The 137,191-nt window shown below is 49.9% G+C and overlaps 9 protein-coding genes and 1 pseudogene across 24 annotated transcripts in view; 5 read left to right on the top strand and 5 right to left on the bottom strand.

Moving 5' to 3' along the window:
* The window catches only part of Tyk2 (tyrosine kinase 2), a 25,266-nt gene extending 16,280 nt beyond the window's left edge, over positions 1–8,986 (top strand). For 5 of the 10 annotated variants that reach the window (XM_006242586.5, XM_006242585.5, XM_063264707.1 and 2 more), the window contains 10 exons: positions 1,126–1,261; positions 1,347–1,501; positions 1,911–2,061; positions 2,276–2,373; positions 3,026–3,218; positions 3,604–3,722; positions 4,543–4,715; positions 5,009–5,126; positions 7,691–7,801; positions 7,878–8,986. In XM_006242586.5, the coding sequence (XP_006242648.1) occupies positions 1,126–1,261; positions 1,347–1,501; positions 1,911–2,061; positions 2,276–2,373; positions 3,026–3,218; positions 3,604–3,722; positions 4,543–4,715; positions 5,009–5,126; positions 7,691–7,801; positions 7,878–8,012 (1,389 nt within the window). In that variant the 3' untranslated portion in view covers positions 8,013–8,986. Of the gene's footprint in view, positions 1–269; positions 652–1,125; positions 1,262–1,346; positions 1,502–1,910; positions 2,062–2,275; positions 2,374–3,025; positions 3,219–3,603; positions 3,723–4,505; positions 4,716–5,008; positions 5,127–7,690; positions 7,802–7,877 lie in introns of those variants that run through there. The other 5 variants (XR_005487735.2, XM_063264708.1, XM_039080646.2 and 2 more) reach the window with 3 other exon arrangements.
* A 10,861-nt stretch (positions 8,987–19,847) lies between these two features.
* Positions 19,848–40,399, top strand: Raver1 (ribonucleoprotein, PTB-binding 1). Of its 4 annotated transcripts, none has more exons than XM_039080982.2 (13): positions 19,848–21,943; positions 23,313–23,379; positions 27,546–28,015; positions 33,714–33,905; positions 33,986–34,115; positions 34,327–34,439; positions 34,975–35,059; positions 35,357–35,568; positions 35,655–35,960; positions 37,908–37,982; positions 38,424–38,567; positions 38,896–38,979; positions 39,061–40,399. In XM_039080982.2, the coding sequence occupies exons 1-13, from the start codon at positions 21,725–21,727 to the stop codon at positions 39,205–39,207; spliced, it is 2,244 nt and encodes a 747-aa protein (XP_038936910.1). In that variant the 5' UTR covers positions 19,848–21,724; the 3' UTR covers positions 39,208–40,399. The 4 variants fall into 4 exon arrangements, with proteins under 4 accessions (XP_038936910.1, XP_063121111.1, XP_063121110.1 ...); NM_001013939.1 differs by having other exon boundaries at positions 21,709–21,943; positions 34,972–35,059; XM_063265041.1 differs by having other exon boundaries at positions 38,896–40,399.
* Positions 40,400–40,809: 410 nt separating this feature from the next.
* Fdx2 (ferredoxin 2) lies at positions 40,810–45,949 on the top strand. Of its 2 annotated transcripts, XR_010053956.1 has the most exons (6): positions 40,810–41,167; positions 41,238–41,292; positions 41,382–41,488; positions 42,587–42,749; positions 45,378–45,465; positions 45,564–45,613. XR_010053956.1 is itself a non-coding variant. In NM_001108002.1 (5 exons), exons 1-5 carry the CDS (start codon positions 41,050–41,052, stop codon positions 45,718–45,720), a joined length of 525 nt encoding a protein of 174 aa, NP_001101472.1. In that variant the 5' UTR covers positions 41,033–41,049; the 3' UTR covers positions 45,721–45,949. The 2 variants fall into 2 exon arrangements, 1 of the variants encoding a protein (NP_001101472.1); NM_001108002.1 differs by lacking the exon at positions 42,587–42,749 and having other exon boundaries at positions 41,033–41,167; positions 45,564–45,949.
* A 137-nt stretch (positions 45,950–46,086) lies between these two features.
* Zglp1 (zinc finger, GATA-like protein 1) lies at positions 46,087–50,994 on the top strand. Its single transcript, XM_006242677.5, has 5 exons — positions 46,087–46,527; positions 47,096–47,449; positions 49,995–50,077; positions 50,381–50,474; positions 50,654–50,994. The coding sequence occupies exons 1-5, from the start codon at positions 46,208–46,210 to the stop codon at positions 50,781–50,783; spliced, it is 981 nt and encodes a 326-aa protein (XP_006242739.1). The 5' UTR covers positions 46,087–46,207; the 3' UTR covers positions 50,784–50,994.
* Positions 50,995–75,272: 24,278 nt separating this feature from the next.
* Icam5 (intercellular adhesion molecule 5) lies at positions 75,273–83,477 on the bottom strand. Of its 2 annotated transcripts, NM_001172079.1 has the most exons (11): positions 81,950–82,260; positions 80,807–81,076; positions 80,354–80,674; positions 79,533–79,820; positions 79,048–79,302; positions 78,703–78,951; positions 77,896–78,138; positions 77,538–77,816; positions 77,208–77,447; positions 76,422–76,685; positions 75,273–75,669 (listed from the first exon to the last, which is right to left on the bottom strand). In NM_001172079.1, the coding sequence occupies exons 1-11, from the start codon at positions 82,029–82,031 to the stop codon at positions 75,407–75,409; spliced, it is 2,754 nt and encodes a 917-aa protein (NP_001165550.1). In that variant the 5' UTR covers positions 82,032–82,260; the 3' UTR covers positions 75,273–75,406. The 2 variants fall into 2 exon arrangements, 1 of the variants encoding a protein (NP_001165550.1); XR_005487805.2 differs by lacking the exon at positions 75,273–75,669 and having other exon boundaries at positions 76,547–76,685; positions 77,132–77,447; positions 81,950–83,477.
* A 211-nt stretch (positions 83,478–83,688) lies between these two features.
* Positions 83,689–84,785, bottom strand: Icam4 (intercellular adhesion molecule 4, Landsteiner-Wiener blood group). The gene is made up of 3 exons (NM_001172077.1): positions 84,397–84,785; positions 83,978–84,283; positions 83,689–83,838 (listed from the first exon to the last, which is right to left on the bottom strand). Exons 1-3 carry the CDS (start codon positions 84,764–84,766, stop codon positions 83,720–83,722), a joined length of 795 nt encoding a protein of 264 aa, NP_001165548.1. The 5' UTR covers positions 84,767–84,785; the 3' UTR covers positions 83,689–83,719.
* A 636-nt stretch (positions 84,786–85,421) lies between these two features.
* On the bottom strand, positions 85,422–97,352 carry Icam1 (intercellular adhesion molecule 1). 2 transcript variants are annotated; one of them, XM_063264947.1, is made up of 8 exons: positions 97,099–97,352; positions 94,098–94,361; positions 88,714–89,019; positions 87,770–88,057; positions 87,135–87,264; positions 86,977–87,104; positions 86,633–86,881; positions 85,422–86,542 (listed from the first exon to the last, which is right to left on the bottom strand). In XM_063264947.1, exons 1-8 carry the CDS (start codon positions 97,163–97,165, stop codon positions 86,367–86,369), a joined length of 1,608 nt encoding a protein of 535 aa, XP_063121017.1. In that variant the 5' UTR covers positions 97,166–97,352; the 3' UTR covers positions 85,422–86,366. The 2 variants fall into 2 exon arrangements, with proteins under 2 accessions (XP_063121017.1, NP_037099.1); NM_012967.1 differs by having other exon boundaries at positions 85,433–86,542; positions 86,977–87,264; positions 97,099–97,195.
* A 1,180-nt stretch (positions 97,353–98,532) lies between these two features.
* On the bottom strand, positions 98,533–99,205 carry LOC108351839 (cytochrome c, somatic pseudogene; annotated as a pseudogene).
* A 6,048-nt stretch (positions 99,206–105,253) lies between these two features.
* Mrpl4 (mitochondrial ribosomal protein L4) lies at positions 105,254–111,269 on the bottom strand. The gene is made up of 9 exons (NM_001108754.1): positions 111,015–111,269; positions 110,862–110,928; positions 110,612–110,762; positions 108,367–108,418; positions 107,422–107,539; positions 106,785–106,891; positions 106,584–106,693; positions 106,427–106,503; positions 105,254–105,886 (listed from the first exon to the last, which is right to left on the bottom strand). The coding sequence occupies exons 1-9, from the start codon at positions 111,069–111,071 to the stop codon at positions 105,741–105,743; spliced, it is 885 nt and encodes a 294-aa protein (NP_001102224.1). The 5' UTR covers positions 111,072–111,269; the 3' UTR covers positions 105,254–105,740.
* A 25,426-nt stretch (positions 111,270–136,695) lies between these two features.
* Positions 136,696–137,191, top strand: part of S1pr2 (sphingosine-1-phosphate receptor 2) — a 10,893-nt gene continuing 10,397 nt past the window's right edge. The window contains exon 1 of the mRNA NM_017192.2: positions 136,696–136,796. The gene's annotated coding sequence lies outside the window, so the exon portion shown is untranslated. The remainder of the gene's footprint in view (positions 136,797–137,191) is intronic.

The raw sequence follows: 137,191 nt of genomic DNA, 5'->3' as shown, positions 1-137,191 counted from the left end.
TTGGAATTTAGCTATTCTCAGCTATACAGTGATTTTGAGAATAGCCTGGGCTATACAGTACCCTGATGCAAGCGTTACAGTGGGGCCTGGGGGTAGAGCATCTGCCTCACATGGAAAAGCCTGGAGTCCATCCCAGCCCTGTCAACAGGGTGTGATGTATCCCTAAGACTTAGCACTGGGGAGGCGGAGGCAGGAGGGCCATCTTTTACAGTATAAATGTCATGAAAATGATGCAAAATCTTACTACTTTTTTTTTTTTTTTGAGGCAGTGTGTCACTGTACGGTTTTGACTGGTCTGGGACTTGCTATGTAGACCAGGCTGATCTTGAACTCTTAGAGATCTACTCACCTCTGCCTCTGCGAGTGACAGGAACCCACTCATTCTCGATGAGTGCCAGTTTTGATCATACCTCAGTTTGAAGATGGCCTGTGTTTAGAGAGGGCTAACGGTACTGAAAGCTGTCAGGATTGAGCAGGCGGATCTGGAGAGATAGTGGTAAATGCTTACTGTACCGCCGTGAATCGTATCCCTCGAAGCTCACATTGAAAGCCTGTATCCCTCGCACTGGAGAGGCAAAGACTGGAGGATCCCTGCCTGGCTAGCTTCCCCAGTCAGTGAGCTCCAGATTCAATTCGAGGCCCTGTCTCAAAGAATAAGGTGAGGGGCAACTGAGGAAGACCATAGCATCCATCCTTAACCTACACACGTATGCACACAAAGCAACATATAACATACACATAACACAGAACTGAGGGTCAGGTGAGGCACAGTTACCTTGGGAATGAGGCAGAATTTGAAACGGGTGGGCGGGGCAGGCCTCACCTGACAGTGAGGAGGTTGCTGTGAGGAAATCTTGGGAAGATCATTTTCAGGCGTGTGCGTGCGTGCATGTGGGAGCAGCCTGGGCAAAGGGGTGTGCCTGGCATGAGTAGGGTCTGCAGTGGGGTTTTCTGGCTTTTTGTTCCTGGCTAAGAACCTTGGCTCCTAATGTGACCGACCTTACTGTCATTTGACAACCGTCATTTTCACTTGGCTATCCCTTTGGGGAGGAGCCTTACAGGGTAGGGCTGGCCAGTGGGCCCAACCCTGGGAACCATACACTTTCCTCTCCTCTGCCACCCCAGGAGGACAAGAATCTGGTTCACGGGAACGTATGTGGCCGGAACATCCTGCTGGCCCGCCTGGGGCTGGAGGAGGGTACCAACCCCTTCATCAAGCTCAGTGACCCTGGCGTGGGCCAAGGCGCCCTCTCCAGGGAAGGTGAGTTCTGGAGCGGGGCTGGGCCAAGGGATAGTCTTTCTCTGTCCTTTCCATGCCATGGCTGACCTGTGACCTATGCTCCCAGAGCGGGTGGAGCGAATCCCCTGGACAGCTCCGGAGTGCCTGTCCGGAGGGGCCAACAGCTTGGGCACTGCCACGGACATGTGGGGCTTTGGTGCCACCCTCCTTGAGATCTGTTTTGATGGAGAGGCACCTCTGCAGGGCCGTGGTCCCTCCGAGGTAAGTCCTGAGGATTTCCATGGGTCTGGAGGATTCCGGCCTCTGTCTAAGTGGCTGAAAGATTCCTAAAGGGGGGATCATCAAATGCAGAACCTGGCTCTTGCGCCAGGCCAGCCAGAGCAGCCTTGATTCCAGACACAGCTTTTGTTGGGGGTGGGGGGGCATTAAAGCAGCTGAGCTGAGGGCAGGGAGGAAGCCGGGATGCTGGGAGAAGTTGGTAGCTATCCGCCCCACTCTGCAGAGCCCATTCCCAACTCTTTAGTCTTTACTAAGCTTAAGCCGCTTTCTCTGTAAAGTGGGCATAAAAAGACTAGGTCCTGGTCCGAGCTAACCCTGTTGCTCGCTGTGCCTTCGTGGAAGATGTGGGGTGGAATGGGGCACTCACTTTCTGGGGTCAACACCCCCACAGAAAGAACGGTTCTACACAAAGAAACATCAGCTGCCAGAGCCCTCATGCCCGGAGCTGGCCACACTCACCCGTCAGTGCCTGAGCTATGAACCCGCACAGAGGCCATCGTTCCGCACCATTTTGCGGGACCTCACAAGACTGCAGCCACAGAGTGAGCCAGGGCCCCGGGAGGGTGCAGCTGGCGGGGGTGGGGGGTTCCCTACCAATGCAGGCACTGTACGTCCGAGGCCTCTGCACTGGGGCGTGGTGCGAGACAGTTTCATACTCACCCAAGGGTCTCCGGGTAAGAGGGATGGTGAGGATCTGGGCATGGGAAACCGTTTGGGTAGCAGCCAGGCTCTAACTGCTGGCTTTGACTCTCCCAGATCTAGTGGGAACTTCGACTGTGAACTCGGACTCACCAGCATCGGACCCCACCGTTTTTCACAAGCGTTACTTGAAAAGGATCCGGGATTTGGGTGAGGTGAGGCGTTGGCTGGAGAGCGGGAGTAGGAATGGACAGCTGGGGTGTAGGGTAGAGATGTGGGGGAGAGGCTTGAAGATTCGGGGAGGGGGAGAGCTGGGTTTGGGGCTCAGATGCTATGGAATGGAGTCTTCAGGGCTGAGGTCTATCTGGAGACTTGAGCTGGTTTAGAGAGGTGTGGTAGGGCCTGGAGACTGAGGGGCAGGGCCACTCTGCGAGGAATTTAGGGCTTAAGGAAGCCTTAAGAATAGTTTTGAGAGGGGCTGGGGATTTAGCTCAGTGGTAGAGCGCTTACCTAGGAAGCGCAAGGCCCTGGGTTCGGTCCCCAGCTCCGAAAAAAAAAGAGAATAGTTTTGAGAGCCAGACATGATAATTTATGCTAGCACTCAGGAGGAAGAGTCAGGCACATCTCTGAGTTTGAGGCCTCCTTGGTCTGCATATCAAGTTCCAAGCTAACTTGAGCTACAGAGTGTGAGTTTAAAAAAATAAATAGTTTTCTGATGGGGGAGTGGTAAACATTCCTCAAGTTTGAAAGAAGGCCCAGGGAATTGGAAAAAGACCTAAGTAAGCCCCAAGAATTTTGTTTCACAAGGAGTAAGTAGGGCTAGCAAGCTCTACGGCCCGGGATGACCCTCCTGCCCACTTGTGCAAGGGTCACTTTGGCAAGGTCAGCCTGTACTGCTATGACCCGAACAATGACGGCACTGGCGAGATGGTGGCTGTGAAAGCCCTGAAGGAGGGATGTGGTCCCCAGCTCCGCTCAGGCTGGCAGCGGGAGATCGAAATCCTTCGGACGCTGTACCACGAGCACATTGTCAAGTACAAAGGCTGCTGTGAAGACCAAGGTGTGCACCAGCTGGCCATGGTGTGCATGGGGCAGCCACGGTGTGTGGGTGTGGCTGTTCCGTCCATCCAAGATCTCTACACTAGGGTGGAGGTGGGAACCATCCTGGCCTGACCAATTAGCATTACTCACCCTCCGTGGGGGCGTGGCTGGGCAGCCTTCTTCTCAGTTGGGGGGTGTTACCTATGTGGGGGAGAGGTAGGATGAAGAAAAGCCCCTAGCATGCAACAGGGTTCTGAGTAGGTCCATAGGGCATGGACCTGCCCCAGCATGCACGGGTCTTGATCATTTCTCCCTACACGGGAGGAATCTGTGCAGAGCTCAGGGCTCCAGGATTCAGAGAGTCCAACCCTTCTGCAACATCGCCCTTGGTCTCTGCCTCACAGGGGAGAAGTCTGTACAGCTGGTCATGGAATACGTCCCTCTGGGCAGCCTCCGAGACTACCTGCCAAGGCACAGCGTGGGGCTGGCTCAGCTCCTGTTGTTTGCCCAGCAGATCTGCGAGGTGGGATGGCCGGGCCCCTTTTAGAGTGGAATCTGCTGCGGCGGGTCTGTTGGGTCCAATAGGTTCTATTCCTGTCCCTGCCCTTGTCCTTGGACTAGATTGCTTTCACTCTTTTGTGTCCTGGTCACTTGGACACAGCCCCTTGGGCCTCACCCTTAATCCCTACAGTTTCCTTAAGACTGGACGCATGCACCTTTTTAGCGCCTCCCATTGAACCCGGGAGGCCAGCCTCCCTCCCATCCCCATCCTCTGTGTAGCCTACCGTGCCTGGCCTAGTAGCTACAGGCCCCACGAGAAATCCTGTAGAGGATCGCCTATTCCTAGAACCAGCCATCTCTGCTAGGTCCCACCCACCAAGTCCCACCACCTCTCTGTCAGTTTCTGTCCAGCCTAGCTTGGCTCTGAAAGCCCCACTCCTAACCTTGTAGAGCACTGGTTCTCAACCTTCCTAATGCTGCAACCCTTTCATACAGTTCTTTATGTTCTGGTAACCCCAACCATAGAATTATTTTCATTGCTACTTCATAACTTTAATTTTGCTACTGTTATGAACTACAATGCAAATATCAGATAGGCAGGAAGTCTGATACTCCATCCCTTGTTGAAAGAGACATTGGACTCCAGGGGTCATGACACATGGGTTGAGAACCACTGTTGTAGAGATTTGCACAATCCTCCGTTTGACCTTCCCCGCAAAGCCCCGCCCCTCGCAACTCATCCTCCCACCTGGCTTTGCTGGCTTAGCTCCAAGCCCTGCTCTGGCTCTTCCCTTTGCTTGCTCAGGCCAGGGCTCAGCCTGACTCGCTCTGCCCCACCCCAGGGCATGGCTTACCTGCACGCTCAGCACTACATTCACCGAGACCTCGCTGCGCGAAACGTGCTGCTGGACAACGACCGGCTGGTCAAGATTGGAGACTTTGGCCTAGCCAAGGCTGTACCTGAAGGCCACGAGTACTACCGAGTGCGCGAGGACGGGGACAGCCCAGTATTCTGGTGATCAGGAGCGGGCATAGTCTGAGGGGGCAGGGTGGAAAAGACACTGGGATGCAGAAGGAAGGTGGGCGGGGCTTAGAGATGAAAAGGGCGTGGCTGAAGCCCAGTGGGCGGGGCCTAGGGACAAAAGGGGCATGACTAAAGTCCACTAGGCTAGTTTGCCTTGGCTTAGTCTGTCAGTAACCCCTCAGACTGTGCCCTGAAGGGTGAGGTCCCAACTGGAACTCGGGTCCTTTCACCTGCCTGTGAACTCCAACTCCAGTCAGACAATCCTGAGCTGCCTCTGTTTCCAGGTATGCCCCAGAATGCCTAAAGGAGTGCAAGTTTTACTATGCATCTGATGTCTGGTCCTTCGGGGTGACCCTTTATGAGCTGTTGACATACTGTGACTCTAGCCAGAGTCCCCCCACGGTGAGCAACAGACATCCCACTATACCCTTGTGTTTGCTAGGGAGCTTTTGTAGAAAAGCATGCATTTAAAGTTCAAACCCCCACCCCCAACACTGGCAGACTCTCTTGGGGGTGGGGGGGGTTTCAAGACAGGATTTTTCCATGTTACCCTAGCTGTCCTAGAACTCACTCTGTAGACCAGGCTGGCCTCCAACTCAGAGAACCGCCTGTGTCTGCCTCCAAGTGCTCGGATTAAAGGCCTGCACCACCATTGTTAGCAGCTGATGGGCTCTGCCCCAGCCTCTCTGCCCGGCCCTGCCTGACCTGGAAGGTGCTGCCTGGCAGTGTGGGGATCTGTTTTGTTTCTGTGGAGTTTGTTTGTATGGTTCTTTCCCACCCATTCATCATGTGTTGGTGTGCACCCACATGTCATATCACACAGGTAGTGGAGGGCGTTTGGCACCAGATGTATAAAGTGAGGACATGACCACTGCAAGGTGTGGTCAAGGAGAAGGTTCTTATTGTAGACACAAGGGAGAAAACAGCCAGAGGCATCTGAAGAGTCCAGGACAGGGAGAGAAAGTAGACTAAATTTGGCTAAGATGGGTGGGAGGGACCAAGAGACCAAAATGGCAGGTTATATAGGAGAAGCTGGGGAAATAGAAGCCCATGAGCAGAAGTTTAGGGTAGGGATGGGGTAAGAAGAGTGGAGAGGAGCCATGATGTCATCATGGAGCCTGTAACAAGACAGACATGACCCTGAGGGAGCCTGGTGGCCAGCATGCTGACAGAGGCAGGAGGACAGCTTGCAGGAACACGTGGTCCCCAGGATTGGACTCAGCACAGAGCACCTTTATCAGCTTGTCTATGTCACCAGCCTTGTTTTAATGATTTCTAAAAATCACATTTTATTTACGCACTGGGGAGGAGCACATTGTGCGGAGGCACACATGTGGAGGTCAGAGGTCATCAGGCCCGGTGGAAGGTGCCTTTAGCCAGCCAAGTGCCTTTGGCAGCCCTCACTTTGTTTTAGAACGGAGCTCCTTTGGGGACTCGGGCTGCCCTAGAACTCCCAGCCTTCTAGCCTCACTCAGTGCTGGTACTGCAGGACAGTCTGTCATTTCTATTTTATATGTATGGCTGCTTTGCCTAACTGTGTGTCTGTGCACTGTCTATGTGCTGTGCCAGGAAGGCCAGAAGAGGGCATCACATCATCCGAAACTTCAGAAACAGCCGTTGTGAGCTGCTATAGGATGCTGGGAGCTGAACCCCAGATCTCTGCAAAAGCAACAAATACTCTTCAACCACGAAGCCGTCTCCCCTTGCAGGGGAGTTTTTAACTGAAATACTCAAAATGCCCAACACAGGCAAAAGTCCTGATATTTACTGTGCAGTGGTAGAGTCCATGTGAGTGAGACGTCTGCTGTTGCCAGGAGCCAGTGTCCAGCTCCATCCCACATTCACTGTGGTGGTGACTGAAGCTGGCTGCGCTATACACAGTGACCCCTGTCCTGCTGTCACTCGACATCCCTCAGTCACTAGATCAAGGGACCCTCTCTTTCTGCTCTAAATTCCTGTGACTTTTTCTGATGGGCCCAACCAGTTCATGTGTCCACTTCACAGTGAATCACTGAAAGGCTTTGGGTTACAGTGATTGGTTAGCTGAGAGCTAGGGGGCGAAGCCAGGAGAGCATTCGCTCCAAAGACAGCTTTTCTCCTCGGCTACTCGGGTCAAGGCAGGAGAATCCCTTGAGCTGGAGAGGTGAGCACCAGCCCGTAGGGAGATCATTACCTCAAGAAGCAGGTTTTAAAGAGGGCTGGAGCTGTGACTCAGTTGGTAGAGCACTGGATGGCATGTATGGAGCCCTGGGTTCCATCCCCAGCCCAGCATAAAATGGATGTGCCTGCCTTCCCAGCACTGGAGGTGGAGGCAGGAGGATCAGATCAGGAGTTAAAGGTTAGCCTGGGATACCTCAAAAGAGTGCCAGGGCTGGGGACATGGCTCAGTAGTTAAGCACTTGCTTTGCAAACATGAGGAGAAAAGTTCGGGTCCCCAGAACTCGTTTGACTGTCAGAAGGGCATGTTGACCTGCTTTAAATCCTTCCAGGGAAGGCAGAGATGGGATTCCTAGAGCAAGCTGCTGAGCCAGGCTATTCAAATCAGGGACCTCTGGGTTTGATTGAGAGACCCTGCCTCAGTGGATAAGGTGGAAGATGGTGTCCAACATGATTCCTGAGCTCAACCTCATATCTCCATATTAATATTAGAAATCCATATTAATGTATGTGCTAGAGCATATGCCCCCCACACATGTGCCTACACACATGCAGACATGTATGTACATGGTCTGGGCATGACTGTATGAGTATGCAACATATTACCCAAAACTGTGGGAGGGAGACAGAATCTAGACCCTGTCTCAGGGACTAAGACAAGCACAGAGTGGAACATCTTTGTCATCCTCTGGCCTTTCCATGCATATGCATCCTGCCTGTGCATGTGTGTGTATGTGCCCACACACACTAGGAGGCACGGGTCACTGGTTCACAGCTTGTGCAGATAATGGCTGTCAATTGTGCTTTAGAAATTCATCGAGCTCATCGGCGTAACCCAGGGCCAGATGACTGTGCTGAGGCTCACAGAGCTGCTGGAGCGAGGGGAGAGGCTGCCGCGGCCTGACAGATGTCCCTGTGAGGTGAGTCCCGACAGATGCTCCCCTTTCCCACCCTCAAGTCAGGGTAAATGGCCTCACAGCCCCATTTCTCCCGCAGATCTATCACCTCATGAAGAACTGCTGGGAGTCAGAGGCCTCCTTCCGGCCCACGTTCCAGAATCTTGTGCCCATCCTTAAGACAGCACAGGAGAAGTACCAAGGCCAGGTGCCTTCAGTGTTCAGCGTGTGCTGAGAGTCAAGGGCATCGGGGAACAGCCCCACAAAGGCCTCCACACACTCTATCCCTTACTCTGCCTGAAACCCCACCTGTGAACTAAGTTTCCTTCCTTGGCCCTGAGCCTGGCTATGACCTGAACAGACCCTGGATGTTCAACAGGGATAACTGGGAGTCCTGGGTCTTTTCACAGTTGAGACCTACTGTCTTCATTAGCTGGGAAGAAGCTGTTTGCTTTGCTGGAGGCCTGAGGGTTTCGGGGGTCCATCTTCAGGAAGGTAGCCTATCGAGCTGTGCAAGCAGAATGAGACTTCAAAAGAAGCTGTGATACTTCTGATCACCCCTAAACCAGCAGCCAAGCTGCAGTGTGACCTGGAGAGCCTGTGCTTAGCATGGGTCCCTAGCTGGCTAAGCCACCAACTAGATCAGTTCCTGGTATACAGAAGGCACTCAGTAGCTGCTTGTTAGAAGCTGGGGAGATGGCTTGGTCAGTGAGGGGCATTCAAAAGTGCTTGCCTTGCAAGTAAGCACAAGGCCGTGAGTTCAATTCCCAGAACCCACGTTAGCTCTGTGTGGTAGGACATGCTTGTTGTCCCAGTGCTGGGGAAATGGAGACAGGCAGCCTTGTGGACCTCACTGTCAAGAAGCCTAGTCCATTCAGTGGTGCTCAGGCCAAAAAGCAAAACAAAATGGTGGAGCAGTGCTTCAGGAAGAATACCCAGAGTTGTCCTCTGACCTCTGTACAAACATGTGCATACACACCTGCACATACATATGCATTCACACAGGAAGGCCATTTGTCACATATGTAGGACTGCCAATTTTACCCTTTCCTTCCTGTGTAACCTCAGGAAAATGTCTTGACCTCTCTGGGCTCATCTCAGCCATGGGGATGGTCAGCCTTTCTACCTCATAGAGCTGATGATGGGTTCCATTTAAACTGCTTAGGAGAGACACAGATGAGTGTTTAATAAAGTTTATGTTTATTGCTATTCTGGTGTTTTCTTTGGGTGAGGAGGTGAGATTCAGAAGAGTTCTAGGGAGGGAGGTGGGGAAGTCATCAGCTCTCCAAGGTTTTCTAGAGACTTCACATAGGCTGGTCATGGTGACTGAATCCTACCGGGCAGTGACAGGCTGGGCGCGGGGCTCAGAGATAGTGCTCCTAGCCCTTGATTCCATTCCAAGGATCACAAATGAATTAAAACATCAGAAGTGAGTTCTTAAGCCACATAAAGTCAGAAGGCTGACTTTCTAACGGCAGTGAAGCCAACTCCTGACGCTGACATGAGGACATATACCAGTGCTCACTAGCAAGCTTGCTGTTTACCGAGATGCAGGTCAGCATCAGCACAGATTCTATCCATATTGCCTGGAACTCACTGCCCTCCCACCTCAGCCCCAGGCTCTGGAAGACAAGTTCGTGCCACCAAGCGCATCACTTGTTTAAAAGGCCAGCCTGGTGTACAGAGTGAGCTCTGGGACAGCCAGGGCTACAAAGAAAGTCTATCTTGGAAGAAAAACTTTTTTTTTTTTTTTTTGGTTCTTTTTTTCGGAGCTGGGAAGAAAAACTTTTTTTGAGACAAGATCTCATTAAAGTAGTCTTGGCTGGCATGAAACACACACAAACGTGCACGCATGCACACATGCAACATTTAAATAAACTCCATCATTGAGCAGTGCATGGTGGGACACAACATTTTTTTTTCTTTTTTTTCGGAGCTGGGGACCGAACCCAGGGCCTTGCTAGGGCCTTGCTCTTGCTAGGCAAGCGCTCTACCACTGAGCTAAATCCCCAACCCCGGTGGGACACAACATTTAATCTTAGCACGGAGAAGGCAGACACAGGAAGAACTCTGTGAGTTCCAAACCAGCCAGGACTACCCAGAGGGACCTTGTCTCAAAAAAGAAAAAAAAAATCATTGGTGAATCAATGCAAGGCAATTTACTTACAGACTCATTTGCATACATGCTGTATGTTTTAGCATGGCAGGGGTCTTCCACGGGCCTGGGGCATGCTCGGGCCACAGAGCTACTCTCCTTGCCATCTGAAAGCTTGCCAATTCTTGGCTCCACTGGTTTCTTTTTTTTCCATTGTGACATATTTGTTGCTGAAACCAGGGTGTGTAGCCAACTTTACTACAGGCCAGCTCTGTGTCAGAGTTAAACTGCATTCTTCCGTCCACCAACCATGACCGAACATTCCCTGCCTGATTCACTTATTTCTAGATGGTTCTTTCCACAGGAAGCACCCAAGATTTGTTTGGTTTTCCTTTACAAAGCCTTTAAAGTTTTATTTATTTTTGTGCATGAGTGTTTTGCCTGCATACCGGTGTCCCACACATGTACCCTGCGCCTGAGAGAAACTGAGTTAGAGACAGCCGTGACCTGCCGTCCATTCTTGCAGGTGCTGGCCCTTTAACTTCATCCTTGAGGAGAACAGTCTGTGCTGTCGACTGCAGAGCCAGCTTTCCAGTCCACTGTATGTGTATGTGTGTGTGCTGCCCGTGTTTCTATGATGGTGTTGGGGGTCCTAACTGTGGCTTGTTGAAGGTAGGGCAGAGTTTCTTTTCTTTATGATAAGGTCCCTCTGTGTAGCTCTGATTATCTTGGAACTCACATGTGTTATGCAGACCAGGCTGTCCCGAACTCAAAGAGATGCAGCTGCCGCTGCTTCCCCAGCACTGGGAGTAAAAATGTGTGTTATCCCACCTGGCCTAAGATGGCGGCTCTTGCTCAGTGCTGTGTTCTCAGAGCCCACTAGCCGGCTAGGGGCTATCTCCTGCCTCCCTGCTTTCAGTTCTCTTTTTTCTTTTTGTTTTTCTCTTTTGAAGCAGGTTGTATCTTTGTAGCCAGGGCTACCCTAGAACTTACAATCCCAGCCCTCCTAACTCTGCCTTCCAAATTCTGGGATTGCATATATGTATCACTACACCTGCCTCATGGTTTTTATTAGTGATGTAGGCAGTTGTCCAGATCTGACACCAAGTACAGTCCCTTGTTGTGCAGTGCCTTACAGGACAGGTAAGGACCATGCTACCAAGCTGCCTCTGCAGCCTCCAAGGACTCCAGGGTTTCTCTTTGCTTTTGTCTTCCACAAAGGGTCTCATGTAGCCCAGGCTACATTTGTGTCTAGTGACCTTAATTTTTTTAAAGTACTATTGAGACGGGCCCAACTGGGTTTTATAGTACAGTGTTTACTAGGTCTGCTTACACAGAAGCTCCGTGGTCTGAGCCAGTGGACACAGCAGTGACTAAGAGGCGCTATCTTTCTGGGCATGGTGGTGCACACCTTTAGTCCTAGTGCTTGTGGTACTATGGGTTGAACTCAGGTTCCCAGGCTGGCTGACAGTTAGATCGCCCAGCACCCGTAAGCCATGTATGGTGGTATGCACTCATGCTGCCAGAACCGGGGAGTTGAGAGCAGGACGATCAGAAATTCAAAATCTGTTTCTGATTACATAATGATTTTGAGGTCAGCATGGGTTACTTGAATTTAAAAAAAAAAAGCGACAAGAAAGAACCCACGCATAGTGATACCAGCCTAAATCCAGCACCCAGGAAACAGAGGCAGAAAGATGGCTCCAAGTTTGAGACCAGCCTTTTCTACATTGTAGGTTCAAAACTAAAAGAAAAAAAGTATGGACCCTGTGCACTGAGGTCTATGCACTGCTGAAGTCTTCTTGTTAACTTCCTGTCTGGACCATTAGTACCTAAGCTGAGCTGGAAAATGTATAACACACACACACACACACACACACACACACACACACACACATGCACACTCTAGAGAATGCAGGCTCCTTCCCACCTCCAAGCTGTCTCAATACTAACAACCAAGTTATCTGCCTATTCTGTCAGGATTTCGGGTGGGCACATTTGAGACACAGCTGTACAGCGAGACTCCTCTCCAGCTTCTGGATCTCGGTATCCCTGGTCCTAATCCTAAGGCCTCCTATCAACCCTGGACCTGTGAAATATGAACCACATGCTTCTGTCTCCTGCCTCCTTGCTGTCCCTGCTGCCAACCTTCCTCCCACAGCGTAGCTACCATGACATCCCTCCTTGCTGGTCTGCTGTCTGTTGTCAGGTAAGATTGCTCTCCTTGGGGGTTGGGGATTTCGCTCAGCGGTAGAGCACCTGCCTAGCAAGCGCAAGGCCCTGGGTTCGGTCCCCAGCTCCGAAAAAAGAAAACAAAAGAAGATTGCTCTCCTTGGGCAGGACTGGGGCTCTGGGGTTGGAGATGGCAGAGCCTCCCACATCCTGCACTCTGGCCACGCACCGAAGAAGTCTTCAGTTCAGATCTGACCGAGGCTCTGCAGGAGAAAGTTCGAGCTCCTTAGCCCCGCCCTCTTTGTGGCATCTGTAACTCACCTTCCTCCTAATGCCTCTGTACTCCCAATATCTACTGTGCATCTTCCCTCAGCCAGAATCATACTTCTGCTCACTCGGCTATCTCCTGCTTAGTCTTCAAAACCTGCCCTCCGTGCTTCCCCTCCTCTTCCAGAACTCCTCCCGGTCAAGTCTTCCCCACCTCACTCCCTCTCATGTTATTTTTGAAACATGGTCTTACTCTACAGCCCTGGCTCTGTGTGGACCACACAGGCCTCAGACGCACAGGGAACTTGCCCCCCAAGTGCTAAGATTAAAGGTACAGGACACAGAGGCAGCTGACTTACCTTTTCTCAGAGGCTGCGTCTGTGTCTGCCTCCTGAGCTGCCCCCAGCCCCTTACAGATCTCTCCCACTGAGCCGAGTCCACTATACAGAGCAGGAACCCTTAAATCCTATACTAGGGGCTGGAGAGATGGCTCAGGTCCTGAGTTCAATTTCCAGCAACCACGTGGTGGCTCACAACCATCTGTAATGGGATCTGAGGGACAGTGTACTCACATACATAAAATAAATTAAAAAAAAAAAAGTCCTATTACTAGGTAAGGCCTCCTGTGGTTGGGTCCTGGGCACCAGAACACCACAGAACTTCTTTTTCTCCAAAAGGGGCAGAAGGCTCTGGTCGCAGCGTCAGCATCCTGTGGTTCCTGTGGTAGGGTCACTCTCGGTGAACAGCAGTGTGGACTGTCAGACACTCAGCCCCTCACCTTGGGCACAACACATCCCTATCATAGAAGCCCATTAGCCCTGGGTTGGGCAGCTTTCTACCTGCACCCTGTGACGAGCAACAGTCAATCCTGTGCTCTGGTGCTCCGGGGCCTCCCAGATGGCCAATAGCGTCACCATTTACAGTGAATGGAGGCAGCTCAACATTGTATGAGGGTCTAGCCTGTGCTGCCAGGATGTGGCCAAGGGTTTCAGGGTGGAGAGATCCTGAATTTATAGGGATGGACGGCTAGAGCACTGACCCACAGCTCAAACCTGGCCTGTGTGAGAGACAGACTGACAGACAAACAGCATTGCAACAGAATTCTTGGGCAGCAGCTGCAATATTAGTTTTCCAGGGGGTAATAAGTTATTTCTCCCCTGGTGAAATGGGCCATTTCAAGCTCATTTCAAGATTAAATATATTAAATGCAGGTTTATTGGGAAGCTGCTGTAGGGCAGGTGAGGAAGTCACCCAGGGAAGAGAAATGGAGGAGGGGAAAAAGAAAGCAAGCTCATGCAGAGAGAGGACAGAGAAAGAAAGAGAAAAGGAGCGGGCTGGAAGAGCACAAAGTCTGGATTATATAGGAGAGACCCTCTGGGGGAAGGGCAGCCCAATCCCTGGGCTGAAAAGTTCAAGATTGGGGGCAGGGTATGCCAGGTAGGGACTGAGGGATGCTGGGAGAACCTGGAGGCCAGCTCTGCTTTGGTGTGTAAAATATGCACCTCAGTCCCTTGTCTGAGACCAAACATCCTAGTCTTTTGTTGATAATGAATGAATGAGTCGTCTTATCATCGATGGCTGCTTCCTGTTACCACGGCGGTATCATTATGGGGGAGGGCAAAAGGCTGGAATGTTGGCCAAGTCGAGGAAGAGCTGGTTGTTTCCCTGCTGTCCACGTTGTGTGAGCATCTGTGGGTAGGAGTGTGCAGGCCCAGTTTGCAGACCCAGTTGAAGCAGTACATGAGGCTGGCCAGGAGCTCCTGTGGGTAACTGTTTTGCCGAGTTTCGTGAGAAAAAATTTTTTTCTTTTCTCTTTTAAAGATTTATTATTTATTATATATAAGTACGCTGTCACTGTCTTCAGACACAAGAGGGCATTGGATCTCATTACAGATGGTTGTGAGTCATGATGTGCTTGCTGGGACTTAAACTCAGGACCTTTTGAAGAGTAGCCAATGTTCTTAACTGCTAAGCCATCTCTTCAGCCCAAAGAACTTTTTTTTAGGAGTATATTTGAAGCTTTTAAGGCCATAGTCTTGTTAGTTGGAGGAGGGGTGGGAGGCTCTCAGGACAGGAAATAGATCCCTCCCTCCGGATTAGGCTAGTGCGGAGGGAAACAGGCCGCTGTTGATTGACAGTACTCATCTGGAGTCCATTTGACCTGTGGGAAGTGGATTTGAGTGGATTCCCTGAAGCTTACCAGAATCTTTTTAGGTTTACAAAAAAGATAAAGCCTTCATAATTTGCATTTACCAACCTCGAAACACCTTCCTAGACCCTCGAAACACTTTCTGAGAAGCTTCCTATCCTCAGACGTTGCAGGGGCCACACAGGCCTGTGTGAGTTTTACATGGACTCTGGGAACTTGGATGGCAAGTGCTTAATAGACTGAGCCATCCCCGCTTGAGGAGTGGTTCTGTTTTCAGGACTGGGAATGGACCCCCTACTCTATCACTGAACTCCACGCCCAGTCCCCAAATGTCTGGTTTTAACAGCTGAAGTCTTCCTCTGCCCCTCATGTTGGTGTCTTGCTTTAGCGACTTCATTTGTTGTTTGGGGGCACAGAGGTCCCTGTGCTCACACACAGCACTGGGAAAACCAGGAAGGCTAAACACAAGCTTTGTATTTTCAAAGAAAAAGATGTATACCCTGTTTTCTGCCCAGCCCTGGGAATGGAGATGGCTAACAACCCGGTGGTCCTTGTGCCATCTGTAGGGCCAGGCCACACAGAGTCCTCCTAAGCTCCCACAGCCAGGACCACAGGAGGCTAATAGCTCAGACTCAGAGGACCTTTTCAATATCGGTGTGTCAGGGATCACAGCCCCCAGGCCCTTGTCATAACACATGCATAGAACATAGGTTCTATCCTTAGAACCTATCTTCACGAAGACGTGACAAGTACTTCGATAAGAATTTCAATGTCATTATATCTCCTTGTCCCCACAGGATTTTGTTATACCAGATAACATTTCCATATTGTACTGTACTTAAATATGCCTAAAATAAACTGCCTGCTGTCAGACTCTGGAAGTTTGAACCAAGACCAGCTCCTGAGTCACGCTGAACTGGGTTTCCGTCTTGCCTCGTGCAGATCATGGCTCGTTACTCTGCCAGCCCTGTTGTTTGCAGAGACCTCTACAGTTTGTGGGTCACCAAGATGACTCAGCAGGTGAAGGTGCTTGCAGCCACACCTGACAACCTAAGTTTGATCTCCAGGATAGATCCCCACAGTGGAAGGAGAGAACTAAATTCTGCAAATTTGCCTCTGGTGTTCATACACACTCCACCCCCACCCACGCATACACAAGGATTAAGTAAATGGACTTATAAAAATTAAAGCTGGTGAGATGGCTCAGCTGTTAAGAGCACTGACTGCTCTTCCAGAGGTCCTGAGTTCAATTCCCAGCAACCACATGGTGGCTCACAACCATCTGTAGTGGGATCCGATGCCTTCTTCTGGTGTGTCTGAATAAAGTGAAAATAAATCTTTAAAAAAAAAATTAAAGCTGTGGGTAGTGGTGCGTCTCCTTAATCTCAGTACTCAGGAGGCAGAGGCAAGTGGATCTCTGTAAATTCAAGGCCAGCCTTATAATTACAGTGGGTCCCAGGCAAGTCAGGGGTAAACAATGAGACCATGCCCCAAAAATAAGATGAGAAAGCCAGGCACGGCTGTACACACCTTAATCTTAACACTCGGGAGGCAGAGGCAGGCGATCTCTGAGTTCAAGGCCAGCCTGGTCTACAGAGTGAGTTCCAGGACTACACAGAGAAAACCTGTCTCAACCCTCCCCCACCCCCAAGAATAATGATATAAATAGGTAAGAGAATAGGGATGGAGAAATGGCTCAGCCATTAAAGATTAGGCTCACAACAAAAAGGCAAGAATAGAAAGATATGGTAGCATTGCCTGTAGATGCTTCTACTGGGGAAGCTGAGGCAGGAGGATTGTTTGAGTCCTGTTATTAAAAGCCAAGCAAGGGGTTGGGGATTTAGCTCAGTGGTAGAGTGCTTGCCTAGGAAGCTCAAGGCCCTGGGTTCGGTCCCCAGCTCCGAAAAAAAGAACCAAAAAAAAAAAAAAAAAAAAAAAAGCCAAGCAAGATCTTATCCCAAGAAATTTGAAGGAAAAGAGGAAAGAACAGCAAACAGCAAGGCACGCTGCTCTGCACAGTGACCAGATGCTCTTGTGAACAATGCAGTACAAAGTGCAACTGCACACCCTCCACGTGTGCATGTCTCATGTCTATGTGCATCTGCGTATGGTCATGTAAATGGTTATGTGGGAGTCTCTATGTTCCAGTGCATGTGTGTTTATGTATCTGTATTTATGAGTGTTCCTGTCAGGATATTTATGTCTGTGAGTTTTCTCTCTGTCTATTCTGCACCCCTCACTCCATTTGTGAGACAGGGTCTTAGGTAGCCCAGGCTGCCGTTGAATTCACTGTATGGAAGGAAGGATGACCTTAGACTGACCTTGGATTACTATCCTCCTACATCCCCATCTCCCCTCCCTCCCACTTTAAATTGCATTGACTTGTGAGATGGTGACATGGCCAGAGGACGGACGCAGTGGGAATCGGCTGTCTCCTTCCTCATGGGGTGTAAGCCTTCCCCGCAGGCAGGCTCAGCAGTGAGCGGCTTTACTTACCAAGCATGCTGTGGGTGCCTCATCCACTCTTTTCAGTTTAGGTGTCTTGCCTGCATGCATGTCTGTGCACCACAGAGGCCATAGAGGGCATCGGTTTCCCCAGAACTGGAGTTACAGACGATTGTGTGCAGCCACAGAAATGTTGGGAGTCATTCCCATGCCCTCTGAAGAGGCCCCCATGCTCTTAGCCATGTCTGTGGCCATGCCTGCCTCTACTTCTTGAGTGCTGGCATGATGATACATCCCATGCCTGGTTTAATAGTTACCTGGATGAAATCCAGCTCTTCATGAGTCCTAAGGAAGCAGTCTACCAAGGGAGCCATATTCTGGGTCTCCTTTTTCGGTTGTTTGAAACAAGAGTAGCCTAGAATGGATGACCCTCTTGCCTCAGCCTCTGATGTGCAAGAAACAACACTAACTCGGGCTCTGTCAGTTCTGCCTGTGGGTCTTCGGGTAAATCACCTCACTTTACTGATCTGTTTTCCTATCTATAAAAGGGAAAAATAATGAGGTTTCATTAGCTGCCTGAAGTTGGTTGATACCTGCACAGTGTATGGAGGGGTGCACAGCAAAGCAAATGTAGTCAAATGTAGTGATGTTTGCTTTTCTCTCTCTCCCTCTTCCTCTCCCTCTCCACACACCCACCCACCCCCATCCCCACCCCCCACTCCAAGGTAGCCCTGGCTCTGTAGAACTCACTTTGTAGACCAGGCTGGCGCTGAACTCATAGAGATCCACCTGCTTCTGCCTGCTGAGTGCTGGGATTAAAGGGCGTGCACCACTTTTGGCCTCTGTTTTGTTTCTTATAGCCATGGATGTTAATACTATAAATGGTCGTCTTTCCTCACTGTGATGTCCTTGAAAACTGATTATCTTTAATCTTAGTGGCTAGCACAGGAACAAAAGGAAATTTCTCCTTTGTCCTCAGAATGTTCCGGGGAATAAGTGGAAAGGGGCTGAGGTTCCAGCTGAGCAGCAGGAGCCCCTGCCTAGAACCCCCCATGAGAGAGGACCTGGGAGCTAGGTCCGTCCCTGCCTAGACTCTCCCAGTGAGAGGCTCGGCCATGGTGTGGGGCTATGCCTGTGACCGCATGTTTTTAAAAAAGGCCCAGTTCACAGTTCTGCAGTTGGCACACCCTGTCTCCTCCTAGTTCTTGTGGTATGGAATCTGGACTTTGTGTTTGCCCTTTGCTGCAGGGTTTCTTCAGGGTATTGAGCTGCCCCACTCCATTCCCCTGGCAGCCCATGGGCAGGAACCTTACACTGCATTACCAGGTTGTGGGATGAGAGCCTTAGAACCACCTCAGCATGGTCCTACTCCCTGGAGAGGAAGAGCTGAACTGACAGCTCACAGAACATGATTCTAGGGACTTCGTAGAGGTCATAGCCATAGTGTTTGTGAAGAGAAAGAACCAACCATTGGGCCAATTTCTCTTTCCATGCACAACTGAACAGAAGTGGGACTGTACCAGAATACCTCAGCCCACTGACATCTTGGAGACTTTTGGTAAAAGAAGGGGCTTGCTTATAGAGGGTGGGTTTGAGCTGAGCCAGGGCAGTAGATATCCAAGATCTCAAGGGCTTTGGGGAAGTCATTGGGCATGGTGGCTCTAGAAGCAAGTGCAGAATGAGTATGATAGTGGAACTGGGGTGGTTTTGTTAGAAGGTCCTTGCCAAGACCCGGCAGGTGTGATATGGATGTGCAGGATGCGGGACAAAAGAACCTGCCCAGAGGAGGAGCCTAGTGGTGGTGGGGGCTCTGGGTAGGAGGGCAATGGTGTTAGGAGGGCCCTGGGTAGGAGGATCTTAGAAAAATTCAATTCTGATTGGGAGGACCCTGTTGGGACTCCCTGCTTCTGTGACTTCTTATCCTCCACATCTCCTAAGCCCCCCACTGTCTTGGAGGTAGGGACATGGAGGCCTTTAAGACTGCTTCCTGGATGGTCTGTTCCTGGCTTCCAAAGCGACTCCAAATGATGCTCAACTATAGTCTAAAGTCACAGGGACTTCCTCAGTACAAAGCCACTGCCGCAGTCAGAGAGAACCAGGAGGATGTTAAACCTGTAACCTGAGCCTCAGATGCGGAAGTAAGGAGGCCTAGGAGAGCCTGAGCGTAAGGAAGACACAGAGCTTCAGAAGCCACAGGTGGGGCCCACGAGGACAGAGACTAGGCTGCACCAAGGGTAGGTGGGCCAGGCCATAATGAAGGTGTGGCTTGAGCCATGGGGGGTCACTGGGTCAACAGTTCCTGAGTTATGTCTTCTCCTTTAGCTTTCCCAGGGCCTGTCCTAAGACTGAGCAGGGCCAACATCACAAAGCTGGCCATGGTCCATGGGTTCCAAGCCTTGGTCATGCTGGACAGTGATCCTGCCCCTTCTCTTAAAAGCTGGTCTGGGTTGGAGTTGGGGATTTAGCTCAGTGGTAGAGCGCTTGCCTAGGAAGCCCAAGGCCCTGGGTTCGGTCCCCAGCTCCGAAAAAAAGAACCAAAAAAAAAAAAAAAAAAAGCTGGTCTGGCTTCAGTTCCATCACAAAAGAGGGACAGTGGGCCTGTCGTGTGCAGCGCCACTCTGGAGGTGGATGGCTGACTGCACAGGAGCACCACTCTCCACCTGCATGTCCTGTGGAGGTGGTGGGTCAGACCTAAAGATCTCATCCCTCTGTCCTGGTCGGGCAGTCTCGACTTTTCCTTGTCTCGATCTCCTTCTGGGGAGTTTGTGAGTGTCCAATCACGTGGTGGCTTTAGAGACTGTTCCAAGACTGATCATGACAAATGTCCCCAGCACTCTGTGTTGCAAAGATAGGACTCCCACTCCAAGTGTCACAGCTCCGAGGCAAAAGTCACCTTGGCTGGCCAAGGAACAGCACAGAATCACACCGTACAACAAACCCCACACAAGAGATTTATTGGAAAATTACAGGAGGGTGGCTGCCTCTGCTCAGGAGAGAAGCAGCAAAGAGCTGAACAGGAGACAGGTTTATAGAAGGCTTCCTGGGAAAGGGGCTTTCGAGGATGTTCTGGGAATCGGTGGGATTTTGTGGCCTCATCTTAGGGCAAGCTCAGCGATTGGTGGGATTCTATGGCCTAATCTTGGACTTTATTTTTTCTCTGTGGGCCAGGGCTTGGTTGACTGGGAAGAAGGTCTGGCTATTCAAATACCAGGGGTTAGGCCCCACCATTTGAGTAGCCAGGGGGCAGGGCCTGGCTACTTGCACCTCGAGAGTTTTACAGTACATCTTGCAGAGCCAGGTCCAGAGCAATGAGCTCTGAAGGCCCAGGATGAGGGCACCAGGCATGGGGTAACTCATTACTTGTCAACCTAAACTACCATGGCACCTATCACTGCCAGGAAACTGGTCCAAGGCAAGGCACAAGAACACCTTGCTACAGTGAGTGACATTCACGGTAAAAGAGGAACCTGCAAGGTCTATAGGGGCAAGTTTAGCAGGAGCCCAGGGCACATATATGCACTTGGGTCTCTCTGTGCCCATCAAGGCCGGGATGGCCAGAATCATCACAGGGCTGTTCATGTCCCTAGGGATGTTGACAACTGCAGTGGCTTCAGTATACATTCTCAGAACGCAGAAAAAGAGTGGCAGCTAGCACCTGTGTCCTCGGGGCATTGTGTTATAATGATACAGTTCAGGGAGAGTTGTCCTGAGATTGGGGAAGATCAAGGTCCAGATTGAGTTGGGGATTGGGCCATATCAAGTTCCAGATCAATAAAACCTTCGAATTCCACCAGGCGTGATAGCTTACACCTTTATTACCAGCACTCTGGAGGCAGAGGCAGGTGGATCTCTGTGAGTTCAAGGCCAGCCTGGTCTACAGAGTAAATTCCAGGACAGACACAGAGAAACCCTGTCTCGGAAAACAAATGTGTGTGTGTGTGTGTGTGTGTGTGTGTGTGTGTGTGTGTGTGTGTAAAAATGAGCTAGCACTTGCCCATATATTTCTGAAAGTAGCTTTCTGTTGCTAGAGAGATCCATATCTGTCACTATAAACTGCTGATCTTCTTTCCTGATTGTGTCTTTTGCCAGTTCCTTCTCCAGCTCCTGTTTAACCTTTTGCTTCCTGGGCAGTCTATAGTACCCCACCAAGTCTACGGGGAATGAAACTCTGGGGTTGCCATGTTTAGTAGTAGGCCCCTAGTTTGTGTTTTGAAACCGTGTCTTACTATGTAGACTAGACTGCCTAGGCCTTCAGAGCACTGGAAATAACACCAGGTGTTTTTGGTTTGTTTGTTCGGATTTTTGTTTTTCCTTTCTGAATCAGGTTTATCTCAAAGTGAAGTAGGGCATGACTTTGAACTTCTGATCCTGCAGCTTCCATTTCTCAAGTGCTGGAATTGCATGTGTACACCAGCACAGCTAATTTTGTCTGTCGTTTTATTTTTCCTTTTGAGACAGGATCCCTATGAATTTGGCTTACGTAGCTGAAGACGACGTCATAAGATCTGCCTTCACCTCTCAAGGGCTTAGATTAAAGGTGTGTGCGCCTGACAGCTCTTTAGGCGGTGTTAGGAATAGAACGCCTATTCTCATTCCTACCTTGCAAGGCGGTTCCTTGCTGCAACTCCGCCCTTTTACTCAATGGCTCAGAGTCAGAGGAAGGGGGCAACGCTCGCGGCGCTGGGTCCAGCCAATAGGCTGAAGGGGGCCGGGAGAGAGGCGGGGCCTCTACCAACCAATCACTAAGCGCGCCCTCCTTGCCGCTCTATGTCGCTCCGCCCTGAGCTCGCTGGTCCCAGAAGGCGCCGGGTTTCCCAAGATGGCGGCCGACGTGTCCGTTACTCACCGGCCGCCGCTCAGCCCGGAGGCGGAGGCCGAAGCGGAAACTCCCGAGACCGTCGATCGCCGGACACCCGAACAAGAGTTGCCGCCGCTCGATCCGGAAGAGATCCGGAAACGCCTGGAACACACTGAGCGCCAGTTCCGTAACCGCCGCAAGATACTGATCCGAGGCCTCCCGGGGGACGTGACCAACCAGGTATGGGGGGTGGGGGTGAGAGCGTGGCGGGAAATGCCACGGTGCGCGTGCGCGGGGGGGAACAGGGCGGTACCAACGCTCTTGTGCGTGGGGGCTCTCCCCAGTGTCGTATCCTCTCCCAGGGTCATGAGACATTAAGAACGAAGTGGAAAGGGCATGGTCAAGAGGAGGAAAAAAACCCACTTTGAAGTGCGGGCCGACGTTGCTAGGGGCGACCATCCGGCTTGGGAGAGGCCAAATGGTTGAGGGGTGCAGGTAGTTGGAAGAGGCAGGCAGCTGTGGCGCCCCGTGGAAATATGTGTGGGGGGATGTGAATGGATTGATTGAAATAGATTCCAAGCTACCCATGCATATTCAGAAGGTGCTTTCCCTCCTCCGCCTTAGGGAGCTCAAATTTGGAAGTTTCAGAATTAAGAGCATGGCCTTTCTTACCAAACATACATCCACACCTTTTAGAGGTAGACCCGGAAGTTGGAGATGCACCCCTCAAATGCCTACTAAAATTGATTTTGGAAAATGGAGTCTCCTTTGACGTGTGGTTATGTATTCTATGGCACTTCCCTATGGCTAATCTTGTTTCCCGGGAGTGCCCTTCTATTGGGAACCTACATAGAGCAGGGTGTGCAATGCTCTTTGGACCCAAGAAAGTGGTATCCATGTTGCCCTGCCCGATGGTGGTGGGATAGGCCCTTTCTGATTGCTGCTAAGAATCTCTTCTCTCTGGCTCACCCTAGTACCCACTACTATGTAGGCACATGGCTAATGAAGCCCCAGAGGTGTTGGGAGTATGATAAGGGAACGGACCTGGAGTAGACACCTGTATGCACCATCTCCTGCATATCTGGAATTGCCTGCCCAGTCTCCTTCAGATCATACACAGGTCATTTGGTGCAAGGAAGCCAGGCAACTTGCCCTGGAAACCAGCATTCAAAACAGCAGCCCTGTCAACTTGAGGGAGTTTGGGTGGCTGGTGCACCCACATAGTGTAGGATCAATTAAATGAGTGGAGCCCCTGATCAGGCATCCCTGGGTAGCATGCCCTGTGTTGTCCTGACAGTTTCTGTGGTTCACTTCTTACAGCCTCGGTTTGTTTCCTTTTGGAGAAAATGGCTTAGTAATTAGCTGTGAACATGTTTCAACCTCGCATGGGGGAAATCAGACAAGTTAGGCAACCTCCTTGAAGGTATGCAGTTTGAGATGTCGGTGTTCCTATCATGTAATCTACAGTCTCGACACAGGATAGGTTGTAGAAGGGGAGAAGATAGCTGTTACAGAAAAATGGAGCCATTCATTTATGTACCTGTATGGAGGGTCCACCTGTGGGCAGGCTTGTCCAGTCACTCCCTGGCCTCTGATTGTGTCTCTGCAGGAAGTACATGACCTCCTGAGCGACTACGAACTCAAGTACTGTTTCGTGGACAAATACAAAGGGACAGGTTTGTGGGCTGTGGGAGGACAGGGCAGTTATGACAAAGGGACAGGTTTGTGGGCTGTGGGAGGACAGGGCAGTTATGACAAAGGGACAGGTTTGTGGGCTGTGGGAGGACAGGGCAGTTATGACAAAGGGACAGGTTTGTGGGCTGTGGGAGGACAGGGCAGTTATGACAAAGGGACAGGTTTGTGGGCTGTGGGTGGACAGGGCAGTTATGACAATCCCCAATGGTGGCAGGGCCTGGCTCAGCCTCTGTTCTAATTGTGGATCCCGTATTGTCTTAGAGGAAACAGATTCTTTCCTGTCTGTCCATTTATTTTATTTTTTATTTTTATTTTTTTGAGGCAGAGACTCACGTGAAGCTCAGGCTGGCCTTGAATTGCTAGAGATCCCCCTTCCCGCCTTTGCTTCTTGAGTGCTGGGATTAAAGGTGCACACCACCCTTGTCGGTTTATTTCTTCTCTATTTTGTGTGTGTGCATGTAAGCATAGGCAATAAGTGTGGAAGTTAGATTAGAGGACAACGTTCTAAAGTCAGCTTTCCCCTTGTTGAGGCAGGCCCTCTCGTGTTTCTGTCTTACTGTATATTCTAGGCAGTTCTCCCTCTTAGACTATGAGGACTGTGATGACAGCTGAGACAAGGCTGGGGTTGGAACTCAGGTTGTTAGGTATGGTAGAAGATTCCTTTTTCCTTTCTTTGAGACATGGATTGTCACTGTAGCCCAGATTGTCCATGGTATAGCCCAGCTCTTCTAACGCGTGCCAGTCCTTTAGCTGGCATCACTCCTTTCTCTTGTTCTATCTTTATTTGATGTGTATGGGTGTTTTGCCTGAGCACTATTTGCATGTCTGGTGCCCATGGAGGCGCACAGAGGGAACCAGATTTCATGGAACCAGAGTTAAAGAGGTTATAAGCTGCCATGTGGGTGCTGGGAACCAAACCCCATCCTTGCAAAAGCAGCAAGTACTCTTAAGTGCTGAGCTATCGCTCCAGTCCCATTTTTGGTTTTGGACTTTAGGTTTTATTTAAATCAGGTCTCATATAACCCAGACTAGAGTTAAATTTATTGTATAGGTGAGGATGGCCTTTAACATCAAGATATCCTCCTGCTTCCACTTCCAAAGTAGGCTTACAAGACATGTGTCACTGTGCTCAGCTTCCCTACTGTTCTTACCTGTCCCTTTCTAACCCAGGCCCACTGGGCACCCTATTCTGTGGTTATAGGCCGAGGCTGGCACATCTGCCCCTGTATGGCATGGCCAGCCCAATGCCCTTGGGGTAACATTTGGCATCATTGGCTTCCTTCGTGGAGCCATCAGTGAATGTATTTTGGTATGGTGACAGATGTTTAGACCATCTAGAACCTTCTGACAATTAATGTAGAGAGGAGTGTGCCCCTTTAAAGACCTCCCTGGCAGGTTAGGCAGTCATTACAATCCTGACCATTGGAGGCAGAAGGACCACAGGTTGAGGTTGCGGTCTGTGCTTACTCTGTGTGACTGTATAGGAGTGACAATCTTGGATGAAGACTGAGTGTGCCTAACATAGACTGCCTAGAGCACAGCTGCCGAAGGCTGGGAGATGTCTCAGCACTTATCCCAGCAGCTACATGAATGCTGGGCGGACCTGGTAACTCACTTGTAATAGAAGTGTGGGGGAGGGGAAGACAGTCTCCTGAACAAGCTGGGTAGGTAGATTAGCCAAATTAGCAAGCCCTGGTGTTAAATAAGAGACTACCCCTCCTGTACCTGTATGCATACTCACATGTAAACATACATGTATACCTGGTTACCATACTCATACACATGTAAGAAAAAGATAAGAGTCAGGTATCAAAGGCAGACTGAGTACCCAGTGTAGTCATCCCTCTATAGGGCTTGGAGCATACCAAAATCCAAGGATGTTTAAGTCCCTTTTAGACAATAACATGGCAGGGTGCGGTGGCACACAACTTTAATCTCAGCACTTGGGAGGCAGAGACAGCTGGAACTCTGAATCCGAGGCCAGCCTGGTCTCTAAGTCTAGTCCAGGTCAGCCAGAGCTCCACAGAGAAACCCTGTCTGAAAAAACCAAAACCAGCCAAACAAAAACAAAACAAAGCAGGAGGAGGAGAAGTAGAAGACGAAGAAAGATAGGAAGCAAATATCACCCTGGGGCAAGTGAGATAACGGTTCAGTTGGTGAAGCTGTTTTGAAAGTTGTGCTCTGGGGTTGGGGATTTAGCTCAGCGGTAGAGCGCTTGCCTAGGAAGCGCAAGGCCCTGGGTTCGGTCCCCAGCTCCGAGGAAAAAAAAAAAAAAAAGAAAGTTGTGCTCTGACCTTGGAGGTAGAGCATCAGATGAGTGATCCTTGGCTACATAAGGCATTCGAGGACAGTCTGCCTACATGAGACCTTCAAAAAAGGAAGATGGGGGCACTGTGGGGTACAGAACCAGGTCTAAAACAGGAACTGGCTTAGATTGGGTAGGGTAGTCAGGTAAACGGACAGAGCTCAGGCAGGCCATGCCCGGCAGGGGCCAGAAAGCAGTACTGAGTGTTGTGAGGGGAGCTGGGCCACCTGAGGAAGCTCTGAACATGGTTTCCTGGGGCTGTAAGCTGGAATGAGTGACGAGGCTAGAGGGACAGAACGTGGCTCTGGAGACGAGCTACCTGAGTGTTTTGTTGTATTTTTTTAGTGTTTTTGTGTGCACATACATGCATGATGTGCCGTGCATGAATGTAAGTCTGAGGACAACATGAAGGAGTCATTTCTCACATCCCACCATGTCTCTGGAGATTGAACTTAGGTTTTCTCACTTGATTTTGTGACAGGTTGTGTGTGTGTGTGTGTGTGTGTGTGTGTGTGTGTGTGTGTTACTAGAGATTGCATTTAGGGCTTCATGCATGCTAAGAAAGTATTTCTACTGCTGAAATACATCCTTAGTCCTGATTTTTTTTTTTTTTTTTTTAGTTTTGTGGTGCTAAAGATGAACACTTTTTTTTTTGGAGCTGGGGACCAGACCCAGGGCCTTGTGCTTGCTAGGCAAGGGCTCTACCACTGAGCTAAATCCCCAACCCCAAGACGAACACTTTTAACTCCATCCTTGGGCCTCGGTTTGTGTTTTTTTTTTTTTTTTTTCGGAGCTGGGGACCGAACCCAGGGCCTTGCGCTTCCTAGGCAAGCGCTCTACCACTGAGCTAAATCCCCAACCCGTGTTTTTTTTTTTTAGACAGTGTAAGCCACTGTGTACCTAAAGATGGCCTTCAGTTTCTGATACCCCTGATTTAGTCTTGTGTTGAGGTGACAGGCATGTGCCACTGTGCCTGGTATGTCTATAGACAGAACCCAAGGCCTCAGGCATGCTGGGCAAACGCTTTTCCAACTGAGCTCTTCCCAGTCCCAACTCTTGGGTTTTTAGACAGAATTTGACTAGATAACCAGGCTGGCTTTGAACTCTGACCTCCTGCCCCAGACTTGCAAATGTAGGTGCCTATCTGGTCCTGTTGCTTTTCCACCGAAAATGGTGGGTGTGAGGGCTAACCTATTCCCAGTTAAAAGAGTCTAGGGTTTGGGCACTGGAGAAATGGTTGTGAGCACTGACTGTTCTTCCAGCAGTCCTGAGTTCACTTCCCAGCAACCACATGGCAGCTCATGCCTGTCTGCTGCTGTCTTCTGGTGTATAGATACTCATGCAGATAAAGTACTCATACTTTAAAAGATATATCTTTTAGGGGCTGGGGATTTAGCTCAGTGGTAGAGCGCTTACCTAGGAAGCGCAAGGCCCTGGGTTCGGTCCCCAGCTCCGAAAAAAAGAACCAAAAAAAAAAAAAAAGATATATCTTTTAAAAACTAAGAGAGTTTGGGGTTGGAGCTTGAGTGATGGTTCAGAGATTGAGAGCACTGGCTGATCTTGGCAGAGGACTTAGGTTCGATGCCCAGCACCCACACCATGATTGACAACCATCCATAATTCCAGCTCCTGGGCATCTAAATCTGGTCTCCCCAGGCACCAGGCACATGAGTGGTGTGGAGAGAGGTCAGAGGGGGACTGATGGAAATCCAAGACTGCAGCTAACTCACTGGATTGTGCTTCCTAGGAGTAGTTGATGTTCTGCTCCCATACCTGGTTTAGAGGGCCCAGGGTAGGGAGACAAAAGGTCACTCTGACCCCAGGTTCTCTTGTACCCTGCAGCTTTTGTGACCCTGCTGAATGGGGAGCAGGCTGAAGCTGCCATCAACACCTTCCACCAGAGCCGCCTTCGAGAGCGGGAGCTGTCAGTTCAGTTGCAGCCTACTGATGCTCTGCTGTGTGTGGCCAACCTGCCACCTAGTCTGACACAGGCGCAATTTGAAGAGCTGGTGCGGCCCTTTGGCAGCCTGGAGCGCTGCTTCCTAGTGTACAGTGAGCGCACTGGCCACTCTAAAGGCTATGGCTTTGCAGAGTACATGAAGAAAGACTCGGCTGCCAGGGCCAAGTCTGACTTGCTAGGCAAGCCACTGGGCCCACGCACACTGTACGTGCACTGGACAGATGCTGGGCAGCTGACCCCTGCATTGTTGCACTCTCGGTGCCTCTGTGTGGACCACCTGCCACCTGGCTTCAACGATGTGGATGCTCTGCGCCAGGCTCTGTCGGCGGTCTATACCCCCACCTTCTGTCAGGTAGGTCTTGGGTCCTTTAGTGAAGCAGCTGTCAGAGAGCTTTGAACAGGGCTCTTAGGGGAGGCTCTGGGATATGGTGGTTAAGAGCCTAGATGTATTCCAAAGTCCAGAATGCAAATCCTCCTGGCTCATCTGTTGTAGGTAGGGTGGGAATCCTGCTCACACCCTTATCACTCACATACTCATTACATATGCCATGTAGTCCAGGCTAGCCTAGAAACACCATCCTCTTGTCAGGTTGACTGGTAGGTGGCACTCTGCCTGACTCATGTTTGTTATTTTGTCTTTTGAACTTGGCCAGTAACTGAGGACGAGCTTGAATCCTAGATCCTAAGGGCTCTACCTCTCAAGTATTGGGTCATGCTTCGCCATGCTACATTTATGTGGCTTGGGGGTTGGAATTCCCTAGGGCTTCCTGCATTTAGGCAATATACCTCTACCTGCTCAACCCCAGCCCCAGCCCAGTGTCTTGAGCATCTGTGGCCAAATGCAGCATGGAAGAGGCCAGAGTCAGGATGACAGACACTTGGGCCTGGATGGGTGTCAGCCCTCCTTGGTGTCATGGGCAAGTCCCTTTGCCTGCACCTTTCTCTCATCTCCTGTCTTCCACCTCTGTTCTAGACAGGGGCTCCTGTGTAATCATGGCTAGCCAGGAACTCAGAGATCTGCCTGCCTTTACCTCTTGAATGCTAGGATTAAAGATACCACATTACTTAGTCTACATAGGCTAAGTATTAAAGTGTCTTAAAAGAATAACTTTTGTACATGTATTTATTTGTATGCTTCTGTGTGTGTGCATACATACAAGTGTTCACACAATGGTACCTGTATGGTGTTCAGAGGACAACTCTCAGGAGTCATTTCTTCTATAACCATGTGGGTACTGGGGATCAAATTGACTTTGTGAGGCTTAACAGTGTCTTTCCTCCTGAGCCATCTTGCTGCCTTATGAATGATTATTATAAAAGCTTACCCTTCATTCTGTGTTTCAGTGTGTGTATTTTGCTAATGCTGGGAATGCTTCCATTGCCTAGCAAGTGCTTTTCCACAGAGCTACATCCCACCCCTCATTGGGTACTTACTGAGTATGTGTGAGTCCAGCGCTGCAGCATGGAGTGGTGTTCTGGTGCTCTGAACAGATCATGGGCTTGAGAGTCAACAGGTCAAAGTTTGGGGTCTCCAGCTTTCAGTTCAGAGTTCATGTGGTCCCAATCACATTGTGATCCCCTTGCATCTGACGCTGTGGGTTCGTGAGATGGTCACAGCGTGGGGTTCATGGTAGAGTGCCTTCATAGACTGCCAGAGAGGAGCTGGAGTGCCTGAGCTATGGAACACCTGCCTAGCATGTGCACGGCCCTCGGCCATCTTAGCTCCGTTGATAAGGTCAAGCCTGAGGATACAAGTTTGATTCCTGGGCCCTACATGGTAGAAAAAAGAGAACCAACTCTCTCAAGTTGCCCATGGCACATAAACTCACATAAAATAAATAAAATGCAATTTAATTTTCTTAAGTAATAAAGCACTGGGCATATACACACTTTTTTTTTAAGGTTTATTAATTTTATGTATGTGAGTACACTGTTGCTGTCTTCAGACACCAGAAGAGGGTACCAGAACCCATTATAGATGGTTGTGAGCCACCATGTAGTTCCTGGGAATTGAATTCAGGGCCTCTGGAAGAGCAGTCAGTGCTCTTAACTGCTGAGCCATCTCTACAAGCCCCCTCCCCCTTTTTTTCTTTTTTCTTATTATATATTTGGACTGTTTTTGTTTTTGTTTTAAAGACAGGGTCTATCTATATAGCCCTTACTGTCCAAGAATACACACTATAGACCAGGCAGACCCTGAACTCACATGGCTCTGCCTTCTGAGTGCTGGAGTTAAAAGTGAATGTGCCTGCGTGTGTGTGCGCACGTGTGTGCATGTAGCACTACTGACTGTCTGAGACAGGTTAGGCTCCCTACCCCCTGCTTATTGACCTAATTTTTAAAGCTCAAAGCCTCAATTCTTTTTTTTTTTTTAAAGATTTATTTATTATATATAAGTACACTGTAGCTGTCTTCAGAAACACCAGAAGAGGGCATCCGATCTTATTACAGATGGTTGTGAACCACCATGTGGTTGCTGGGATTTGAACTCAGGACCTCTGGGAGAGCAGTCAGTGCTCTTAACCACTGAGCCATCTCAGCAGCCCGCCTCAATTCTTTATATATCTATGCATATATAAATCCTCCCTTCTGTGGAGATTCAGATCTTAGTAGGTATTTATCTTCCCTTTTTTTTTTATATAATTATCAATGCCTCAGTTATTACTGTCTGAGATAGGTTAGGCTGCCTGTCTCCTGTTTATGACCTGTAATTTAAGACCAAAAGCCTAGAAGTACTTATTTATCTATGAATTTAACTTTAAATAAATTGCCTTCTACTTACTGAATAAGCCAATTTCTCAGCTCTAGATTTGTCATGCCAGACAGCGCAATCCCAGAAATCCCATGTAGACCATGTTTGAAGATCCTGAGTGGGGCCTGGAGAGATGACTCAGTGGTTAAGAGCACTGACTGCTCTTCCAGAGGTCCTGAGTTCAAATCCCAGCAACCACATGGTGGCTCACAGCCATCTGTAATGAGATCTGATGCCCTCTTCTGGTGTGTCTGAAGCTACAGTGTACTTATATATAATAAATAAAATTAAAAAAAAGAAGATCCTGAGTATTTGCCCTGGCAAGACTCTTTAAAAGTTTTTATTTTTATTTATTTTTTTTTTTTTTAAGATTTATTTATTTATTATATATAAGTACACTGTAGCTGTCTTCAGATACACCAGAAGAGGGCATCAGATCTCTTTACAGATGGTTGTGAGCCACCATGTGGTTGCTGGGAATTGAACTCATGACCTCTGGAAGAGCAGTCGGGTGCTCTTAACCGCTGAGCCATCTCTCCAGCCCAAAAGTTTTTATTTTTTATTTTTTAATTTAATCTTCTTAAATTCTCCCTTCTTGCCTTTATTTTCTACATTTGAGATCAAAGGCTTGGATTTTTCATTTTATGCATATTTAAGAACATTTAAGAATTACCATTCTGCCTTCTAGCCTTAAGAACAATTACATTAAATGTTATTTTCCCTGTCCTTTGATTATTTGCTTGTAGGAAGTGAAGTAGCTGCATCTACCATCTGACTGACTTTCTGCCTCAAGCAGCCAGCCTGTCTTTGTATAGTAGGGTTCCCAGCATGTCTGAGTGAAGACAGCTAGGATCCTTTTAGAAGAGCCCAGGGTAGTTTTGCAGCTTGTGTGGGAACCTCATGACTTGGCTTGACTTGCTGAGAAACCAATTCTCCCCTCCTCTTAGACTTATATCATTTTGTGTGTGTGTATTCTATGCAAGAATCTTTAAATAATTTTTTTCTATTTTTTAAATTTATTTTTTGTATATGAGTACACTGTAGCTGTCTTCAGACACACCAGAAGAGACCATCAGATCCCATTACAGATGGTTGTGAGCACCATGTGGGTGCTGGGATTTGAACTCAGGACCTTTGGAAGAGCAGTCAGTGCTCTTAACCACTGAGCCATCTCTCCAGCCCAATAATTTTTAATAATGAGATCTTGCCCCACGTGTGGTGCCATCTATAGCAGTGAATTAGTTAAACTGCTTTGGCTCCCAGCAGGTTGCTCCTTTAACCACCCACCAGAACCCTCTGGATTCTCAAATGAAAGACAAAGACAGGCGCGCGCGCGCGCGCGCACACACACACACACACACACACACACACACACACACACACACACACACACAGAGTTAATTTGATAAGCCTTGACTAGCTCAAAGGCTAGAATCTTCTCATCCTTCCTGTGGCTAGCAAACACTCCCTGCTGGTATTCCCAGAGTTAACATCCTTTAAAATCTATATTTCATTTCTGCTGCCCCAGACTCAATTGGGGAAGTGGCCATTGGAGCCACTTACTCAAATTCTTACATGGCTGGTTGTTCTTCACCCCTCTCATTCATGGCGATTCTGCCTCTTCCTTTCTTCCCACCTCTCCCACGCCTGGGAATCCTAAAAGTCCTGCCTCTGTCTGTCCTGTCCAGCCATTGGCTGCTGGCATCTTAACTTACCAATCAGAACAAACTGGGGGCATGGTCCCTCAGTGTCTTATGTGTAGTCACTCATGTAAGCAGTTTTGGGGACCAAAATTAACATTATAGTACAAGCAGCATTTGGCCAAACCCACTTCCCGTGTGCCATTGTGCATGGCTGAGATGCTTGCCTTTAAATTCCAGCACAGCAGAAGCAGAGGCAGAAAGTTCTCTTAGTTCCAGCTCAGCTTGTGCTGCATAGTGATCCATGTCTTTAAAAAGGAAGAAAACTGCCTGAGGGCTCCACTTGCCTAGGCTCTTATGCAGGGAAGTTGCTATGGAAACAGATTTAGTTGCTGTCTTCCTGGGCCTAGAGTGGAGCTTGGGGGACGTGCCAGATATTTATGTCAGCTGTTTCTATGCCTGGGTTCTCCCTGGTACTGGGAAAAAAACTTGGGTCCCTCCCCCACTCACTCCCTCCCTTCCTTCCTCCCTCCCTCCCTCCCTCCCTCCCTTCCTTCCTTCCTTCCTTCCTTTCTTCCTCTCTTTTAGAGACATCTCTCTCTCTCTCCATATATATATATAAACCTAGCACTGAAGGTGAAGGTGGGGCGGGAAGCCCTTGGCTTTTTTCCAGCCTCATCCACAAAAATGTTAGCCCGATGTTTCGGGAGAGAGCCTGCCTCAAAGGAATGGAGACTGAACAGAGAACACATCCTCTCTTTCAAATATACCAATTTTTTTTCTTTGAGGCCTAGGTGTGATGGCATATCCCTTTAATCCAGCACCCAGAAGGAAGAGGCTGACAGATTTCTTTGAGTTCAAAACCATGCTGGAGGTCTATGCGTTCTAGGTCAGCTGTCTTCAGACACACCAGAAGAGGGCATCAGATTCCATTACAGATGGTTGTGAGCCACCATGTGGTTGCTGGGATTTGAACTCAGGACCTCTGGAAGAACAGTCAGTGCTCTTAACCACTGAGCCATCTCTCCCCCCCGAGATCCTGTCTTTATAAAGCATTTTAGATACAGTATGGGTAGCATTGGACTAATGTAACTTCCATTCAGTTTCACCCCTGGAACACATCCGCTCTGAGCTTCTAGATGAGGGGTATGGACGCAACAGACCACTGGGCTGCTGTGGAGGAGGCTGTGACTTTAGTATCTCTTTACTACATAAATGTGGAAGTCATGGTGCCAGTAACAGCAGCCTTGAATAGCCAGCCTGTGGGTCCTGGACACCAGGCAAGCCTGGGTGCACCCTTCCAAATCAGCCCCTTGCCACAGTATCTGTGGCCCAAGAGGTGTTCAGGGCAGCTCTGCAGCCACCTCTTTCCTCCTGATGGTTCTGGTAGTCCCTGTCAGAGTTTGTTCCCAGTGTGTCAGCACAAATAATCATATAATAGCTACAGGTGAGATGTGTCCTTTCTCAGCCCCCTGGCTAGCCATGTGGCCTTGTGCAAACTGACCTAGGGCCTCCTATAGTCACTGCACAGATTTAGTGACCAGTTAATGGTCACAAGCCTGGGGACAGTGAGTGGCAAGGAGTGACTGTTGGTGTTTGGGGTCAGTGTCTGTTTTCTGTGGTTACTTCCCTGGTGCTCATGAGTGAATCTCCCACAGCTGGCAAGTGGCCAGGATGGGCAGCTAAAGGGCTTCGCGGTACTGGAGTACGAGACAGCAGAGATGGCAGAGGCAGCACAACAGCGGGCAGATGGCCTGGCCCTGGGTGGCAGCCACCTACGTGTGTCTTTCTGTGCTCCAGGTCCCCCAGGCCGCAGCATGTTGGCGGCACTCATTGCTGCCCAGGCCACGGTGAGTAGGGGCACCCCTTGAACACCAATGTCTCCCCTTTGTGGCCTTTGCTCTGAGTCACCCTCTGGCCTCTTCCTCAGGCTCTCAATCGAGGCAAGGGACTCCTGCCTGAGCCAAATATCCTGCAGCTATTGAACAACCTGGGCCCATCTGCCTCCCTCCAGCTGCTCCTCAACCCCCTGCTGCATGGAGGTGCCAGTGGCAAGCAGGGTAAGACAGACGTGCATGGGTATCATGCAGAAGCCTCTCCTCCTATGTTTGGTGGCTGTGGTATGAGGATGGAAGTCCCAAAAAGGAGCAGAGCTTCCAACAGGCAGCACCCACCCTTCCCTGCCTGGACCCTTGAGGACCATCTATCATGTTGAGAACTTGGGGTTGTGCTGGGTGCTGGTTATCACCAAGCATCCATGTCTCGTTCCAGGCCTCCTGGGTGCGCCCCCTGCCATGCCGCTGCTCAGTGGGCCTGCCCTGTCTACTGCACTGCTGCAGCTAGCCCTGCAGAGCCAGAACCAGAGCCAGAGCCAGAGCCAGAAGGTAACAGCCTCAAGTTGGGGGCAACCCCACCAGGCTCCTTTTCTAGCCTACCCCTTAAGTCAGAAGTCACATTCCCCTCTGCTCTGGAGAGATGCCTGGCCCTGGCGGTCAGGGCATGCATATTCCATTCCTGAAGTGAATATGACTAAGAAAACCCAACCAACCTTGCACAGCTGGGTGTAGTTACCCTTGGTCAGCGTTGTTGTCTGCTGAGCAAGGGTGCTAAGGACTATCTTTGGGTATGGGTGGTAGAAATTGTGGAGTGACAACTCTGACATGCTCAGTATTTCCTGTATGTCCCCAGTGGGTAGGACACAACGGCCTGGCATGCTGGAGCCCATGGGCCACATGAGTATCTAATGGGCGGGGGTGGGGTCAAGCACTGGAGGGCTCGGCTCCCTGTGTGTGTCTGCCTGTGATTAAGTTTTGAGTCGGTGATGCTGGGCATTGTGACTGCCAGAACTCTGGGTGTCCCGTGTCTACTTCCCAGGTCATATTGTCCCTGCCCCCAGCTGACTGTGCTCTGTTCTAGAAGCCTGGGATCCTGGGAGACTCACCTCTGGGTACCCTCCAGGCCGGGGCCCAACCTTCCAACTCTCTCCTAGGAGAGCTGTCTGCAGGTAAAGTCAGACCCCGCCACTCCACTCTCTAGAGAATACTGTCCCTTTCCCCTGCCCCAGTGAATACTAACATGTGACCTTAGCCAGGTAACCTACTCTGCCTGGGTTGTCCAGTCTGTTGCTTTGGTGCTTACCTTGTGGGGCAGCTGGCAGTGTCTTTGAAAGCTGGCACTCAAAGAGACCCCGAGTCATGAACTGCCTCTAGGGTGCACAGGGTTCTTGTCCCTCTTTCAGAACCATGGGTAGAGTGGCCCTTCAGGTCTGGACCCTTAGCTGACACCTTCCTTCTCTCTTTAGGGGGGGGCCTGGCCCCGGAACTGCCGCCCCGCCGAGGGAAGCCACAACCCTTACTACCACCATTGCTGGGCCCCTCTGGGGGTGACCGGGAGCCCATGGGTCTGGGTCCCCCAGCATCCCAGCTCACTCCACCCCCAGCCCCTATGGGGCTCCGAGGCTCCAGTCTTAGAGGCCTCCCGAAGGACAGTGGGCCCCTGCCAACGCCCCCTGGGGTAAGGTGCTACCCTGCTTCCAGCCTCCCCTACCTTTGAGATCTCTTTTGCCCGGGTCCCTAGCAAAACCAACCCTCCTGTTACAGGTCTCACTGCTGGGGGAACCCCCAAAGGACTACCGCATCCCCCTCAACCCCTACCTGAATCTACACAGCCTGCTTCCATCCAGTAACCTAGCAGGCAAGGAGACCCGGGGCTGGGGAGGCTCTGGGAGAGGCCGCCGCCCAGCGGAGCCCCCCTTGCCTAGCCCTGCAGTTCCTGGTGGAGGCAATGCTAGCAACAATGGCAGCAAAGCCTTCCCAATGAAGCCCCGCCTGCTCAGCCCCATCGCCAGCAACCGCCTGCCCCCTGAGCCAGGGCTGCCCGACAGCTACAGCTTTGATTACCCCACAGTGAGTACTGGGCTGCCTTGTATTCTGCCTATCTTAAGGGTGGCCCTTTACACCTGAAGAGCAGTCCATCTGCAAACCATGCAATGTGAGCTTTCTTGTCCAAACATCCAAAATGGGAAATATATCTGATGCGATCAGTCAGTCACAGGCATGAGACCTAAGTCTCACTCTGAGTCCACATAATATGTATAAAGCCAGAAGGGCTGGAGTGCTTGTAACCGCAGTTCTGAAGTGGCAGAGACAGGAAGTCATTCTAGTCTCGTAGGTGGACTCTAGGCCAGGGAAGAGGTCTATTTCAACTGGGTTTGATGGCAAGGCAGGGAGATTGCTATGCAGTTTGAGGCCAGCCTGGTCTACATAGCAAGTTCCAGGGAAACTACAGTTTTATAGTGAGACTTTGTCCCATAAAGGGTGGACAGGGCTGGAACAATCAATGGTTCATCATCTGCATCCTCAGAGCCCAGTGTAAAAGCTGGGCAGGTGTGGCCGTTTTCCTGTAATCCCAGTGAGGATGAAGTGGGATAATGAGCTAGACTCATGCAACTGACAAGCTCCGAGTGCTTCAATGCATAAGATCCTGTATGCCATCTTTTGTCTTCCATACTTACATCTGTACACACAGATACACTGGCCAAAAACTATAGAAAAATATGTGGACAGCTCCTGAGGAACAGGACCCAGCGTCATATTCTGGCTTCTATTCACACACACAGAGTCTCACACAGTCATACACCTCTGTACATACAGTCTCACACATATACATGCACACACAGTCATACACCTCTGTACATACAGTCTCACACATATACATGCACACACATCCATGACAGAGGCAGGTGGTGCAGCCCTGAGCTGGATCCAGAGACTTAGACTTAGACTGTGTGACTGCACAGGTGGGACGTACCACATTTGACCTTTGTGTGGTGAGTCACTCCACACACTGTCAGCCAGCAGTGGGGCCAGCACTGGGAGGTGGAAGCAGGAGGATCAGAAGTTCAAAACTGGCCCTAGCTCCATGAGACCCTCAAAAGCAAAAGCAAATGAAAATAAAGGAGTGGCCGAAGAGCTCCCCAGCTGCCGATGGTGCTGGCCTTCACATCTGGAAACCGAAGTTCTGTTCCTGGTCCCACGGTAGAGGGACCTGCTTCCTTCCCCACGTCGTCCTCTCAGCTGCACACTTGGTCTATTCCACCATGGTACACATAGGCACAAAAGTGTCATTAACATGTTACAGTGAAGGAGACCTCTCTGCCCACATGCCTCTCTATGGAATATTCCACAGTCCAGGGCACCAGGAGTCAGAAACACTCCTGAGTCCAGGGACTTCTATTAAAGGTGGCTGTATTTTCTCTAGTGTCAAGTGGGCAGTCAAGAGCTTGTGACTGATACTTTCCTTCCTTCCTTGAGTCTCCTGTCCATCTTTATCTCAGACTTTAGTCCATGCTGGCTTTTTATTTGGTTTTGGAGGTTTATAAGACAAGAACTCATGTAGCCCAGGCTGGCCTAACTCAATGTGTAGCAGAGATGACTTTGTCTTATCCTGTATCTGCCACCTGAATGCTGACATCTCAGAACTTCTCCATCACACCCAGTTTACATGGTGCTGAGGACGGAAACCAGGCTTCATGCATCCTAGCTGGGCAAGTGCTTTGCCCAAGTCCAAATCATGCCTTCTCCGTTGAGAAAGGGCTTAGCATCCTGTCTGTCCATCTCTTCCCGTTTTGAGCACAATACACAGTCACTTCACAGCATCGCTGGGGTCCAGGCACACCTGTCCCTTGGACAGAGCACACATCTGCTCTGGCTTCAGCTGGGCCATCCCATTGAAGCCCCCACAGGCCCAAGTATGGGTCGTGAATCCCTAGTGTTAACTGGTGTAGAACTGGCCCAGGATAAGGTTGGCCAACACCAACCCTCTCCCCCCATATTTCTACTCCTTTAATTTAGGATGTGGGACCTAGACGGCTCTTCTCCCACCCTCGGGAATCAAACTTAGGGGCTCATGGCCCCAGCCGACACAAGGTAAGAAACAAGTGCCCTGTGTTTTGCAGCGTACAGTATTGGCAGCGTAATAAAGTGGATGTAGCAGTCAGCACTAACTGTAACAAGAAGTGCTGTCCGTCCGTAACTCAACTCCACAAATGAGGCAATCTTCCTATGTAATCCAAGTCAAACTTCTAGACTGAAGCATTTCTTTATCACCCTTCAATGGGGCAGTAAGTGGTTCCCTGGGAGCTCACCAGGGACTCACCCCATGGCCTCACACAGGTGACCAGTCATCTCTTGACGTGAAGATCACTGGGTTCAGAGCATGGTGTCTCCCTGAGCCACTCAGCTCTTTTGGTCCAGCTTGAATTTGTTACCGTGGTTGTGGGCCCCAGAAGATAAACATGGACAAGAAGAGTCATGGTGGGAAGGGTTCCAACCGTGATTTACCTCACTCAGCTGAACCTTTCTCTGCAGATGTCCCCCCCACCTAGCAGCTTCAGTGAGCCTCGCAGTGGTGGAGGCAGTGGGGGACCCCTCTCTCATTTCTATTCTGGCTCACCCACCTCCTACTTCACCAGTGGCCTACAGGCTGGCCTCAAGCAGAGCCACCTGAACAAGGTGAGTCTGCCCTACAGGAACTGGTCTCCAGGGACCATTGGGATGCTGGGCCCTGTGTATCTATATATGTCCCCGTTGCCTTGTCATCCAAGGGGCCTCAGCCACAGCTCCATTGGTGGCAGGGCTCAATCTTGCTCATGCTGCTGTGTAAGGGCCCCTCTGGTTCCCACTGTTCAGCTTCCCTTCATCTCATTGGTCTAAAGGTGGTCTTGGCTCCAGATGACAGATGAGAAACAGTTGTTTTACCCCCAAGCCTTATAGTTCTGAGTTGCAGGCACAAGGCTAGATGGCCCAAGGGTAACCTGCACCCACGTCTTTGACTCCCTAGGCTGTCGGTTCCTCCCCAATGGGCTCCAGTGAAGGGCTCCTGGGCCTGGGCCCAGGGCCCAATGGTCACAGTCACCTGCTGAAGGTACGGGCAAGAGGTGGGGGTGCTGGGCAGCCCTGGCCCTGGGAAGCCACTGACTCGGCCTTCCCTGCTGTCTGTCTCCAGACCCCACTGGGTGGCCAGAAACGCAGTTTTTCCCACCTGCTGCCCTCACCTGAGCCCAGCCCAGAAGGCAGCTACGTGGGCCAGCACTCCCAGGGCCTTGGTGGCCACTACGCGGACTCCTACCTGAAGCGGAAGAGGATTTTCTAAGGGGTCAGCGCCAGAGATGCTCCAAGGGCCTGCACCAAGTTGCTTTTGGGTTCTTTCTGGTATTTGTGTTTTGTGGGATTTTATTTTTATTATTTTTTTTATGTCCTTTCTTTGGGTAATAGAGAAATCTCTGCAAAAGACTTTGGTGACCAACCAGCTGGAGCTCAAGGAATGTGGGGTATCTGGGGGCCATACCATTACCTGTGGGCTTGCTCCTGGAACCAAACCCTGCAGCCTTAAGAGAGAGGGGCCTGGCCTGCTCTCTTTCCCTCCCCAGCTCCTGGCCTTCTGTGTTGGCTCTCCAGGCCTCCTCTCCTGCCTCATCACTCCTGTGTTCTGGCCTTTTGAGTGCCTTTGGAGGTGTCCCTGACCTGTGAGGATCAGAGACAGTCCCCGTTTTTAAACTTCGACAATTAACTTTGATTTCCTTTTCTAATTTTTATTATTTTTTAAAACAACCAGGATGATGACCACATCCACTCCCCTATCCCTCCAGAAAGCCCCAACTTGATTTCTTCAGGGTCTGGCCTTCCCTGGGCCTCTGTTCCAACAGCTTAACCCCATTCTCTTCCCAGTCATCTGCTGCAGGTATAGCTGTGTCATGCCCCTGCCTGCCTACTCCGGCCAGTACCCTAAGCCCCAGGATCTCCAGCCCCTGCCTTCTGATGCCTTAAAGTTGGGCCACAGGTCCTGCTGGGTCAGAGCCTCTCAGATGCGGAGCTCCAAAAGCTCAGCTCAGGACCAAAGAGCTCTGGCCTAGGGTTCATCCTTTCTCCAGGGTGTCTGCCCTCTGGACAGAAGGCCAAAGCCTTGGTCTTGGCAAACCACCCCTTTTGCCCTAAGCTTGGGTGCAGAGACCAGTATTTTCTGCTGGCTTCAACAGTGTCCCCTGCTGTCTGTGAAAGGTGACCATTGTACCCAGGCCACTGGACCTCTACCATGTTCCTTCAAACCCAGATCATCACCATCCCCAGGCTGGATCACTGGAGCAGGTCTCCTCTCTGCCCATCTGAGGGGACCTAGGGACTCTGCCCCTGGCCAGCTGAGCCACCACCAGCCTCCCTCCTCAAACCTGATGAACCAAACTCACTCCAGTAGGGGGCATTCCCTCCCCTTTCCCCCTTCCTGCCCTCCCCTGCTCCCTGACCTTTGCTGAATTAAAGTTTGTAAGTAAACGGTTTTAAGAAAAAAACATCAGAGCTGGCTGGTTCTTGTTATAAACCATGGGCCCAGCAAAATAGCTCAGTATTCTGGTACAGGACTTGACACTAATCCTGACAACCTGAGTTAGCCCTCTGGCCCAAAAGGCGGAAGGAGAACTGACTTCCACAAGTTGTCCTCTGACCTACAAACATGGCACAGATGTGCTCACACACAATCCCTAAAATCTAAATTGGGCTTGGAGGCCAGCCTGATCTACATTTAGTCTATATAGAGACCCAGTCTGAAACAATTTAAATCTTGGGCATGGTTGCACATAACCCTTAATTCCGGCAGAGGCTTTCAGAGTTAAAGGCCAAATGAAGGAATCCTGTCTAATTATTAAAGGACTCGGAGGTTGGTCCCAATTGCTGCTCTTACAGAGAACAGAGTTTAGTTAGTTCCCAGCCCCCACACTACCCTTTAACTCTTCTGGGCTCCACAAGGCACGTACTTGGTGCTCATACGTACATATAAGCAGAACATATACAATGAGGCCTAAGGGGGAAAAGAATCCAACCAGGGGGCGAGGCCGGAAGTTCAGCTGGATCAAGTACGTGACCTCACACGGCGATCAAACGCTGCGATTAGAGTAGCGGCGACGCGCCGGGGATACTCGGTCTTCCGGTCACGTGGCCTATCATGGCCGCCTCCATGGCCCGTGGCGTGAGCGCCCGGGTCTTGTTACGGGCGGCCGGGGGATCTTGGGGACCCAGGGCCGGGCACGCGGCAGTAACATCTAGGACGTTCGGGTCTACAGGTACATAGAGCTGGGCTGGGCCGTGGCGGGCAGTGCGGCCGCAGCCGCTCACCCACTCGTGTGTTTACAGGCGAGCGGCGTGCTGGCGAGGACGAGGCGGACAGCCCGGAGCTGCCCCGGGATGTGTGAGTGCCCGCCGTGCCACGCCCTGCCCCGCCCTGCCACCTAGCCACAGGCCGGCCTCGGGCTCAGCACCTGCACCGTTTGTCCCCAGGGTCAACGTGGTGTTCGTGGACCGCTCTGGCAAGCGGATCCCGGTGAGGGGCAGAGTCGGGGACAATGTTCTTCATCTGGCCCAGCGTCACGGGGTGGACCTGGAAGGTAGGTCATATGAAACTAGGGAGACCTTGGCATTCTTTTTGTTTTTTTTGAGACAAGGTTTCATATAGCTCAGGCTGACCTCGAACTTAAGTATCTGTGGGTGACTTTGAACTTCTGACCCTTCTGCCTCCACCGCCCGAGAGCTGGTGTGCAGTACCACAATGCGATATTTTTGTTTAAGTGGGGTATGGGTGGGTCAGGGCTCACTCTGAATCAGGCGGTCCAGGAACTTTTAAGTATGTAATCCCGGTTAGCCTTCAACACATTACAGTGAACCTACTGCCTCCACTTCCTGAGTCCTGAGACCACAGGCATGTGCTATCATACTACTGTATAGATGGGGTGGGAAGGACTGAGTCCATGTTATTCAGGCTGTTCTGAAACCAGCTAGGTAACCAGACTAGGCTCAAACGCACTATAGTGATCCCCCTGCCTCCACCTCTTTAGTGCAAAAAAGATTAAGACAGTCTCTGTGACTTACCTCTAAAACCACTGGCTGATCTACTCCTCAGCGTTCTCAGTTCTGGGAATACAGGTTGTCTTTCTTGTTTCACCATCTTTGAGTTAAAGCCGAAGCAATAGTGGAACTGGAAAGGTCACCAGTGCTAAAGACTGCAGATGGCTTGTGAGAAGACCTGTGTTCTCTTCCTACCACCGACTCTATGCCAGGCAGTTCACAGCCTTCTGCCATGTACATTCCCTCACCTGGTCCCCATGGGCACTGCATTCTCATGCACAGTCCACACAGAAACATATATAAACACTGGAAATCTTTCCTTAAAATAATACTAAAATAAAATTGGGTTTTCGAGCAGCCCTTACCAAGCTTTTACTACAGGCTCCTGGAGTCTGTTCTTTTGAGCTTGTGGATTCGTGATGTTGACCCTTCCATTCTCTAGTCCACCACTGAGCACCTTTTGGGGAGAAGTATGGAGGCAGGATCTCTGTCTCCAGGGCTGGGTCACAGATGTGCAGCTGGACCCTCACTGCTCTTGCTCTCTTCAGGCATCAAAGCTCAGTCCCAGCCTAGGACCTCTGTGCTTGTTCTCTGTCAGAAGTGTTTCCCCAACAAATGCTTGGCTCTTTCTCATTCTGCAGACTTGACAGTGTGGCATCCTTTCACCCAGCTTAAGCCCGTGCCCGTCTGTCTGGGTATTTAGTGGCCTCAGAGCTTGGTCTGTGTTTGCTCTCTGACGTCTCTCCCACAGTGAGCCTCATTCATACCAGCTGTAACTCCCAAGCCTCTGTAAGCAGGTCTGAGGTCAGTGTGTGTTGAGTGCCTATCCCTTGGGACAGCTTCAGGAATAGAGGAGGCAGTAATTCCACCTTGCAGAGAAGGGAGCTGTGCACCATGTTGTGGTAAGCAGGGTGCAGAAGCAAGAGTAGTGTGTGTGGCAAAACCTGATTTCAGACATGAATCAGGTCATTAGTCATCTCATGTCGCTCCTGTGTGAGTTCTGCTGAGTGTTTTCCTTATTGGATTTATTTAGTGCGTGTGTGCCTCTGTAGAGATGAATGGACAACTTGAGGGAGTCGGTTCACTCCTTCCATGTTATTTTCCTAGGGATTGAACTCGGGCTACTGGGCTTGGCGGTAACTGCTTTACCCAATGAGTGCACTCCAGGCCAACCAGCGACTTGTAACAAGGCCCTGTTCAGATTCATACCCAGCCTGGATAATTTAGCAAGAGTCCCTATCTCAAAAATTATGACAAATTATGAAAAAAATTGCCCCTCCCCCCAAATGATGAGAGTCCCTGTGTGAATACTATCTACTGTGTGTACCAAAGTGACAGGTCCTCTGTCATATCAGAATGGCCATTTTGAGCCTACCAGGAACCATACGCCCAAGAATAAACACAGTTAGGTTTTCGTTGGCAGACCAGTTGGGAGGGACGGTGCTGAGTTAATGGGATAGGAGGCCTGAGGAATCTAGGTGGCAGAGGTGGCCAGGCATGGTGGTGCACACTTTTCATGCCAGCACTTGGGAGGAGAGGCTGGTAGATGTCTGTGAGTTTGAGGCCAGCCTGGTGTCTGTCTACATAGCAAATTCCAGGACAGCATACAGAGTGATTCTCTTTCTCAAAATAAACCCCAAACCACTAAAAATCACTAGAGAGGTTAGGGGGTGGATGAGTGTTTCTGTTCCCAAGTCTAGCAGACGCTGTGCAGAACAGAATTTGTAACAGTTCAGAAGCAAACCATCCATGTCTCTGGTGCCTCACCAACTCTGTGAACTCTGAGCCGGTTTCTCCGAGCCTTCTGTTTCTTTTGTTTGGTGGATTGCTGAGAGAATGAACGTATTTAATGCTTGGTAGAGAGCAGAGTACATCAACAGCCAGCCAAGATAAAAGGTGGCTATAGATTACCTGCACGAGCTCCGTGGCAGACAGGGCCCTCCCTTGGCCCCAGGCACTTCAGAAGCCGAGTGTCAGGAGACCTGCCTGAGCCTAAGACCACCCTGGGCAACATAGACCTCGTTTAAACAAAGAGAACAACTAAAACCCAGTGGCCCAGGCCTGTAGTCCTAGTAACTTGGGAAGCTGAACCAGGAGAGTGGAAAGTTCCTGGTAGGGCTGGCATGGTGGCTCATTGGTTAAAGGGTAGTTGCCACCAGGCCTGATGACCTGACTTCAGTCCTAGAACTGACACTCACAGAGAAACAACACTTCAAGTTGTCCTCCGACCTATCATGTGCACTGTGGTGTGCATATTCCCACCCAGATTCACACACACATAGATGTTTAAAAGCTCTCAAGGGCTGGCCATGGTGGCTCATGCTTTTAGTCCCAGCGCTTGCAGGCAGAGGCTGGCAGATCTCTTGAGTACAAAGCCATCCTGGTCTATGGATGCATTCTAGGACAGGACAGCCAGGAATTTGTAGTGAGACCCTGTCAAAAAGCAAAGCTGTAGATTTCTTTTTAGATTCAAACAGGCCTAGATAATTTACCAAGAGTTTCTGTCTCAAAAACTACAAATCTGGGGGGATGAGATGCCTCAGTGGATAAAGGCACTAATTCCTCCCAGGTCAAGGTGGACCGAGGGTGAGGCTCTACACGCTGCTCTTGGATGTCCACATGCACGCTGTGGCAATCGGGTCCACCCCCCATGCTTGCATACACATACCAAAGTGTTTAGAAAAGGGTTCTAAAGGGCTGAGGGAGTGACTTAGTGCCCAACACCTGTTTGTTCAAGTCTCTAGAAGCAATCCCTACACCCTTTTAAAGAGTTACAGGGTGAAGCCAGTGCTGGGGCATACCTTTGATCCCAGCACTCTAGAGGCAGAGGCAGGGGGATCTCTATGAGACGCCAGCATGGGCTACACAGTGAGTTCCAGGACAGCCAGGGCTACAAGATAAAGAAACCCTGTCTCAAAAATCCGGATGGATGGATGGATGGATGGATGGATGGATGGATGGATGGATGGATGGATGGATGGGTGGGTAAATGAATGGGTGGATAGATGAAAATTTAAAAAGTTACGTGGTGATAAATGCCACAAAACAAGTGGAGAGGAAACTCGGGCAAACAGTTGAGTTGAAGCCTTGAATGAATGCAGCTAAGCAAAGTAGAGAACGTTCTAGGCCATGGGTACAGGAGCGTAGAGGCTCTGAGGTGGAAATGAAGTTAATGTAGTGAGAGTCCATGTGGGACCAGGCATAATAGTTCACGGTTGTCATCCTACCATCGGGAGGTTGAGATAGAAGAATCAATTCAAGGTCATCCTTGACTCCATGGTGAATTTAAAACTAGTCTGGGCTACATCAGACTGTCCTAAATGAAAGCCTAGAGACAACTTAGAAACAGTTGGTTATGAGACAGATACTGCTATGGAGCTGAGGTGGAGGTTACTCCTCAGTAAGGCTCTGCTTTTCCCGTCCTGTCCCCAGGGGCCTGCGAAGCGTCCCTGGCCTGTTCCACCTGCCACGTGTATGTGAGTGAGGCCCACTTGGATCTCCTACCACCTCCTGAGGAGAGGTGAGTGAGCAGCTCCCAGCTAGACTGTGTCCAAGGCTCTTCTGTCCACCTCCAGCTCCCTCAGTTTGCCCTGTCCCTGACTCTGTCCTTTGTCCCAGGGAGGACGACATGTTGGACATGGCTCCACTGCTCCAGGAGAACTCGAGACTGGGCTGCCAGATTGTGCTAACCCCTGAGCTGGAAGGAGCTGAGTTTGCGCTACCCAAGATCACCAGAAACTTCTATGTGGATGGTCACATCCCCAAGCCCCATTGACATGAGGCCACTGGACCAACCAAAGTCATGGAACTGAAAAGAAAAGCCATGCTTCCTACCCCAGAGTACGGATTGCCCAGGAAAGAGAAGTTGGACCCACAGTGTGAGACCAGAGCTGCCACTGGGGGACAGCCGGTGTCTGAGCCCTGAGGGGGATGGGTCTGGGAGAATCGAACTATAAATTAAGGATGGACTCAAACCAGAGCTGCAATAAAAAGTCACACACACCTCCGACATGTTTTGTGTCCTTGTGGGGGGTGCCTGTCTGTTCTGCTCTGAGTGCCCGCACCCCTGTGACAGTGTCCGGGACACCCTTATTGCTGGGGATGCCCACGCATGGCCAGGCCCCGCCCCGGCTGCAGAGAAGGGATCCACAGCGCCCTTTGACCTTCAAGGCTATGCTGTGTGATAGAAGATAGCTAGCAAAGAGGGATATCCAGAGAGGGCTTCCTGATCATGAGCCACACAGCTGAGGTTCCTGGCAGCCATGGCAAAAAGTGCTCCCAGATGCAAACAGCGCCCCCACGTGACCTGCGCCGCCCGGCTCCGCCCAGGTGGCGCCCATCGTCATCACCCTCGCCTCTCTCTCATCCTCGGGTTTATCCCTGGGGGAGGGGGGCTGAGAGGGGCGGGGCAGAGAGATTCCACAGCTGGGCCCACAGTGGGCATGGAGGCGGCACAAGCTCGAGACCTGACGCGCCCGCAGGAACTTCTGGCGCCACCTTGTCTGGACACCGAGTCACTCCGGAAGAGTCGACCCCCCGCGCTGGAGCCTGGAGCCCTGAGATGCCTCACTCCCAATGGCAGGTGCGTGGTGCGAGACTCTTCCACCGCCCATCCCAGCTAATGCCTCACCAGGCTTGGAGGTGGAGGGGTCACGATCCCGGCTTCTGAGCCTACCCGATAGTTAGTTACGGGGACGGAACAAGTCTCAGCCCCGAAACACTGAAGGGGACAGGTGATTTCCATCCCACCCACCCTGCTGTGGCTGTATGGCCCAAGGAAGTGCCACTGAGGGATCATTCGTGGGGTGATGAGGGTAACCTACTGAAAAAACAACAGTTCATGGGGTGATTGGCTAATGGTTGCTACAGACAGCAGCCTAACTTAGGCAGATTGTGTAGGGTGGGACCCTGCTTTGTTCGTGGTGGGGTTTGGCTGCTGGAGAGCCGATAGCCAGCCACAGGGGAATCGGTGTCCGCTAACAATTATTTTGCAACTTTTAAACCTAATAACCCAAGAATGTGGCCCCAGGTGGAGCGTAGGGTTACCAAAGAAGAGGCACCAACGGAGTGGCGCTCCACACCCCTCCTTGCCTATCAAATCCAAGCCCCCAGGAAAGGGGTGGCCACGCCTTACCGCTTCTTATCCCCAGGTCTCTGTGGCCTGCATGCCAGGACTCGGTCAGCACGGCACTGCCTTTCCTCCAAGAGAAAGAAAAGGGGCTGCCGGGTTCCCCTTCGCCAGCCACCCAGGTCTTGGGGTCGTGCTGGGAGCTGATGGTCATAGGGATGTCAGACCACCTAAGTATGGCCAGGAATCCCAAGAGCACGCAGTGCCCTAACCTGGAAACTTCCAGTGCTACTTCTCCTGCCTCACTCCAGAGAAGACCACGGAAGCAGCTGAACCCTCGAATGGGCATTGAGAAGGTGGACCCCAGGTTCAAGGGGGTAACTCTGGAGTTCCAGATCCAGCCGGATTCTAGCCTCCAGATTGTACCCACCTACAGGTAGGGACTCTCAGCCATGATAATGTATGTCGATGTGTAACAACAGTACACTCAGACCAGGGCTGGTCGTAGACCCCTGTCATCCAAGCTACTTGGGAGACTGAGGAAGGAGATGGAAAGTTCAAAGCCAACCTAAACTCAAGGCCAACTTGTGCAATTAACAGAGTAAAATAGCTGGGAGACTGGTGTAAAGGGGCATGATGGGGAAAAGCATAGTCAAAGCTAGCCTGGCTAAATAGGTATTCCCTGTTAAACAAAAATCCACCTCAGGCCTGGAGAGATGGCTCAGTAACAAAGAGTGCTTACTTCTTGGGCTGGAGAGATGACTGAGTGGATAAGAGCACTGGCCGCTCTTCCAGATGACCAAGGTTTAATTCCCAGCATCCACATGGCAGCTCACGACTGTTACTCCAGTTCCGTGTCTTCTGACACCCTCCACACACACACACACACACACACACACACACACACATGCAGGCACAACCCAATGGACATGAAAAATAAAGACAAATCATAAAAAAAAAAAAAAAAAAAAAAAAAAACCACTTCTCTCACAGTTAGGGGAGCTTGGTTCTGTTCCTAGTACCCCCCTGCAGCTCCTGTCCTACTGGGCCCTGCCTCCCCGCGTTCCGGCACACATTCAGTCCACATAAACTCATGCAAGCAGGCAAACATAACACAAATAAATACAAATAATTTCTAAAATAACCTTTAGTCCCAGCACTCGGGAGGCAGGCACAGGCAGATCTCTAAATCTGAGGCCATCAAAACCAAGATGATGATGATGATGATGATGATGATGATGGTGATGGTGGTGGTGGTGATGGTGATGGTGGTGATGATAATCTTTACAAACAAAAGCCTACCCCCAAGTCCAAAAGCTTGTAATCCCAACACCCAGGACAATAAAGTTGGAGGAACCTGAGTTTGAAGCTGGCTACCCTGGGCTGAAGATCTGTCTCAGAAATACATATCTATAGGCAAGTGAGGTGGCTCAGTGGGTAAAGGTGCTTGCGGCTAAGCCCGATGTCCTGAGTTCCATCCGTTGGACCAAGGTGGGGGAAGGAGAGAAGTGACTCCCAAAATTTGTCTTCTGCCCTCCACTCACATATACATTGACACACACTGTGGTGCACAGATATTCACATAGATGTTATGAGGACTTTGAAAGTGCTTTTGTTTGTGTTTGCTCAGAGCACATCCTCATGAAAACATTTTATATTTTATTTTTTTATTTATTTAAACTTTTTGGAGAAAGGTTTTTCTCTGTGTGGCCCTGGCTGTCCTGGAACTCACTCCGTAGACCAGCCTGGCCTTGAACTCAGAGATTCACCTGCTTCTGCCTCCCAAGTGCTGGGATGAGAGGCATGCACCATCATCACCCAGCCAAATATTTTATTTATTTATTTATTATATTTATTTATTTAGGGAGCATATATGTGCGCACATATAGGTGTGTGGACAACAACTTAGCGTTCTCTCCTTCAGTCACGTGGGTTCCAAAGGTCAAACTGACGTGATCAGACACAGGAGGCTAGGCAGTAAATACCTCACCCACTGAGCCACCACAAAGGCCCTGGTTGCGATTCCTGTAATGTTACTGTTTTTTTTCAAACAGGAGTTCATGTAGCCCGGGTTGGCCTTGAACTTCTAATGGTGCTGCTGCCACCTCCCTACCTCCCTCGTGCTGTGGTACCTGTGTGTGCCACCACATCCTTTTTGTTCTTTAACTCTTTGAGACAAGGTCTCATGTAGACTAGGCTAGAATTTCTCCGTACTGTATCCTCCGCCTCTTGAGACTGGAATTGCAGGAGTGTAATATACCAGACTAAATACGATGTTAATTATTCCGTGGCTATTCGTAGGGTATGAAGTCAGGACTTTAAGGTATCAGATACCTCGTGAGGGGTGCCTGTCAGCCTTGATGATGAATTTGGGCTGTGCCCCTGTGGGGAGAACTCTTGCATAGCATTCATTCCCGAAGCTCCTGGGTTCTAGTCCCAGCTCTGCATAAGTCAACCTGCAGTGGCACAAGGAGCATGGCTGTAGTCAGCGTTTTCCAGGTGGGACCAGACGGGACAGAGACTCTGGGCCAGTAGGGAGTGCAAGCCAGGCTGGGCTCCATGAGGTCCTGCTGTTTCCAGCCAGGAATGATGCCACACACCTGCAATCCCAGCATAGCATTCCAGGCCAGCCTGGGCTATAGAGACCCTGTCTCAATAGCAAGGAAAACAAGAAACAGTGCAGGCCTGTGGTCTCAACCACACTAGAGGCTAAGGAAAACCTCGTCTCAAAATAAAAAGTAAAAAAAGAATTTAATGATTTTTATTTTTCCTGTGACAGTGTTGCTTTACTTTTAAATTTATTCTCGTGATTTAATGTATCTATAAATAAGTGTATAGAATTTTTTTTTATTTAAAAAATGTAGAGAGAGGGCTGGAACCAGCTCAGTGGTGACATTTGCTGGGGCACATGAGGACCTGGGAAGTATTGTTTTAAGGCCTACCTTACAGATCCCCAACACTACGTCTTGTCCTTTTTGCAGCTTGCCTGGCAGAAGTTGTTCACAGAAGCTCCCCACAAGCCCTTCCAAGGCCCTTGCCAGCCCAGGGAGCACCGAGGCCCTTGGTGAGGCTCCCACTTTCACATCCTCTCCATGTCTCTCCTTCAGCCCAGTTCCTCATTTAGACCGGCTCAAAGGAGCCCCCCTCCAGGACTGAGTCAGCCCACCCCCAGCTTCCTCCTCACTGGTGCCACCTGACTCACCATCTGTCTCAGTTCCTAGCTCTCCCCCTGCCTTCTATCTGACAACACCCAGACTACTAAAGCCTTAACAGAACCTCTACCGCTACCAAATTCTCAGCCCTCCGTGGGCCTCTGGAATTGACTTCTGGCCTTTGACCCTGTGCCTTTTGACTTCTGACCCTCCAGGGCCCAGACGGTGTGCTTCTTGTAGGACCCAGAGGACTCCACTCTGGAGAGATGCTGAAGATGGGACCCCCCTCTGCAATGCCTGTGGCATCAGGTCCTCAATCTGGAGGTGTTGGGGGTGGGGCAGTCAATCTGGGCTCAGCTGGTGGGAGAACTAGGGAAAGAAAAACAGCCACCTTTTAAGGAAAATAGTTTCCTCCTGGTGGTTTCTAGTTCCCCTCTGCATCCTAAATGGTGGTTTCTCATGCCCTACTCCCTCACTCCCACCTCCAGGTACAAGAAATATGGCACCCGTTGTTCCAGTTGCTGGCTGGTCCCAAGGAAAAGCATCCAGCCCAGAAGGCTGTGTGGCAGGTGTGGGGTGTCCCAGGACCCCCACCTAGGCCCAACTCAGGAACTGTAAGCCCTTCTTTATCTGGCCAAGTCAGTTTGTCTCAGTTTCTCTAGGGGGAACAACGGGTAGAGAGAGCACTTTGGAAGTTGGCAGGGATCCCAGTGGGAGAGTCAGGCCTCAGGCCCAGAGTCCCACCTGTGGGGTCACCCACCTGCTGGCTCCCCCTTCTCCACTTAGTCCTGGATGAACCCCAAATAAAAGGAAATCGTTTCAGAAATGATTACTTTTAACTGTTTTACTATAGAGCTTCTTTCACGTGTATTTGTGTGTGTGTGTGTGTGTGTGTGTGTGCGCGCGCGCGTGCTTTATGCATGCGTGTGTCCTAGTGTAGTTTCAGAAGACAGAGGACAGCTTTCAGGTTGGTTCTTACTGTCCAGAGCCATGTGGGTTCCAGGAATTGGGGTGATCAGATTTGGCCACTGGCAGAGCTTTACAACCCACCTAGGCAGTGTTCATTATGGCAGTAACACTGTGCTAGAGGCCGGGCTACTCAGCTCTGGATCCCACCCTGTGTATCTCTGCATACTTCCCCCAGCTTGGGAGCATAATGGGTGTTTCCACTTTTGGGTGGTAAAAACACGAACTATATACAGTCGGTATATACTGTAGCACAGAATAAGTGACTTTTTAAATTTTTTTTAAAAAAAATTTTCTCTTAACCATTTTTTTTCTTTTTCTTTTTCTTTTTTCCGGAGCTGGGGACCGAACCCAGGGCCTTGCATTTGCTACGCAAGCGCTCTACCACTGAGCTAAATCCCCAACCCTCTTAACCATTTTTTAATTGGATATTTTATTTATTTACCTTTCAAATGTTATCCCCTTTCCCAGTTTCCCCTCTGCAAACCCCCATCCCATCCCCTCTCCCCCTGCTTCTATGAGGGCGCTCCCACCCACCCTCTCCCACCTCACTGCCCTGGCATTCCTCTACACTGGGACATTAAGCCTTCACAGGACCAAGAGCCTCCCCTCCCATTGATGCCCGATAAGGCCCCTCCAGCTCCTTCAGTCCTTTCCCTAACTCCTCCATTGGGGTCCCTGTGATCAGTCCAATGGTTGCCTGTGAGCCTCTGCATGTGTATTGGTCTGGTCCTGTTCTGGCAGAGCCTCTCAGGAGACAGCTATATCAGGCTCCTGTCAGCAAGCACTTCTTGTCATCAGCAATAGAGTCTGGGTTAGAATGAGTGACATTTTAAAGGGGCACAGGGTGGCTGGGGAGAGATGGCTCTCTAGGGAGCACTGGCTGCTCTTCCAGCAGCTCTGCGATTGGTAGCTCTCATTTCCATGACAGCTCACAACTCTCACCCCAGTTCTAGAGGTCAGGGGCCGTCCTCTGGGTTCTCAGGACATCAGCACACACGCAGTGCACACATATTCATACATGCAGAGTACCCAGATACATACACATACAAAAAGGCTTAAGTTTAAAAAACCTTTTTTAAAAATGAGCCAGCAAGGGGCTGGGGATTTAGCTCAGTGGTAGAGCGCTTACCTAGGAAGCGCAAGGCCCTGGGTTTGGTCCCCAGCTCCGAAAAAAGGAACCCCCAAAAAAAAAAATGAGCCAGCAAGATGACTCAAGTAGGGCTGGAGAGATGCTCAGCGGTTCAGAGCACTGATTGTTCTTCCAGAGGTCCTGAGTTCAATTCCCAGCAACCACATGGTGGCTCACAACCATCTGGGATCCAATGTCCTCTTCTGGTGTGTCTAACAGATAAAGTGTGCTCATATACATAAATTAAATTAAAAAAAAATGACTCAGCTTGTAAAGGCATTTATCATACAAGCCAGACAAATCTCGCCACCAGGGGGTTGGGGATTTAGCTCAGTGGTAGAGCGCTTGCCTAGGAAGCGCAAGGCCCTGGGTTCAGTCCCCAGCTCCGAAAAAAAAGAACCAAAAAAAAAAAAAAAAAAAAAATCTTGCCGCCAGGTGAGTAGTCATGGAACCCACATATACATTGTATTTGCATGAGGCACTGACATCCAAGCCACCCGCAGCCACAGAGCTGGGAAAGTGAAGGTCAAAGGACTGCAAACCAGAGATTGGCCTCAATACTTTGCTTTGCTTTGCTTTTCTAAGACAGGGCTTTGTGTGGCCCAGACTGGCTTTGAATTTACTATATAAGTCAGGTTGACCTTAAGTCCTGATCCTCCTGCCTCAACCTCCCCAGTGCTAAAATTGTAGCTATGCACCCCCACTCCTAGCTACTTTGATATTTTAATTGTGTGTGTGTGTGTGTGTGTGTGTGTGTGTGTGTGTGTGTGTGTGTGTGTGTGTGTGTGTGTAAGTGCAGACCACAGCATGCCTGTGTAGGTCAGAAGGAGGACACAGTGGGATGAATCAGCTGTCGCCCTCCACCGTGTGCTCCTAGGTTAGGCCATTAGGTAGGGCCTTTATGCCCTGAATCATCTTGCTCGCCCTCCACCTTATTTTTTGAGACAGATCTTCTCCCTGAACACAGAGCTTTCCACTTTAACCTTGACCATTCAGGAAGCAAAAGGATCTGCCTGTCTGGCCTTCCCTGGGCCGAGGTTACAGACAAGTAGCCTCCCATGCCCATCTTTTTAGATTTATTTTTTGTTTATTTAAATGTTTTTTTATTAATTTTTATGTGAGTACACCGTAGCTGTCTTCATGCACACCAGAAGAGGGCACCAGATCCCATTACAGATGGTTGTGAGCCACCATGTGGTTGTTGGGATTTGAACTCAGGACCTCTGGAAGAGCAGTCAGTGTTCTTAACCGCTGAGCCATCTCTCCAGCCCCCATCTTTTTAGTTTTCAAGTGAGATTCTTTTTCGCCCCCTCCGAGCTGAGAACTGAACCCAGGAACTTGTGTTTGCTAGGCAAGTGCTCTACCACTGAACTAAATCTCCCACCCCACCCCATTTTTTAAAAGATTTATTTATTTATTTATTCACTTATTTATTTAATGTATGTGAGTACACTGTAGCTGTCTTGAGACACAAAGAAGAGGGCATCAGATCCCCATTACAGATGATTGTGAGTCACCATGTGTTGCTGGGAATTGAACTCAGGACCTAACCACTGAGTCATCTCTCCCCCTCTCAAGTCAGATTCTTAAACTAGGGATGTTGGCATGGACTCAAGTCCCCCAGCAGAAAGAACAGACTCCCACATTGTGCGCTGACCTCCACATGTCACAGTTCCCCCTACACACACACACACACACACACACAAACACACACACACACACACACACACCACACCACACACACACACACACACACTCTCACACTCAGGAGAAGAAGTCATTGAAGAAGATCCCCCAACACTGGCATCCAGCTCCCATACAGGTATGCAATATGAAGACAGGGCAGGTGACACACCGTTAGTCCTAGTGCTCAGGAGGCAGAGGCAGGTGGATCTCTGTGAATTCTAGGCTAGCCTGGTCTACACAGTAAGATCCAGACCAAGCAGTGCTGTGTCAAAACTAAAGTGAACACAAGCCTGCAGAGAAGAAGATGGCCCTGGGGTGCACAGGCCACTGGTGTCTGGTGGTGCACACATGCAATCCCAGCACTGGGGAGGCTGAGGCAGGTTTAAGTTCAGGAGTTGGTTTGAGACAAACTTGGTCAACACAGCAAGATTATGTTAAGAGTGGAAAGCAAGAAACAGAAGAAGGAAGAGTTAGAAAATGGAGGGGAGCTGGAGAGATGGCTCAGCGGTTAAGAGCACTGGCTACTCTTCCAGAGGTCCTGAGTTCAAATCCTAGCAACCACATGGTGGCTCACAACCGTCTGTAATGGAATCTGACTCCAGGACTTTTCAGATGTCCTATGTAGACAATGCCCCTGAAATCTCAGCCAACTCGAGCAAGAGTCTCAGCAGAGGACCTTCAGAAATTTCAGAAGTTGACCTTCAGTCCTAGTGCCAAGCTGCTATCTCTGGAGGGGTAGGTCTTAAGCCTAGGCCAGCAGGGGAAGGATCCTGCAGGGGATTAAAGGGATTTCCCCAGGCAGAAAGAGGTCCAGACAATGTTGTCAGTGCAGAGAGAGCTGAGGGCAAAATTGAAACTTACTGGCTTGAAAGGAAACTTAGAAGCCCTTGGTCCTCAGGGATGTCTTAGTGAGGGTTTATTGCTCTGAAGAGACAACTCCTCTTCAAACTGCCACATTGAACTCCCTGGCTCCCACAGGTCAGTAACCATATCATAATGCAGAAATGTATTCAGTCCAACTTCAAAGGTTGCCATCCTTTTACCAGTTTCAACCCAAAGTCTCAGGCTGGAGAAGATGGCTCAGTGGTTAGGAGCTCTGACTTCTCTTCCAGAGGTCCTGAGTTCAAATCCCAGCAACCACATGGCTCATAGCCATCTATAATAGGATCCGATGTCCTCTTCTGGAGTGTCTGAAGACAACTCATATATATAAAAGAAATACAAATTCTTTTTAAGATTTATTTATTCATTATATATAAGCACAGTGTCACTGTCTTCAGACACACCAGAAGAGGGCATCGGATCCCATTACAGATGGTTGTGAGCCACCATGTGGTTGCTGGGATTTGAACTCAGGACCTCTGGAAGAGCAATCAGTGCTCTTAACCGCTGAGCCATCTCTCCAGCCCAGAAATACAAATTCTTAAAAAAATAAAAGTCCAAAGTCTTATCTGAGATTCCTGACCATCTCAACAGTAATCTATAAAACCAAAAAGGTAGTTCCCACACTTCCAACCAGACATCCATTACCACTCCAAAGGGTAGAAAGGGACTGCAGTGAGGAAACACAGGACCGAAGCAAGACCAAACACCAGCTGGGCAAACTCCTAATTCTGCGTCTCCATGTCTGACCTCAAAGGGTTCTTCAGATCACCCTGACTGCAGTCAGCTCTGTTGAGAGCACGCTGCTCTCTCTAGGGCTGGTTCTGCTCCCCTAGCTCTCCTTTTCTCCTCAAACTGTACATTTTGTATTTTTCTTTGCTTAGATTACTCCATTACTGGATCTGCACAAAACTGACCGTGAACACCCACACCGCACACTCAACACCAGGCTGTTTTGAGACAGCCTCTACCTACTCACCCCATATTTCTTCAAATTAGCCTCAGGCAGACTCTTTGGGCAAGGGCAAAAAGCGGCCACATTCTTCAACAAAGTATCACAAGAATGGTCTCTAAGCCACTATTCTCCTCTGAAACTTCTTGAGCAAAACCTCCCACAGTTCAAATCCCCCTCACCACCACTGTCTTCAATGATCCCATTGGGATGGTTCATTAAACCCTGCTTTTCTGGTCCAAAGACCCAAAGTCTTCCATATTCCTCCAAACAAAAACAAGCCCCAGCCTATCACAGCAACGCTCCACTCCTGATACCAGCGTTTGCCTTCATGAGGGTTTTATTTCTGTGATGAGACACCATGACCACAGCAATGCTTAAAGCAAAATAATTGGGGATGGCTTAGAGGTTCAGAGGTTTAGTCCATTATGTCATGAAGCATGGTAGTGCACAGGCAGAAATGATACCAGAGAAGGAGCCAAGAGTTCTGCATCCAGATTGACGGGCAGCAAGAAAAGGGAAACACTGGCTGTACTAGTCAGGGTTCACTAGGATCATAGAAGTTATAGAATGCGTGTGTGTGCCTGTGTGTAAAGGAAATCTGTTGGAATTACTTACAGGCTGCAATTCAGCTACTTCAACAATAGTTAACTGAGAACTGAAATCCCAAAACTCCAGTCCTGCTCAGCCCCACGAGGCTGTCTCAGCTCGTCCTCTGTAGATGCTGGAAGTAGGCTCTGATGCCAGTGAGGGAATGGATGTGCTAGCAAGGCCAGGGAAGCCAGCAAGGAGCAAACGCTTCCTTCTCCCATGTCCTTCCAGCAAAAGTGACCCATATTAAAGTCTGTCTTCCCACCTCAAAGGTCAGGACTACAAGTGAACTCACTTCAAACCAAGCAGAAAATCTCTCACAACTATGCCCTCCATTTCTGCATTGGGGTTCATTCCAGACACAGTCAAATCGACAACCAGGAGTAGCCATCACACTGGGCCAGACTTGAGCATTGGAAACCTCAAAGCCTCCCTCCAGTGACACACTTACTCCAGCAAAGCCACACCTCCTAATAGTCCTACTCGTTGGTGACCCAGCATTCAAACACGTGAGTCTACAGGGTTATTCCTATTCAAACCACCACAAGGGAGATCAAGGTTAAGCTAGAGGCATGCCATTCAAAAGCCTCTTCAAGCTGGGTGTGGTGACTTGACTTGTGCCTTTAGTCCCAGCATTCCGAGGAGGCAGAGGCAGGTGGATTTCTATGCATCTAAGGTCAGCCTGGTCTACAAAGTGAGTTCCAGGACAGCCAGGACTACACAGAGAAACTCTGTCTTGAAAAAACAAAAACTAAATAAACAAAACAAACAAACCCTTTGCCTTCCACACATGTTCATGTGTGCACAAACACACACACACACACACACACAGAGAGAGAGAGAGAGAGAGAGAGAGAGAGAGAGAGAGAGAGAGAAGTGATAAAAATTGCATTTAAAGGATTGAAAGAGCTGAAGGAGCTTGCAACCCCGTAAGAACAACAACCAGAGCTTCCAGGGACTAAACCACCACCCAAGGACTATACATGGACAGATCCATGGTTCCAGCTGCATAGGTAGCAGAGGATGGCCTTGTTGATGGGAGGAGAAGCCCTTGGTCCTGCCAAGGCTGGACCTCCCAGTGTAGGGGAATGTCAGGGTGGGGAGGTGGGGAAGGGGGTGGCTGAAGACCCTCACAGAAGAAGAGGAGGGGAATGGGACAGGAGGTTTATGGACAGGAAACCAGGAAAAGGAATAACATTTGAAATGTAAATAAAAAATAGCCAATAAAAAAAAAGAAAAATTGCATTTAAACTTTGGGGTTGGAGAGATGGCTCAGCAGTTAAAGAACACTTACTGTGGTGTTCAGTTCCAATACCACGTCCAGTGGCTCACAACTGCTTGTAACTCCAGCTCCAGGCCCTCTCTGGCCTCCACAGAAACCCATGTTCTCTGGCTGGTATTATGTCAACTTGACACAAGCTACAGTTATCTGAAAAGGAGAAGCTCTACTGAGAAACGCCTCTTTAACATCCAGCTGTAAAGCATTTTCTTAATTAGTGATTGATGGGGGAGGGCCAGGCCCATTGTGGACCGGGCCATTCCTGGGCTGGTGGTTCTTTGTTCTATAAGAAGAAATGCTGAGTAAGCCAATAAGCAGCACCCCTCCATGGCCTCTGCCTCAGCTCCTGCCTCCAGGTTCTAAGCCTGTCTGAGTTCCTCTCCTGACTTCCTTCGGTGATGGACTACGATTGGAAGTGTAAGCTAAATAAACCCTTTCCTCTCCAACCTTTTTCATCATAGCAACAGTAACCATGACTAAGACATACCCACATGTTTGTGCCATATATGTTCGTAGACATATACATATAAACAAAAATAAAATCTTGAAACAAAAAAAAATATTCTAATTCAGTTGAAATGCTTCGCTTTAAGACCAGAGTTCTGGGTAGCCTGCACTCAAGGGTGCCTCGGGCGAGTATGGCTCTAGGTTCAGCCACACAAATACTTAGAAGCCGCTATAGCTCTGGTCCAAGGGATGAGAGTGCTGCTCACACCAGTGTCAGAGTTTGGTGTGGTCCAGTGGATGCTGGTTAGACAGCATGCACACACAAGGACCACAGCATCACAGAGCTTTTCCCAGAGTCAAAGGGAAGTGCAGTGTGAACCAGGGCAGTGTGAGGCAAAGACAGACTCCATGTGAGGAGTCTCTGAAGGGGCCCTGTGGGAAGCTGGGCAGGGAAGGGAAGGCTGCAGTCCAGCCCCTCAGGATGATGGTCAATGCCAAGAGCATGGAGTGCATGTCTGCCAAGAAGAGCTGCAGGCACCAGTGCAGATCACGACGGCCGTGAACTGTAAGATTCCCTGACTCTGCCTCCCAAATGCTGGGGTTTGAGGTATGCACCAACTTACTCATATCCTTCTCCCCCTCCTCCTTCCCCTCCTCCCCTCCTCTTCCTCTCCCTTCTTCTTCTCCACCCTCCCCTTCCTCCTTCCCCCTCCTCCTTCCCCCCTCCTCCTCCTCTTTTTCTTTTCTTTTCTTTTTTTTCGGAGCTGGGGGCCGAACCCAGGGCCTTGTGCTTGCTAGGCAAGCACTCTACCACTGACCTAAATCCCCAACCCTGCCTTTATTTTTTGAGACAAAATTTCTCATTGAACTTGGAACTCAATGTCTGGGGAGGCTGCCTGGCCAATGACCTTCAGAATCCTTCTGTCTCTGCCTCCCCAGCGCTGAGGTTACAGGCAGATACATCCATACCTGGCTTTTCTGTGTTGTTAGTAGATCCTTCCTTCCATTCTTCCTTTGAGAGGCGCATTGCCTAGCCCAACAGGCTGGAGAGTGTCCTTTCCAGGAGCCTCGGCTGGTCTAAACCTCTTCCAGGCAGCTGCTCTGGGTCTCAGATCCTTCTTTGCCTGTGGCTCTGCGTTGAGGAGCTTGCAAACCTGGTCAGTTTTAGGAACTCCATGAAGCTAGTTTTACTTTGTTTACTTTCCTTTTAAAGAAGCACAGGATGGAATGTTTCCACCTTGGAGGAAACTGTTGGGCAGTTCTCTACCCCTTTCTCTTACATTCTTTCTGCCCCTCCTTCGGCAATGATCACAGAGCCTTCCTGGGGGTGACTATAGATGCCCACGTTTGGCTAAGAAATAGGCCACCTTGCCAAAGCAGCAGCCCCTTGGTCACAGGAGCCCACCAGGTGTTGTGACTTGAGGCTGGTGACCAGTGGGTGTAAAGACACACGCTTAGAAGGCAGTTTGTCGGGCACATCACACCCATCCAGTAGAACCATACAACCTGCTCTTCCATGGGGACCTATGACCTCCCAAGTCACAAGGTTTTATCCTGGCTTAGAGTACTAAATTCAAACTCCCTCTTGTGGAGTGGGTTTTAAGTCCAATTGGAAAGCTGTTGGTCTCACCCAGGACAGCTGAGCCACTAATGAACAGGCAGGCACATCCTGCCTGGCATGTTGGTGTTTTAGCACACAGGATCCATAGACAAGCATGAATGGTACAGACAATTCTCCGCTAGCAGCCTATGTGGGCCCCTCTGACAGTACAAAAGCCAGGCATCGGCGAGGCAGTTTCCAGTTCAATCCCAGCTTAATTTCTCTACGAGGCATGTATATGCGGTGTCTGCACCATAGGCTCTACTGTCTAGTTCTACCATACAACCAACAGCAGAAGTTCATGAGGCCTTAGGGACTTCCCTGGCCAACAATACACAGGTACAAAGTGTAGGGTAAAGATGTGAACTCACGTCTGAGTTTCAAAACCCGCCAAACCCCACCAATCCCTGTGCTCAAAACCCTATCAATCCCTGAGTTCTAAATCTGCTAATCCTTTGAGGAAGCCTTTCTCTTCAGAACTATTAACACTGTTGCTGTGACTTTCTTTTTTTTTTTTTTTTTGGTTCTTTTTTTCGGAGCTGGGGACCGAACCCAGGGCCTTGCGCTTCCTAGGTAAGCGCTCTACCACTGAGCTAAATCCCCAGCCCCTGTCGCTGTGACTTTCTCTTCTGCCACTTTCAAGCCTCCATCTTCTCCCTTTCCTGGCATGGTGAACCTCCTTTCTCTCCCTTCTGCCTGTCTTGCCTGGGAAACCTACAGGTTCTGCTTCTGTCTCTCTGCCCGACCATTGGCTGCTCACAACTTTATTTACCAATCAAAGCCAACGGTGGGGGGGGGGGGCAGGGACCCTCAGTATCTTACACGCAGGCGTGCGCTAATTCCCGGGTAATTTTGGGAACCCAATAAAAATACAATCCATAAACCAAGTGCACCACAAGAGGTTGCCAGGGTGCGTGTGTCCTTCCTCTTCCGTGATCTCTCCCAGATAGAAAAGAGATTGGCATCATACACAACCAATCCGTCCACTTTTGTTAAAATGTTTCAATACGGGGTTGGGGATTTAGCTCAGGGGTTGGGGATTTAGCTCAGTGGTAGAGCACTTGCCTAGCAAGCGCAAGGCCCTGGGTTCGGTCCCCAGCTCCGAAAAAAAAAAAAAAAAACAAAAACGTTTCAATACATCACCCAACCTTACAGTCCCACCGTCCATGATATTTACACGACACTCACCAGCAACCTTCTCCCCAAGGAGCATGGGTGAGTCTGAGAACAGCCCAGGGTGCACACAGACTAAATACACCAAACTAATGTTGCCTGCCCTGTTGGAGCTGAGGTGCTCCACAGCTGTGATCCTGATGATCCTGAATGAACAACAGTACCTGGGGAACATTTTAGCTAAAGACTCATCTATAACTTGCCTTAAGGCCTTTCAGCAGGCCAAAGCAACTTCACAGGCTCCCAGAGCCTGAGACCTTCCCAGTTCCTGCTTCAACTGTGGTCAGGAAGGTCACTGGGTCTGGGTCTGCCCAAACCCTTACCAACTCCACTGACCATGTCCAAGGTGCCATCAAGAGGGACACTGTGCTGCTGACTGCCACCGCAGCCCTCAAGCATAGGGACATCAAACCCAGATTGCCTTCCAGCCAGTGTCCTTGCCTTGGCTATGGATAACCTGGGTCGGGGGGCCTCTGCCCATCTACCTCCATTGCCAAGAGACACCCTTAGGTAATCACGATATCAGAGAAATCCGTGTCCTTCCTTGTGGACACTGAGGCTGCCTACACAGTCTTGACAGGGTTTTGAGGATTCGCTCTCCTTGTTCCCCTATTGTTGGGTAGGAGAACAGCCTTACCTAACTCACCAAACTCTACCACTTAGCTATAACTTTAGCAGTATTCACCTTACCCATGCCTTCCTAGTGGTACCACCCTGTCCTGTCCCTAGCTTAGAAGGGACCTCTCTTAATCAAAGTGGGGGCCTCTATTTTCTTTGATTTCTCCAATCTGATTGACCCCGGGCTTGAGGACCTGTTCTCCTCCTTCTCAAATTAACCAAACTTATATACTTTTCTTTAGCAACCTCCCAGGTGCATCTTTGCTATGGGGCACCCTCTATAGCCTACCACACTCCTCCTATTTATCCAACTACACAATCCTTCCATTCATCTGGGGCAAAAGCAAGAAGTTACCTGCTATGATGGCTTGTATTGGCTTGGCCCAGGGTGTGGCTCTATTAGAAGGTGTGGCCTTGTTGGAGTAGGGGTGTCACTGTGGGCGTGGGCTTTAATACTCTTGTCCTAGCTACCTAGAAGCCAGTATTCTGCCAGCAGCCTCCAGATGAAGATGCAGAACTCTCAGCTCCTCCTGCACCATGCCTTGCTGTCATGCTTCCCCTCCATGATGACAATGGACTGAACCTCTGAACCTGTAAGCCAGCCCCAATTAAATGCTGTCCTTAAAAGAGTTGTCTTGGTCATGGTGTCTGTTCACAGTAGTAAACTCCTAAGATACCTGCGCACCTAGTCCTGGTGGTTTTGGAAGGTGTATGTGTGTGTGTGTGTGTGTGTGTGTGTGTGTGTGTGTGTGTGTGTGTGTGTGTGTGTAGATGAGTCTGTGTTTCTGGTGTATCCAATAAGTCTTATGGCAAACAGGGAAGACCAGGCTCAGTTGAATGCATAAATTATGGTGGCTACAACATGTTTTGTTTCTGACGGATCTCCTTTGAGTGTGTGAGCTTTCTAGGTTCTCTGTTGGGTTTGTTTTTCCCTTGCTGCTAGCCAGCAGCCAGGTGCCACCACTAATGTAGTCGGGGGGGGGGGGGTGCCTTTGATCCCAGCATGCAGGAGGCAGAGGAAGATGGATAGCTGAGTTTGAGGCCAACCTGGTCTACAGAGTTTCAGGACTACACAGAAGAAACCCTTTCTTGAAAAATCAAATTAAAAACAAATAAATTTCTTGTCTTTCAACAGTTTTTTCAACAATAGATCCGAAAAAATTCTCACCAGACTTTATTATTATTATTTATTATGTACACTGTAGCTGTCTTCAGACACACCAGGAGAGGGCATCAAATCCCCATTACAGATGGTTGTGAGCCACCATGTGGTTACTGGGATTTGAACTCAGGACCTCTCAAAGAACAGTCAGTGCTCTTAACCGCTGAACCATCTCTCCAGCCCCTAATCAGACTTTTAATCAGTTGCTATTGCAGGATTACTGGCCCCAACTAGAGAGCCAGAGGCCTGCAACTCCCAACTATGCCCGGATGGTGAAGATCAAGTTTATCCCAAGAACCTCCAATCCACAGAAATTAGTTGAGTGATAATGTCCCAGCTTCCCACCCCCTACTGCTTTTTAGTAACAAACTACAAATTAGGAGTATATGATGTCTTAGTTAGGGTTTTATTGCTGTGAAGAGACACCATGACCAAAGCAACTCTTTTTTTTTTTTGGGGGGGGGTTCTTTTTTTCGGAGCTGGGGCCAAAGCAACTCTTATAAAGAAAAACATTTAATTGGGGCTGGCTTACAGTTTCAGTGGTTCTGTCCATTTTCTTCATGCAGGGAAACATGGCAGGGAGCAGGCAGACGTGGTGTTGGAGGAGCCAAGAGCTCTACACCTTGATAGGCCAGCAGCAAAAGGAGACTGTGTTCCTTGCTGTGGGTAGCATAGGAGACCTAAAGCCACATCCCATAGTGACACACTTCCTCTAACCAGGACACACCCACTCCAACAAAGCCACACCTTCTAATAGTGCCTCTCCCTATGGGCCAAGCTTCAAAAATGGCTCATACCTATTTAAAACACCTCACAGGGTAAAAGGTCCAAGCTTGCTTCTGGGTTTGAAAACACACCAAAGCCATCAATCCTTGAGTTCGAAAACGCACTGTCCAAGTCCCACCAATCCCTGGGCTTGTTCCAAGCTCAGGACTTGAAATCCCACCAATCCCACCCTGGAAATCTCCACCCTGGAAAACTCAGCCCAGTCCACAAGAAACCCTGTCCAAGCCTGTCTCCTGCTCAGCTCTCCACTGCTTCTCATTCCAGCAGAGGCAGTCCCGCTCTTTCCCTTTCCCAATAAACCTTGTGTGTGAGGTTTGTTGTGTGGTGTGACTTTGTGGTCTTTCTTGGCTCCTGGCTGAGGTGGGAGTGGAAGGATACCTTTTGGGGTTGGGGATTTAGCTCAGTGGTAGAGCGCTTGCCTAGCAAACGCAAGGCCCTGGGTTCAGTCCCCAGCTCCGAAAAAAAGAGAAAAAAAAAAATAATAAGAAAGGACACCTTTTCCCTCAGAGCTGTAACAGTGACAGGAAGCCCCTCCCCCAGCACTGGGGTTTCCATTCAGTAGCTTTATGGTCTATGGGAGTGTCCTTTTCCACCCAAGTCAGGTAACTTTGGGATTTCTTTATTTTAATTAACCCAACCCCAGTAGGGTTGCAAGGCAGTTAGTACCGCTGTAACTAGTTGTCTCTCATGACTTTCCAAATCTGCAAAACACTCAGAGGTTAATTAGCTTTTTGTTATTTGTAAAACAAACCTTTTCTGGAGAATCGGCATTTTCCAGAGAATGAACTCGAAATTGGATTAGGCTGCATTTATTGTTGTGGACCTTCTGAGTGCAGGTTCTAGGTTTAATATGGAAGCCTACATGGGGCTGGGGAGATGGCTCAGCGGTTAAGGGCACTGACTGCTCTTCCAGAGGTCCTGAGTTCAATTCCCAGCAACCACATGGTGGCTTACAACCATCAGTAATGGGATCTGATGCCCTCTTCTGGTGTGTCTGAAGACAGCTACAGTGTACTTATATATAATAAATGAATAAATCTTTAGAAAAGAAATATGGAAGCCCACGGTTTGTTTGGTTTTTTTGTTTTTGTTTGTTTGTTTGGTTGGTTGGTTGGTTTTTTTAATGTGTCTAACTCTGTTTAAATGAAGCATTTGACAAAAAAAGGCCTACTGAAAAGGAGCTGGAGGTGCCTCTTATCCCAAGTTTGCGGTTGATGAAGGGATTTTTAAGGCTCAAGGATTTGTAATGCTAGTGTGCGTACACTGTGTAAAACCTAATCCTCTACAGAGGAAAGGCTCAGAATACATGGGCTTCACTAACCCTGTAAAATACAAAATGGTGAGAGGGGCGCTTGCCTCTGAGAAGAGCTTTACTGTTGCTCTTTCCCTTGTGCCAGGCCGCAGGGTTGGAGTTGCTGCTGCTCAGCTGAATGAATTAAATGCATTGGGCTCATTTGGTCCCGAGGTAGCAGGGGCCGGGTGACAGTGCTAAGTCACCCAAGGCAAGGTGACGGTAGTTATCATACTGGGCAGCATAAACAAAGCAGTGTCAGTGATAACCTTGCCTGGAATGGATGTCACACACAGAGTGAACACTGTGGTAGCTGCTATCCAGTTCAAGCCTAGAATCACCATTATCTAAGCTGAAGGATAAGTTACTGCTGTTAACATTCCGCCTAAGCTCCGCCCACCCCACAGTTACCTGGCAAAAGCCAGGTGTACCTGACTCATTCTAGAAGGGGCTGCTTGCCCCTTCCTCGCTCTCTTGCTCTTGCTCTTCTCTTCTTCTTTTTTTTTTTTTTTTGATTTTTTTTTTGATTTTTTTTTTATTAACTTGAGTATTTCTTATATACATTGCTCTTCTCTTCTTGTTCCCGCTCTATCCCCTAGCCTCCTCCCCCTCTCTTCCCACTCCCCTCCCCCACCTCTCATGGCTGGCCTCTACTCCTCTATTCCTCTGCAATCTCTCTCTCTTCCTTTCTCTGCCTCTACTACCCTCTCAACTCCCCTCCCCATCCCCTGAATGAACTCTATTCTATACTATACCATCATGCGGTTGGTTCCTCAGGGCGAGGGGATGCCTCAGCATGGGCCCGCCGAGGCACCCTCTTCCTCACACCTCACCACACATCCACCGAAACACATTCCCTCTCTCTTTATCTTTATATAAACACATTTGGTTCCACGGCTCAGATTTAGAAACTCCGTAGGATCGCATCCCCCACCCCCTACTACTACATGGAGAGTCATCACTCAATAGCCCAAACTTCAGAGAACTTGAAAACCCCCTCCCCCACACTGTTCAGAGTAAATGTACCCTGTGCTCTTTAAGTTTGTCTTTTATGTGGGGTAGCTCTGGGAAAAGAAGTAGGTCTCAGAAGTTGTTTACCTTCTGGGTTTTCAGGGTCCAGATTAGTGTACTTTAATAAAGCCTTTGTGAGACGTTCTAAAAATCAAGATGGGTTTTCCTGGATGACCTCTTGGCGTTTTTCAAAATTCTCTGGTTTTAAGGCTGCCCTGCGAAGACTGGCCAGGAGGCTGGTTATGAATCTCTCTCTGGCTAAAATACCACCTGTGGAATTATAATTCCTCCGGGGAACTTGGTCAGGTACTGCCTCAGATCCGATAAGATATGATCCATGGGTCTCGTCCACATGTATTCAATTGTGAAGTGGAAGTGGTACTTATGTGATTGGGCCAAGCAGGTCCTGGAGGCACAGGCAAGTTACATGATGTTGTGCAAACGCCTGTGGTTTTTACTCTCATCACAGCGTCTGCTGCCAAGTAAGCACGTACAGCTTCATGAGGTATGTGTGCCCTCTGACCCTCTGACTAAGAGAAGACTAGGGCCTTACTAATGGCTCTACGTGTTCTACAAGCAACACCTAGAAGTGGATGGCTTCAGCATTAGAACCCCTTCAAGACACCAGCAAAAGGAAATCTTCACTTCAGCCAGCACTCATGGTCATACATTGTCTGGAAGGATAAGAGGCCATATATGCAATCTTTCACTGATTCATGAGCTGCAGAGACTGGAGTATCTGGAAGCTTAGGGACTTGGAAAGAGCAGGACTAGAAAATTGGTGAGGAAGACATCTGGGGAAGGAGTATGTGGAGAGATCTCTCCAAATGGGCAGAGGATATAAAATTATTACAGGGGAGCATTTGTGTCCATGTAAACACTCATCAAAAGGTGACTTCATCTGAGGAGGCATTCAGTGACCTAGGTTGGATTATTCTGCCCATTCCATGGGCAATCAACCTCTCTCCCAGCCATTCCTGTCATTGCCCACTGGGCCCATGAACAAAGTGGTCATGGTGGCAGAGATGGTTAAGCATGGCTTCCACAACATGGACTTCCCTCCACCATAGCTGACCTGGCCCGGGCTGTTGCTGAGTGCCAGATCTGCCAACAGCAGAGACCAATGCCTAGCCGAAGATATGGTCCCATTTCCCAAGGTGACCAAGCAGTGACCTGCTGGCAGGTTGACTATGTTGGACCACTTCCTCTGTGGAAAAGACGGTGCTTTGTCCCTACTGGAGTAGATATTTGTTCTGGCTATAGACTTGCCTTTCCTGCTTCTGACAAAACTACTGTGCCTGGACTGACAGTGTGTCCACTGTCATGGAATCCTTATAGGATTGCTTCTGATCAAGGAACTCACTTCATAGCCAGAGAAGTGCAGCAGTGGGCCCACGATCATGGAAGCCACTGGTCTTTCCATGTTCCCCACCTTTTGAAGCAGGTGGCTTGATAGAAACTTAGAATGAGGGGTTGGGGATTTAGCTCAGTGGTAGAGCGCTTGCCTAAGAAGCGCAAGGCCCTGGGTTCGGTCCCCAGCTCCGAAAAAAAGAACCAAAAAAAAAAAAAAAAACCAAAAACAAACAAACTTAGAATGGCCTTCAGAAAACACAGTTATACGCATGGTGGCCCATGCTTTATTTCCAACCCCTCGAGGGGGGTGGGAGGAGCAGAAGCAGGCAGATCTGAGAATTCAAGGCCAGCCTGCTCTACGGAGAAAGTTCCAAGATGGCCAGAAAGTTCGGAGACAGTGAAAACCTGTCTTGAAACAAACAACCAAGCAGACAATCCAAACAAGCAAACTAAAGATAAAATGAATTAAAACCCCACAGTTACAGCAGCCTGGAGAGCTGGGGCAGGGTTCTCCAGAAGGTTTCTCCCACAGCCAGGACCTACAGGCCCAGGATTCAGGAGGTAAAAGGAGAATCATTCCATTGAGCGTCACTCCTAGTGACTCAGTAGAAAATGCTTTGCCTCCCACAACTTTAACTTCTGCTGACCTACAAGCTTTGCTTCCATAACGGGGAATCGGGAGCCACAAACATTCCACTGAACTGGAAGCTCAGACTTTCCCCCTGGTCCTTCTGTCTTCTGATGCCCTGAAGCCAACAGGCTAGGAAAGGGATAACAGGGTTAGGAGGGGTGGTTGATCCAGACTACCATGGGGAAATTGGATCACCTCTCCACAGTGGAGGGAAGAGAGGGTATATGTGCAGCAGGAGATCCCCTAGGGCGTCTCTTAGTACTGCCATGTCCTGTGATTTAAGTCAACAGGAACTACAACAGCCTAATCCGGGCAGGATGACAAAGGGCACAGACTTCAGGGATGAAGGTTTGGGTCACTCTTCCAGGAAAAGAGCCAAGACCTGCTGAGGTGCTTGCCAAGGGTGGAGGAAATGCAGAATGGGTAGAGAGGCAGGAAGTTATAGCTAAGACCACTTGACCAATTGAGGAAACGAAGAGTGTAATTGACCTGAGGGTTTCTGTTTGTTGTATTTTGTTAAGAATGCATTTGTAGGGTTGGGGATTTAGCTCAGTGGTAGAGTGCTTGCCTAGCAAGCACAAGGCCCTGGGTTCAGTCCTCAGCTCCGGAAAAAAAAAAAAGAATGCATTTGTACAGATTTTTTTGTTTTCTTTCCAAGATTTATTTTGTAATGTAGCATCAATTAAGAGAATGCAAATGGCTATCATATTTAAGTATGAGATACTGAAAAAAAAAGTCAGGGCTGGAGAGAGATGGCTCAGCGATTAAGAGCACTGGCTGATCTTCTGGAGCCCCGGCTTTAGGGGCCCCGGGTTCGATTCCCAGCAACCACATGGTAGCTCACAGCTGTCTGTAACTCCAGTTCCGGGGGATCTGACAGCCTCACATAGACATGCATGCAAGTAAAACACTCATGCACATGAAATAAAAAATTAATTTTAAAACTGTTCTCCAAAGGATATCGCCACATATTCTAAATGTGTAATGGTTTTGCAGTTGTACAAGGGACAGCTGTCTCCTGTTAGATGTAATTATGACCTGGCTATTGCTTTGGAAGTTAAGCAAGACAAGGAAATAGGATTCTTTGTCAAATCGACAATGGCAACTCTTGGTTGTCAACTTGACTATGTCTGGAATTAGCTAAAATCTAAATGACTGGGCACACCAGTGAGGAATTTCTTTTTCTAGTTAAATCTTTTGAAGTAGGAAGACCCACTTTTTTTTTAAAGAACTACTATTTTTGGAAGTTATTTTGTAATTATATTTATGTGCAGAAAACTTAGTGTACATTAACCCAGTTTAGTGGCGAGTTCTTTAGCCTTTGCCTTTTCCAGCTTGGCAATGCGAGCCACAGACTTAGGACCCAGGATGTTGCCTCCCCAGCAGCGGCGGATCTTGTCATATCTGTCGTTGTAATTGGTCCTGATAGCTCCCACCAGCTTAGCCAGAGCACCCTTGTCTTCTGAGTTAACTGTGTGAAGGCAACAGTGGTGCACGTCTTCCTGTGGACCAGGCACCCCAGCCGGGCCTTTCCCTTGATGATGCAGCAGGGCACCCCCATCTTTCGACAAAGGGCAGGCAGGGAAACCACCAGCTGAATGGGGTCTACATCATGGGCAATCTCCACCAGCTGAGCCTTCTTGTTCTCCACCAAGGTGGTGATTCTATTAACCCCTGCTCGGTGGGCCTTTTCTCAAAGGATTGGCCACCTTTGTGGCCTCCTGTTTCCTGATGACGGCAGGGCCTGGGCTACCTTCTTCCCCTTGGCCTTCTTTTCTTTGGGCATCCTGCTCAGCTGGAGGAGAGAACTTAAGAACTATTTATTTATTTTATGTATGTGAGTACACAGAAGCTGTCTTCAGACACACCAGAAGAGGGCATCTGATCCCATTACAGATGGTTGTGAGCCACCATGTGGTTGCTGGGAATTGAACTCAGGACCTTTGGAAGAGCGGTCAGTGCTCTTAACCACTGAGCCATCTCTCCAGCCCGGAAGACTCACTTTTTTAAAACGTAATTTTTTTTTAAAGATTTATTCATTTATTATATATAAGTACACTGTTGCTGTCTTCAGATACACCAGAAGAGGGCATCTGATCTCTTTACAGATGGTTGTGAGCCACCATGTGGTTGCTGGGAATCGAACTCAGGACCTCTGGAAGAGCATTCGGGGCTCTTAACCACTGAGGCATCTCTCCAGCCCCCTAAATTTTTATAGATTATTTGGGAATTTCACATAATGCACCCCAATCACCTTTACTTCCCAGTCCTCTCAGGTCTACTCCCCACCCCTACTCTTATACCTATCCAAAAGATTTTAAAAAACAACAAACAAACAAAAAAAACAGTTCAATTTGTGTTGTTGGTATTGTCACTGGGCGTGGTCAGACTCCCAGTAGCTAGCCCGTAAGGAAAAGTGGGGAACCATGATCACCCAGCCCGTAGCCTTCTTCTGTGGAGAGCTGTGCTTCACCACCCTTATCACAATTGTACAGAGCTTTCTTGATTGCTTCCCATCTAGCTTCTGACTTTTTCGGGGTTGGGGGAGGCTGTCACAGAAGCCTTCTATGTTCCTCTTTCTCAACTGAGTCCGCAGCCATCGATACCACTGCAGAATAAGCGTCCTTGTCCTTTAAGGTCAGCGGGAGCACGGGATCTGTCAACAGTACAGACCACGGACATCCACACGGCCTCTGGTGTCAGCACGTGCCACAAGCCTCAGCATGCTCTGAGGTGGCCACAGACTCCAGCATGGTTTCTGGCAGCAGCCCAGCCCGTGGACATCAGCATAGCTTCAGGCAGCAGCACAGACTACAGACATCTGCATGACCTTCAGTGGTGACACCTGTCCCAGACAGCAACATGACCCCCAGCAACAACTGCACCGGGAACCAAGACATGGCCCGCAGCAGCGTGGACCACAAACATCAACATGGCCTCAGAGGGCAGTACAGGCCATGCACATCAACATAACCTCTTGGCAGCAGATCAGACCTCAGGCCTCACACATCCACATGGCTCAACTTCTTTTCACCTTGTGTGCACTGCTTGCTCTGTCCCTCCGTAGCAAAGTGGCATTGGAAACTGCAGTGTCACTTGAATATATATATCCACACTGCTCCACATGCAAATACTCATTGCCACAAGTCGCTGGTCTGCCTCAAGGCCTCTGGTCTCTGAAGCGCCATACCGGACCATTGCCACAACTTCTTCAATCACAGCCATGCTTCAGGTTTGGTGGTAACGACATGCTCTCAGATCTGGTTCTGCAATGCCAGCTCCTCATCAAGGTCCAGCAGCCTGTAGATGGAGTAGGCGTTGGGGTTAGCTGACTTAAAGGGCTGGATGTGGGCCCAGACGGCTGCTGAGTGGGTCTGGCTCCTCTAAGCCCCCTCTATGACAGGCGGAAGACCCACCTTTAGCCTGGGCCATAGCTTCTGCTGACAGGCTCTCTGAGGACATGGGAGCTCTCTTTTTGCTTGCTTGTCCTTCTTATTAGCAAGTCCATTTCTTCTCCGGCATTAGAGCCTACTTCTTCAGGATTCTGACATATACTGACGATTGCAGGAGACATCAGCCTTGTAGACTGAATAACTAGTAGATTCTTGGATCTTCTGGTGTTAGACAGGCATTGTTGGACCATCTAGACCATAGCCTGTGAACCATTCTAATAATCTCCTTTATGTGTGTGTGTGTGTGTGATTATATGTTATATTTAGGTACATATACTCTATATAGACAATATATTATGTGTAAGTATACATACATGCATACATACATGCATATATATGCACATATAAGTTAGTTCTTCTAGAGGACAGGACAAGGCGACGTCCAGTGCTACCGTCCCATAACAAATGGTGGGTTACAAAGATGACCTCAGGGAAGCTCTCCGAAAGTCTGTTGTTCCCTGTCCTCAGCAAGGGTCAGGTGATCAGAGGTTCCCAACCGAGAAGACACTAAAGTCAGACATAAGCAAGCTCTAGTCCAGCATGGACCCTCCGTCCAGTTGTATCAGTGCTTGCTCCATAGATCAAGGTTGGCTACAAAACACAGACAGGAGGCGCTAACTTAGTGCCTGTAACTTAGTCATTCTCTCTGAGACATTAAGTTTCCATATCCTAGAGCTCTTCCCTGGAGCCTCCCTACATTTCTGCACACACGCATGCACTCACACAAACTCAATGAGCCTGACCTGCTCAGACCTACTTAGGGACAAAAGTGAATGTGGCCCTCCTTTCACCCCTGTGTGCCTCCTTGCATCAGACAGGCCCTGGGCTAACACCATGACTGTAGCCTCTGCACTCTCCACACCTAGCTGTTCTGGGAGTTTGTGGCTGGGCAAACCACTTCCGCCTCTAAACATAACCCTTGCTGGAAGGAAATGTGCCCTCCTCAGTCTGGGGGATAGTTCCCTGCCCTGGGACAGGCTTGATCATCCTCACTTGTATCGCGCCTAGTACAGGTGTCTTCTAGGAAAGGTTCACTAGGCTTACAGCCTTCCGGAAACTCCTCAGTACACAGTTTGGCTTCCATGTATTTTTTTTTCCCCTAGGAGCTCCAGTTCTATGGGCATGGTGGCACAGGCCTTTAATCCCAGCACTGGGAAAGCAGAGGCAATTGGATCTCTGTGAGTTCAAGGCCAGTCTACAGAGCAAGTTCCAGGACAGCCAGGGCTACACAGAGAAGCCCTCTCTCAAAAACACCAAGCCAAACCAACCAAGCGACAGAACAAGCCAACAGACACTGCCCTGGACAGCAGGACTTTGTGAGGAAGTGTGAAGTGGCAGATAGGGGTGAAGAGCTGATTCTGAGGTGGGGGAGGGCCCAGCAGAGGCTCACACTCCGCCTGTGCCGTCTTGCTTCTGTCCCTGGCATAACTTCCTGTTCTCATCTTTGCTCATTGAATGTTTGCATCTGAGCAACCAATGAAGGTAGGAGCTGCCTAGACCCAGTTCCCTCGCCAGAGCTGTGTGTTCCTGCTTTTCAGGGAGCAGAAAATGAGGAGGAGGCCCAGCTGTTCTCTCCTGCTGCCTCTGCTCTCAGAGGGTGAGGGGGTGGTGCTGCACTGTGGGGGTTGCAGCCGATCCCCTTGTTTATCTACAGTGAACTGTGAGAGGCAGTGCGGAAAGGCAAGTGTGGGGGGAGTGAGACACCACGGATGGACACAGGAAGGAGAAGGTGTTTACACTGGTGCAGTGGTTCACTCTTCAAGTGGAGGAACGCCAATGCCCCAAAAGCTAGAACCCATTGTCTGTGTGTGTGTGTGTGTGTGTGTGTGTGTGTGTGTTCGTGTGTGTGTGTGTGTGTGTGCATGCACTCGAAAGCCAGAACCTAACCTCAGGTGTACGTCCTTGGCTTTCTCAGGTGTCATCCAAATCGAAGCTTTTTTTTTTTTTTAGTTAATTAAATTGCTTTGAAGGTGTCCGTGCAGTTACAACATTTAATCGAGGCTGGCTTCAGAGGTTCAGTTCATCATCAAGGCGGGAGCATGGCAGTGTTCAGGCAGACATAGTTCAGGAGAGTTTTTTTGTTTTTTTTTTTTTGTTTTGTTTTGTTTTTTTCTTTTTCTTTTTTTCGGAGCTGGGGACCGAACCCAGGGCCTTGCGCTTGCTAGGCAAGCGCTCTACCACTGAGCTAAATCCCCAACCCTAGTTCAGGAGAGTTCTACATCTTCATCCAAAGGCAGAGAGGAAAAGACTGGCTTCCAGGCAGCTAGGACGAGGGTCTTCAAGCCCATGCCCACCGCAACACATTTCCTCCAACAAGGGCACACATCCTAATAATAGTACCACTTTTCAGAGTCAGTTTTCTCTTTCCACCACGGAGGTCCTGGGACTGAGCTTACATCACTGGGTTTGTTGTTAAGCACTTGTCCCAGCATGTCCCCACCAGGATCTCTAGCTATCTGGACCTTGCCAGCAAGGTTAGACTGGCTGTACGGTAAAGTCACAGAGATTTGCTTGTCTGTACTGCCCATGTCTGTGACACCCTTTGTGTTAGGGGCGGGGGGGCATGTGTGAGCTGCTAGGGACATGAGTGTTGCAGCGTGGGTGGTTCGAAGCACACCTCTGTGCCCCATGCTCCTTCCACCCTTCCCCTCTGGTTTCTGGGGACCAACCTGAGGTTGGCAGACTTCAGTGGAAGCACCTTTATCCTCGGAGCTCTGTTTTTACATCAGTGTTGGGGACTGAAGTCAGGTCCTGTGGCAATCACTTTACCAACTGAGCCTCTATAATATTCTGTGGGTTCGCTTTTGGGGTAGAGAGCTCTTATCTCAGACTGGCCCCAACTGAACACTCATCCAAGGATTATTTCCAACTTCTGAGCCTCCCTTCTCCATCAAGAGTGCCAGAAAAACAGGGTTTCTTCATCCAAGAAACCCACAGACTACTAGGAAAGGGGGAAAATGGCTGTGCTCATGCTGGCTAAGGGACCTTGCTCTATTTATAACCAGGCCTGGGAGGACCACCTTTATTCCCACCTTGGAGGGCTAAGAGCAGAGGGCAGCCACTGGGCAGAAGAGGTAAGCTGTAGGGAGGTGTGGTGGTTTGAATATGCTTGGCCCATATTAGGAGGTATGGCCTGATTAGAGGAAGGGTGTCACTGTGGGCATGGGCTTTTTCTTTTTAAAGATTTATTTATGAGTACACCATAGCTGCCTTCAGACACACCAGAAGAGGGCATCTGATCCCCTTATAGATAGTTGTGAGCCACCATGTGGTTGCTGGGAATTGAACTCAGGACCTCTGGAAGAGGAATCAGTGCTGTCAACAACTGAACCATCTCTCCAGCCCAGGCATGGGTTTTAAGACCCTTCTCCTAGCTGCCTGGAAGTCAGTATTCTGCTAGCAGCCTTCAGATGAAGATGTAGAACTCTCAGCTCCTCCTGCACCATGCCTGCCTGGATGCTGGCATGCTCCCACCTTGATGCTAATGGACTGAATCTCTGACCTGTAAGCCAGCTCCAATTAAATGTTGTCCTTGAGAGTTGTCTTGGTCATGTGTCTGTTCACAGCAGTAAAACCAAAACTAAGACAGAAAGGGGAAGAAGCTAGTCTCTGCCCTGCCCACCTGTCCCCCGACTGCAGGAAGCTGTGTAGTACCAGGAGGTCCCACTCCAGCTCCAGGTCTCATGGCACACAGATGGCTTGGAGCATCCTGGAAACATGGGAATCCATAATAATAGGAAAGAGGAAGTGCTTTGAATGAAGAACACTTTTTTTTTCAAAACATGGTTTCTCTGTGTGGTCCTGGCTGTCCTGGAGCTCACGCTATAGTCTAGGCTGGCCTTGAACTCAGAAATCTGCCTGCCTCTGCCTCCTGAGCTACACAGAGAAATCCTGTCTTGAAAAAAAAAAATACAGGCATCTTTATTCCACTGCAGATGATGACCCTTGCTCGCAGCGGATCTGCTGTAGAGCTATGTGTAAATCTTCAGGAGGAAACACACACACACACACACACACACACACACACACACACACACACACACACACCTTCAGACGGATTCAACCCCCATTGCTGCACATTACAGATACCCAGACTCCTTTATAAAAACTTTATTAAGGGAATGGGTAGAAAACGGGGACGACGCCCCTGGAGTTGAATAAATAGAGAGTGAACAATACATACGTCCACCCCTGTGCTTTCGAGGCCCCTGGGGGAGCTGGATACAGGCTCAGGAAGATGTCAGCTGGATGGCGAAAACCTCGCCATCTGCAGGTGACTCGGCAGTGCCGGGGGTCTCTGCTCCGCCTTCTGCACCCGGTGTCCCGCCCGCGCCATTGAGACACACCGCCTCGCCTGAGCTCTCAGCCTCCTGGACGTTGTACTCTCCCTTCTTGCAAGCGGTGGACTGCACGTAGAAGGCCAGGCCGGCCCCTGCGGCCAGCAGCGCCGCGCCCCCTGCCGCACCGCCCACAGCGACCCACAGCCATGGACCTGTAGGCGCAGACCCTCGCCAGCTTGGGCAAACCTCCTGTCTCCCTTGAGCCCTCCATGCCCCTGTCATTGCAGCCCGATGGAAGAAGAGGCCCCAGAAAGGAGTCCTCCTCAGGGGAATCCCAAAATACCAATATACACCCCTCTTTAGCCATGAGATTATAAGCCCTTGACGACCCCCCTCATACCCTCTAATGCCTCAGTTCCTCCCACCCTCCTAAGGAGACAGCTTGGAGGGACCAGCTCAGCCCTTCTCTAGCTCTGGCAGACCCTAGCCCAGGGCAGTCATGAACTGGGCCCAACATCAATATCTCTGACCCCCGTCCGTTCCCCACAGTAACATGTGGAAGAGTGAACTGGATCAAGTGTTTCTTAACTCCTAGCACCCACTCTAGACACACACACACACACACACACACACCCGCGTGTGCACCCAGTCTGTCCTAAGAGGTTCTTTCTCCCTTTTGTGTTTGAAACAGGTCTTACAAGGCATAGGCAGACCTTGTACTCTCTCAGGTGCCCGGACAGAAGATGAGCAGCATTGCCCTGGCTTCTGCCCATTCTTGAAGCTTCCACCTCCTTACCCTAATCTGTCCCCACAACCCCACCCAGCAGGCGCTCTTGGCCTCTATATTGGCCCTCTTTGGTCTTGCATACAAAGAGGCAGAGAGGTGGTCAGTCACCCCAAGGCCTAGGTCACTCCTTGGTGCATGTCCCTCGCCCCACCTCTACTCCAGGAGCCCGTCACTCACCGGCCACGCGCACCGTGATGCGCCGTGCGTGGCGCCCATGCGCATTGGTGGCTGCGCACTCATACTCGCCACCATGGCTGCCCATGGCACCCGCCACGCTCAGCGTGCTGTTGTTGCTGGAGAGACCGAGGTTGAGAGCTCCCGGGGGCGCGCGCCAGCTGATCTGGGCTGGAGGCCAGGCCTCTGCACGGCAGGTCAGAGTGAAGTTTCCGCCAGGCCGCACGCTTGGGGGCGAGGCTGCCAGCTCAGCCACCACAGGCCGGTCTGCAAGGACATGAAGATGCTGCTTAGCACGAGGCGTTAATCAAACACCTTAGGAGGCTTGAGACCTTGGGATGGGTGGGCAAAACTGCTGCCTCCCAAGACTCCACCTACCCGCTGTGGAAACAAAAGTGCTTGTTTCTTACTAGGGGTGGGGGGTAGGGTGAAGGGTGGTTGCAGAGAAGTCTCTGAATTTCAATGAGTTTGCATTTGTTTCCCTCTCTCTCTCCCGTGGCTGGGGTAGAGCAGAGAGACAGGGAGCCAGAGGGGTGCTATGCAATCTTGGGAGGGGGGGCCTGTAGCCCCTCTGTAGACCAAGCTGTCCTAGACAGAGAGCAGGTTATCCCGGAACAGAGATCTGCCTGTCTCTGCCTCCCAAAGGTTGAAATTAAAGAGTATTAGGAATAGAATATACATTTTAGTGAGTGCTAATTGAGCACTCTACCCACTGGATCATACATCCCAGGCCTCAAGGCACTTTTCTGGCGGTCTGAGTCGTCTTCATTCAGCGCTGTCCTCACTCACATTCCACACCCACAGTGACGGTCCGTGAATCCGTGCCATGCGCGTTGGTAGCCACACACAGGTAGGTCCCCGCATCCTCTCGGGACACCTGTAGCCTCTCCAGCCTGGCTGCACCTTCCCTGGAACAGCGCACGCGTGGAGAGGGGCGGCCTCTGGCACTGCAGGCCAGCGCAGTAGCCTCGGCTCCTTCCAGCCATGTCTGGTGACTCGGGCAACTGGATTCATCCATCTGTGGCGGTGCTGCAGATCAGCCACCATAAGGAGGGGCATCAGGGAAAGAAAAGATCCTGGGACACCCGGTACTCTCCGCCCACCTGGGCCCCTGCTCACATTCCGCGCTCACGACGACTGTTTTGACTGTGGAGCCATGCCGGTTGGTGGCGTTGCAGAGGTAAATACCCGGTGACAGGTTACCAGGAGTCATAGAGTTTCTGGAACCAGAGTTCGAGGACACCAGGGGCAACACTACCCCTTCGCTTGCACCCTCCGAGCCCACGCACTCCACGCGTGGTTCCGGCTTCCCATCAACTTCACAGGAAAACAGTTTTCCAGATCCTTCTACCCAAGTCCAGTTGCTGGGGCAGCCCAACTCCTCAAAACTGGGACCATCTAGGAAGCAGGGAAATAGGAGTTCACACTGAGGACAGAGGACGCAGGTGTGGACATTTCCGTAGCCACCCCTACTCACATTCCACCGTGACAGCCACATTTTTGGCCGCTGATCCCCTGGCGTTGATGGCTTCGCATCGGTAAGTGCCAGCGTGCTCCCGGGCCACACGCAGGGGCCCTTCCATGACTTCCTCCTTTCCAGAGCGCACACAGCTCACGCTAGGTGGTGGGACCCCGTGTGCCACACAGCTAAGCGATGCCTCTGTCCCCTCCAGCCAAGTAATACGTTCTGGGCAGCCTACACTGTCCAGCGCTGGGGCATCTGGAATGGATTTTGGTTTTGTTTCTTTGCTGGTTTGTTTTGAGACAGGATTTCTCTGTACAGACCAGGCTGGCCCCACATTCACAGAGATCTGCCTGCCTTTGCCTACCGAGTGCTGGGATTAAAGGCATGCACTACCACTGCTCTGAGCCTGCAGGAGACAGCTTCTCACTCCCTCCGGCAGGAGCCATTTTATTTATTTATTTACTCCGTGTGATATGTGGGGGGGGGGGTTGGGGGGAGCAGGAAAAGGTGGGCGTTCTCTCTTCCTGCCTTCACATGGGTTCTGGAGATAACTTCAGGCCCCTTTCCTGAGATCTCAGGGTGCTGTTGACCAATTCCCACAAAGCCCCCATTGCAGCTTCCCAGGCACACTCTCTTGGCTGTCTGTTTTTGCCAGACCGTGCCCAGTTACCACCGTTAAGTTTGTAAACACCACACCACTTTCCTTCAGTGTTTTCCCAATCCCTGCTGAACCTAGGCTTCTTTCCTTTCCGTATAGCCAGTCTCCCAGTACACTCCGTGACCTTAAAGGGATAAGCATGCCCACCTCCCCCTACTCACATTCCACAGTCAGGGTCACATCCTTGACCGCCTGGCCTTGCCCATTGATTGCTGTACATCGGTAAGTGCCCGCGAGGGCACGGGTCACTGGACCCAACAGGCCCAGCGCTAGCACCGCCCCACCGTCAGGCCTTGCACAGTGCACGGAGGGCTCAGGGTTTCCACGGGCCTCGCAGTGGAGGGTCTGCTCTGGACCCTCTGGCCACGTCCAGCTCCTGGGACAGTCCAAGTCATCCAGCCGAGGTGCGTCTGCGGGCATGAGGCAGAGGGGATACGATAAGGTTAAAGATGGGGCCGGTAAGAGGGTCCTTGGAATTCACAGAGATAAAGTGAACATCCACTCACACAGAACACGAAGCTCAGAGCTCTGGTTCTTTCTCAGAGTTTCCCCGTCCACATCGAGGGCAGCGTCGCAGAAGAAGCCCCGCTTGTCGTCATTCTTTGTGACATTTAACTGGAGCTCAGCGGGCTGCCCAGGGACCGCAGCTGGAATTCCCTCCAAGGTGACAAGGGCTCGGGCCCCTGCCCAGCAGCTTACGGTCACCATCTTTCCCTCGGGGGCTTCTGGCTCACTTAAAGTCAGAAGAGGAGCCGGGAAGCCTGGGGACAGAGAATTGGGTGGGGTTCACTCCCCACTCAGGGAACTCAACCCAATCTATTAATTTCCAACTTCTATCTGCTCCTGCCCTGGAACTCTCCCGCCCGGCTTGTTCTGGTGTGGAGGTCCCGCCCACTTTATAGGCTCCGCCTTTGTGAGACTCTGGCCCCAGCCCCAGCCCCAGCCCCAGCCCCAGTCTGAGCTATTGAAGGTCTTGTTGGATTCCCCTTACTGTAGACAGTCAGGTTTTCCTGGGTCTCCCTGCTTTCGCCCCCGAGGGTCACGATGCACATCAGCTGTTTGGTGCCTTCCTGTTCTTCACTTGCTGTAGCTGTGGCAGTGGCCACAAGGCTCTCCCCGTCGAGGGTCACATTAGGATGAAGCCTCTGATCTCCCAGAGAGAGGTAAACCCCGGCTTCTGGGGCAGGAAACAGTCCATCCAAAGTGCAAGTCACCGGCCTTTCTGAGCCCACTTCTAAGAATCGTGGGGCAATAAGGCTCGGGGAAAGTGGAGGCATGGCTGAGGAAGACAAAGAACAGAGCTTGAATTTACGAACTAAACATTCAGTGTTGATCAACCAATTTGCATGCATTGTCTGGTTTCACCCTAAAGATACAGAGGAGCGGGCGAGATGGCTCCCCAAGCATAGGCGCTTGTAACTAACAAAGCCTGAGGAGCTAATACCACCCCTAGGACCCACAGGATGGAAGGGCAGAACGCCTCCTTATTCTTTAACTTCCATACAAGCACTGCGGCATGTGCATAAAGGCACGTACACACACTCTCTTTTTCTCTCAACGAGTAAATACATAAAGGAAAAAGCTCACAGGAGAAAGTACTTAAGCTAGTACTTGTGTTGAAGTAAGGGCTAGCTGCTAGACTTTTGGGGGATTTAACTATGCAGCCCTCGTTATGTAGACGAGCTAGACTTTTAATTCACAAGAGATCCGCCTTAGTTCTGCTTGGGCTGGGACTTAGGGCCTACGCCACCATGCCACCACGCCTGGCTGCCCTAAACTTCTTAAAATCTGTCAGTTAGGGTCCACACTCACCAAACGTGCGGAGCTGTCTGGGGGCTGAGCTGTTTGCAAACAGTCCCAAGCCGTGTGGCCGCAGGTCAAGCTCCGCGAGGCATGAGAAATTGGCCCTGTGATCCTCTCTGCGCGCCAGGACCGTGGCGGTGAGCATCGCACCCCGAGCTCGGGGTGGCTCGCCTACGAAACTTCGGCGAATCAGCTCCTGGCCGCCTCGCAGCAAGGTCAATGTGAGGCTCGCTCGGGGTCCTGCCCCCGGGACCCTGCAGCTCAAGGTGAAGTTCTCACCTACAGGCTGCCAAGGAGGCAGAGGCACTAGCTCTACCCGATCCGGTCGCTCTGCAAGGGACCAAAAACTCCGCTCTAGCCAGCTGTAGTACTTTCAGAACAAGCAGGAGGATCAGAGGGCGGGTGGGAGGAGCTTGAGGGGGAGGTCCAGAGACCCAAGGGGCGTGCCCACCCTGAACTCACGGAAAGTTCGGATGAGCCCACGCGCTTGGAGTGTGCGGCGCGCGCAGCGGAAGAAGCAGACCGGCTGGGTTTCAGGCTCTCGGATGTCCACCAGCTGTCGAGCCAGCCAGCGCAGACCCCTCTGGGTCCCGTTTCGGCGTAGCGAGGTCTCCAGGCCACCGCGCTCCGGCCTCGGACAGTTAGTGCTGCAGTTGAGCCACAGCGAGCCCCCGCGCTCCACGAGCGCCACGCGGGGCTGAAGGTCCGCCCAGAAAGGTTCTAGCGCGACCGCTGCCCGGGAAAACGCGGGCTCAGCCTAGGGACCCCATCTCTGAAATCTTAGCGGCCCCCATATCCCAAACCAGGGGTGTCCATAAGGACCAGGAAAGACCTCCGCCAAGAAATAGCACGGGAGTCCCGCATCCCACTCAAGATTCGGGACTGACGCGCTATTAGAGGGTTGTCTCTGGAAGCCTTGCTCTTTACTGACAGAGATGGGGAAACTCGGTGCGGGGATGGGGGTCTCAGATGCACACATCAATAGTGAGGAGGAGACTCCAGTTGGAGGGGGGATGGGGAACCAAATCACTCTTAAGACTCTGACAGATCGTCAGGAAATGGGGGAGAGACACAGAGGCTTGGGGCAAAAGCAAAGTGGAAATGAGACTGAGTCAAAGGCTTAAAGGAGATTGTCCCCAAACTTGAGTAACTTGGACAAAAAGCCACAACGCTGAACTCCGGGAAAGAACCGCGGAGAAAGCCCTAGAAAGCCGGTTTCCAGGGCTCCAGGTGGAGGGGGAATAGAGCCTCTGAGTTATGACAGTTGAGGAGATGGGGTCTTTGAGGATCATGAATAGGGATGATGCCAGTCTGTGAACCATAGGGCATGACAGAGCAGGAGAGGACAGGAGAGCCACAGTGTCTCCTGAGACAGGTTAGGTGCAAAACCCCGAGTCCAGAAAAGGTGCTGGGTTCAGATCTGAAAGATTGAGGTGTGTTGGGGTGGAGGAAGGACGGGGAGAAGCCCCGAGCTCCAGGTGGTGACAGAAGCGTGGGAAGCTAGAAGAGGGCGGAGCCTGGAGGGGGACACCCGGGCCGCCCTCTCTGGTCCTTCAATTCCGCCCCCGCCTTATCCACCTGGCTCCACGGGCGGGCTCTTCTTACCTGAGATGCCTAGGATCCCCAGGCCCAGGGCAGCCCAGAGGCCGAGGAGCGTTCGGCGCAGCCCTGGTGAAGGCCCCGGCATTGCCGCCGCTGCCAGGGAGGGGAGAGCGCAGAAGGCGAGGGGAGCGCGAGTGATGGAGAGCTGGGCTGGGAGGACCGCGCAGCGCAGCGGGTGGAGTGTGGGGGTGGCAGAATTGCGCCCAGGGATTGGTTTAAACGTTGGTAACTTGGTTTCCAAGGAGGGGGCGGTGACAGAGGCGGTGATCGGGGGCGAGCTGACTGGAGGCGAGCGCGCACTGGGCTGCTCCCGGCTTTAGTGCAAGCGAGCTAGACAGGCAAAAGCGGTCCCCCCTTGGGGGAGGGGTCTACGTAGAGGTCGGTCTGATGGTCTAAAGCCTTCTGGGGGCGACCACGCTCTCCCGCGTCATCTCTGGCGAAGAAGGGGAGGGATGCTGAGAGGCCCTGCCCAAACACCCACCACCCTAGGTATACAGTCTGAGATAATACGCTAGGTCTCCAAGCCACGCCCATCCTCAGCCCCTCCCACCAGCGCCCCCTGAGCAAGGGTGGATGGTGGGGTTGCTTCTATTAGCTTGAGGAGTGGTAGTATGCAGTAAAGGTGGTTCTAAGAGGAGAATGTGAGGATGCCTTCCTTAACTGATGTTCCGCTTTGACCTCCAGCAGGCTGAGTATGGGAACCACGCCTCTAAGACCTCCTCCGCGCACGCGGCGAAGGAAGAGGGGATCAAGTGCCAGCGAGACTCGGACACGTGTGCGTGTGCGCAGCGTTCGCAGGCGTCTAAATTAGAGTCGACTCAGGCACCCGATCTTTATTTACCCAGAGTGCAGCGGGAATGTGTCTACAATGCTGTTGTGAGCCTATTCTCTCAGCAGAGCATCTGCGCGCTCCTGAGAGCGCCGCCTCCTCTGCTGGGTAACCAGTGCGAAATTCTGCAATTCAAGTTGGATCAAAAGATCAACAGGGGACACTTTTGACCTCGCATCTGACCTCAATCTTTGACACCCCTCTCCACATGCATACCTGATTCGGAGACAACAGACACGATACCAGGATGCAAGTCTGTGACAGCTCACGTGGCTTGAGCAATCATCTCTAACTTGTTGCTATGCTAGATTTCCTATCTGGGTATCTGCTTCCTCTACTACTTGGAGAGGGCCCCGCCCACTCGAGTATGTTCTCCACCCCGCCTCATTCCCCCAATTAATGGTAACCCTGGGGAACCAGGTCTAGCTCCACCCGCTGGCCTCCGCTAGTAAGGCACAGGATCTGTAGTGGAAAAGGAGGTGCGAGAAGGGAAACTTAGCCTCCAATCAGAGCTCCGGCCTCTATCAGCGGAGCCAATCAGGAAAAGCCATATCCAGAGTCAGCCCTCTCCTAAGCGAGGGCCGAAGGGGAGGTCAATTTAGTCTTTCTGCCCGCCACAGATAAGACTAACAAAACACTACACAGAGGAACTCGGGTTCTAGGACCCCATACCGGCCTTGAAGGAGAAACTTCAGGTGCCTTGAGACATACGGTTCCTCCAGTACCGGGGTTTTAAAACTGTACTACTTACTCCCAATCTACAAATCTTCACCCCCTACATAAGGAATTTGAAAAAAGTAGGGTCCCCTAAAAAGGAAACTACTTCCTCCAAGAACGGTAAGGCAGAGACTGAGGAGGAAGACTTTATTGTTCCAACAAGAGTGTCAGAATTCATTACTCTGGGGTTCTTTCCCTCTCCCTCTTGTCAGGCATCGAAAACCGATCTATAATTGAGTCTGCACGGCCAGGTACTTGCGCACGTAGACAGCCCCCACAGCCAGGAAGATCCCCACCAGGGTTGCGATGGAGATAGAGGCCAAGGATATGGAGGCTGGGCTTAAAGCTGTGGGCAGGAGTGACAATAAGGAATGAGGAGGTCTGAGGACCGCCAAGCGTGGAGCCCACGCCTGGTCTGCAGGCCCTCTTGGAGTGGCAACATCCCCTCTCCCCCACCAATTCCCTGGGGATGCAGGGTGCCTCACCGAGGACCGTCAGCATAACAGGTGCTGAGCTGCTGCGCACCACTAGCCCGTCGAGATTGAGGCGCGCGTGGCAGGTGAGTGGTTGCCAGAGGTCGTTGAGTCCGGCCCGCATCACGTAGGTCAACGTGACATTAGCCAAATCTGAGCCGGTGAAGCGCTGCAGACTTTCATGATAAACCACCCGGCCACCTTTCCTCAGGCTCACCACCAAGAACCCCACTGGGAACACGTGTGTCACATAGCATCTCAGAGTGTACTTGTGGCCCACTAGGACTGGAGGCTCCAAGATCACACTTCTGGGCCGTTCTAAAGCAAGAGGGATAAGGCCCACAGGCACCCCCTAAAGCAATTGCCAACTACCCGCTTCCTCCACCCCTCTCCCCTCACCCCAGCCCGGCCTGAGTCCCGGTCTCCCTCACTGAAAGCAGTGATCCTGGCGGTGGCCTCTCGGGTTTCTCCTGCGCAAGTGACGACGCAGCGCACCTTGGAATTCCAGGCCCTCACATCCAGTAGCTGGTAAGATACCCAGCCGGATCCATTGACTATCTTTCCCTGCCGCAGTTGAGTGCGCAGGCTGGAATGCACCGGCAGGGGGCAGTTGTGGCTGCAGTTAAGCCACACTGAGCCCCCGGGAGGCACAGCCTCCAGCTCCGGACTAAGACGCACCAAGAAAGGTACTGAGGTCACGGAAGGTGCGGGAGGGCTTTGCATCCACTCATGCTGGGAGCTTCCACCTCTCAAATAGGCAGCCACCAGCAAAAGCGAAAGGAGCAGAAGGGCAGACTCCATGGCACAAAGCCCGCGCTGAAGTGTGGGCGGAACGCCAGGGAGCTTAGACTGGACAGGAGAGATAAGAAGGCACCCTGGCCACGCCCCAAAATGGGCCCCTGGCAGCCCTGAGGAAGATACCTGCCTTCCCTCCCATCAGACCCTACAATTAACCAAAAGCCATTGCTCAGTTCTGAACCTGCTCTTTAGTTTTTACTTAAGCCCTAAGAGGTCATTAATTTTTTTTTTTTAATAAAATAAAATGACGGTTAATGGTGGCATGTGCCTTTAATCCCAGCACTCCCAGGCAGGCAGATGTGAGTTCAAGACCATCCTGATCTACGCAGGGAAACCCTGTCTTGAAAAACAAACACATCTAAAATAGATTTTACTAGGTGTAGGAGTGGCTTAGTCGTTTAATCCCAGCATTCAGGAGACAGGCTAGCCATCTCTGTGAGGTCAAGGGCAGCCCATTTCACACAGCACGTTTCAGGGAAGCTAGGGCTACATAGAGAGCCTTTCTCAAAAGACAAAAACGAAAGGGGGAAATAAAAACAACCTGGTCCACAGACTCAGGGTTAGGTTAACAGGAAACCCTTTGAGGAAGGATGGGAGTCAGGAATACTTAGGGCTTTGGCAAACTGATGGGATGACTGTACTCAAACTCACAAGACACTCAGGCCCACATAAAACTTTATTGATTCAAAGGAAAGGCTTCTGCGCTGGGAGGGGTGCCTACCCTCCCACAACAGCTTGCAGGACCCTTCTAAGTGGTTGGAACATTTTCTCCCAGGCATTCTCTTTGAGGTGGAGCCGGGTGGAGGCATGCAGGGATTGACCATAATTTCACGGGCATGAGACTCCATTGTTGAGCTGCTAAAGGTGAGCGTCCATATTTAGGCATGGTGGTTGACATTGGGAACAAAGGTAGGAATGTATGTAGGTGGGGAGGTGGTCACCCATGCTGGTGCTGGGAGACTCCAGGCTGTGGGAGGAGGCAGGGGTCCCAGAGAGGTCTACGAGCAGAGGGCCACTGCTCGTCCACATAGTATTTATATGACTCGTGAAAGAAATCAGCTCTTTTGAGGAAAGCACCCTGACCTGTGGAGAAGCCCAAACCCGTATGATCTTTCCCCAGACTCTGTTGTGCCCCTTCACCAGGGTCTAGGCAATAACTTACATGTTAACCTGCTCACTCCTCTAGTGTCTGTACAGGGTACTCAATAAATAACTGTCAGAACTCTGAATTAATAAATACATCAACAAGAGTTGGGGACAGTGTCCCAGCTTTCCCATGTCAGAGGAAGCATGGTGTTCCTTTTCTTCTCTTGCTTGTGTCTACCGGATATCACACCTTCCTAAGGTAGGGGGCCCCTCAGCAGGGGTAATAGAGAAGGAAGTCAGCCTTTCTTGGCTGCAGGCCCACCAGGCTGTAGGTGTGTCCAGGTCACGAGTTCACAGTCTTGCCCCTCCGAGTCCTCTTAGGCCTGAGGCTACAAGTATGCATCCCCAGGCCACTGTCCTGTCCTGTGACAGCCAGAGGAGGTGGGTGAGGGGTAAATGCTGTCCATTGATCTGTTCAAGAGCAGCGGGGCCCAGGCAGGTGTCCTGTCCAGTGGGCTCAGGGAGGCGGGGCTTGTACCTTGAGTTTTAGGGCCTCCTCCTGAGCCTTCTGTAACTTGTATATCCTGATCTTCCTCTGGCGGTAATAGGTGTAAATGGACGCCACGATCACGAAGCCCGCAATGATCAGTACCAACACACCAACAATTATGACCCAGGTATTCTGATCATGGTCTGTGTGGTAGAGACAGAAGGGAATGGTGAGAGTTGAGGCCCTGGCACCTAGCCCACCCCTCTCCCTGCCCTATATTCTGGGATACTCACACAGCACTGTCAGGTGCACGTCCCTGGTGATACTCCCACGGGAGCTAAAGGCACGGCACTTGTAGGTACCATTCATCTCCCGTTTGACAGACTTCACCATCCCGATAGGCAGCGGGACACCATCTGCTTTCCGGCTGCAGGTCAGATTAGGGGCTGGATTCCCCTGGGGCTGGCATGTAAGAGTCTGCTGAGACCCCTCTTGCCAGGTCCAGTTCCCCAAGCAGTCCTTCTTGTCCAGGTGAGGACCATCTGGAGAATAGTGTAAGAGACAGAGATCAGGGAAAGCTCAGAGGGCACATGGGGCATTAGGGGGATGGCTATCACTGTCCTGAAGTCCTACTCACATAGCACATGGAGTTCCAAGGTCTGGTTTTTAAACAGGGACTTCCCATCCACCTCCAAGGCCGCAGAGCAAAAGAAGCGTCGTTTGTGATCCTCCGGGCTGGCATTCAGTGTGAATTGGATCTGTGAGGTGGGTGGCCTGGGGGAAGTACCCTGTGAGGTGGGTGGCCTGGGGGAAGTACTGTTCAGAAGCACCACCTGTGCCCCACCGTGGGCTTCACACTTCACAGTTACTTGGTCCCCTTCTGAGACCTCCGGCTGGCTCAGGGTCAGGATGGGAGCTGAAAAGTCTGGGGGCGGGACACACCGTGAGCTCCGCCCAATGCAAGCCCTGCCCTTGACCACCCAGCCTCAAGTATGGATGGACCCCTAGTCTCAGCCCCAATCTCCAGTATTGGCCATCCAGGAACTGGGACTAGCTGAAACTAGGCCTTTAGAAAGGTCTGGTCCCACACATTTTGAAACAAGGTCTCACTGTGTTGCCCTGGCTGGCTCAGAACTCATAAGGACCCTGCCTACCTCTGCCACCCCTGTGCTGGGATTAAAGGAGTGCTAAGTCTCCCTGCAGTTAGTTCTTCTATCTCTTGAAAGTGCCACGACTGGTGTGCCCCTGGTGGCAGTTCTTACTCCTGAATGGGCTACCAAGTTAGGCCACGCCCCTGAAAGGCCCACCTATGGTGTCAGTCCCACCCTTGTCAGTCCTACCTCTTTAGAACCTCCCCTCCCCCCACCCCCTATTGGTGTCAGTCAGGTCTCAAAATCACTTTCTTTAGACTAAGCTTCGCCCCTTCTTACTGTAGATTCTCAAGGTCTTCTCCATCTCCAGGGTCTGGTCCGCCAGCTCCAAAACACAGCGCAGCTGCAGGGTTCTGTCCAACTTCTCAGTCACCTCCACTGAGGCAGTGGCTGACACAAAATCTCTGCTGTTTGTGCTCTCCAGGGTCAGCATCTGGCCTCCCATCTCCAGGTATATCTGAGCTTCAGAGGCAGGAAACAGGCCTTCCAGGGAACACAAGAACTTCTGCTGGGTGCCCACCTCCAGGAGGTCAGGGGTGTCGAGCTTCAGGACCCTAGTCGGAAGATCTTGGGAGAGAAGACAGGCATGAGCAAATGGACTTCCGAGGTCTGTCTCTTTCTTTCTCTTTCTTTCTTTCTTTCTTTCTTTCTTTCTTTCTTTCTTTCTTTCCTTCTTTCTTTCTTTCTTAGATTTATTTATGTTATTTATATGAGTACACTTTGCTGTCTTCAGACACACCAGAAGAGGGCATCAGATCCCATTACTGATGGTTGTAAGCCACCATGTGGTTGCTGGGAATTGAACTCAGGACCTCTGGAAGAGCAGTCAGTGCTCTTAACCACTGAGCCATCTCTCCAGCCCTCCCCAGGTTTTTTAACACCAACTGCCCAGCCACCTCCAGAGCCACAGAACAAAAGAAGTGTGGTTCGTAACCCTCAGGGCTGGCATTCAGTGTGAATTGGACCTGTGGGGTCTACTCACAACCCCCCTTTTTCTTTCTTTTTATTCATTTATTTTCTGTGTATATGTGTGACTCACTTGTGGAAGTCAGAGAACAACTTTCAGGAGTCAGTTTCTCCTTTGGGAGTTGGAAACTGAACTCAAGTCATCAAGCTTGGATGCAAGCTCCTTCCTTTACCCACTAAGCTATCCTCTCCCCCGTTGCCGAGGTCAGCTTCCTCCCAAGAACCCACTTGCTCTCTGTGCAGGAATAGGGCCTCACCGAAAGTCCGGAGCTGCCTGACCTCGGAGACATTCTTGAACAGTGACAGCCCTTGTGGCCTGAGGTCCAGTTCTGTGAAGCATGAGAAATTGGCTCCGTGGTCGCCTCTGCTGGCCAGCACCGTGAATGTGATCTCCTTGGGGTCCCCATCCACTGCCTGGCGGCTCAGTGTCTCATTCCCACGGAGCAGCACTACTGAGAGCTGTGTCCGCGGTGCTCCGCCTTCCACCAGGCAGCGCAGGATGAGGTTCTTGCCCACCTGCTGCCAGGCGGGCAGAGGATCCAGCTCCACTCGCTCTGGGAACGCTGCAGGGAAACAGAGTTGGGGGATCCTGTGAGCTGGACTGCTGTAGACAGACCCACACCTGCCTAAAGACTTCAGTCTCCCCCAAACACACCCCACCACCTAAGCAGCCAGGAATGCAGAGAGCTTTGGGGAGAGGTAGGGAGGAGGTCAGGAGTGTTTGCACGACAGCGATACCTGAAAGGTGGAAATACACTCCAAAGTCTATCATTAGGAAACTGCAAATAATGTATCCGGTGTGCTAAAGGTTGACGGTGTGGTGGCCCAGCTTTGGAAGACCTGCCTAACGGACAGGAGGCCCTGGGTTACATCCCCAGTCCCAGGAATAAAATTAAATTAGATTAGAATGGGCCAGTGAGATGGCTCGGTGGGTAAACGTGCTTGCCACATAACCTGAGTGCCCAAATTCAATCCCTGGATCCCAGGCTGGGCAGTGGTGGCACAGGTTCTTTTTTTTCGGAGCTGGGGACCGAACCCAGGGCCTTGTGCTTCCTAGGCAAGCACTCTACCACTGAGCTAAATCCCCAACCCCGGTGGCACAGGTTCTTAATCCTAGCACTTGGGAGGCAGAGGCAGGTGGATCTCTGGGAATTCGAAGCCAGCCTGGTCTACAGAGTGAGTTCCAGGACAGCCAGGGCTACACAGAGAAATCCTGTCTGGGAAAACAGACGATCGATCCCTGCATCCCAAGTAAAGTTGGGCAAAGAGAATAACTCCAGAGTGGTCCTCTGGCCTCCATATGTTCACCTGGCACACCCGGGTCTGCACTCGCACATCATACACACACGATAAACATAACGAATGAGCTGGGTGTGGTGGTGTGCACCTTTAGTCCCAGCATTCGGGAGGCAGATCTCTGAGTTCGAGGTCTACAGAGTAGCTTGGTCTACAGAGTAGCCCTAACCAGGACAGTCAGGGCTACACCAGTGAGACCCCGTTTCTCTAAAAAAATAAGATATTAATTAATTAATTAATTAATTAATTAATAAAAGCCAAGAATGGCGGTACAGCCCGTAAGCCCACCCAAAGCAGGCGAAACCCAAGTCTGAGGCTAGCCGAGACTAAGTGAATTGAGGTGTGAGAAATCAAGCCACGCTTGTGTGAAAACTTTCTATAAGACTAATCAATTAAACCTTCAGGACAACAAAGAGTTAGGGTGTGCGGATCTAGGGCACACACAATTCTGTGTGCTTGTGAGATAGTAGTTACTAAGCTTCAGTGGTAAAAATCCCTGTGTAGAATCCCACACTGAGGGGCCGAGCCGAGTGGCGTGGCTCAGTAGTGGAAGCCCAGGGCAATTGTAAAGCCTTGGCTTCCCTTCTCTTTTCAGCCCCTGTCTTCCTTCCTTTCCTTTATTTTCCCTTTTCTTCCCTGTTTTGTTTGGGGTTTCTGTTGTTTGTTTTCGTTTTCTGCCTTTTGAGGCAGGCCCTTACATACTATAGTGAGCTTGGCCTCAAACCTGAGTCTATCCTGCCTTGGCCTACCCCAGAGCTGTGATTACGAGACCAGCACCGCATCCAGCACAGAGTCTTCCATTAGGCAAAGTGGCAAATTAGGTAATATATGTCTTTAATCTCAACGCTCAGGAGGCATAGGCAGGCAGATCTCTGTGAGCTGAAGGCCAGCCTTGTCTCCACATCAAGCTACTTAGTATCAAAAAAAAAAAAAAAGTCAGAGACTACAATTCTACAAATACAATATACAGTGGCCCTCGCCCCCCGCACCCCCCTGTTTAATCTCAGCACTTGGGAGGCAGAGGAAGGGGTAATTCTGTGAGTTGGAGGCTGGCCTGTTCTACAGAGTTCTAGCTCCCCTAGGGATACATAGTGAGAATCCAGTCTTAAAAACAGACAAACCAAAGGTCAAGATTGTCCTCAGCCTGCACTATGTCAGACACAATTTCAAGAAGGGGTGGATTGAGAAATGGTTCAGAAGGTAAAGGTGTTTAACACCCACGCCTGATGACCTGAGTTAAATCTGGGGACCCATATGGTGGAAGAGAAAATAGTTCCCAAAAGTTGACCTCTAAGGGCTGGTCTGGTGGTTTAGTGGGCAAGGGCACTAACAGGTCTTAACGGTGGAACTAACCCCCTACACGGTAGCTTCTGGCGCCCCCTTCTGGCCACCTCAGACACAGGGCACTACTTACAGGCAAAACATCCATGTACATAAAATAAAAACAAATTATTTTGTAAATCTTAACCTCTGAGCCAGGCAATGGTGGCACATACCTTTAGTCCCAGCCCATGGGAAGCATAGGTAGTTAGGTCTCTTTGAGTTCCAGTCTAGCCTGGTCTACAAAGCAAGTTCCAGGGCAATCAGTCCATAGTGTAAAACCAGGGGCAGAGCCTGCTCAGTCGTATTAAAACACTGGCACACGGGGAGAGGTGGTATTTGGCCTCCTTGACACTGAACTTCAGTCTCTCACCAAATCCTGGTTTCTCCATTCTTCAAATATTTGTCTGCCCCTCCCATCTTGGATGCTACAATCACAGGCAGCAAGCTTGGGCAGGCTTCTGCTGGATCTGACTGCTGCCAGCTTCCAGTAATCCAGTAATGCTGTACAGACCCCAGGACCACTCCCACACCCGCCAGGCTCCCTGGCTCCCCAGGGAGAGAAGTCTTGACAGCAGCCTCGCTGACACCCATGTGCTCACACCAAGCAGGGTGGTCGTTTCCTGCTCTGCCCTATTCCAGGTTGTTTCTTCTGCCTGGTACCCCCACCAAGTCCTGCTCCACCCACCCCAAGGCTGACCTGGAATTCATTATGTAGACCAGGCTAGTCTTGAATTCTGCCTCCCTCCCAAGTATTGGAATCAAAGGCATGCGACCACCACACCAAGCTGTCAGGCTGAGGTTCACTGTGTTCACAGTGTAGAAATTAAGTCACAGTTGAACGGCCGGAGTGACAGACAGAAATTCAGCAAAGCCAGAATTCTAGCCCCAGCCTTGGGGTTTCTAAGATCAGGTGCCCTGAGAAAGCTCTTCAGAGGGACTTCCCAAGGCCACAAGGAATGCTTGGGGACTTCCCTCCCTCCAGCGCTGCACTGGCATATCCTCCAAACCACAAGCTAAGCTGAGATTTCCCAAAGGCTTCTGTCCAGCGACCACTAAGATTGATGGCCTTTAGGCTTCCCTGTATCATACCACAGTGTGCTGTGGTCAACAAGTAAACCAAGGTGTCAGAAGCCCAGTGGTCACTCAGTTCCTCAGACACTAACTTCAAAGCCGAAGCCAGCTGGGTATAAACTCTCCCTGGAATTCCCCAATGAGGGGCTGGGGGCATGGTTCAGGGGAAGAGCTCCTTCCTAGGACACCCAGAGAAGTGGGGTGGAGGGACGGCAGTTAGTGCTGGCCTAACGTGTGAGGCCCTTGGTTCCATGTATAGACACGGCCTCCCTCATCCTGCCTGGTCTGCTCACAAATACAGAACCTGTCACAGCACTGCTTCTCAGCATGTTTCCTTTTAAGGTGTAACATTCCTGCAGGTAGGAAGGACTGGCTACATTCTTTTATACAGTTGCATACTATTCCTTGGTATGCCCAAACCAAACTTTGTCTCACCATCTCTTGGGTTCTCTATCTTTGAGTGGTTTGTAAGTGTTTGACCTTCAAATACAGCTGCAGTGTGACTCTTAGGGGTGGAGCTCAATAGCAGAGTGCATACCCGGTCAAGTACAAAGCCCTACGGTCCCATCCTCAGCCCTAAGGAGCAGAGCAGCCATGGTTCCTGACCAGTTCCCTGTGGTAGGGATCCATGCATCAGTGATTTCCAAGACTGGAACGGCAGGGCGCGGGCACATGTGCACGTGCGCACGTGTACACACACACACACACACACACACACACACACACACACACACACACACACCATGTAAAGAACTGACATCCAATTCAGGCATAGAAGCACACACCTACAATCTGGGTGCTTGGAGGTGGGTGCCTGAAGAGCAAGATGTCAATGGTGACTTACCTGAAAAAATAAACAGGTGGCTAAGCAGTGACTCAGCCGTTAAGAGCACCGGCTGCTACTGCAAAGGCCCAGGATTGGGTTCCCAGGACCCACATGGTGGCTCACTGGAGTTTCAGGTTTCAATACCCTTTTCTGACCTCCACATGTAGGCACACTCATACATGCAGGCTCGATCATTTTCTCTCTCTCTCTCTCTCTCTCTCTCTCTCTCTCTCTCTCTCTCTCTCTCTCTCGTCCCATGTAGTCCAGGCTACCCCGAGTTAGGTATCCAAGGTGACTATGAACTTCTAAGCCCCTTGTTCTTGAGTCCTGGGATGGCAGGTGTTTTTTAAGGGTCAGATCAGAGGCTGGGTCTACAGCTCAGTGGCAGAGCTCTTGCCTTGAAATCACTAAGTCATTGGTTCAATCCCCATGACCAGGTAAACCAGGTACGGGGTATCAACCTATAATCCCAGCACCAGGAAGTACATCAGTTCAAAGCCATTCTCAGCTATGTAGTGTTTGAGTCCAAGGCCAGCCTGGCTACATGAGACACTATCTTTAAACAAACAAATGAACAAAACACTGGGGCTGGAGAGATGGCTCAGCAGTTAGGAGCACTGGCTGCTCTTCCAGAGGACTCAAGTTCAAACACCAGCACCCAGATGGCAGCTCACAACTGTAACTCCAATTCCAGGGGATCTGACATCCTCACACAGACATACATGTAGGTAAAACACCAATGCACATAAAATAAAAAAAATAAAGAAATTATTTTTTTTTCTTTTCTTTTTTTCGGAGCTGGGGACCGAACCCAGGGCCTTGCGCTTGCTAGGCAAGCGCTCTACCACTGAGCTAAATCCCCAACCCAAGAAATTATTTTTTAAAAAGCCCAAACATTAGACACGATTAGTAGTAATAGAGTACAGTTAAACAAAACAAAACAGAACAATCCAGGCATCAAATGGTGGCATTCTGGAATGTTCTAAATTCCTATGGTACACTCTGCTGGCAGAGGTTTAAAGAGATCTCTAAGTGACTGTGGGACTTTCCAAGGCTGCCACGCGGTGCCGGCTGTCATGTCCCCAGTGGGTCTCCCTACTCCCTTCCCCTGGCCCTGTCACTCACAATACACAGTGATGGTGGCAGAAGCCGAGGACTGCGTGGTGCCACAGTTCTCAAAGCACAGTGGTCTGCTGTCTTCCCCAATGTCGCTCAGCTTGAAGAGCTTCCAGTTGTGTCCACTCGATAGTTCGTCTTTCATCCAGTTAGTCTCCAACCCCAGGCCGAGGTTCTCGTCTTCGCAAGAGGAAGAGCAGTTCACCTGCACGGATCCACCCCGAGGCAGGAAGGCTTCTGTGGGATGGATGGATACCTGAGCACCGACAGGCCCTGGAACAAAAGGGGGAGGTGAGACCTTGCAGCCTCGAGCCAGGCAGAATTCTACACCCTGTGCAGGAAGCAATTGTGTCTGAGCACACGGGGTAACAAATTACCGGTGCTGGCTGGGCTCAGTGGGCAGAACTGCCCATCATGCCTGGTTCCACCCTCTCAGCACCCAGACACTGGGCGTGGTGGCACAGGCCGGTAATTCCAGCACTCGGGGGATCGGGGTTGAGTATGATCCTTGGTTACTAACGGAGTCCAAGAGCAGCCTTGGAACCAGGAACCCAGGTCTTCAGGCGCACTAGGCAAGTGCTCTGTCCGCTGAGCCCAGCACCAGCCCAGCCCGGCACCAGCCAGAGTTGTTATGTTTTTGTTTTTTTTTTTTCTCGGAGCTGAGGACCGAACCTAGGATCTTGCGCTTGCCAAGCGCTCTACCACTGAGCTAAATCCCCAACCCCGAGGTATTACTTTGTTTTTCCTTTTTTCTTTGTTTTTTTTTTTTTTTTTTTTTGAGGTAGGGTTTCATTATGTAGCCCTGGCTGTCCTGGAACTCACTTCTGTAAACCAGGCTGGTCTCACAGAGATCTGCCTGCCTCTGCCTCCCAAGTGCTGGAATTAAAGGCCTGTGCCTGGGGCTGGAGGGATGGCTCAGTGGTTAAGAGCACTGATCTCTCTTCCTAGAGGTCCTGAGTTCAATTCCCAGAAACCACATGGTGGCTCACAACCATCTGTAACCAGATCTGATGCCCTCTTCTGGTATATCTGAAGATAGCTACAGTGTACTCACATACACTAAATAAATAAATCTTAAAAAAAAAAAATGTTTTGGGGGCTGGGGATTTAGCTCAGTGGTAGAGCGCTTACCTAGGAAGCACAAGGCCCTGGGTTCGGTCCCCAGCTCCGAAAAAAAGAACCAAAAAAAAAATGTTTTTTTAAAAAAAAAAGGCCTGTGCCACCACTTGAGTGGTGGCTGCTAATGGTTGCTAGTGAGTTCTGGCTTAGCCAGAACAGAATAGGACATGGCATATATAGTTCTTTGGTGACAGGTTTGAACAGAAATCAGGAGGATGAGAAGGCACTGGCCGAATAGAAAAAAAGAAGCCGATTCCAGACAGAAGGAACAGAGTGCAAAGGTAGGGAATCAGGATGGCAGGAGTTGGAGGGTCAGCAAGAAGAGGAAGAGGGTGAAATGAGAAGACCCTCTGGGTAGTGATGGTCACATTAAAAATGTGTCTCCAATGCCAGATGTGGTGGCACACACCTTTAACCCCAGCACTCAGAAGGCAGGAGAATCGTGAGTTTGAGGCCAGCCTGATCTGTACAGTGATATTTAGCTACGCAATGAGACACTGTTTTGTTTGGTAGGTATTTTTTGGGGTGTGTATCCCTCAGCCCTGGGGGGTGGCTCAGAAGCAGAGCACTTCACTAACTTATCAAAGACCTGAGGCCCACCCCGGCTGGGTGTGAAGGTATGACTGTAAGTGGAGCACTTGGGAGGCTGAAGCAGGAGGGTCCGGAGGTACAGTTTATAGACCTTCATGAGAAACTTCATGGTTTCTCTGTGAAAACATTAAAACAGGGCCAACAAGAGGCTGGGCACCTGCCCTCCGCCCTCAGAGCCCCTGCAGTGTGAGGAGAGAAGCCAGGGCTACACAGAGAAACAAAGCCAACCAAACCAAACCGAAATAAATAAATAAATAAATCAAAAAGGCTGAGCTCAGCTCTCACCCCACCCCTCCAAAGATTCCAGTGCTGTGATTGACAGCCTGGCGGAGGTAATACGGCTGACGACTCTCCGCAATAGCGCTAGAATTATTTGGGCTCCTTCGAGTACCCTAAGGCTAAGAAGTCATCCACCTAGGAGGAATGAATTCTGGGAATCCAGGTCAGGAGCCTCCTGTTAGCTGCTGAGCGAGTTCTGAATCTTCCTCTCAAAGGAGAGCGGCAGGCGCCGCCCTCAGGCAGCAGCAAGGTGGGGAGTCCTAAGCTACCTCACTCAGGCTCCAGGGTACTACACCAACCCTGGAATTCCCCATAGCAGAAACAGCCTGGACTTCCCCAGGGGTGAGGATGAGGAACGGGTGCCTATGGGGGAGGGAACCGGACCTCAAGCCTCAGGCCAGCCCCTCAGACCATTTGTTTTCCACCTTGGCCATCTTCTGACTGCCCCATGACAAGGACTGTGATCACAGTTCCCATTGTACGGACCAGGAGCCCAGGTTCTAAACGCACACGTTTATAGGCGAGTAGCGTGGTCTTGAGTCTGTAACCCGAAGAGGACTAAGAGTTCAAGGCCAGCCTAGGCTAACGTGTCAAGGTTTCAGTCTCAAAACAGGAAAGAAAGGAAGGGAGGGGAAGAGAGAAAGCAAAGAGGTGAATGGAGAGAGGAGGGAAAGAGAGGGAGGGACTGGGAGACGGAGTGGGGGGGAGAGGGAGACGGGCGAGAGAAGGAGAGAGAAGGAGAGGGAGAGGGAAAGAAAGAGGGAAGGAGAGGGAGAGATGGAGGGGGAGAGAGAGGGAGAGACTGAGACTTGTGCTCTGTAGTCCACCCATGGAGTGATGCTACGCGGGATTCGAACTCCAGGCTGTTGGTTTTCAACCCTTGGCTTCCAATCCCGCTTCCCGTTAATAGTTTCAATTCAGGTGATGTTCTGCTGGCCCGGGAGCAGGGATTTTCACTATGCTCTGGGTCCACCCGCAGTTTGGAAACCTGCCCCCCAAAGCGACCCCACCTCGGACTCACCGGGGATCACAACGGCGACCAGGACCAGGAGCAGAGGCAGCATGGGCCTGGCACGGGTTGAAGCCATTGGAGGACCAGGGCAAAGTGCAGGCAGCAGCGGAGCAGGGCACCGGCACTGGGTGCAGGCTGAGACCGCACGCAGCTTTTATAGTCTCGGGCCACGGGGGGCCGAGGGGCGGTGCTGTTGGGGCCACTTTCCCGGAAACCTCGCGCCTCCTCCTCCGGAATGAGGGCTTCGGTATTTCCGGATGGAGACTGTGCCCTGGCCGCGAGGGGTGGTCCTGCCTCGCTGGCCCCTGCGACCCAGGAATTTCCAAACTGAAGTAATGACATGTGGGGGGCGGGGTATATGGTGTCAGAGACCAGAAGGAGAGTCCGGGAGAGAAGGCCCCGGGCCTTCAGGTTAATTGATTAACTAGTACCCCGCGACTAGTCAGGACGGCCATCCCCTCGAAGGGGTACACTGAGGCTCGGCATTTCGGCATTTCGCAGGGATCCGAAATCAAGTCCTGATTCCCCAACTACTGCAAACCTACCAGTTAACTCTTTAGCCCACCAGATAAGCCCGTGCTAAGGATAAGAGTTCCCCGGAATCGTTTGGGGACGCCAACCATTCAGAGGTGTCCCTCTCCCTAGGGCCATGCCCCACCCACTTGACGCTAGAGATTTTCCGAGCAGCGATCCTAGCAAGCCGGGACAGATCCGCCGTGAGAAAGTCCTTCTTGAGAGGCATCGCGCAGTCCTCACGACCCTCCTCCCACTCACGAGTGCTCCCGCCCGCGCGGCCTCGCTTCCCCTTTTCTGCTTTGACTGCTGGGGCGTCTTGATAGCTCCCCAAAAAGGAAGGAAGAAGTCTGGTCCTGTGGCGTGGAGCCCTGCACCGCCCTTTTTCTAGACTGGATGAGAAAGTGAGAACACAGAGGAGGAGAGGCACTTCTCTGAAGAGAGAGACTAGCTCCTAACCCCCTCAGCGCGCCCTCTGGGTCTACTCTCCTCCTCTTTCTTCTCCCTCCTTCCATCTCCGGCTTTCTTTTCCTCCTCTCTCCCCGCCCCTCGCGCTAGTCTCTCCCCTTTCCCCTCTCATCTCTTTCTGCTTCTGTCAGGTGTCAAGTAGCTCAGGGTAGCCTCAAATGCCCGGTAACTGAGGATGACCTTAAGCTCCCGATCCTGACTCATACTCCACCACTCTTGCTTTTCTTTTTTCTTTCTTTCTTTTAAGTGTTAAATACTCTTTATTTGATATCATACATAAACCACAGTAAATGCCTTTCAGTGGTGAGGCAGCATCATTGATGTAGGGAATTCTAATTAAAACAGCATTGTCAAGAATAGTTCCTCCCTGGTGTTTAGCATTGCCTGTCAGAGGCCGGTGAACACACACTGAAGAACAGGTGAGTCTTCTTGTTTCTGAGACAGTGATAGAATTTTCCCAGTGTTTAAATATATTCATATACCCGGCTATATAAATCTAAGTACAAAACCATTCAATAGGTTCGAGGCCACACCCCCATATTTATGGGAAGTAAAACATTACTAATTAAGTTCAGTCGTATCTTGAGAAAGGGAGAGCAGTGATAGCATGTATACAACTGGAAGTGTTACTTTAAAAAGATCATATCCACTTTAGGACAAGTCAGTTTTACTTAGATCTGGGCTGTCCAACAAAAACATTGTTAGTCATTCATGATCTGAATTTGGTGTAGGAATTAAATTATGTTATACACTAAAAGCCATGAGACATTTGTTTCGTAATAAATAAGGCAATGGAATTACTCATGAGTAGCCTTTTTAAGATAAGCTACTAGGTCCGCCCTTTCTCCCGTCTTCTTAATTCCAGAGAAGATCATTTTTGTTCTAGGAATGTAATATTTGGGATTTTCCAAATACTCCATCAGGGTATTCTCTCCTCAGGTGATGCCTTTGTTCTTGTTGGCATCTGTGTAAGAGAATCCAGCAGCCTGGCCTGTCTTCTGCCCAAACAGACCATGGAGGTTTGGTCCAGTCTTATGCTTGCCTCCTTTTTCCACAGTGTGGCACTGGGCACACTTCTGAACAAAAATCTTCCTGCCTTTTTTAACATCACCCATTTTAAATTTGGTCCGGGCTGGTCAACACCACAAACGTTCAGACTCTTAGGCAGACGTCCCTCTCTCTAGCCCACTCTTGCTTTTCTCAGGCAAACTGAGGCAAACCCTGAACAACGATTAGGTAAAGAGAGATCTCAAACTCTAGTCTTCCAAGACCCAGTGGCTTGTTTTCTGTCCCTTGGACGCCAGAGGCTTCCTGTTTTAAGATGCCTATACAGTTGCCGTGGAGACCAGCCCTGGGCCAGGAGGTCGTGCTGCAGATGCGGAAGGGAGAGGTTGAGATGCGCGTGTGCTCTTCCTCCAGAGTCCACAGTTGACCAGGCCACTCCACACCCACGCCTGAAGCCTGGGTATTCCTGAGGAATTTCCACGGGGATGTTTTGATCTTGGGGGAAGGGGCTGGGGAGGGGCACTCAATCTCTACTCCGGTACAACTATGGTGGAGTTTCAGAGAAACCTCAAGGGAATCTGGGAAACCCCACGGAGTGGATTTTTCTCGGCGTGTCAGTGAGATTCTTTTAGTCGCTATTTCACCTGTTTGAGCCTCCATTGCCCTTAAGGTCCTATGTCCCTTAGAGCGTGACTGTTTAAAGCCGAGCCTACTGTGAAGTGGGCACCATCCGCCAAGATCTGAATATGGGAAAATCCTGCAGGGATCATCAATGGAGCAGCGACACAGAACACAAGTGTACTTCAACACAGAAGCTCAGCAGCATACAGCAAGCAGCCTATAAGTGTACTCAGAAGATGGGGCAAGACCAGGTGACTGACTGGGTGATTTAAGGCCAGCTCCACAAAAACCGCCTTCTGGGGTCTGGAGAGGTGGTTCAGCAATTAAGAGCAAGTGCTTGGGCTGGAGAGATGGCTCAGCGGTTAAGAGCACTGACTGCTCTTCCAGAGGTCCTGAGTTCAAATCCCAGCAACCACAGGGTGGCTCACAACCATCTGTAATGGGATCCGGTGCCCTCTTCTGCTATATCTGAAGACCACTACAGTGTAAAATAAATCTTAGTAAAATATTTATTAAAAAAACAAACAAACAAAAAAAAGCAAGTGCTCTTGCAGAGAACCCAGGTTCAATTCCAATCACCCTCCTGGCAGCTCACAACCATCTGTAACTCCAGCTCTAGGGGCCTGATGTTTTCTTCTGGACACACACACAGTCCTGTGACAGGAGAGATGGCTCAGTGGTTGAGTGTGCATACTGCTGTTGCAGAGGACTGAAGTTAAGTTCCCAGCATCCATGCCAGACAGCAGGCATGCATGTGGTACACACACGCAAGCAAGCTAAGTGTTCACATATAAAATAAAATTGATCTTAGACAGTAACTTAACAAGCAACCTTTCTGGGGCTGTAGCTCAGTTAGTAGAGCTCCTGGTTAACAAGCACAAAGCCCAGGAGGAAAGAGGATCTGGAGTTCAAGGTCGCCCTCTGCTACGTGTTGAAGCCTGGGCTATACATAGGGCTTCTCCAAAGAAAAAAAGAAAAAAAAGCCATAAGTTTATTTTATTATTATTATTGTGATTACTACTATAGTAGAAAACTAAAGCCAGGGATAGAAGTTTTTTTTTTTTTCTTTTTTCTTTTTTTTGGAGCTGGGGACAGAACCCAGGGCCTTGCGCTTGCTAGGCAAGTGCTCTACCACTGAGCTAAATCTCCAACCCCAGGAATAGAAGATTTTATGGTTAAAAAGAACTGGTGAGGTGACCATAACTTGGAGGGGCTGGAGAGATGGCCTAGTGTTTAAGAGCAGTTGCTACTCTTCCAGAGGATTCCGACATGTGACACACCACACCTCCCCTCCCATACACACACACTTTTTTTTTTTTTTTTAACTAAAAGAAGGTCTAGAGAGAGATGGCTCAGCAGTTAAGAGTAGCTGCTGCAGCCAGACAGTGGTGGCTCATGCCTTTAATGTCAGCACTTGGGAGGCAGAGGCAGGTAGATCTTTAAGTCTGGAGGCTAGCCAAGGCTACACAGAGAAACCCTGTCTTTAAAAAAGAGGGGGGGGGGATGGAGGGGGAGATAGATAGAGAGAGAGAGAGAGAGAGAAAGAAAGGGATAGAGGGCTGGAGAGATGGCTCAGTGACTAAGTGGAAGAGTGGGCTGCTCTTCCGGAGGACCTGAGTTCAATTCTCAGCACCACACGGAGGCTCACAACTCTAGTCATAGGGAATCTGGTGACGTCTTCTAACCTTCATGAAGACCAGGCACATGGGGCATGCATATGTGTACAAGCAAAATATTCATACACATAAAATCTAACTTTATAATATTTTATTGTGTTAATTGTAATGTTTTATGTGTATGGGTCTTTTACTTGCATGGATGTCTGTGTAGCACATGTGTGTAGTGCCGGTGGAGGCCAGAAGAGGGCATCAGGTCCCCTGAAGTTGCAGTCACAGGCCATTGTGAACCACCATTTCAGTGGTGTGGATGGAACCCTGGGTCCTCCGGAAGAGCATTAAACACTCTTAACTACTGCTCACCACCCCACACCTCTCAGCTCAGGTCCAATGGATTTGGAGTTGCTGCTGCTTCTCCCTCGAGAATGGCAGGGTTCAGGTGTCTTCTTTTCTCAAATAAAATGATTTAACTTAAAATAGAAAGCACTGGGAAGGCAGAGGCAGGCGTTCTCTGTGAGCTTCAGGTCGGCCACAGCTACATAGTGAGACCCTGTCTTTTTTTTTTTTTTTTAAGATTTATTTATTTACTTATTTAATGTATGTGAGTACACTCTCGCTGTCTTCAGGTACACCAGAAGAGGGCATCAGATCCCATTACAGATGGTTGCGAACCACCATGTGGTTGCTGGGAATTGAACTCAGGACCTTTGGAAGAGCAGTCAGTGCTCTTACCTGCTGAGCCATCTCTCCAGCTCCGAGACCCTGTCTTGAGACAAAACAAACAAAACACCTTAAAAAAAAAAAAAAGAACAAGGAAGCATCAGCACATCACATGCCTTTAATCTCAGCATTCAGGAGGCAGACAGACCTCAAGGCTGGCTTGGTCCAAAACAGCAGGGGCTACACAGAGAAGCCCTGCCTCTGAAAGGGGCTTTGGTGGTGGTGGTGGGGATGCTAGAGAGACAGTGCACCAGTTAAGAGGACTGGTTATTTTTCTAGAAGTCCTGAGTTCAACTCCCAGCAACCACACATGATGGTGCACAACCATCTGTAATGGGATCTGATGCCCTCTTCCGGCATGCAGGGGTATGCGTCTACAGAGCGCTCACACACATACGTTAAAACCAAACAAAGCCTAGAAGCTAACCTGGGATATATGAGAGCCTCCCTGGGTGGTCCTCTGGCTATCTCTCGGACTCGAACCTAATCTCAGGCTGACCCATTGAAGCTGTTGAGGCTTGGGGCTGTTGTCGAGGGCAGTTTCTTGGTAGATCTAGGATCCTGCAAGGGTCATTTGCTGCGCTGGGAGTGGGAGGGTAAGTGGCAGTAGACTGTGGAGCAGCACACTCTAGAGTTACATTCCTTTGCAGTTTCCTCTCCTGCCCCGTGCCTTGGTCTGCAGGAAGGGCATGACTTCCTCCCTGGTGCCAAGTGGTCTCATAAGGATCAAGGGATGCTCTGCTGATCAGAAACTTCCCAGCCTTAGTACGAGACATTACCCTTGGCTTTCTGGAGGGGACATCTTGCAGTTCCCTCCACCAGCCATGGTTTCCCACCCATCCCAACACCCCCTCTTCTCCTTTCTGGAGCCCGAGCCGCCTCAGCTTTTATTTATTTACTTTGAGACAGGCTCTTGGTCTGTAGCCCTGACTGGCCTGGAACTCCCCAGATTCTGCTTCTAACACTGAAGATCTGGGATTGCAGGAATGCACCACCACACCCTGCTTGCATTTCCCCTGCTTTAATGACTTGTAGATGAGCATTCTGCCAGCTGAGCCACATGCCCAGCCACAGCCCCACTGCTTTGAGACAAGGTTTCACGTAGTTCAGGCTAGATTCAGACTTATGACATAGCCCAGGTTGGCCTGATCCTCCTGCCTCAACCTCTCAAGTGCATTCAACACCTTGCCAGGCTACATTCCACTAACTTGAAAGTACCTTCTAGACACAGTGTCACTTTCCCTCCTCCGATTGGCTGAGGGGCTCCAAGGATAGGGTTCTGACTTTTGTGTGTGGTAATGGGTCTCACTGCTTCCTCAAGTTCTAAGGTAGGTGGAACTGCATGTGTGCCTTTAGGCCGGAACTCTCCGGCTTTAGAACCTTTAGCTTCATAAGAGGCACAACAGAGACATGTAGTAACGGCACACCTACAACTCAGCCCAGCAGCTTCTTTGGTGGTTTTCTATGTTGTTGTTGTTGGTGGTGGTGGTGGTGGTGGTGGTGGTTTTTGTAGCCAGGCAGAGTTAGAACACACCTGTAGACCAGGTTGGCCTGAACTCAGACATGTGCCTACCTCTGTCTCCTGAGTGCTGGGATTGAAAACCTGTGCCTGGCTTGTTTCTGAGCAGAGGAAACAAGTTTATTAAGGAATGAGAAAGAACTGCCAAGGACGTGGAGCCCAAGACAGGAACACTTTTGTTTAGTGCTTTTGAGATTGGGTCTGTGGTAGCCCAGCCTGACTTCAAGCTATGTAGCCAAGGGTGACTTTTTCAACCATCCCTCCTGCTTCTGCCTCAAGGGTTGTAATGACAGGTGTGCACCACCATGCCTGCCTGGCCTTACCAAGTAGTCCAGGCTATCCTTAGAATCACAGTCCTCCAGCCTCAACCTCTGTAGCACTGCAGTAGAACACTGCCACTCAGGGCTTCTGTGACTTTTGTTTTTCTAGTTGGAATGTCAACACATCCCAGGGGTATTTTCAGCCAAAAGAGGACTGGCGGCCAGTGGGTGTGTCTGAAGCAACAGAAAGCAGTCCTAGTCAACTTTGGTACTAATTTAGAGACAGAGCTGCCCCTCTCTGGGGACGCCTCAATTTCCCTCATTTTAAAAAATGTTTTTGGGGGCTGGAGAGATGGCTCAGTGGGTAAGGGCACTGACTGCTCTTCCAGAGGTTCTGAGTTCAATTCCCAGCAACCACATGGTGGCTCACAACCATCTGAAATGGGATCTGATGCCCTCTTCTGGTGTGTCTGAAAACAGCTACAGTGTATTCATATACATAAAATAAATAAAAAGATTAAAAAAATGTTTTTGATTTTGAGACAGGGTTTTTCCTGTCTAGTCCTGGCTGTTCTGGAACTCACTCTGTAGACCAGGATGGCCTCAAATTTAGAGATCTATGGCCTCTGCTTCCTGAATGCTGGGGTTAAAGACATGAGCCAACACTACCCAGCTTAAATGACCTATTACCTGTGTGCGTTGGTTTTGCCTGAGTGTATGTCTGTGTGAGGGTGTGTGGCCCCCTGCAACTGGAGTTGAGCTGACGTGTGGTTGCTGAATTGAAGAGTAGCCAGTGCTCTTAGCCGCTGAGCCATCTCTCCAGCATATATATAATGAAAGCCTCGCTTTCCCTGTATAACTCTGTTCATTTTGTGAAAAACCAACACATGTAAAACCAGACACAGCCGTGTGCGCCTGTAATCTCCGTCCTGGGAGAGAACAGCTCCTGCAAAGAAGCCCTCAAGGAGGGGCTGGAGTGCAGCTCACGGTTCAAATGGCTCCATCCAAATGCCACAGCAAGTTTTTTTCATGTAAGCCTTTTTAACTTTTAAGTTAATTATTTCCTGTACCCTGTGAATATACCATGTCTGTGCCCATGTTTGTCTTGATGAGGCCAGAAGAGGGCATCTGGCACTCCTGAACCTGGAGTTGAAGATGGCTGTGAGCTGCCATGTGGCTGCTGGGACTGACTCCAGGTTTCTGGAGAACACAGTCCATCTTCTCTGCCACGCCATCTTTCCAGCTCCCTGATTTTTTTTTAAACTAAGAATGATACAGCTGGGCAGTGGGGCACACCTTTAATCCCAGCACTTGGGTGGATCTCTGAGTTCCAGGTCATCGTGGACTACAAAGGGAGTTCTAGGATAGCCAGGCTACACAGAGAAACCCTGTTTGGAAGAACACACAACACAACCACAACAAAATGAGAACACGGGAGTGGTCTCTTTAAATGGGTTTATTGGTTTTATCCTAGAACACAAGACCTTGGCTCTGATTCTGAGCCTGAAGGAAGCTGTAAGGAGCCTGCCTAGCACCCAGTGGGAGGCCCTCCTGGAGGTGAAAGCACAGGCTTGGCACCGATGCAGGCTCCAACATCTGCCTGAGGAGGGAGAAACTCCTCCTGGCAGTCTGTATTGAAGCAGGCTGTGAGCCCTGGAGGAGAGGCATCAAGAATACCCAGCACTGGATGAACAGCTGACAGGATCCCACAGCAGCAACCAGCTCCATTTCCAAGTCTTGTGAAAAATAGGGTTCATTTTTAATGTGACAAAAGAGATCCCCGGCAGGGATCATTTTGACTCTGTGCAGTTTTTCCCTCCTGGTAACAAGGTCCGACAGACTCCAGGAAACTGATTTTTTTGGGGATGGCTGGTGTGCTTGCTGACCTGGCCCCCGAGTGGAGCAAGCCCCTAGGTGACCAGGGCAGGGTTAGGGGAAGTCACTGTAGGGCAAGCGGAAGGGGTAGAGTGGTGTGTATCTTGAATCTTGCCAGAGTAGCTTGTCCTCCAGGAAGGCGACGGAAGGCAGGGTGAGGACCAGAGTCTGGTGTTTGAGCATGCTGTACACATTCAGGCCTGGGATGTGAGGGCATGGTCAGGGTGTGACTGCCTGAGCCATCTTATCTGAAGCCTGGGCCCTGGCCCCCTCTGTGGTACACTGTTAGTTCTCAGATCCCACAGCAGTTGCTGAGCAAACTAGCTGACTTCCCATTTGCCCGGGACTGTGACCCCCATGCAGCATTCCACTGAGGACCCAGTAGGTGGATAGACACAGGTATCACTGAGAGACCAGAATCAGCTGGAGTCGGTGGGAGGGGAGGAAAGAGTGGAGGACAGGCAGAGCGGCTCTCACCCCATGCTCATGGCCCCCTCTTCAGGCTGTCTGTGGAACAGACTAACAGATAGGACTGGGATGCTCCTCACTGGGGCAGCTGAAAGCTGCAAGAGTGGCTCTGGGTAGAGCACACGCCTAGCACAACTGAGTGGTAAACTCTTAGACAAGCCAGTGAGCCATGCTGTGACAGGTGCAGGGTTTGAACTGCCCGCCCATGATTAACAGTGGGATCTGGGCCAGTTTGCTCCAGGGTTCTAAGTCATGATGGACCCATCACTCACCAACTGCAGGGATCAGGTTGAAACTGTTGAGCCTGGAGGTGGCTGCCATGACATTCTTGGGCATCTCTTCATGTGTTCTGGAACACATGGAGGGTGAGAGGTGAGCCTGGCAGGACACGGGACTTGGCCCCTTCCCCACCCTGCCCTGTGTCCTCACAAGTCTACAAGGAGCACGGAACTCCCCCAGTGGCGGTACTGGGCCAACTCTGTCAGGTACTGGGGGTCTGCGGTGGGTAGCTCCAGGGAATCCACAATGTGTAGATCATCCTGTGGAGAAAAACAAGACCCTGGGCTCTAGTGCCGAGCCTAGGAACCACAGCCCCCAGCCATGTTCCCTCCCAGCTGTTCTGTACTATACCTGCATCAGCTTCACAGTCAAGGCCACCTTGAGGCCCAGTGCCCGCACTTTCATGGGCAACATGTAGTAGTAACTTGTAGGGCCCCGGGGACCATGGGCTACACCTCCTGCAGGGACAGTGGTGTGTGAGAAGGTGTTGGCCACAGATGGCCTGGGATGTCAGAAATCTGTTTGATGGCTGGCACAGGGTGTTGGAGTGGGTGATGAACAGTAGCCTGGGAGGAGTGGGAGGGGCCAGAAGATCCCACTAGGTACATGAGAAGAGTGGGCAAGGAAAGACTAGATAGGAGGGGTGGAAAGGGACTGTAGACAGGTATGAAGGTAGTCATCCAACTCTAGTACAACAAAGTGAAGCAGAAAAAGTAAGTTCAAGATCAGCCTGGGATATACAGCAAGACCTGGTCTCAAAAGAAAAAAAAACAAACAGGTATCCAAAGGGGAGGTGGGGTTGGGCTGTGGCTCAGTGGGTGGAGTGCTTTCCCAGTGTGCAAAGACAAGTGTGTTTCATCCCAGAGCTGCATAAACCAGGCTGGTGGAGCAGGGCTCTTATGCCCCAGTGGGCTCATACCCCAGGACTCAGGTGGGCAGCTGCAGGGCAAGGGCCAACTCCAACTCCCTCCCCTTTAGACCCACTCACCTCCCCGCCATATGGGAGAGCGGATGCTGCCGTGCCGGGCACGGCCACTGCCTTTCTGCTGCCAGGGCTTGCGGCCACCACCACTCACCTCCGCCCTGGTCTTGGTCTTAGCATAGCTCTGTGGGTACAAAGAGTAGGGCTCAGACTAACGGCAGAGAAGGTTGTGAAGGGGACAGTGCGGAGAACTTAGGGACCAGAGTCCCCCATCTTGAGAAGCAGGGCTCTGCTGCCCAGTGTACAAGGGCTGTCATTTCTGAGGATCAAGGCCTCACTATGTAGCTCGGGCTGACTGAATTTTATTCCCCTCCTCAGCCTCTGCAGGGCGTGGCTGCAGGCACGAGTCATCTCACCTGGTTCCTTGTGGACTCTTGAATGTTCCTGGCTTAGAACTCTGCTCTCACTGACTAAAGGGTAATGGTAGGCTCTGTGAGGTCCTCTCCACATACTGTCCCTATTCATCTCCACTCAGCTGCATTGAGGGCTAGTTAAGTCAAACCCACAGGTAGAACAAGTTAAATGTTCCTTTGGCTGGAGCACGGCTCAGCAGTAGAGCACCTATCTAGAATCTTGTGACATGGCTTGGTATTAAAAATTCCCAAGTGGGATGGTGATGGCTTATTAACAAAGTACTACCCAGACATTGAGGCTCTACTCACTACCCAGTACACCTGCACTCCAGACAGACTGCTCCCAAGGATGCCTGTCCACTCTAACCACTGATGTTCATCCCCTTCTCCTACTAGACTCTGAGTCCTCTGGGGCAGGGATATGGTGGGTTGCAGCTTCCCTACCATAAGACCTACAGTGATGGGTGCTAAACTACGAGCTGAGAAGGGGCCTGCCTCAAATAGGCAGACAAGACTGGAGCGGGGTTGTTTCCAGAGAGCACACTCACAAGCCGCTGAGCCCAGTGGGGAGCTCTGCCATGCTACTCAGGACACTCACGATTCTCTTGAAGTTCCTCTGCCACACGGCAACCTGGTGCAGAATGTCCAGCCTGCAGACAGGGAAGGGAGACCTAAGAGGGGCACCCCAGGTGAAACTCCCACATCTGCATCTCAGGAAAGGAAACCTGGCTCTTCCTTTGGACATCTGGGACCCTCTGTCCTCTACTCTTCCCTGACCACAGGTGACACCACCTCAACTCAAGATGGTCTCTGTACCACGAAGTCCAGCCAGGGTTGGTGGCTGTGCCTATTATTCTGGTACTCAGGAGGCTGAGGCAATAGAGTTGAGAACTAAAGGCCTACTTGTACTTCATGGTAAGACTCCACCTCTAAAAACCAAAGAGTGGTGGAGTTGTGTTCTCTCTCTCTCATTCAATCTCTCTCTCTCTTTCTCTCTCTCTCTCTCTCACTCTCTCTCTCTGAAATGCTCTTGTCTTGGTTGGATCAAGCTCAAAGTACTCAGGAGTGCTAGAGAGATGGTTCAGTGGTTAAGAGTACTTGCTACTCTTGTAGAGGCCCAGGTTCAATTCCTATCATCCAAAACAACCCGCAGCTGGCCTTAACTCCATTTCTGACCCCTTCCAGCTTCTGAGGGCACTGCACACATGTGGTACACAGACACATTCAGGCAAATGCTCGTACACAGAAATACAGGTGGCACTGACTGGGATTAGATGGAGTCAGAGGGACACCTTGGAGCTTCTAGGGGCTCTCCTGCCTTCCCCTCCCATCTCTGTGCACCAGTGCTTTAATTACAGATACACGTACATACCACCATATTGGGCTTTATGTGGGTTCTAAGGTTCAAAATCAGGGAGCCATATTTGTGTGGCAGGTACTTTACTCACTGTGTCTCCCCAGCCCTTTATAATATAGTTTGTCTGATATATCTAAATATTTTGTCACTTCAGTATCCAACACTAACTGTGTTTCAGGTATACAGTGGTCAAATGCTACTAGGGCCTACTGTGTGGGCAGTATGTCCAATAAAAGCAATCCTGTGGGCCAACGAGATGGCTCAGTGGGTAAAGGCACTTGCAGCAAAGCCAGACTTGTGTACACACACATGCATGTATGCACACACGAGCACACATGCACACTCATGCATGCACCATGAAGAGAGAAAAAACAACTCCTCCAAGTTGTCCTTACTGCCACATCTACAAGTCTACCCCCACCTCCAAAAGGCCTGGCATGGTACTGTGCACACCTTTAACCTCAGCACTAGGGAAGCAGACAGGAGGATGCCTGTGAGTTCAAGACCTCCTTGGTTTACAGGAGGAGTCCCAGGACAGCTAGGGGCTACACAGTGAAACCCTGTCTCGAGAGGAAAACAACAACAACAACAACAACAACAACAACAAAAACGTGAGTTCCCTTTTGATGAGTATGTGTGTTCCACCTGCAAAAACAAATCTATCTGCGCATCATGTTTGCCTGGTGCCCACGGAGCCAGGAGAGGGCATCAGTTCCTACAGAACTATAGTTACGGATGCTTGTGAGCAGCCATATAGATGCCTAGATCCTGTCTCAGCCTTCCCTGTGCTGGCATGACAAGCACATGTCAACAAGTCTGGCCTTCTAGCTGTCATTTCTGAAAAAACCAACATGTTGACAGTTTTTAGTTACTCTTTAAAAAGAATTATATTCATCTATGTATGTGAATACCCGGTAGCTGTCTTCAGACACACCAGAAGAGGGCATCAGATCCCATTAGAGATGGGTGAGTACCATGTGGTTGCTGGGAATCAAACTCAGGACCTCTGGAAGAGCAGCCAGTTCTCTTAACTGCTGAGCCATCTCTCCAGCCCAGTATTTAGTATTTTTATTTTTATGTATGGTGTCATGTAGTCCAGGCTGGCCTGGGACTCACTATGCAACCTTGACCATTAATTTCTTGATCCTATTTCCACCTCTACAACGATGGGATCAGAGGTGTGGGTCACCATGACCTTTGTATCCTATAGAAGGGAACCCAGGGCAAGGTGAGTGCAGGCAAACCTTCTATGCACATCCACAGCCCTAATATAAAACGTTTCTAGAGAATTTTCTCTGTGGTAGATTAATCTACCTAATTGTCACTCAACTTTCTTGAGGTCTGACAAAATGCGGACTCAAGCACAAGGAAACAAAGCAGGGTGTTTGTATCCTTCGCCCTCCAGCCCTGTATGAGGGAAACTGATCACCTCTTTTGTCATGTGGAGAAACAAGGACAAGGTTCTCCCACTGCACCCCGCACTCACCGGGGCGTCGTTGCAAACACGTCGGGGTGCAACTCCGCCAGGCCGATGCGCTCCTGCTCAAAGCCTCGGAGAGACTCGACCCAGGCTTGCACCGGGCGCCGGGGCGCCGGTATCGGAAGCTCACACTTGCGCAATACAGGGTCTAGGAGACCTGGCCGGGGATGAGAAATGAGGGGTCACGAGTCAGGATCAAAACTCAATACTTTCGGTGCCAACTCAGTGTGTCAAGGTATGATCTCGGCCATTTCACCTGCGCTATCTCCCGGCTCTGAAATCTCGGCTGGCCGCACCGCGTCTTCTGCTAGAGAGCTGATGACCTGGAAAATGACAGGCCGGAGTTAGAGGTGCTCTCGGAAGTTATCAACCTTTGACCTCCGACCTTGACCTCAGCTCGGTTCCCTACCCGGGAGCCATTGGGTCGAAGCCAGGCCCGGGAAGCGGCCTGGAACAACCGCAGCATTTCGAATGAAATCTCGTCACGCAGGAGGTCGCTGCGCCCATGGACGCTCGCGGCGATGACTGATGACGTCGTATGTGCGCCGGCGCACGTCACGAATGCGATTGGCCGCCATCAGCCCCAGGTACGGAAGCCGGAGGCTTTGGATCAGCTCCACGTGACTACCCGAAGCCCCAACACCCGGAGAGCGGGCTCCGGAAGCAAACCAATGAAGATGCTTCACTCCAAGAGACGTGTTTCTACTTTAGCCAATGAACCTGAAGGGTAGATGGAGGGTCCGCCCATACCTGGGCGGTACCTGGCTAATAAGCGTTAATCTTTTGATTTACAGTGGACAGACCTCCTGCTATATACACTCCGTATTTTGCCTACATTTTTCTCTGTGCCTTTCTCTTCATTTACCATTATTGATATGAATTGATTTTTGTCATTTAGAGTCAGGGTCTCACTCCTGACTAGCCTGGAACTCACTATGTACCCCAGGGTGGCCTTGAACTCAGAGAGATCCGCCTGATTCTGCCTCCCCAGTGCTGAAATTAAAGATGTGTGCCGGGTTGGGCCATGGTGGTGCTTGCCTTTAATTCTAGCACTCGGAAGGTAAAGGTGCTACATGGGAATTCGAGGCCAACCTGGTCTACATAGTGACTTCCTGGACATTCAGAATGAGACCCTATCTGGAAAATTAAGGGGTAAAAAAAGGTGTGTGCCATAACATGGGGCTATTCTTCGCTTTTTCAATATATATGCATTTTAATTTTTTACTTTTAAAAAGGATTTTATTTATTTTATACATGTAAGTGTTCTATTTGCATGTATGCCTGCATTCCAAAGAGGGCATCAGATTATATATGGTTGTGAGCCACCATGTGGTTGGTGGGAATTGAACTCAGGCCGTCTAGTTTGGTTGCAAGCCCCCTAACCTGCTGAGCCAGGCTTCTTGTCTACACAAGGCTTCTCTGTGTAGACAAGGCTAACCTTGAGTTCAGAGACTCCCTCTCTCAGCCTCTGGAGTGCTGGGTTGCCAGTTGCATGCACAGCATTGCTTACATGCCCAGGTGAATCTAATTGTATGTTCTTCCCTTCTCCTCTTGGTGTGTGAAGAGGTCTGTCTTGGCTGGCACTGAACTCTGTGTAGTCAAGAGTAACCTTGAACTTCTGATTCTCCCGCCTCCTCCCGAGTCCTGGGATTTTAGGTACGCGCTAGCATGCCGGTTCATTTAGTGCTAAAAGACCAAGAAGTTGGCAGCTTAGGTACTCTACCAGCTGAGCCATCTCTCCAGCCCTCACGGGTTTATTTATTTGTTGAGACAGAACTTCAGCGTGTAACCCTGAAGTCCTCCAGCCTCCTTTTTCCAAATGTGTTTGATTCTTTAAATGGAAGTCCTGAAAGAAAGCTTTCAGTATTTTTTAGGCCTACTTAGATTCTCCAGAGCTGTTTATGTCATTCTGAAACCCTTCCCATTAGCCCTGTGTCCCTCCACTCACATATAATCCAGGATCTTGCCCCCTCACACCTTCCAGGACTCTCCCAGGGCAGGAAAAAAGTCACCTGATAAACAGATCCAGATCACCTCACTAAGAACCTCTCCAAAAATAATCGGAATGATCGAATTTATTGTTTGTCTCTGTTCCACACTTGACCTTTAGGAGGTGCTGTGAGCTTACACCTGGCTCACTTCCATCCACTATGAGGTCTGGCTGGGGACTTGGACACAGAACTGAGCCAACCTCCTTTTCATTGCCTGTATAATGGAAAAATCGTGAGACTTTAGTAATTGAGGAATACAAAGGGTGGATTCCAGGCAGGAGATGAAAATTCATTAGCCAGTATCATGGATTCTAATATTGAAGGAGCCTTGTGGTCAAAGAGGCAGCAGAAGACCAAGGCAGGTGGATCTTGGTGAGTTCAGGCTACCTTGGTCTACATAGTGAGTTCTAGGCCAGTCAGGGCTACACGGTGACATGACACACTGTGGGGCAGACCCTGGAGAATTTGATTACTGGGCTAAATGTATGTAGGTTTTTTTTATTGTTCTTTTTGCATTATCAGCTTATGTATTTTCAGATTTATCTCATGTAGCCCAGGCTAACCTAGAACTCACTCACTATCTAGCAGAGAATGACCACGAACCCTGATCTTCCTGCCTTTGCCTTTCTCGTGCTGGCATGACTGTCTGGTGGAACTATGCCCTGTTTATGTGGCATTGAGGCTGGAGTCCAGGCCGCCCGCTTGTTAGGCAAGCACCCTACCCACTGAGCCCCAGCCCCAGCCTCACTGATATATTTTATGGACATTTCTAGGGTATACTGTTATATTTACTAACTACTAAACGTGAGGTTCTTGGTTCTATGCCCAGCACCACAAAGGAAAGGAGGTATTCTAGCCAACAGTGGACTTTGTATGTGTAGTTGAGCGTGTGCCTGTGTATGCCAAGCTGCACATGTGGAGGTCAGATGACAATATTGGGTGGTTAGCCCTTTTCTTCCACCAGACAGGTTCCAGGGATCAAACTCAGGTTGTTAGACTTGGCAGCAGACACCTTTACCACTGAGCATCTCATTGGCCCCAGAATTCGGTGTTGGGGGGGGGGGTTGATCTTACTGGTATTTGTTTGTCTGTTTGTCTATTTTTATCCATTCATTCATTTGTATTGGGGGCACACATGTGGGTGTGAAGATCAAAAGACAACTTGGAGAATCCATTCTCTCCTTGTAGGTCTATTTTTTTAAATAATATTTTATTATATGTATATGTGTGCTTTACCTGCATATATGTCTGTGCATCATGTACATGCGGTACGAGAGGAAGTGCCATGTGGGTGCTGGGAATTGAACCCAGGTCCTCTGCAAGAGCAGCCAGTGCTGTTAACCACTGAGCCATCCCTCCAGGACGCTTTCCTAGGTCTTAAAGGCAGATGTGAAACTTGGCTGTTAGCATCTTTACCCGTGGAATCCTCTTGGCAAACTGAATCCATGTTTCTGTATGTGCAACAAATGGGTCTCACTATGTAGCTCTGACTGGCCTGGAACTCACTATGTAGACCAGGCTGGCCTCAGACTTACAGAGATCCACTTGCTTCTGCCTCCTGAGTGCTGGGATTAAAGGTAGGCATCACCATGCCTGTCTGTATCCAGCTTCTATTTTCCTCACCAGTGAGAACATGTGATGTGTGTTTCTGTCTGTCTGGGCACTTACCAATATCACCCACCATGTATAACAACAGGGCTCTATTCTTTTCATGGCTGAATAATATTCCACCAAGCATATGCACTCCTTCCTTTCCCTTTCCTTTCACGGTCTCACTTTGTAAGCTGTGGTCTACTTAGAGACCCTTCTGCCTCTCAGGTGCTGGGATTCTTTCTTTTGTAGAGGGCATCCCTAGTCCTTCTAGTCTTAGTATGTGAGTGGGTATGAGGGAGAACAGGGCACCTATGTACAAAGATTGAAGTGAGTGTCCTGCTCAGTCCTCTCCACCTTAGTTTGTTTCATTTTCTTTTTCTTTTTTAAGGCAATGTTTCTGTCCTGGAACTGCTCTGTAGACCAGGCTGGCCTCGAACCCCCTACTTCTGCCTCCTGAGTGTCGGGATTAAAGGTGTGCACCACTGCCCCTTAGTTTTTGAGACAGGGTCCCTCACTGAATCTGGAGCTCTTGGCTTTAGCCAGGCTGACTGGCCAGTGAATCTGAGGGTCTTCTCTGGGCTTCCCCAGGCTGGCTGGCCCACTTCCCCAATGCCAGAACTACAAACTATAAAGCACTGGGACTGGCTTTTAGCATATGACTGGCCTTAGGGTTTACTGTGCAGACCGGGCTGCCCTCTATTTAAATCAAACAAACAAACAAACAAAACATTTTGTTTAAGAAGCCATGCAGCGGGGCTGGGGACTTAGCTCAGTGGTAGAGCGCTTACCTAGGAAGCGCAAGGCCCTGGGTTCGGTCCCCAGCTCCGAAAAAAAGAACCAAAAAAAAAAAAAAAAAAGAAGAAGCCATGCAGCATTTTCCCCCTTAAATTTGTTTTATTATGTATACATATATTTTGCCTGAATGTATGCCTGAAGGCCAGAAGAGGGCACCAGATCTCATTATAGATGGCTATGGGTTGCTAGGAATTGAACTCAGGACCTCTGGTTCTTAACCACTGAGCCATCTCTCCAGCCCTAAGGCTGGGGCTCTCAATTGCATTGCTCCTGTATTGCCCTCTGGCCTAACAGAGACTACAGGCCTCTACCACCACACCCTATGCCCACATTTGCTTTCTTTCTTTTTTTAAAAAAGAGCTATTTATTTTAATGTATATGAGTACATCGTAGCTGTCTTCAGACACATCAGAAGAGGGCATCAGATCTCATTATAGATGGTTGTGAGCCACCCTGTGGTTGCTGGGAACTGAACTCAGGACCTCTGGAAGAGTAGTCAGTGCTCTTAACCTCTAAGCCATCTCTCCAGCCCCATTTTCCTTATCCATTCATCTGTCAAAGGACACCTCAGTCAACTCCACCTATTGGCTGGAATAAATATGAAAGGAAGGTAAGGAGAGAGCTCAGCTGGCACAATGCTTGTAGTTGAGTTGGTAGAGTACTTGTGGTTCAGTTGATCTGGTGCGTATAACTTAGTTGGCACAGTGCTTGTAGTTGAGTTGGTAGAGTACTTGTGGTTCAGTTGATCTGGTGCGTATAACTTAGTTGGCACAATGCTTGTAGTTGAGTTGGTAGAGTACTTGTGGTTCAGTTGATCTGGTGCGTATAACTTAGTTGGCACAGTGCTTGTAGTTGAGTTGGTAGAGTACTTGTGGTTCAGTTGATCTGGTGCGTATAACTTAGTTGGCACAGTGCTTGTTTGGTGTTTATCACTCAGTGGTCACAACGCGTTATAGTTCAGTCGCTAGAGTGTTTGCCTAGCAGCATGAAGCTCTGGGTTCAATGCCCAGTCCTGCATTCATTGGGTGTGTTGATACATACTTGTTCATTCAAGAGGCAAAAGGAAGATGACCAGCCTTGGCTACATAGTGAACATAGTGAGTTCCAGGCTAGCTTTGGTCACATGAGACCCTTCCTTTATTTTTATTTTTTTAAGATTTATTCATTTATTATGTATAAGTACACTGTAGCTGTCTTCAGATACACCAGAAGAGGGCACCAGATCTCTTTGCAGATGGTTGTGAGCCACCATGTGGTTGCTGGGAATTGAACTCATGACCTCTGGAAGAGCAGTCGGGTGCTCTTAATCACTGAGCCATCTCTCTCCAGCCCGAGACCCTTCCTTTAAAAAAATATAAATAAGTAACTATCCGGAGATCAGCAAATGCTCAGTGGATGAAGGCCCTTGGTACAAGCCTGACATCCTGAGCTCATCAGAGCTCACATAAACGTGGGAAGAGAAAACCACCCTCACAAAGCTGTCTTTTGAATCCCTTAATATACATGTGCCTCTCTCCCATCACGCACACATGTAATACTGTTAAATGCATTCTAGGATGAACAGTAAAGACAGACAGACGTGGATGTTCAGAGATCTCCTTGACACAGCTAATTAATATTCGTTGCTCGCATACCCAGTGTGGGATAGCAGGGTCATATGTTCATTTTATTTTTAGTGTTTTGAGGAACCTTCCTCCTGTTTTCCATAGAAGCTTTGCTCATTTTCATTTTCCCCAGTGGTGAGTTCCCCTTTCTCTGCGTCCTCAGCAGTCCCCTCACCTCTGGCCTCTTCTCCTATGGCCCCTCTATCTGAGGAGTGATGCCTTCCTCTTGTGGCTCTGATTTGCATCTGAGTGTTCCCTTTCATATACAGTGTTTTCCGGTTTACCCTGTTGTTTTTATTTTTTTTTAATTTTGTTTTAATGTATTTTTAGTTTCTCTGCAAGGCTTTCCTTCTTGTGTAGAGTAGGCCCGTCTCAGATGCATAGAGATCTGCCTGCCTCTGCCTCTTTTTTTTTTTTTTAAGATTTATTCATTTATTATATATAAGTACACTGTAGCTGTCTTCAGACATACCAAAAGAGGGCATCGGATCTCTTTACAGATGGTTGCAGCCACAATATGGTTGCTGGGAATTGAACTCAGGACCTCTGGAAGAGCAGTCAGTGCTCTTAACCACTGAGCCATCTCACCAGCCCTATATAATTTATTTTTATTTTATGTGTTTTGCCTACCTATAAGTTGTGTGAGGGTGTCAGATCCCGTGGAACTGGAGTTCCATGAGCTGCCATGTTGGTGCCAGGAATTAAACTTGGGTCCTTTGGGAGAGCAGCCAGTGCTCTTAACCTCTGAGTCATCTCTCCAGCCCCTGAAACTCTCTCTGTGAATCAGGCTGTCCTGGAACCCCTGTCTCTACCTCCCAAGTGCTGGGACTAAAGGTGTAAGCCACTACCACCAAGCTCTAAAAATAATTTTTTTTTAAAAAAAGCTTTTTAATGCTTCATTTCATGGAACTTCACTGGTTTCGTCTGTTTCTCCCTCATTCTCCATGTGTATGTAGTTATCCATTTGTCTGTTTGGGCAGGGTCTTATTTAGCTCAGATTGGCCTTGAACTCCAAATTCTCCTGCCTCCACTTCCCTAGTGCTGCGCGTACAGGTGTGCACTAGCATGCCTTGTCCCCACATCTAGTAAAGAACACTGCACAGTACAAAAGGGCCTGCATGAGGTAGTGCCAGCCTAAGGTTTGAGGCCAGCCTGCCACAGTTAATGAGTAGTCTGTCAGCCTGACCTGCAGTGTGAGAGCCTGTCTCGAAAAACAGAAATGAGGGCAGGTAAGATGGCTCAGAGGTACCAGTGCCAGCCGCCAAGCCTGATAACCTATGTTCAATCCCTCAGACTCACATGGTGGAAAGGAAAGAACCAACTCTTGCAGGTTGTCCTCTGTCCTCCACACACGCATGCACTGTGGCAGGCATGTGCGTCCCCAGACATAAACAGTTACAGGGCAGACACAAGGTATAAAGAACAGAAGTTCAGCATGCACAGGTCCTGGCCTAGGGGTCCAGTCCCAGCACTAGTGAGAGAGTTAAAGCTCTGTCTCTTTGACAGTGTGCTCTGGGACTCTACCACAAAGAACCACGGAGTCTCTCCCCAATGGCTGTGGGAAATATCCGTGTGGTTGAGTAGGTTTGAGTGGCTTCAGGTGCATGTGTGTATTTAGAGGGATGCATATGGGGATGTGCCAGAGGTTGAACCCTACTGTCTTCCTTAGTCCCGCTCTCAGCTTACTGATTTATTCCCTCATAAGGAGCCTGGCTGGCACGGAACTCACCACCTAGACCTGGCTGGCCTGGAACTAAGAAATCTTGCCTCTGCTCTCCAGTGCTGGGATTAAGGGCAGGGCACCACAGCTTTCTTCCGGTCCTGTTTATGTGGCAAGCACCTCACCCGTTGTGCCTTCTTCTGCATTCTCTAGTTTGTGAAGAATTAAAGACATTACTACATGGCTCCCAGGTAGGCACTCTATACTCAACATCATGCATGTGCCCATATGAACCTTAGTTTCCTATATTTATTTCTGGATGCAGATATGCAGGCTAGAGCACACATGTGGAGGTCAGAGGTCACCTGTGGGAGTTGGTTCCTTCTACTGTGTGGTTCTCAGGCACATGGCCCAGCTCATCAAGTTTGTGGCAAGCCCTTTCTGCTGTTGTATTTTGAGACAGGTTCTCATGAGGCCTAGGCTGGCCTTGAAAACCTTACCTCATCCTCCTGCCTCTACCTCCTCATTTCTGGGTTCACAGGTTCATTTGGTTGTTGTAGGCTTTTGTTTTTTTGAATTGGGATGAAGTTGATCCAGGTTGGCCTTGAACTCATAGTAATCCTCCTGCCTCAGCTTCCTATACTCCAGAATGACATACTCGTGCCACCACACCCTGTTCCTGGTTGATGTTTCCCAGGTAGATTGGCATGTTTACCTGTGCTGGGGAAATCTTGCTTTTAAGTCCCACAAAGGAATGTCAAGTAGTCATTTAATGACTTACCTGCCACCTGATGTGTCCTGCAGGGAATGGGGGTGAGGGGTCACTGCAGTCTGTGGGCTCTTCAAAGAACTCCTGCCTGGGGACAGGGCTGTGGGAGCCTTCCCTGGGTCATAATTGACAGCTACCTAGTAGGGATCCTACAGAGGACTTCCCTCTCCCTGGCAATGGGGGATGGACCCTAGCTGCTTGAGCTGCATCCCACTGGCTCCAGTCCCAGACCTCCACCCCCGTCCAGAATGAGGACTTTGACCTGAAGATAAAATGTGTGCCTGGCTGAGGGGATAAACACAGCTGTAGAAGACGGAGAGGGGAGAGGGGCTGGGGAGGTGGCCCAGCCAGGAAGAACACGTGTTCTGCTAGATGTGGACTGAACTCAAACACTCAGCACCTAATAGAAAGCTGGGAGTGGTAGCCCATGCCTGTAACCCAAGCACGGCAGTGCAGAGATGAGTGGTCCCTAAGAGCTCCCTGGCAGTTGGCCGAGCAGAAATGGTTCCCTTTCCACACAGTGAGAGAGTTTGTCTCAAGGAAATGGAGCGGAGAAAGCGAGAGAGGAAGGCATTTGATGTTCTTTAATGTTTTATTCTGGCCTCTGCAGGTGGGCACATGGGAGGGTGCATGGGTATGCTCATGTATATATATCAGATACACACACACACACACACACACATGCACACACATACATGCACAGGCATGAACATACACAAACATGCACACATGTACACATATACACACCCATACATACATGCACACACACACACACCATTTAAATAAGTGTATAGAGAGGAATAGAATAAAGCTTGGGACTCTCCTAAAAGGCAAAGGCCATTTTTAAAAAATATTTATTTATTATGTATACATCATACAGCTTTCTGTCTGAATGTGTGCCTAAAGGCCAGAAGATGACCCCAGACCTCATTATAGATGGTTGTGAGCCACCATGTGGTTGCTGGGAATTGAACTCAGGACCTTTGGAAGAGTAGTCAGTGCTCTTTTTTTTTTTTTTTTAATTTTTGTTATTCCTCTCTTTTTTTTTTTTTTTTTTTTTTGGTTCTTTTTTTCGGAGCTGGGGACTGAACCCAGGGCCCTGCGCTTCCTAGGTAAGCACTCTACCACTGAGCTAAATCCCCAGCCCATGTAGTCAGTGCTCTTAACCACTGAGCCATCTCTCCAGCCCGCAAAGGGCAATTTTAATGGTGGTCCAAGGCCGACTTGCAGAGTCAGTTCTTTCCTCCTACCATGTGAGTTCTGAGACTCTAACTCAGGGCATTCTTTATGGAAAAGCACCTTATGCCTTCTTCACTGCCTCAAGAGTCTGGCTTTCTGTGGTCATTTAGCAAATAATATGTGAATAAATTATTTGGAGCTGTGTATGCATACATCTGTGTTTACTGCACATGTGTGGCCATGAATGTGGTGGTTAGAGACAGTCTAGGATGTCATACTTCAGGCCCCCCATGTTTGAGACACATTTGCTCATTGGCCTGGAGCTTCACCATGTAGGCTACGCATGCAGGCCAGAGAGACCTGCCTGTTGCAGTCTCCCATCATGGAATTATCATGGGATTACAGACATGAGCCACTACACCAATCTTATAGATAGGTATGTGTATGTATGATGTGTGTGTGCATACACAATATACATATACATACACACACACACACACACACACACACACACACACACACACATATATATGTCACATGCATGTCTAATGCCATAGAAGGTCAGAGGTCAGGAGAGGGCATCAGATCACCTGAAACTAGAATATCAAGTGTTTATGAGCCACCTTGTGAGCCAGGACTTGAACCTGGGCCTCCCAAAAGAGCAGCCAAACCCTTTAACTGCTGAGCTATCTCTCCAGCCCCCACACCCGGCATTACATATCGGTTTTAGGGATTCAAACTCAGGTACTCATTTTTTGTGAGGTGCTTAACTGATTAAGCCATCACCTCACCCAAATGAACTTTGACCCAATGGCCTTGAAGGGTTTTGTTGTTGTTGTTTCCCTTTAGTTTTTCAAGACAGCGCTTCTCAATTAAAAGTGTGAGACTCCACTGTCCAGCACACCCCACCCCCCATTCTTCTAGACTCAGTAACAAATCCAGGCCACTTGTTGGCTGGAGACCTCTGAAAAAGTGGTAAGCTTAGAGCTGTGGTTGTTTTGTTTATTGTTATGTGTTTATGCATGGTTGCATGTGCATGGGTACTCGTGTGTTTGGGGTGTGCTGTGGGTGTGTTGTATGTGGTGTGTGTGTGTGTATGTGTGGAATGTGTGGTGTTTGTATGTGTGTGTGTGGTGTGTGTGCATGGTAGGTGTTGTTTGTGGTGTGTGTGTTAGGTGGTGTGTGGTGTATGTGTGGTATGTGTGATGTGGTGTGTGTGTGTGTGTGTGTGTGTGTGTGTGTGTGTGTGTGATGCTTGTGGAGATTGATATCCCGGGCTCTTCTACCTTATCCCTAGAGGCAGGGTCTGTCCATCAAAGCCACAGTTCCTTGATATGGTTAGTCTCCCTAGCCAGATTTTTCTGGGGATTCTCAGCTTTCCCAGGTCTCCACTTCACATTTGTGTGGTTCCTGGCCATCCAAACCCAGGTCCTCAGTTCTGCTGGGCAATCGCTTTACCACTGAGCCATTCCCCGGGCTTTCCAACGTAGGAAAAGCCCATTCACAAAGCTACCCCTGCTGAACCCCTTGCTGGCTTCTCTTCTTACACTGAACCTCCCTTACCCTTTCCTTTTGGCAGCCCTGGGCGGTCGGGCCCCGCCTCCTCCCACTCTCTAGCGCCAGCATTCCGTGCTGAAGCCACGCCCACCTCAGCCACCAGCATTTCCACCTTAGTGTTTGCACTGGTCAGGAGTTCTTCCCGCCTGGATCCGTTCCACGCTCAAGCTCCTAATGGCTGGAACCTGGCCAACCTTACTAAAATCCCCTTCCTGCCACAGCTCTCACTGCCATCTCGGCTTAATTTCTCTCGAGGATTTTCATTACATTTTAACCAAGGATGTCTTGGAATATTTTTAGTATTTTTAGTTGATTTTATTTCATTTAGTTTTTTTTTTTTCTTTTTTCTTTTTTTCGGAGCTGGGGACCGAACCCAGGGCCTTGCGCTTACTAGGCAAGCGCTCTACCACTAAGCTAAATCCCCAACCCCTTCATTTAGTTTTAAAATATCAGGTAAGGGGTTGGGGATTTAGCTCAGTGGTAGAGCGCTTGCCTAGGAAGCGCAAGGCCCTGGGTTCGGTCCCCAGCTCCGAAAAAAAAAAAAAAAAAAAGAATAAAATATCAGGTAAGCTTCCTTTTTTTTTTTTTTTTTTTTGAGACAGTGGCTCTCTATTCCTGGCTGTTCTGGAATTCTCTATGAGAATTCATAACCTGCCTCTGCCTCCTGAGTGCTGGGATTAAAGGTTTGCTTCTGCCTCCTTTGTATTTTTTTTTAAAAAGATTTATTTATTTATTTTATGTGTATGAGTACACTGTAGCTGTCTTCAGACACACCAGATCCCATTTCAGATGGTTGTGAGCCACCATGTGGTTACTGGGAATTGAACTCAGGACCTCTGGAAGAGCAGTCAGTGCTCTTAACCGCTGAGCCGTCTCTCCAGCCCTGTATTATTATTTTTATCTAGTGTATATATGTAGGTGTCATGGTGTTCATATGGAGGTCAGAGACCAATTTGTGGAAACCGATTCTCAGATTGTCAGACTTGGTGGTGTCTTTACCCATTGGGCCATCTTGTTGATCCTGACTTTGTGTGTGTGTGTGTTCCTCTATTGTTCTTTATCTTGGTCTGGTTCTGTTAGGCTTTTATCTTGTGTGTGTGTTCACGGGTGGATGTATATGACAGTACTTGTGTGGACAACCTCCGATGTGTCCTGCTTTCATATGTGTCCTGAGGATCCAAGCCCAAGTCATCAGGCTTGCTAAGTAGACACTTTACCCAGTGAGCCGTTGCCCTGACCCCATCTTACTCTTTTTGACTAAGTCTCTCACTGAACCCGGAGAGCCTGTTTTGGTTAGACCAGCTTGTCAACCAGCCCTGGAGATCCACCTTATTTGCCTGCTAAGCGCTGGGTGACAGGTGTGTACCACCACATGTGGATCAGGTTGGCAGACTTGTGCAGCAAGTCTTTACCCATGGAGCCATCTCTCCACCTTTTTTTTTTTTCTTCTTTTCATACCAACATGAAACTCAGGGCCTTATGAACCCAGGGCGAGTGCTCTTCCAATGAGCACAATTCCCGCCTCACCCTCTCTCCCTTCACACCCTCCCCCAGTCCCACCCATTTTTACTTTTACTAGGTAGCTTAGAACTGCTAATCCTCCTGCCTCAGCCTCTGGAGTGCTGGGATAACTATGTGTGCTGGTATGCCTGGCCTTCTACTGTTTCTTTTTCTTTTTCTTTTCTTTCTGTTTTGTTTTGTATTTTTCTGCCACTTGGGAATATTAGCCTCTCCAAGATGGGGGATTTTGTTTCTTCCAAGACTGAGCCCGATTGGTGGATATGACAGGTCCCTGGCATCCATTAAGTGCTCAGTACAGAATTAGGGTGGTGGTGCCCACCTGTAGCTGGGGGCATGAAGATTGGAGGGTAAGGAATTCCAGGCCAGCCTTGGCTACCTAGTGAGTTTGAAGCCAGCCAGCCTGGGCTCTTGAGACATTGTCTCAAAACCAAAATAAGGACCAGCGACATGTCTCCCAGGGTTAAGGAGCACACTGAGCAATATGGTGGTCTGAGTTTGATCCCTGAGGGATCTTAGAGGGAAGGAGGAGAGAACCAGCTGCTATAAGTTATTCTCTGAGCTCCGGACCTGTGCTGTGGCAGGCACGCAGCAAATAGATAGATAGATAGATAGATAGATAGATAGATAGATAGATAGATAGAAAGAAAGAAATACCGTCAGAAATCAAAGTGTCGCCTAAGAGTAGAATGATGATGATAAAGACTGTGGGTGTGTCTCAGTTGGTAGAGCTCTGGGTTCCATCCTCAGCTCCCAGGAACTGGATATTGTATCACAGTCCTGAGGTCCCAGCACTTGGGCAGCAGAGGCAGGAAGAGCAGGGGTTCCAAGCTAACTTTGGCTATATAGTGATTTTTGTGATCACCCTGGGCTACATGAGACCTTGTCTCAAAAATACCATAAATATGGCCAGGTGTGGTAGTGTGCACCTTAAATCCCAGCACTTGGGAACCAGTGGCAGGTGGATCTCTATGAGTTTGAGGGCAGCCTGGTCTACATAGTAGTCCTAGGACAGCTGGGAATAGAATAAAATAAAACCAATGAGTCAATGCCTCTGTAGGTAAATTGCCTGATCCACAAGCAGGACCTGAGTTTGTATCCCCAGAATCCACATAGAAAGCCTGGTTTTCCCAGACATGGTTGGAATCCTCGTGTTGGTAAAGGGTGGGGACAGAAAGACCCTGGGACTCAGTAATCAGCCAGCCTAGCAGAGTGGATTGATAGGTTAAACAGATAAACCAACAGGACATAGTGATAGACAGCCTCAAAGTTTGACCACTTGGGTCCAAGCCTGGTTAGAGGGGAAGTGGGTTAAAGGCAGTTGCAACCAGACCTGACCTGTGGGTGAAAGTCTCAAATGCAGGTGACCTCTGTTCCGATGGTTGTGGAGCTGGAACCTACCTGGTTTCTGAGTGTCCATCTGTACTGGCTGTGGGCATCACAGATTTTAGGGGTCCTAAATCGAAGATGGAGGAACCCTCCCTCCCAACGCCTGGCCTCTCTAAGCTCCCTATATCCCATCCTTTCATTAAAACCAGAGATTAGAGTTGAGACGTTGGGGGAGGTTAGTCACCCGGTGGGAGGTGTGAGTCTGATGGGAGACCATTTCACCTAAAAGCTCCCTTCCCCCACCAATCACAAGGAACACCTGCTGTGGGTTTGTTCAGGGCTCAGTTTGTGGGTAACTTGCCAAACCTGGGGAGAGGCCTCCTGCAGACCCAGGAGTTAGGGGACCTATTTGCATAATCATCTCCACTGGCTACGGTTGTCTGAGCAGCTGGCAAGGCAGAGAGGGGACTTAAAAGGCTCTGCAGTTTTGGGCAGCCAGGTGTCTGCACACAGTCAGACCTAACTGGTTCCAGAAAGTTCTTCTGTGGTACAAGTGCCCACACACCTACACAAATACACACAAGTAAAAATTCTCAAGTGCGTTAACTTTTTTTTGAGACGGGGCCTCGTTGTGTGATTTTGGCTTGTCTGGAACTCACTATGTAGCCAGAGTCCAGCTGCCTCAATCTCCCAAGTGATAGGATTAAGGGGATACACCACCACGTGGTTCCCAACTTCAGCTTTTTCTGCCTTTTGTTTTCTGTTTTGTTTTGTTTTGTTTTTTTTGTTTTTCTTCAATTTTTAAGACAAGGCATGAACTTGAATACTGTATGTAGTTCAGGCTGGATTCAAACTCACGATCCTTCCTCAGCCCCATCAGGGCTGATGTGCGGCTATTCTCAGCTCAGTTGTTTTTATTGGGTAAGGATGGTGGGGATTTACTGGGAACTATGTCTCTGCTTCCTCCGCCGCACCCGCCTCCCTGGGATTGAACACAAAATCCCACCCTTTCCAAGCTCCCAGGGCCAAGATCACATCTGGTGCAGACGTGGCAGCCTCATCTCCACCCGGACTCTCCCCTCCATCCTCTCTTCACTTGAAAATGGGCACCAAGCCCACAGTCGGCTGAGAGAGGCGTCTTCCTTCGGCTCTGTCCGCCAAGACCAACATCTGGAAGGTTTCTCTGGAGCCCCGGGCCTCTCTCCCCAAACCAAGGCTGGGAAGACCAAGCACAGTCTCATCTCCAACCAGTTCCTCCCACCAGAAAACGGAAAGCAGGAGCGCAGTGGAGGCCCACGGATGGAAAACAGACATAGGTCTCATGACTTGAAGGCATTTGTGATATCTGAGCGAGCGTAGGAGGGGACCTGGGAGGCCGAAGGGTTCCCCACCATTTGGTATGTTAGTTACTTTACAAGTCCCAGGGGAAATGCCTGACAAAAGCTTCCTGAGGAAGGAAGGGTATATTTGGCTCCCAGATCAAGGGCATCGTTACCTATGGTGGGTAAGGTATGGTGGCAGGGACTGCGGCAGCCACAATCAGGAAGCAAAGGCAGAGCCAGTGCTCAGCTTGTCTGCTTCTCACCGGATTCAGGATCTCAGCCAAAGGATGGCAGCACTGACGTCTAGTTCCGGTCATAGGCAAGCCCAGAGGTTTGTCTCCTAAGGGATTCTAGGTCTGGTCAAATTGACAAGATTCACCACCAGCTGGGCAGTGGTGATGCACACCTTTAATCCCAGCACAAGGAAGCAGGGGCAGGCCCATCTATTTGTAGTAGTTCAAGGCCAAAGAAGTCTATACAGGTGAAGCTCCATAAGCAAACAACTCAAAGTAGCTTCAGGAAATCCCTTAAACTGACCAGATTCGCTAGGTCAGAGTAAGTAATAAAAACTGTCTAGAGGGGGTTGGGGATTTAGCTCAGTGGCAGAGCGCTTGCCTAGGAAGCACAAGGCCCTGGGTTCGGAAAAAAAGAAAAAACTGTCTAGAAAAGGGTTAGAGCAACTGGACACTTGGGAAAGACATTGTTTAACCTGCTGAGCTGCCTGTAGGCTGTGCAGTGTGCACCAGTCCCAGCTGTGTTGCCACCCATGCTGGGGTGTACCTTGGAGATGCAGCTGTCTTTGAGTCACGTTTGCTCCTGCAAATGCCCCTCCCCCGTATTCCTGTAAGGAACCCCAGTAGAACTCATGGTTCACCAAGGTGACTTGATGGTACTGTATTTTGGTCTGTTGTGGGCTCCCTATCTGGGGTGAGTGAATGTGTATTCTGCTTCTTTCGGGGAACATTTTTACTCAACAACATAGTGAGCTTCAGGGCAAGGATACACAGTAAGACCCTGTCTCTAAATAAATAAATCTATTAGCCATAAAGCTTAGATTATGACGAACATCCCACAGCTAGTTTAACTCCTGCAGTCCTGAATGTTAACCACGACCTTCCACAATCAACTGGAGACAGACAGGAGCCACCAAATGGGACCAAGGTGGGAAGCAAGGCGAGAAGACAGCCAGCTAGCTGGGGATGCCTGGTGGCCCTTCCAATCCAACACCTCGGTGACAGCCACTGTACAAATCACCTGGGACAGGGCGACTTTTTTTTAGGGCCTTGTTCAATTAATGCAAATGCCATTTCATGCAAGAAAGGGGGCTCATTCTGATACATAATCAGGCCCAAGGCCCGGACTCTACATGGAACGGCAGCCTTCTCTTCCTTCTCTTTCTATTATTTTTTAAAAGTTATTTTATTTTATGAGTATCTGCCTGCACATCTGTATGTGCACTTCGTGTGCGTGGTTCCCACAGAGACCAGAAGACAGCATCAGATTCCCTGAGTTCCAGATGAACCTCAATCTTCTGCAAAATCAGAATTTGTGAGTATGTGTTTGTGCTATGGTGTGTGTTGATGTCAAAGACAGCAGTAAACTTACGGGGTAGTCTGACTTGGCAGCAAACGCCATACCCGCTGAGCCATGTTGATAGCCCCTTCCGGTCTTATTTTTTGAGACAGGATCTCACTACGTAGCTAGACTGGGATCCACCTCACAGTCATCCTCTTCAGCCTTCCAAGCACTGGGATTGCAGAGTGATGCAGTTCTAGGACATAGGGACTTGTCACACACACGCTAAGAGCACGAGTGTGTGTGACTCTGCTAGTTACCCTTCCTCCTCTTCCTCTTCCACTTTTTCTCCCTTCGTGTGGCAGATGAAGCCCAGGAGTTAACACAAGCCAGGCCTTTCTACTTTACAGCCGAGCACAACCCCAGCCCCTCGGTGGGGGGTTCTGCACATAAGTTCTTCTGTTGAGATATTGCCTGTTTCTCTCTTTCCATGAAGTCACTCAGTTTACTGATGGGGACCCTATCCTAGTCACCTCTACAGGTCCCACCTATAGACACCTCAGTAGGACTAAATGTCTACTCTATCCACGACTTCTGTGTGTGTGTGAGCGCATTCGAGCTCACCCCGTGCAGCTGCATGCCTACCACAGCACACACGTGGCTTGGTGGACAGCTTGTGGGAGTCTGCTCTCTCTTCTTTTTGGTTTTGGTGCTGGAACTCCAGTGTCAGGCTTGAGGTAAGTACTTTAACTCTGAGTCATATCACTACCTCAGAATTTTATTTTATTTTGTTTTTTGAGACAGGGTTTCTCTGTGTAGCCCTGGCTATCCTAGATTTGCTCTTTAGACCAGGCTCTCTAACCGGCCTCTGCCTCCTGAGTGTTGGGATTAAAGATGAACACCACCAGGCCCAGCCTGTTTTCCTCATCTATAAAGTGGAGTGATGGCTGAAAACATGAGGGGAAGAGGCTGGGCATGGTGATGGTGGCTCAGGCCTTTAAACCCACCACTGTTGAGAGAGAGGCAGGTGGACCTCTATAAGTTCAAGACCAACCTGGTTTACATAGACAGAGAGAGTTTCCGAAAAGCCTGGGCTACATAGGAAGATCTTGTCTCAAAAAACATTAAAAAGTGGGCTGGAGAGATTTTCAGGGGTTAAAAGCACTGGCTGCTCTCACAGAGGACCAGGGTTTGGTTTTCAGTACCCACGTGGTGGCTCAAAATCACCTCTAATTCCATGTTTTGGGGAAATCCCATACCCTCTCTGACATCCGTGGGCACCAGACATTAAATAGATGCATATATATATAGATATAGATGTAGATATAGATATGCACATTAATATTTATATACAAAACTTAAACACATATTTAACAAACAAACTACCACATAAACAAAAAAGGAGATGGGGTTGGGGATTTAGCTCAGTGGTAGAGCACTTGCCTAGCAAGCGCAAGGCCCTGGGTTCGGTCCCCAGCTCTGAAAAAAAAAAAAAAAGAAAAAAGGAGATGGGGCAGACATGGCTTCCCACATGGTTCAGTGAACAGTACTTAAACCTCAGGGTTCAATAGTCAGCACCCCATAAAGTAGGCATGGTGCAGCACACCTGTGACCCCAGCACCAGGATGTGACGGCAGAAGAACGACGAGTTGAAGATCATCTTTTTTTTAAAGATTTAGTTATTTTATGTATATGAGTACACAGTCGCTGACTTCAGACACACCAGAAGAGGGCATCGGATCCTATTACAGCTGGTTGTGAGCCACCATGGGGTTGCTGGGATTTGAACTCAGGACTTCTGGAAGAGCAGTCAGTGCTCTTAACCACTGAGCCATCTCTCCAGCCCGAAGGGCATCCTTTGATACATAACAACCTACCTCCTGATATCATTGGTGATCACTTAATTAGTAGAAGCTTCTGGAAGCTCTTCCTGATTTCTATTGCTCCGTCTGAAAAGTCTTCATGGACAGAGCCCTGCTTGCTTCCCTCTCCTTCACCAGGCCCCACCCGAAAGGGCCCTGCTGCCCCTCTGTCCTTAAACTACCGGAAGTTCACTCAAGTCTCTTCCTGGTGACTTGTGTGACACCTTGATTTACCTACAGGCCACATGAAAGGTGGGGGAGGTTACTGGAGGAAGTGTCTGTCTTCCCCTGAGGACATCACCTTTGTCTGAAAGTCTCCTGACAACCAGCCAGATGTGTCTGCAACCTTGACATCACCCCTACCCGATCTAGGCCTCTAGGGAGATAGTAAATTGCTGAGCCAGCTGAGGCTAGCATTTGGGGGAGGACGTGTGTTTTTGTGTGTGTGTGTGTGTGTGTGTGTGTGTGTGTGTGTGTGTGTGTGTGTGTGTATTTCCTCCCTGCTACAGGTTCCGCAGACTATATTTCCGTTCAAATTGTTCTTCCTCCAATGACAGGTCCCAGGGTTTTTGCTTTTGTTTTTTTGTTTTTTTCTTTTCTTTGCATACCTCTTCCCTTTAGTTAACACCTGGATCCTAGACCCTGTCCGGGTAGCACATCTGCATTGGCAGGGGCTGCCCATGTCCAGGGACATGGAAATATGCATAAGAAGTTGTCATCTGACCTTCATGCATGCCATATGCTGAACTACACATGCCCACATGCACACACACAATGGAAAATAAATACACATTGAAAAGAGAGAGTTTAACTTCTCTTGTTTTGTTTTTTCTAATTTTCATCCTTTCTTTAACAATGTGTATGAACGTTTTGCTCACGTGTATGTCTGTGCACTGCATACATGCCTGGGCCAGCAGAGGCCAGAAAAGGAGATCAAATTCCCTAGAACTGGAATTATAAAGAGTTGTGAGCTTCCAGAAGGTGCTGGGAACTGAACCTGATTCCCTTCTAAGACCAGGAAGTTCTCTTAATCCTACAAGCCATCTTTCTAGACCCCTGTCTTTATTTTCTTGAGGCAGGCAGGGGCTTGTGTAGCCCAGGCTGGTCTGGAATGAGCTGAAGCTAATGGACCTTCAAACATGATAATAATTTTTTTTTTTTTGGTTCTTTTTTTCGGAGCTGGGGATCGAACCCAGGGCCTTGGGCTTCCTAGGCAAGCGCTCTACCACTGAGCTAAATCCCCAGCGAAGCTAATGGACCTTAACTTCTGATTCTTTTGTCTCTCTCTCACACACACACATTCACACACACATTCACATATATATTCACACACACATTCTCACACACACACACCATAAGATACACACACACACACACACACACACACACACACACACACACACCATAAGATCTTACTGTGTATCCCAAGCTGACCTCAAATCCATGATCCTTCTTCCTCTGCCTCCCTGAATGCTGGGGTCTCAGGGATAACATAACACACTCAGCTTGAAACTCTACCAGGGTAAGGATTAAGGTCTAGAGAGCCACTAGATTCTCCCCCCTCAACAGAAGGATTCTAGGCATGGGTTCTCCCACTCAGCCATGTCCCCAGCTCCTTATTGGGAGATCCATACTGTTAGTGTGTGTGTGTGTGTGTGTGTGTGTGTGTGTGTGTGTGTGTGTGTGTTGAGTGTGGTCCCCTGTCATATATGGCGGACACTCTCTCTCTCAATAGATGCCACGGTCCCTGGCTCTCTCAGTCTTTCCACCCCTTTCTGCTCCCAGAGCTTTCAGGGGGTAGGGATTATACATCGAAAATGCATGGGGGGTTGGGGATTTAGCTCAGTGGTAGAGCGCTTGCCTAGCAAGCGCAAGGCCCTGAGTTTGGTCCCCAGCTCCGGAAGAAAAAAAAAAAAAAAGAAGATGCATGGATTGAAGCTGGGCACCCTGAGGTCAGTTGTTCTCTGCCTTTTGACCAGTTGTGGTTTTCTGTGATGTGCTACACCTGCTATGAAAAGGAACTTTGAAGACAGTGAGAGCTTCTTCGTAGGTGGAAGGATAAATGTTTAGAAAGCAGTTAGGGCTGGATGGCGGGGGCTCACACCAGGCCCTTGATAGGTAGAGGCAGAGGCTTCTTTGAGTTCAAGGCCAGCCTGTTTTACAGAGTAAGTCAGGGCTACACAGAGTGACCAGAGGTGGAGGAGGAAAAGGAGGAAGAGGAAGAAAGCAAGCAGTTAGGAATTACACTATTTTAGGAACATGGTGGTGGCTGGCAGCCATAGGTTCTCCTCTAGAGTCTGAGTCCTCACCAAACACACCAAACAGGTGAGAAGTTAGGTTAGAGTACCAGGCATGAGATCTCTGCTGTCGAGTGATCCTTAAGACCAACTGGATGGGTATTGGTTATCCCAGGGTAGAAGTGCCACATTGCACCTTGAGGAATAGCTTGCTATCCTGGTCATTGCTGTGTTCCACAGGCTTTACTGCTGGATAGGACTCTGATTGCTTTTCCCTTGGCAGCTTACATACCACCTTCCCATACTGTGAAAAGCCAGTCCTTGGGAGGAAACTTCTAGATCAAGCCTGCTTGATTCCTTCAAGGCCTGTGTCTGAAGTGCATGGTGCAATAGGGACTTACCTTTACCGTCTGGGCAAGCACCAAGGGACATGACAATTGCTTGTATTTGGGGGTTTTGGACTCCCCAGACCAACAACTTGAAGGGAAGTTTTCCACATCTAGGACTGTTTTTTTGTTTTGTTTTTTAGTCTAGTGCTGTGTCTTCATTTAAACCACATACATAGGTACACACAGACACATCCATGCACACATACACACATGTACACACACGTAATTGTAAGTAAACATAAATAGTATGATTCCCTATGTCTCTTCAAATATCCTTAGGAGTGTTTATCTCCTTCCTCCTCCTCCCTGTCCTTCTGTGTTGTCCTCCCTCCCCACCCCCTGGGTAAATCTCCCCAGCCCCTCCTCCTCCCTGTCCTTCTGTGTTGTCCTCCCTCCCTACCCCCTGGGTAAATCTCCCCAGCCCCTCCTCCTCCATGTCCTTCTGTGTTGTCCCCACCCCCTGGGAAATCTCTCCAGCCCCTCCTCCCTGTCCTTCTGTGTTGTCCTCCCTCCCCACCCCCTGGGTAAATCTCCCCCAGCCCTGTTTTTCTTTCTTTTTTTTTTTTTTTTTTTCAGCCCTGTTTTTCTTAATCTCATTTCCTTATTGCTTGTTTAATTTTGGGATGTTAAGCACAGAACTCAGGGCCTTTCTTGTCCAAAGTCAGCCTTACCTCAGTTCTTTCCTTGTTAATTAAAGTGTTCTTACCACAGCAAGACCCTGTCTTGAAAATACATAAAATGGTTGGGGATTTAGCTCAGCGGTAGAGCGCTTGCCTAGCGAGCGCAAGGCCCTGGGTTCGGTCCCCAGCTCCGAAAGAAAGAAAAAAAAAAAAAAGAAAATACATAAAATGGATATTCAATTTAAAGGAAAATCCATTTGCATGTGAGTGTGTGCTGGTATCCTCCAAGGTCAGAAGAGGCCACAGGGTTCCCTGGAACTAGAGTGGCATGTGGCTATGATCTTCCTGACATAGTTGCTGGGCATTCTTTTCCTTGGCAGCTTACTCCTCTGTGAGTACTCTGAAGCACTGAGCCATCTTTTCAGTTTTAGTACTAGGCTTGGTGGGTTGCTCAATGGAAGAGCACTGGCCTAGCATGTGCAAAAATCCTGGGTTCCATCTCCAGCACTACAGAAAAGCTATTCATTAATGCTCGTTATTAATCATGATTGCCACGAATTTTTTTTTTTTTGGTTCTTTTTTTTTCGGAGCTGGGGACCGAACCCAGGGCCTTGTGCTTCCTAGGCAAGCGCTCTACCACTGAGCTAAATCCCCAACCCCTTGCCACGAATATTTTATAATCGCGTTTTATCTTTTATGGCTTCATAATTTTCATTGTCTTTGTAGTTCTACATTTTTTTACACTCATTTACTTATTTGTGCACCTGTGCATGCCCACAGATGTACCTTGTCGTAGTTGTGGGGGTCAGAGGATGGCTTTTAGCAGTCAGCTCTTTCTTTTAACCACATGGGTCCTGGGCATGGAACTCAGGTTTGGTCACAAGCACCTTTACTCATTGGGTCATCCCGTCAGCCTGTGTTTGTAAAGTCTGGAGTTAGTATACAGAGGTGACCACGTATGTCCTCAGGAGAAGAGGCTCGTTCTCTCCTGGTTTCCGCCCCCAGCTTCCGTAAGTGAGGTGACAAGTGTGGCAAATGTCTGTTGCAATTTCCCTCGCATGGGTTCATAGGCAAATGTGGATGTATTTATACCATCCTTATAAATACTCTGAGAAGCGAGGAGAAACAACGAGTATTAGTTTACAGCTCGCTTTTCCCGATATAGTCCTCTCTGCCAGTTTCACTTCGCTATTTACCCTTTTGTGCACGTGAGGATGGAAACTAGAACCCTGCATGTGCACAGCACACGATGCTCAACTATAGTTATTTGCCTCCCAATAAAAAAACATTTTATTGACTGTTTTGAAAGGTTTATTTTTTCCATTCTATGTGTGTGAATGCATGCATGTGTATGTCGTGTGTGTGTATGTGTGTGTGTGTGTGTGTGTGTGTTTGTGCAAGTGTCCTTGCAAGCCAGAAGAGAGCATCATCGGATTCCTTGGAACTGGAGTTATAGGCAGCTGTGAGCTGCCTCGGGGATGCTGGGAAGTGAATAGGTTCCTCTGCAGGAGTGGCGGTGCTTTTAACAGCTGAGTCATCTTTCCAGCTCCTCCCTGTCTTTCTCTCTTTCCCTTTGTTCCCTTCTCCACTCTCTCTCTCTCTCTCTCTCTCTCTCTCTCTCTCTCTCTCTCTCTCTCTCTGTAAAGGTCAGAGGACAGTTTGCAGGAATGGCTCTCTCCTTCTACTATGTGGGTCCTGGATCTAGAACTCAGGTCGTCAGGATTGACAGCAAGTGAACAAATGCCTTTACTCTCCTTCAGTTATATAGCCGGCCATTTTTTGGAGACAGGGAATGAAGGTGCCTGGCTTCTAATAGGTTTGGAGCCTAAGATAACCTTGAGCTCTTGGCCCCTCCTCTCTACCTGTTGAGCACTGGGATCACAGGTGACCAAGTCCAGCTTCAGATATTTGGTTTTTTTTTCACACCAACGTTTGGGAGTGGGTTCATGGCTTTACCTGGATCCCAGGCTGCCTTTGATTCTTTAGTTTCATTTGTTGCTGGAATAGAACATGTATGTGCTTGTCAGCAGAGCAAGCCACACAAAGGATTTCCACAGTGCGGACAGAGCCGCCTTCCTCCCATCCTAGCACGAGCTCTCAGTTCCTCTTCCAGGAAGTCGAATACTTTCTTTTTCCTGTGCAGTTGTGGACTCTCCCCACTTAAACATTTACACAGACTCTCGGATCCATGGGGAGAGGAGTACCATGCTGTGCGCTGATCTGCCTCCGGCCTTTAGTGTTTGAAGCATGGAGTGCCTGGATGGCCGATGCGGCAACTCTGTTCCACTTGAACTTTGGTACCTATCTATTTTATTTCGTTTTATCTTATTTTCCAGGCTGGGGACAGAATTCAGGGCATTGCAGGCAGGTGTTCTACCCCTGAGCCACACCCCCAGCCCTTCAGCTGGGGGATTTTAGTCCATTGTTCTACCACTTCCGGTACCCTTAAGCCTTAATCCATCTAGCAAGTCATAAACCTAGAACCTGCTATGTAACAGAAGATGGCTTTGGACTCCAGATCCTCCTGCCTCCACCCACTGAAGTGCAGGAGACAGAACACAGGGCCCTGTGCGGGAGAGGCAAGCACTGTAACGCTGAGCCACTTGCCCCCACAAATAACTCCATGCCGATATCAGGCACAAAATTAAACAAGCCAAGGAAAAACATTCTTTGCTTTCGTGGAGCTTATGGTTGGGCGGGCAATTTACCCTTTTGTTTTGTGTGTTTAATTTTTCTGTTTTGCTTTTAATTACGTGCAACTGTGGGTATGTGCACGTGAGTGCAAGTGCCCTTGAGGCTGAAAGTGTTGGATCCCCCAGGGACTGGACTCATAAGAGGTTGTCAGGTCTGAGGATGCTGGCAAGTTCTGTCCTCGCAAGAGCAGGAAGTGCTCTTGACCATTTGAGCCATTTCTTTGGCACCTTTTAACAATTTACTAATTTTAACTTCATATCTCTGAGTGTGCGCATGCATGCGGGTGTGCACAGGCGTCAGGGCAGCAGTCCTTGGAGGCCACAGGGCAACTTGCAGGAATTGGTGGTTCTCGCTCTCCACCAGGTGGGTCCCAGCAGGGCCTTACCCACTGAGGGCTCAGCAGCCTGTTACTCTTTGTTTTTTAATGCATTTGTTGTGTATGTATCGGTGTGCGCAAGCAGGTGTAGCAATGCCAATGTGTCCTGTGGAGGTCGGAGGCCAACTTTGTTTCCAGGAGCTGAACTCACGTCACGCTTCCAGGCAAGCAAGCACTTTCCCCTCCCTGCCTAGTGGAGCCAGACAGCTGGCCTTCTGTTACTCTAATTTTGGAATTTTTTTCACTCTGACTCGTTTGGAGGGCCAGAGCCAACAGGATCATGTGATCAAGACTGGCCTTGAACTCTAAAACATACCTCCTGCTTCTACTTCACAAGGGCTGGAATTAGATGTCCAAGCCACCATTCCATATTTTTGCAGCGTTGGGGATGCACGCTAGGCAAACACTCAACCGCCTGAATCCACGGCCCCGCCTGTTGTTTTTCAGAAAGGGTCTTGAGCAGGCAGTACTGGCTACGGCTGCTAGGTACATTAAACTCCTGATCTTCCGACCTTCTAGGTGGCAAATGCTGGGATGACAGGCATTTGTGCCACAAACACCCAGTTCGATTTGAGGGTTCTTACCAAGTCAATGAACAGTTCTATTTTGAGGACAGGACATGGCACAATGTAGGAAGTAATTTCTTGTAGAAACACAAAGTAGGTGCTTAATCCTGAATTGCTGAGTCCTCACATAGTAGGTAAGCGTGATTTCCTCCATTTTCAGGTCCCAGGTGTCAGCCTGGAGCTAAGCCAAATGGAAATACAGTTGTTTCAGGACTAGGCCACCTGGGTTAAGAGAGCTGTGACGTCACGCGGCCGTGACATCATGCGACGGCAGTTCTCACGAGTGGGGGCTGGGAGGAGCAGGGCGGGATGGGGGGGGGGCTGGTGCGGACAAAGGGACCATGCTCTTCCCCCTTGCACGCTCTGGCTAACTGGAGGGCCACATCTGGAATTCATTGCAAGTCGCAGCCGGAAAGAGGAGGAGAGTAGGCGGGGCGAGCAGGGAGTTGGGGCCGGAGGCGGCGGCTCTGCCCGCCTCTCTCTTGTCCTGGGTCCCCAACTCCGGGACATAGACCGAGCACAGCCAACAGTCACCAAAGTCAGCCACTGGCTGTCCCGGGGCGCAGACGCCAAGGCCACTCAGGCCAGGGCAGGGACCCTGGCCGGCCTAGCCAGGTGAGCGCGCGGGGCAAAGGGGAGGTTCCGATCTGGGCGGGCCGCGCTCCACTGAGACCCAGGGATCCCAGCTTGGGGGCCTGGCCCGGGGTCAGGCGCTCGTACAGGCGTTGCACGCGCTGCTCCAGGTTCTGCTGCACCGAAGGGACCGATCATCCACCATGCGCCCCTGCCCACCACTCCAGGCAGCTCCCCACTAACTCTGTGGCGCACCCCCAGACTGAGCTCCCCGCCTTCCTTCGGGCAGGAAGTTGGCGCTGTAGAGAAAGGCGGAATCCGACCTCTTTGGGCTGGCGACTTTGCAAGACTGGATGGGGGTTCTGAGGAAGCAGAGTTTGGGGCAGTGAGGTTGTTAGGGAGAGGTGCAGCATCCCTTCTTTCTCCGGCTTGAGTTA

The sequence above is a fragment of the Rattus norvegicus genome, chromosome 8, assembly GCF_036323735.1.
Source record: "Rattus norvegicus strain BN/NHsdMcwi chromosome 8, GRCr8, whole genome shotgun sequence".
Classification (NCBI taxonomy): Eukaryota; Metazoa; Chordata; class Mammalia; order Rodentia; family Muridae; genus Rattus; species Rattus norvegicus.
This window is presented reverse-complemented; position numbering and strand designations above follow the sequence as displayed.

What these genes read in the sequence shown, in the direction of transcription:
- Raver1 (XM_063265040.1), top strand. Translation starts at nt 21,725, where the DNA reads ATGGCGGCCGACGTGTCCGTTACTCACCGGCCGCCGCTCAGCCCGGAG. An exon ending in CGGGGGACGTGACCAACCAG is followed by an intron (nt 21,944 to 23,312) that starts GTATGGGGGGTG and finishes GTGTCTCTGCAG; the next exon opens with GAAGTACATGACCTCCTGAG. An exon ending in GGACAAATACAAAGGGACAG is followed by an intron (nt 23,380 to 27,545) that starts GTTTGTGGGCTG and finishes TGTACCCTGCAG; the next exon opens with CTTTTGTGACCCTGCTGAAT.
- Fdx2 (NM_001108002.1), top strand. Translation starts at nt 41,050, where the DNA reads ATGGCCGCCTCCATGGCCCGTGGCGTGAGCGCCCGGGTCTTGTTACGG. An exon ending in TAGGACGTTCGGGTCTACAG is followed by an intron (nt 41,168 to 41,237) that starts GTACATAGAGCT and finishes GTGTGTTTACAG; the next exon opens with GCGAGCGGCGTGCTGGCGAG. An exon ending in CCGGAGCTGCCCCGGGATGT is followed by an intron (nt 41,293 to 41,381) that starts GTGAGTGCCCGC and finishes GTTTGTCCCCAG; the next exon opens with GGTCAACGTGGTGTTCGTGG.
- Zglp1 (XM_006242677.5), top strand. Translation starts at nt 46,208, where the DNA reads ATGGCAAAAAGTGCTCCCAGATGCAAACAGCGCCCCCACGTGACCTGC. An exon ending in CAGATTGTACCCACCTACAG is followed by an intron (nt 47,450 to 49,994) that starts GTAGGGACTCTC and finishes TCCTTTTTGCAG; the next exon opens with CTTGCCTGGCAGAAGTTGTT. An exon ending in TGCAATGCCTGTGGCATCAG is followed by an intron (nt 50,475 to 50,653) that starts GTCCTCAATCTG and finishes TCCCACCTCCAG; the next exon opens with GTACAAGAAATATGGCACCC.
- Mrpl4 (NM_001108754.1), bottom strand. Translation starts at nt 111,071, where the DNA reads ATGCTGCGGTTGTTCCAGGCCGCTTCCCGGGCCTGGCTTCGACCCAAT. An exon ending in GTGTTTGCAACGACGCCCCG is followed by an intron (nt 108,419 to 110,611) that starts GTGAGTGCGGGG and finishes CCCTGTCTGCAG; the next exon opens with GCTGGACATTCTGCACCAGG. An exon ending in CAACCTGATCCCTGCAGTTG is followed by an intron (nt 105,887 to 106,426) that starts GTGAGTGATGGG and finishes CTCACATCCCAG; the next exon opens with GCCTGAATGTGTACAGCATG.
- Icam4 (NM_001172077.1), bottom strand. Translation starts at nt 84,766, where the DNA reads ATGGAGTCTGCCCTTCTGCTCCTTTCGCTTTTGCTGGTGGCTGCCTAT. An exon ending in CGCCAGGATCACTGCTTTCA is followed by an intron (nt 84,284 to 84,396) that starts GTGAGGGAGACC and finishes CTCTTGCTTTAG; the next exon opens with AACGGCCCAGAAGTGTGATC. An exon ending in TGTTATGCTGACGGTCCTCG is followed by an intron (nt 83,839 to 83,977) that starts GTGAGGCACCCT and finishes TCCTGCCCACAG; the next exon opens with CTTTAAGCCCAGCCTCCATA.
- Icam5 (NM_001172079.1), bottom strand. Translation starts at nt 82,031, where the DNA reads ATGCCGGGGCCTTCACCAGGGCTGCGCCGAACGCTCCTCGGCCTCTGG. An exon ending in TGGGCTCATCCGAACTTTCC is followed by an intron (nt 80,675 to 80,806) that starts GTGAGTTCAGGG and finishes GGTCCCTTGCAG; the next exon opens with AGCGACCGGATCGGGTAGAG. An exon ending in CATCACGGTGCGCGTGGCCG is followed by an intron (nt 75,670 to 76,421) that starts GTGAGTGACGGG and finishes CTGCGCCTACAG; the next exon opens with GTCCATGGCTGTGGGTCGCT.
- Icam1 (NM_012967.1), bottom strand. Translation starts at nt 97,165, where the DNA reads ATGGCTTCAACCCGTGCCAGGCCCATGCTGCCTCTGCTCCTGGTCCTG. An exon ending in CTTGGAACTCCATGTGCTAT is followed by an intron (nt 86,882 to 86,976) that starts GTGAGTAGGACT and finishes ACTATTCTCCAG; the next exon opens with ATGGTCCTCACCTGGACAAG. An exon ending in CGTGCACCTGACAGTGCTGT is followed by an intron (nt 86,543 to 86,632) that starts GTGAGTATCCCA and finishes TCTACCACACAG; the next exon opens with ACCATGATCAGAATACCTGG.